Source organism: Hyaloscypha bicolor (genome assembly GCF_002865645.1).
Source record: "Hyaloscypha bicolor E unplaced genomic scaffold K444scaffold_52, whole genome shotgun sequence".
Lineage (NCBI taxonomy): Eukaryota > Fungi > Ascomycota > Leotiomycetes > Helotiales > Hyaloscyphaceae > Hyaloscypha > Hyaloscypha bicolor.
In genome coordinates, this window is record NW_020194554.1 from 873,591 (window position 1) to 990,116 (window position 116,526).

At 24.9% G+C, this 116,526-nt stretch overlaps 10 protein-coding genes across 10 annotated transcripts; 6 read left to right on the top strand and 4 right to left on the bottom strand.

Annotated features, from left to right (window-relative positions):
- Positions 1 to 7,121: 7,121 nt before the first annotated feature.
- On the bottom strand, positions 7,122 to 8,543 carry K444DRAFT_523565 (uncharacterized protein; the record flags this gene model as incomplete). Its single annotated transcript, XM_024874297.1, has 3 exons — positions 7,122 to 7,840; positions 7,891 to 8,303; positions 8,365 to 8,543. The coding sequence occupies 3 exons, from the start codon at positions 8,541 to 8,543 to the stop codon at positions 7,122 to 7,124; spliced, it is 1,311 nt and encodes a 436-aa protein (XP_024740161.1).
- Positions 8,544 to 10,136: 1,593 nt separating this feature from the next.
- K444DRAFT_610091 (uncharacterized protein) lies at positions 10,137 to 11,092 on the top strand. The gene is made up of 3 exons (XM_024879681.1): positions 10,137 to 10,493; positions 10,543 to 10,813; positions 10,984 to 11,092. Exons 1-3 carry the CDS (start codon positions 10,416 to 10,418, stop codon positions 11,007 to 11,009), a joined length of 375 nt encoding a protein of 124 aa, XP_024740162.1. The 5' UTR covers positions 10,137 to 10,415; the 3' UTR covers positions 11,010 to 11,092.
- Positions 11,093 to 11,708: 616 nt separating this feature from the next.
- Positions 11,709 to 13,800, top strand: K444DRAFT_330774 (uncharacterized protein). The gene is made up of 6 exons (XM_024871958.1): positions 11,709 to 11,860; positions 11,913 to 11,997; positions 12,050 to 12,436; positions 12,496 to 12,922; positions 12,971 to 13,424; positions 13,475 to 13,800. The coding sequence occupies exons 1-6, from the start codon at positions 11,792 to 11,794 to the stop codon at positions 13,598 to 13,600; spliced, it is 1,548 nt and encodes a 515-aa protein (XP_024740163.1). The 5' UTR covers positions 11,709 to 11,791; the 3' UTR covers positions 13,601 to 13,800.
- A 313-nt stretch (positions 13,801 to 14,113) lies between these two features.
- Positions 14,114 to 17,368, bottom strand: K444DRAFT_626991 (uncharacterized protein; the record flags this gene model as incomplete). The annotated part of the gene is made up of 10 exons (XM_024882745.1): positions 14,114 to 14,297; positions 14,353 to 14,611; positions 14,656 to 14,870; positions 14,924 to 15,386; positions 15,440 to 15,928; positions 15,979 to 16,011; positions 16,069 to 16,590; positions 16,647 to 16,851; positions 16,906 to 17,129; positions 17,185 to 17,368. The coding sequence occupies 10 exons, from the start codon at positions 17,366 to 17,368 to the stop codon at positions 14,114 to 14,116; spliced, it is 2,778 nt and encodes a 925-aa protein (XP_024740164.1).
- Positions 17,369 to 17,860: 492 nt separating this feature from the next.
- K444DRAFT_330872 (uncharacterized protein) lies at positions 17,861 to 18,627 on the bottom strand. Its single transcript, XM_024871959.1, has one exon. It carries the CDS (start codon positions 18,527 to 18,529, stop codon positions 18,125 to 18,127), a length of 405 nt encoding a protein of 134 aa, XP_024740165.1. The 5' UTR covers positions 18,530 to 18,627; the 3' UTR covers positions 17,861 to 18,124.
- A 97-nt stretch (positions 18,628 to 18,724) lies between these two features.
- K444DRAFT_626992 (uncharacterized protein) lies at positions 18,725 to 19,745 on the top strand (the record flags this gene model as incomplete). The annotated part of the gene is made up of 4 exons (XM_024882746.1): positions 18,725 to 19,154; positions 19,207 to 19,306; positions 19,358 to 19,593; positions 19,648 to 19,745. 4 exons carry the CDS (start codon positions 18,725 to 18,727, stop codon positions 19,743 to 19,745), a joined length of 864 nt encoding a protein of 287 aa, XP_024740166.1.
- A 40,216-nt stretch (positions 19,746 to 59,961) lies between these two features.
- Positions 59,962 to 60,620, top strand: K444DRAFT_330922 (uncharacterized protein). Its single transcript, XM_024871960.1, has one exon. The coding sequence runs from the start codon at positions 60,108 to 60,110 to the stop codon at positions 60,456 to 60,458; it is 351 nt and encodes a 116-aa protein (XP_024740167.1). The 5' UTR covers positions 59,962 to 60,107; the 3' UTR covers positions 60,459 to 60,620.
- K444DRAFT_523166 (kinase-like protein) lies at positions 60,466 to 107,113 on the bottom strand (the record flags this gene model as incomplete). Its single annotated transcript, XM_024874264.1, has 10 exons — positions 60,466 to 60,720; positions 61,225 to 61,698; positions 61,753 to 61,819; positions 61,865 to 62,378; positions 62,434 to 62,962; positions 103,168 to 103,187; positions 103,970 to 106,088; positions 106,153 to 106,702; positions 106,883 to 106,965; positions 107,018 to 107,113. 10 exons carry the CDS (start codon positions 107,111 to 107,113, stop codon positions 60,466 to 60,468), a joined length of 4,707 nt encoding a protein of 1,568 aa, XP_024740168.1.
- A 957-nt stretch (positions 107,114 to 108,070) lies between these two features.
- On the top strand, positions 108,071 to 109,969 carry K444DRAFT_584952 (uncharacterized protein; the record flags this gene model as incomplete). Its single annotated transcript, XM_024877895.1, has 8 exons — positions 108,071 to 108,300; positions 108,350 to 108,420; positions 108,481 to 108,515; positions 108,590 to 108,777; positions 108,832 to 109,127; positions 109,189 to 109,491; positions 109,546 to 109,761; positions 109,811 to 109,969. The coding sequence occupies exons 1-8, from the start codon at positions 108,117 to 108,119 to the stop codon at positions 109,967 to 109,969; spliced, it is 1,452 nt and encodes a 483-aa protein (XP_024740169.1). The 5' UTR covers positions 108,071 to 108,116.
- A 3,314-nt stretch (positions 109,970 to 113,283) lies between these two features.
- Positions 113,284 to 116,295, top strand: K444DRAFT_610098 (uncharacterized protein). Its single transcript, XM_024879682.1, has 7 exons — positions 113,284 to 113,397; positions 113,500 to 114,779; positions 114,839 to 114,953; positions 115,005 to 115,390; positions 115,438 to 115,789; positions 115,846 to 116,049; positions 116,097 to 116,295. Exons 2-7 carry the CDS (start codon positions 113,625 to 113,627, stop codon positions 116,174 to 116,176), a joined length of 2,292 nt encoding a protein of 763 aa, XP_024740170.1. The 5' UTR covers positions 113,284 to 113,397; positions 113,500 to 113,624; the 3' UTR covers positions 116,177 to 116,295.
- Positions 116,296 to 116,526: the final 231 nt, after the last annotated feature.

A 116,526-nucleotide genomic window follows, 5' to 3' on the forward strand; every position in this document is an offset into this window, starting at 1 on the left:
TTATAGTAAAATATATTTTTTTAAGCTCTGGTTCTATAAATATAAGAATATTAGTTCTTATAGCCTTATCTTTAGTATAGAATTTTATAAAATAACTCTTATATAATATATAAATTATATTAAGAAATAATAGATATATATACCTATATAGCCTAATAATATTAAGATCCTAATACTAAAAGAATTTAGTAAGAAGCTTAACTAGTATTCTAAGCTAGTACCTTAAGTCTTATTCTTAACTAAAGGCAAATATAACTATTCTAGATAATAGGCTTTATATATTTATAATAATTATTAGATTTCTACTTTATTATATAGTTCTAATAATACTAAATAGGAGTTTTTAATATAGTAAATTAATACTTTCCGGAAAGAGGCCTTAGAAATACCTATTTATTTCCGGGATAATAAATATAAAAACTTCTTAGAGATTTTTAATTCTAATAAAGCTTTAGAACTTCTTAATCTTAATAGTATTAAATACTTTATTAATATAGATAATACGATCCTATATAGGCCTTTATATAATCTATTAGAGATCTAACTAGAAATATTATATCTATATTTATAGGATATACTTTATAAATATTAAATAAGGCCTAGTAAAAGCCTAGTAAAAGTACCTATTCTTTTTGTCTCTAAGAAAAATAAAGGGCTATGCCTTTATATTAATTATTATAGACTTAATTAAGTTATAATTAAGAATTAGTATCTGCTTTCTTTTATTAATAAGACCCTTAACTAGCTTTAAGAAGCCAAGATTTTTATAAAGCTAGATCTCAAAAATATATATTATTAAATAAGAATTCATAAAGAATATAAATAAAAAACGACTTTTAGGACTCGCTATAGCTATTTTAAATATCTTATAATGCCTTTTAGGCTAGCTAATATACTAGCTATATTTCAAGTATATATTAATACTATATTTATAGGGCTTCTGGATTATTTTATAATTATTTATTTAAATAATATTTTTATTTATTCCCGAAATAAAAGTAAATACTATAATTATATTTACTAGGTACTTACTAGGCTATATAAAAATAACCTGTTTTATAAACTTAGTAAATACGAATTTAATATTAAAAAAAATCGAATTTTTAGGCTTTCTTATTAAAATAGAAAGTATTTATATAAATCCTAAATAGGTTCGTAGTATTATTAAATAACCAGAACTAGAATTATTTTATAATATTCAAATATTTCTTGGATTTACTAATTTCTATTATAGGGTTATTTACTATTATTCTCAGGTAATTATAGGCTTAATAGATCTCTTAAAAGAAATAGAAAAGAGCCAGAAATCCGGTTCCTTTATATAAATAGATAAAGTAGCTAAAAGCTTTAAGACTTTAAAAAAAGCTTTTACTATAATACCTATTCTAATCTATTTTAATCTTTCTAAGAAAATTTATATTAAAACTAATATATTAAAATTCATAATTACTAGTACTATTTTATAATAAATTAATTCTAGTAATAGCTCGAAAAAATACTAGTATTTAATAGTATTCTAATCCCGGAAACTCTCCGGAGCTAAATATAACTATAATATTTATAATAGAGAGCTACTTATAATTATTAAAGCCTTTAAGTATTAGTACTATTACTTTAAAAAGTCCAGGTTTATAATCAAGGTTATTATAGACTATAATAACCTCTAATATTTTATAGAAATAAAATATCTAGAAAGCTATTAAGTATATTAGGTAATATATCTTATAATATATAATTTTAATATTATTTATTATAGAGGCGCCTCAAATCTAGTAAACGGACCTAGTAAAAGACCTAATTATAAAGAAAGTCTTATTAATATAACTTGGCTTCTAATCTTTTAGAATAAGCTAAAGAAAGCTTTTATAATTATAATTTAGAGATTCTTATAGATATCTAAAAAATTTCCTCTTTAAAATAAGTATTATTTAATACTTGCTATATTTATAGTAACTAAGAAAAAATATTTATTATAAGACAAGTAAATAAATTATCTTATAGATTTCTTAATTATAGAATTAGTTAAAAAGCAAGATATAGAAAGATGCCTTAAAGGCTTTATTACTATAACTAAGGTAATAGGAATATTTATAATTATATTACTTAATAAAATTAAAGACTTTTCGGTTTCTCGAGTTTTTAAATTAAATAGTTATAAATATCTAATTTCCTATATATAGATATATACGGCTACTAAAAAAGCTATAATACTAGCCTCTTTATCTGAATTTCTTCTAGATATTATCTAGATAGCTTAGAGAAATAATTCTTAATATTAGAATATTATAAAATAAAGACTTAATAAGAAAGATACTAAGGGAAAAGAAATCTAGAAAAATAATTCGGGCCTATTTAGGTACTATTTCAGAATTATTATATCTAATAATCCCGCTTTATATTAAGAAGTTATAAAGCTTTATTATAATAACCTAATAATAAGATATTATAAAATAAAGAAAACTCTCGAGCTTCTTAGAAAGTTCTAGTATTAGGAGAATATAAAAGAAGATATTTATAATTATTATTAAGAATATAATATTTACTAGAAAGTTAAGGCAAAGAGGTATTTGCTATATAGCCTACTTAGTAGTTTACTATAGCCTAAAAGACTTTAGGATAAAATCTTTATAGATTTTATTATAGGTTTACTATTATATAAGAACCTAGTAAGAGGTCCCGATTTTAATATAATTCTTATAATTATTAATTAGTACTCTAAAATAGCAAGATATATTATATATTATAAGACTATTAATTTTCCGAAGCTTAGTAAGATTATATAAGAATATATTTTCTTAATCTTTAGCTTTTCTAATAGAATTATTTCTAATTAAGAAATAGTATTTACTAGCTAGTTCTAGTTTACTTTCTACTTTTATTTAATATATAAATAGTATTTAAGTATAGCTTATTATTCTTAGATAAATAATTAGATAAAAAGGCAAAACCAGGCCCTGAAATACTACCTGAAATATTATTATAATACTTAAAAAAATAATTAGTTTAAGAAGTTATTTTTTACGGAATTTATATATAATAATTTAAAATATTAGATTTTATAAAATATATCTTTCTATATATATTATAGATATTACCTTTAATTTCTATAAAATCCTAAGAATAGAATTATAGGGAAAGTACTAGTTATATATAGGAAACTAGAAACCCTTAAAATAAAGTAAAGAAAGCTCGAGAATTTATAGTATTATATATAAAATAACCGGGAAACCTATTATAATAAATACTAGTTAGCTAAATACTACTTTAAAGGAGCCTAAATAATACTATTAATAAAGAATATTAAACTTAAGACAGGAAAGCTTAAGCTAAAATTTATAGGTCTATTTAGGATCCTTAAATATATTAGTAATTTAGTATATAAGTTAAAACTATTAAATATATATAATTATTTATATCTAACTTTTTATATTTTCTTTCTTAAAAAGTATATAATAAAAAAGAATTAGAAGCTATACCTATATCTTTCTAAAGAACTTCCGGAATTAGTAAATAATAATAAAAAATAAGAATAGGAAATAAAAGCTATTATTAATTACTAATAAAATAATAGAAGTAAGAAGTAATAGTATTTAATTAAATAGAAAGCCTGGCCTAAAGATTATAATATCTAGTTACTTGCTTTTTCTAATCTTAAAAATTCTAAGAAACTTCTAAAATTATATAACTAAAACTATAGCTTAGAATTTAAAATTACTTTTTAATAATCTCTTAAAATTAAAAAGAATTCTAGACTACTAAGAAAAAGGCTACTTAAAAAAAGAAAAGAACCTAAATAGCTAAAAAAAAAGGCCCGAAATAATAATAAAAATACTTTTTCTCTAGGTTTTTTTATTTATAAAGGTTTTCTAGGGTTTTATTAAAGCTTATAAGAATTATATTTAAATTATTAGAAAAAGATTTAGGATTAAGAAAGATTTATTATAGGTAAACTAGTTATAGGTATTTTAAATAAATAAATTCTAATTCCTATAAATTCCTAATTCCTAAAATAAGAATACTAAATACTAGCCCTATTTAGGACTTAGTAAAGAATTAGCTAATATTTTCTGGAATTCGCTTATTTCTTAACGGGATATAGTTATACTATAATAATATTAGTATTAAGAATATTAAGAGAAGTAAGTAAGGAACTTATAATAGTTATATATATTTTATAAAAGGCCTAAATTTCTAAAGTTAGGTCCTAAATAGCTATAAATATTATATTATTAGTACTTGAAGTATTAGTAATAAACTACTTAGTAATTTTAGTAATAAACTCGGTAATAAGGTTAATATCTTAAAGGTAAATATTATAGTATTTCTTTAAGGAATTAGTAAGTATCTAAATATATTAAAAAAAACTTATTTTTAGGATACTAATTTAAATAGTATTATTATCTGCCTTATTAAGACAGAAAGAAGAATTCCAAAGCTTATTAGTATTTTTCTAGTCTTTAAAAACCTAATTAATAATATTATTCTCGTTAGTATAATACTATTTAGGATATACTTTAAGAAATTTCTTAAAAATTATAATAGTATCTTTCTAGAACTAGTAAGCCTCTAATAAGTAGTAAGAAATCTGAAATTATATTAGCTTTAATAAATATTAAAGCTAAAGAACTTACTAATATATAAAACTTAGAATTCTTATTATAATAGTTATAATTCTTCTTACTAGGTACTATGGCATATAAAGTAAAGAAATTAATAAGCAAATACTTAAAATATTTCAAGTATCTGCTAGTAATAGGAAAAAAGGCTATAAGGTTACTTTTATACTTATTATTATATAAATGGATAATAAAGCTAGAAGAAGATATTATAGAATTAATTAAAAATAATTAAAGAAGACTTAGAAAAGAGTAAAAGAAAAGGCTAGAAAGTAATAATAGGAAAAGTTATTATATATATAATTATTAGAAAGAAAGAAAGTATATAGTAATATAAAAAGATCCTTTTATAAAAGTAAAGAACTACCTGAATTAACTACTAGTTTTTATACTAGTTCTAATTAGAAATTAGTATAACTAATTAATATATGCTCCCAGAAGCCCGTAAATAATTTCTAGGACCTCAGAAATATTTATATAGGTTTCTTATATAAATATTTATTAAATTCTTTCTATATAGCTATTTAGATTATTCTAATACAAGATCTAATAAGTAATATTAATTTCGTAAGATAGTGCCTTAGTACTTTGGATTAAGCTAATTAGAATATTTAGATCCTAAACGAAATCGTAATTACTAGCTAGCCCTTATACCTGGAATATAATTATTCTTCCTTCTTGCTTACTTAGCCCTAATCTAATTAGATAATTTTTATATCTATTATCCAGATTATATTAGTAAAACTACCTCCCAAGATACTAGAAGTTTACCTTAATTAAATAATTAATTAATTAAATATTTACTAGGATAGATTAATAGATCTTAGGGACAAGATCCTAAGAGAGGGATATAGTTATAATATGTGCGGGGTCGCACGTGACTTAAGGGCATATGACGAACCTCGGATATCGCGGGTATTAATCAGGGAAATCGGCGGCCCTTTGACTTCACAACCAACTACTATTTACATTATAAGCATTAGGCTTATAAATCACTAATTATATATACGATATCGGGGCCCCCTATTTAGAGGGGGCTTCCCTAGACCTTACAGGAGGGACAGAGATTAGTTCTGTACTGAATTTGACACTGTGGTTTCACAACTCACTGATTCATTCTATTGTCTTATTGCCTACCAACAAACACCTCACAACCCTCTACCAGTCTTGAGTATGGTTGACCTTTTCGCGATCTACCAAACTGATATTAACCAGTGACATCTCCACTTAACATTCGAGTCTACGTGGGTCTTTACCAGATGCAGATAAATTGTTGTTAGCACAGGCGACCCCAAAATTGTACCGCTCGTATGCGAATTCCCTCTTATCGCCAAGTGCAATCTTTAGCTATAAATCAGCAACTACATGGGCTTTGTAGTACCTGAGGCTGATTTCTTTTTCCTCCTGAAATGGATAACTCAATCCTTCACCCATCTTGATTCACGGGTTGATCGCTGAGTGGATGCTTAAGGTAGCTAGTTGTGAACTCAAAATAATGGTCAGCTGGGGGGGGGGTTGTTTCGGTAACTAAAGAATTGATCTTGCTATAGAGAAGGCAGGACAGCCGTCAATGTATCGTATTGAACGAATTTGCTGTGCGTGTCACCTTAAAGGAACAAAGATTCGCGAGGACGATGAAGTTGAGGGCTGGGTGATGTTCGCCTTTCGAGCCTACGGACCAAAGTCCGTGATTTTAGCGATATTTTCAGGTATTGCAAAACTAAAGTCGCCCCATTCACTACACAATTTCTTAACAGCTATAGATTGAAACTTGGCATAATTCAAGAGCATACGATAAAGGAAGCTAGAATGAATTTAGAAAGCCTTAATAACTAATTTTGAATATAAAAGAAAAGCATCCAAAATAGTTATCCGGTTCGTTTCTTAGCGAAATGCCCTAAAAACACAGACTTTGGTCCGCAGGCTCGTTAGCGCCACCGCAGCTGAGTCGCAACGTCAGCCACGCTGCAGGGTGTCGAACCTGGCAACCAAACACCTCTTTTTGATTGGTGAAATCTGAAGTAAGGAGAAACGAGAAAATGAAGAAAGTCTGACGTCTGTTTACAGACACAACCAGTGAGTTTCAATTGTCGATAGCTTCCTCCAACGGCAGCAATCGAGCAATTTGAAGAATATTACATTCAATAGAAGCAATAAAATGAGGTGATGGACAGCACGCCAACCAGAATGAATGTATGTCTAGACGCCAGTTGAATTATTTTAAAACGCCGCTGTGGACTCATCCTCTATGTCTATATCGCAGTGATGCGGTTCGAATGGTACGCAGAGCCAGACGAAAAGGGAAAACAAAGCAAATTTCACCACACCGCTTCTTCTTTCCCCCTTTTTGCAACAGTGAAAAGGAAATGTATATACAGCCGAGTCAATCCAAGCTTATCACCCTTCAAATATCTCTTATGCGCTTGATCGGCCTTTGAAGTGTGTACTCACCAGCACCGTATCTTCTGTCCACTGCAAGGTCTCTCAGCTTTCCACTATTTAACTTCATGCCTGGGCAGCAGCAAGGCCGAGCATACTCCCTGCCACTAGTCCTGCAACTAATGTCATCCCCATGAATGCACCTGCCTCTTCTCTGTCTTCTTCGTTGATCCAAACTGGCACTCCCATCATGCTTGCACCAGAAAGCCAGCCATGTGTCAATCCAAAGAGGAATTGGACAATGATGAGGTAGAACCAGTCGCCAGCTACGGATCCACGGCCATCAATATTGCACATTAGGTAGAGCGGTACAAAGACAAGGCGAGAGAGTGAGAGTATGAAAAGCAGGCGTGGGTATTTGATGAGGAAAAGTGAGTGGACAGCCATAACGGATCCGAGGAGGTCACCGACGTTCCAGAGGACAATCGCAAGAGGTATAAATGCCTCTGGACGGAATATTATCGACGCTTTCTCAACTGGGACAACCGAAACGATCTTTGAGATGAATACCGGAGAGACTGAGGAGATGCAGAGACACATAAAGTTAGCCAAGGCAGGCCATTGAAGTTTGGAAGCCATCCGAGTCCGGTTAGAAGTCCGCTTCGTTGTTTTGGGATGGAAATGAGTTGGTGCCCGGCGGACAAGAAACTTGAATGCACACAATGATGCTGAGCCAACAACTGCAGCTGACAAAAAGTAGTTTAGTGTCAGGTAATAGGTTTGCGAGGTGTTATTTTCATCTACTTCGAAGTACGCAGAGGGAAAGGCTAGTGCTGATGCAATTTCTCCCGAAGTTAGTTAAAGCAACGGGAGTTGGGGCTGAATATTCGCATACCTATGCTCGAAGGGAGGAGTCCAGCAAGGGCTTCTCCAGTCATGATCGCCGGGGCGTACTCAGTTCGACCAAAACCTGCCGCGAAAGCAAAGGCAGCATTTTGGCTCAGCCCATTTGCAACCGCTGTGATAACAACCATCACTAATGTAAATAGAAAGTAGATGTTGGCCCCCATATTGAGGCATGGGAGTGTAGAGAGCATTAGAAGAGTCGCTACAACGAAGTATGCAATCAATGCTGAACCGAGGTAGCTGGTGTATGAAGGTCGAGACTTTCGCGACCCGAGAACGAGAGTGACGGTCAGCATAGTGAATGCAAAGAAGACGAGGTAGAACGCCTGGAAGTATTGTAGAATCCATGGGTTCTCTCGAAAGCGGCGATGAAAGAAAGGAACGGCTTGTAAGATCATGGACCTTGTACAATGTTAGAACAAATGTTATATCCGATATCGAAAGTGAATGAGGATCTATGTACCATGTCCACATCATTGACAACCCGATGACGAAGAAGCAAAAGTAATTGAGTAGCGAGAACAAATTTTTGCTGCACACCGCCTCCACATCTCGTCTGCCGTTGCTGTGTCGCTTGGGAGCAGATATCAAAGGGACATAACTCTGATCTGCTCGAGCCGAGGGCTTCAGCTTCTTCGGCATTGCTCCTAAGACTGGGGTGTTGGAGGTGAGGTCTTGGGGGCTTGCCGAAGGAAATTGTTGTCGGAATGTTTGATACTGTAACGTGTCAGTGAAACGCGGCGCCACGTCGCGTGAGTGCACGTTCCCTTCGATGGGTCAAGCAAACACGCTGAACGGCGGGACACCACCACAATTTATAGAGAAGAGTGTATATGAAGGACAAACGTATCATAATGGCGTTGCTGGTGCTGCAAACAATCCATTCATTTCAAGTACATTTCTGGCTCAATGGTTGCTCGTTCTAACCTTGCTTCACGCGACGCATCCACTCAGCAGTCGCTGAACTCAGGCGACCCCTCCTCCTCAACAAAATCTGCCTGCATGATATAAATGCAAAGCCGGAAATCATCGGGGATCTTTCTCTTGGGCATCAGAGAACTATTCCAGAACTCAATTCCTAGATGGGAAGGTGATAAAGTTCGAGAGACCTGTCGGCAGCACCACGATCTCGCACTCGCAATCGTTACTTACAGCTCAACCACAACACTGTATGTAGCAGGCTCAGCCCGAGGCATTCTAGGTGATATATCCGGATGCAGACGTCGGAAACGATCACTACCGCTACTCGGCGTCCCCAAGTGTTGATGTTCCACCCGAACCTCAGGGGTCTCACGTACTAGGCTGACTCGGAGGCATAATCTCCACCAAAGTTACCAACAGCGCTGGAATCATGACAATTGTCTCGCAGAATGGGGAGTATCAGCAAACAAACGCCAGCAAGTCACTAGTCTATGAATCTAAATGTTCGTAGGATATCTCATGACTAACAGACGTCGAATAGAAGCTTTCGGTAGATATGAGAGGGGTTAAAAACGATCCACGTAGGAGAGAATTTGCCCAACAACAGTTTAGGGCGTCCAATTGAGAAGTAATCATGACTTTTGCCTGAAAATATGAATTTTGCGGAGAATATCGAAATGTCAAGGCCTTGGTTCGCGGAGCATACAGCCCGGCCATTTGCAGACGTTGACAAAAGATCACCCAGCAAGCGGCCAGGGGCGGTGATCAGGGGTGGTCACTTGACCCAGCAAAACTAAACACCACCAAAACTCCCAGGTATGACACTACTTTCTTTTAAAAAAATTATAAAAAATAAAAATAAAAATTTAAAAACTCCCACTATCATGAAGTGCAATCCCATTCTGACTTTTATCGAAATGGAGATTGATGATCTAGTCTCAAGACTAGACTGGTATCCCTGAGCCGCCCCAGCCTAGGTCAGAATATCAATGCCCAGCTTTGAGCAATCCATGAAATGCCCCTGCTGCGTGATTGTCGGATGTCAAGTTCAGGAAATCCGATCTCAAAGCCCGACAAGCATGTCAGGTGACTTAGACCGTTAAAGGGCGCACCTATGCAGGTAAACATTCAGTACCGTAAAAATACTGGTTATGAAATCAGATTGAGCTTTGGGGGGCAGCGAGTGCTCCGCTCCAACTGATCCAACTCGGTGCAGGATCTCCCTTGAAGTACTAAAGCTCCCTCTCAGCCGCCTTAAAGCTGGCCGAGTATGCGACGGTGACCAAAGGAGGAAGGCCGCTGCATGCAACCCCCGTAACCCCCAGCGAAACTAAGCGATGGGGGTGACTATCAAGCCTATTTCTAAACAGGCTTCTTCGCAGTGGATTTCTCACTCTACATCTCACCCATCCTCCACGACATCGTGAAAACAGGGCTTTCTTGGGACCCTCCTATCGCGAGACCCTACACCAGCACAGCAACCCCCTCACATGCTGACTGACTGCGGCATTATTCTCTCGCACGAACATCACGTGTGTTCTATTATTCATCCGTGAACCACATTTGACGCTCGGAGTGGCTTCGAAGTCCGGTATGGCGATACCATCGACAGCTGACTCATTGAAGCAAGTCCAAGAACATACCCCAACGCAGACCACAGAAGGGTCCATGGTACAACACCCAAGCAGTGGCACAGAAGAGATTGTTGACTCTCTTTTAGACCCCACATACTCCATCAAACGACCCGTCAACGCCTTCAAGCTCCAGGCCAGCTACTCGACAAGGATCGCCAGATTCTGCGTTTGACGAGCCCTTAACCCAACTGTCCCAGCAAGTTACGTCTTTTTTCGGCTCTGTTAGCTCTGGGGGATTCCCAGACCCGCAACCAGAGAAAAAGGCACAGCCATGGAAAAGAGTTTGGCGACCTGGACCTCAGGCCCCTTCCGAAGATGGAAAGCTTATAGTTGCTTGTCCAAAGATTTGCGTTTATGGTGCGTCTCAATCTCTACTTTACGATTCAAGAGTTCCTTGCCTTGACTTTCAGAAGTCACCCTCTTCTTATGTACATTTTTACCCATCGAAACATCTGATATATGTCTTTCTCACTCCCGGTCACTTCAACTCAGAGAGAAAACAACGCTGATCAGCGATCAAATTATAGGGAGCAATAACCTCGGTGGGCTTTAAAGAAGGGAGCCTCAGCGAAGACTGGAGGTTGAAGGGTACATCAATCAAGAGGGGGAGTATGGATCCATGTGGGAGGGTTTGCATGTTCTTATCTTAGTAGTTGGGTTTTGGGCCTTCTGAAGCATGTGTCGGTTCTGGACGCTCGTTTAGTGAATATTAGGGCATTCAAAGACTTTTATCATAGTACATAGTTTCAAATCTCGGAATTCACAAAACTCATACTCTCAAATTGCAACACTCATGGGTGTGAGGCTGAGCTCGTGATCCAAAGACGTCGACGTTGGACTTGATCAGCCCAAGGATGCGCTTGGGCAGGATTAAATGCACGAAGCCCAAACAGTAACTGCATTGTCAACCATATTCTGCCTTATCGGCGGCTTTATGAGGTGTCGGGAGGTGGTTGGTTGAACAGGTGTCACATGCATCACAAATGCAGAACAGCAGTCATCAGGCTCTCCCCCATCATCGCCCAAGGCAACTCTTAACGCGGGTGGGTGTGCCGCCTGCATATATTGCTGCACAGTCAAATGCCACACACATAGGATTTCAGAATCCGCCTATCAGTCGTGGCGCTCTCCAAGGAACCCCAGAGTCCAGAGTCAGGCATATTTTGTGATCTTTCACCGCTTTTCTTTATCTGCTGGTTCTAAATTTTGGGGAGGCTGAGCACCCCCAGGACAGCCTTGCAACCGAGCTCACACAAACATAAGAATTTTATAAGAAGACATACATTGAACGCAACATCTTGATCACAGCTGTTTTCAACCCTTATTTTGACAAGAATGGAGGATGATATCGAACCGGGAGGAATCCCAAATCGAAGGAGATCCAGCTGGAAAACCTTCATTGTTGTATGTGCAATCCTTTACTCTGGAAATCCCAGGAATCTGAACAGCTTGCAAGGACGCGTCCCCAATATTCCGCCGTCCGTACACCTTGAATACAACTGTGACGGGTATATCACTTTCAGTGGAGCCGCAATTGCTTGGTATGTTGCTCAATATGTTCTTACTAGCCATGGGTAGCGCTGACGGGGCCAGAAAATCTGCCGAAGCTGACATATGAGGAGTCCCAATGTCAGGGAAGATTAATGTCTTTCATCGTAGGAGACGACCTGCAAAAAGGCTCGCTTCAAAAGGCCTGTCAATGGTACTCGAGGCATCTTCAGATGAGATTCAAGGAGGCATGGTATCTCCTGGCGCGCTCCCTCGTGGGATTGGTAGACGATTCCTCGGAACCAAAACCGGGAGACTTGGTCGTTGTTTACGACTTTGTACTTGCAGTGGCTCGACTTCTCAGCGTGAAGAAAAACGTTGCCCTGGTGGAGTTTGTGGATCAACTAGACAATGACAGCCTACTGAAGCCTCAATTGGATGACGAACGAGCTAAACCAAACCAAATTGTCTTTGCCGCCCTTGGCTGGCTTAGTGAGTCATAGATAAACCTGAACGGTGTTGATTTGGGGCGGTAACTGACTTGTGACTAGCCATGTTTTATGAGGCTGTACCGGATCCCGGAGCGGACAGCTTAGAAGTCAAGAAGACTTCCACAAGCTCTTCTGGCCTGAGAAATGCTCTTATCACAAGAAAGTATTCCTCGTTTCAGCAAGGGTTTGAGTACATAGCCCAGCCATTAGACACCATGCTAGACCATTTTGGCTGTTTGATACCCATGCCTCGAATCCGTCCACTGCATCCGCAGTGGCTATCCGGAAATCAGCAAAGCGAAGTAATTATGGTCCACTCCATCTGTTTCAATTTTCTTCACCAGATTGCTGGACTGAGAATTGAATGGGTGAGCTCCCTGACTTTACATCTTGAGCTTGATAGTGAACGAAAGACATTGAAATTGTTTCAATATCCTTCCTTCTGTCGAATGATGATGCGTGATCACAAAAATCATGTGCTTTCTCGGTAAGTCACCAGAAGGCGTAATAGAAAAGCTGCTCATAATTCTCTTAGACTTCTCAATGACCACGCTGAGAGGTTTTGTGAAGATGTTAATACACCTGACATCCCAACCGCACTATTATTCGAGGAGATCCTCCGTTCATACCGCTTAATCTTTGGTCAAGACGAGCGATCATGGAAAGCTTTCTCAAAGATGCTCACCAAAGTCGAAGAGGATCAAGGGCAAGGGAGAACAATTTCAGCGTGTGATCCTTTACTCCATGTGCTCTGTGGGCAGAGTTCTACATCTCCCGAAGCTCGTAAAATATACGACGAGATAGATTGCCGTCGAGACACAAATCTCAATGAGCAGACGACTTACTGCAACCCTGACACGTTCCCCTTCTTTGGTAAGCGTTTGTTAGAGCTGCAGCAATTTGACAAACAGCACCAGCCACAGACTGTGAGGTCGCTCCTTGGTGATAAACGGGACGTAGGAGCATGGTTTACACTATGGAACAATCAGGTAAGATCAGCCTAACACTGTTTGTGTACCTATAGTTAACTGGTTTCCAGCTTCTCGTGTTTTTTGCTACGTTCACGATTCTATTGATGGTAGTTTCTCTCGGGTTTCAAATTTGGCAGACAATTCTATCGAAGCAGCAACTCCAACAAGGGCCAGGGACAGTCAGTGGATCATAGATGTTTTTTTCGTTCATCTGGTAATGTCTATGGAAAAGCTGAGATGAATACATACAAATTGACAAAATTGGAATTTTCGCTACATATTCTGCGGAGCTTGACGCTACCACATTCTCATGAGATAAAATAGACAACTCCAAAGTAAACGCCCCTGAAGTCGACGAGAAGAATAAAATGCATTTTCAGCGATAGAACAATGGAACCAGAGCATCGTAGCTGGCCTCCTCCAGATCCCGATCAGCGTAATCAGCATTGAGAATTGGAATCTCTCCTCCTTCGCCGGCAGCAAGCAACTCTTGTTGGGCAGCAGCCGCTCGTCTTCGTAAAGTCGCAGCTTCTTCCTGGTATTTTCCGAAAGTATCACTCTCCAGAACCTTTGCCTGGGTCCACAGAATTCGAGCTATGGGGCCATCGTCACGATTTGGACTACGTAACTCTGCAATGGTGAGTGCCTTCTTGAGATAGTTTCTATTAGGTGTAAGCAGTCTTGCATTTGGATCCCGTCCGACAAACTTACTTTGCGTTTTCGATATTCTTTTGCTGCAGCTCGACACCAGCGATCGAAAAATATGCTGCTGCAGTAATCGGATGAATAGGCATACTTGCCAGACCAATCTTCAGGCATGATTCATAGTCGCGCAATGCATATGCCCAGTTTTTCTGTCTGAAGTGGATATTGCCGTATGCATAATGCACGCTGTACAGTGTCGATTAGCAAATTGATCAGCTCATGTAAACACTGAAGTTAATACTTGGCCATGAATCCTCTGTCGCCTCCAGTCGTTCGCATAAACAGCGTATCAGATTGAGATGTCATTCTCAAAGCTTCAGTCAATTTGCCCTGAAACATATACACTCGTCCGACGCAAAGATATGAAAGTGCTAAATGGGTGGCTGTTTTATCGCCGCCAGCTTTCCAAATGGGGATTGCGAGGTTGAAACAGCGCAATGCGTCTTCCGGATTTCCTGTCGCCAACTCGACGTTGCCAAGGTTGTTTTGTATGGCAGCAACTACAAAGCTTAGCAATGGATCGGACGTTTTCGCATTTACTCACCACTAGGATTGTTTTGAGGGAGGAACGATTTGCGGATAGCCAATGCCTCATCCCAAGCCTTTCGGCAAACTCCAAGTTTGTTGAGATCGTAGAAACGGGATCCAGCCGTGCTACGAAGCTCGGCATAAAGCAAAGAATCTCTGTTCTCGCAGGCTGAGACTGCTGTGTCAAGGACTTGCCCTGAGACTTCGTAATCGCCCAACTCGTGGAGATACCTGTGGAGATGAGTTGTGTTCGAGATGGGTGCCTGGAAGAAGGATAGACTCACCATGCGCAGTTGCTCATCAATTCAACGAGTGTTACTGAGCCTTTGAGGGCCCCAGCCCTCGTATGTTCCGTGAACCTCTTGCTCAAATTAACACCGTGTGGAATGTACTCTTGACAAATACTCCACTCTAAAAACAGTGATCCGTCCATTTCTGTCTTAGGAAATCGGTAATGAACAAGTCTCGTCGTAGCGTCGAATGAAGTCTGGAGATCGTTCAAGTCTCCGTAGGTGGTAGCCTCCTGCACCACTCGATGCACACTCAGATTTCGGCCATCTCGTTTGACAAGTGATTTTTCCAGCAACTCCTCGATAGCTTTCAAAAGCTGGGGAGACGGATCGATCACATCAGCAAGTGCAACCCGGTTATTTTCATCGATGTGCTTTGCATCTTGCTTGCAGAATTCCAGTGGGCCATCCAATATGCTTTGAACTGTGGGAAGAAACAATTCAACTGGAATTTTATCTGCAGAATGATTAGCAAATGGAGAGATATTGCACTTAGGGCTTTAAACTAACCCGGTGGCAACCATGCGAAAACTCCCAGAAGAACCTTTGCGTTCTTTGACAACAAGCTGAAATTCATGTCCCAAAGAGCGTCCAATGCTCGTTCTGCACTTGATCGAGCACTCGAGTATCGTTCTGGGAGGGTTCGGATTCTTTCTTTGAACACTTCAAATGTCCTGGAAATGGTTGGACCACCAATATTGTCATCTCTGATCAGATTTGCTGCTTGCTGAATAGCAAGTGCTAATCCCTCAAGCATGGCGAGCATAGCTTTGGCAGCAGTAATTTCGGACTGTGGGATTTTCATCTCGCGATCTTGCCGTTGCCACTCTGGCCCCAGAAGTTGGAGGAGGAGTTCCCAACTTTGCTTGCTGTCAAAGGGTTTGACCGTGTCACCTTTTCTGCCCATATTTTGGAAGTTATAATACTTCCTCGAGGTCAAAAGAATAGCACCACTGGTCCCCTGGGTGGGCCAGTACGCTTTGAGAATCAGTGCATTCTCTGTAGGCCGTCAGTTTCTTGCAGAGATGTCCCGACGTCCCGGCACCTACCTGCGTTGTCGAAGATCAGAAGCCACCGCCGTTCTAAAGTTCTACATGTTAGCACATAGAGATGAAGTGGATGCGCTTAGGGGTTCGAACTTGTCCTCTTCAGCCACTCTTTGACCGCCATCAAGTTTTCTTCGTGATGGCCATCTTTTTGTGCACCTGGAAGTTCTAAAGCCACCGCAATGTCTGTGAAGCTTTGACGAATAGCCACTGATGTCTCACACTGAACCCAAAACACAGCATCGTAGCCTGCAGGGTTCGAATAAGCAAACTGCAAGGCAATTTCAGTCTTTCCAACGCCGCGACGACCATAGATCGTGTAGGTTCGGTAAGATTTATCGTTCTTAGGCTTGAGATGTTCGTAAATCTTTTCGAGCTCATCTTTCCGTCCATAGAAATTCTGATTCAATTGAAATGGGAGGATTTTGTTCGGGAAGGTGCCAGGCTCGTCAGGCTCTGCAGTGAGAGCATATCTCTGGCTCATGTTCTTAACCTGGAGATCCAAATTGACCCTGGTATTGATCGTAATTTCATTGAGATGCTTGACTGTCGAGTCCATGGTTCGAAGCTGGGCACTGATGCTATCCTTCAAGTCAGGCCATGAACCCCGGTTCGCTACGAGGATCATTTAGTCAAATATATTCACGAAGGCAATCAAATAAGCTACTTACATTCGGAAGGTCCATGAAGGTAATCGATTGAATCTGTCAGTGCATACAGTAGAGGGTCTAGGAAATCTATCGCGGCGATACGAGCTTCTGCTTCGCTCTGCTTATCGCAAACATCCAGACATCTGGTAAAAAGTTCTACCAGACGCCGTATCGAGTGCAATAAATCAGTCGTCCGTTTGATTGTCTCTTCTAATCCGTATGACAACTAAGAGGCATTAGCATACTGACGCATTTCCAACAAAGTCGGCTCGCTTCTTACTTTCAAGTTAAGATAGATCAGCCCCCAAAGCAACTCAAAGTCCACTATTGAGGGAATCATAATGTTGGAGAATTTTCTGGTAAAAGTTGTGAGAACATGGGGAAGTGGCTGGATTTTGATCATATGTCGTTTGACAAATGAATTAGATGGTGTTTCTGCAAGCTTTACTGCAATCTCGCTGGCCAGATCTTGCCAGTCATGGTATTTGGAGGCAGTTTGATGATCTAGAGCATGTCAATTAGATGTTTCGGAGTTTTTCTTTTTGGAGAGCGTAATTACCTGATACAGTCAACCTGTCGGTCGCTGTGGTCACTATATCTTGCCATCTTCCAGTGAAAAAATCGCGTGCGTCGTCGAAATCAATCTCGTATTCATCCAACCTGCGAAGAGGCTCCTTTTCGGAGAAGACAAATTCATCAAGTCTCGCAGTCGTCACCTCCACGGCTCCATCACCGAGCGCCATGTCTGCGATCGTTTCTCTATCCGGCAATTCCAGCAGCTATTTCTTCACGCCCTCGGGATTCAAAGGTTGATCGCATATGAGCTGGAGAACGTGGCGATTCGACAAGTCCTCAAAGAGTCCACACTTTGCGAAGACTGGAAAAGGCTCAAGGCTGGGGCCACAAACAGCAGATCCGGCCACAGTCGTTGCTGGCAGCGAGAGCGACGGCGGGGATCGATGAAGTGTTAAAAGTCCGCATTCGATGTGAAGCAGGGATTCCATGCACCCTCCTCAACTGACCACCGCAAATCCGAGGCTGAAGCCCAAGTCCAGGATCCAATTGGTTGGGTGGACGGATGCGAGTCGATGGAAACGGCGACCCCCCACCCCCTCATCTTCAGAAAGCCTCGCCAATACTACGGAAAGCCGTAAGGACTACATTGCATGATTGACGCCACAAAAACTCTGTGTCGCACCCTGTAGCCTATAAGGCTCTCAAAGTCCGTTTCCCACTTCTCACTTTATACGTCTCGCTTTCCACTTTTTACTCTTCACTTTCAACCCCCTCGACGCCCCTCTTTCCTACCCGTATACTTATATAGATAAAAAAAATAGAGAGAGAGAGAAAATATTTTAAGAAGTAGCAGAGGCTTAGAGAGGGGGGGAGTGGTGGTGGACGTGGGGGAAGGCTGAGCGTGGGAAAGCACAAGCGGGATCTGGTTTTGTGTTTCTCGCTGGCACATCGCGTTCTTACGGCTTTCCGTACAGGACGCCCGACTACGCCGGAGGGGAAATCTGGGAAAGGGTATCGATGCCCGATATCAGGATGTGCAAGCACCCAAGGGGATGCTGCCTTCCGGGACCTGGTTCCAGTACGAGTGCTGGAACTGGCCACAAGTCCCGTGGCTTGCATTGCCATAAGATAAGAGCTGCATCGATGCGGCTGGAGCTTCCCCACCAGAGGGTAAAACCCGTGAAGCTCGATATTGCCAACATAAGCATGCGCGCGATCGAGAGAAGCAAGGAAATATAGTGGCCAGATCCGAGTCTGCCTTGCCAAAGACTGCCTAAGACACCTCGAGTTGTGGAACGGCACGGCGCGGCATCACCACGGAACAGCCTTGACCACCAGGAAGACTTTTTCAACCACAGCAAAAAGCGGAAGATCGTGACCGCTGCCATTATCTCATTTCATGTGATCGTGGTTCACGCTGATCACGAGAATCCGTCGAGCATTTAACGGCAACCTATCACATCAAACATTCGGACCGGGAGTGCTTGAGCCTCCAAAGGAAAGTTTGACGACATACCTGGTAGAGAGGCACCGTATTGCTTGCTTCCTCTGCATTTTCCACGACCTGCTTTACTATCGCCCCAATGCCTGCCGTCCAGGCCACTCTCGAGTACCTCCAAAAGCTGCCTCTTTATGAGGAGGAGAAGCCTTACTGGTGCTTCCTTCCTCCCCATGAAGGTTTTGATCCCGATGCACTACGAGTGGATAATCTAGAGTTCGAAAACCACTTGGATATCAAAATTGAAGATATACGGGAACTCGGCCGGGAAGTTACAATCGACAATTACGGATTTGAAGTCTTGCAGCACCAAAGCGAGTTTGCCCGCTTCGACCGAGCGCGTGACGTCGAACAATACAGAGAGGAAACAGAAGCTCTTTTAGAAGAAAAAATGGGTGCTGTACACGTAAAATGCTACGACTCTCGGCTGCGAAAGAATATCACGTTCGTCCGCAATGCGTTAGACCTCAATGATCTTTTGCTTACAGAAGGGCCGGCTCGCGGGGCTCACAATGGTAACATCTTGTGGTGTGTCTTAACTCGTCAAGGACTAATTTTCGCCCTTAGATATCACTTACGAGTCTGGTCCTATAGTCATTAATCGATATCTATCGACTGATGCCAAACGGAAATTTCTGAGGCCTGGTTATCGTATCCGCATCGTAAAGTAGGTACCTCTTCGCAACAGATTCAGTGGGCCTTTCTCTGACCGCACCAGCACATGGAGGACACTTAATCCTTTGCTTGAAGATCGCCCCCTCGCCTTGTGTGACAGTCGCTCAGTCGACCCCGAGGATCTGGTTGCTGCAGATCGAATTATCCCCAACGCGGTTGGAGAGGTATATTATCTTACCTATAACCCAAATCACCGATGGTTCTGGTTGGAGAAGCAGACCCCGTCGGAGCCTCTGGCGTTCGTTATGTACGACACCAAGGCAGGTAGTCATGCCAGATGTAAGTTTGATGGGTCCTGGCCAGGGTGATTTAGACGCTGAACCACACTTGTAGTCTGTCCACATGTGTCTTTCGTCAACCCGAACGCTTCTCAAGGAGCTGCACCACGGGAATCGATTGAGACACGTTCAATTGTAATCACGAAAGAATGAAGCTCTACTGGAATTTCGATGTTTGGTTCGAATCATCGTCATGTAGATACTGCATCTTGTGCAAATTAGCAAAATCCAAAAAGGAGCAATTCGAAAGTTGAATTGGAGTCTAATGGCATGCCATGCGTGCAGTGTGCCAAGCAGCTGCAGGGAGTATCGTGTCCTCGACGCGCTCCTCGCCGCTGTTGCGCTTTGCATTATACTCGAGTAACACCGATTCGATAGAGCTCGAATCGTTTCAAAATATTCAACAGGTGTACTAGACAGAGCTTGCAAACTTTAGCAGAGTGAAGCAGAGATGCTCTGGCTATAATCGAAAACCGAGGGTAGGAACTTGATTGAAAGTTAAAGACTAAAATACTAGTCTTAGGCAGGGTTTCTGCTTAAGGCAAAGCAGAGATTAACTCTCTTCTTTAGTCTATGCAATTAATCCCATCGACTTGTCTTCGAGATAAACCTAGCTTCTGAATTATAATTATATATAGCCTTTAAACGAAAATAAAACATAGTTATACTATTATATTAATAAAGACTCATTATAATATATTACTAATTTTACTTCGAGTTCTAATTATAAATTAATTATATTATATTTTTAATTAAATTAATTTTTAGTTATATTAATTATAAACTATAACTTAAATATTATTTAAGAAATACAAGATTTTTTATACTTAAATTAAGATTTTATTAATTATATATAATATTTAGAATTTAAAAAGCAAAATAAAAGATTTCTTTTAAAAATAATTTAAAGCTAAATATAATAGCGGAATTAAGGTAATAGTTTATATATATAAATTAAATAAAGAAAGAATTAAGTTATATTTATTTAAGATTTAATTTCTTAGAAATAAAGCTATTATTTTATATTTTTATTTATAATTTAATTCTATAAAAAAAGAAAAATACTACTTTTTATTAATTATTAAATAATTAGTTATTTAATTATTTAATTATCTTATAAAATTATTCTTTTTATAATAATTTAAATATCTAGAGCTTTTAAGTTTTAAAACTATTAAATTTTTTTAAAATCTCAATATTTTATTTCCTAAATTTCTTATTATAAATAAAATTTTTATTTTAAATATAATAACTTTTATAAATTATTTTTCTTTTTATAAATCTATTATAATAAATAATTTCTTTATTAGTATTAGTTTATTAGTAATATATAATACTATTATATAAATATAAAATACTAATTATATTAAATTAATAAAGTTATTATTATTTAGAAATAAAAAATATAATATTATAATATTAATATATAATTCCTAAATTTACTAAATCTAATAGGATCTAGTTTATTTATTAAGTTATTTATATAATAGAAAATTATATAACTATATTATATAATTTATAATAGCTATAGTTATACTAATATTAGAACTTTTTTAAAAATATAAAAAATAGTATTTTTTCTTTAATTATATATAAATTTCCTAATCCGGTCTAGTATTGGATTTCCTAAATATTTTATATATTTATATTATATTTAAGGTTTTAGTTATATATTAAAGGCTATAGCCTTTTATATATAACTTTTCTTTTTATAATATTTTCTTATTTTATATATCTATTTCTTATTTTAAATATATTTAATTTATTTCTCTATATTTAATTATATTATATTTATATTAATTAGATATTTAAGGGTATTTATTAGCTTTAATTTTATTATAGAATTAGTAGAATTCAATTTTCTTTTAATTTATTTAATTTCTTATTATTTATATATCTAATAAAAATATATTATATTAATTATTAAATACTTTTCTCGAATAGTTTCTAATTTAATAAACCATTTATATAATAACTTTAAATTTATATAAACTATTAATAATAGTTCTATTTCCAGTATTTTATTAATTATAAATTTAATTAAAGTATTTATATTAAAGCTATAAGTTATATTATAAAATTTTAAAGCTAGAATATTTTTTAGTAATTCTTTTATATTAAGTAAAGAACTAGTAAATAATATTAATATATCTAGTTCTATTTATTAGAACTAGAATATATTTAATTTAAGAAAAGAGATTTCTATTATTTATAAATAAAGTATTTATAAAAATAATTAAATATAAGAATTTTTTTACTAGTTTTATAAATCTTAATTTTCTAGTAATTTTCTTAATTTATTATTAAATATATTTATTAAGTATTTTTATATTAGTTTCTAAAAGTTTAATAGTTTAAATAGTAATTAATAAATTATATAAAGCTTCTAGTTAATAGATTAATATAATATATACTTTTTTAGTATATTAGATAATATATTAGTTTTTAATAAAGAGATTTTAATAAATAGTATTTCTATTATTTATAATAATAGTATTTTTTATAAAAATAGTTTAGAGGTTTTTATATTATTATTTTTATATAAAAGTAATTCTAGTAATTTTTATATAAATAATATTTTTATTAAACTTGAAATTATAATTAAAAATAAAATATTTATATTTCTTAATTAAAAACTTAACTTTTTAAAACTTTAATTATTTTACTTTTATAAAATTATTAGTTTTAATAAATAAAGTATTATTAGTTTAAAAGCTAATAATTCTAAAGAATTATTTATTATAAAAGAAATAAAAATTATAAGTTAATTATTCTATAAAAAGCTTATTAATATAATAGAAATAATAAGTCTTAAACTAATAATTTCTAGTTTCTAGTATATTATATAATAGTTTTATAATCTTTAAAATAGAATTATTTTTTAGATTTAGTTCTCTAGTAAATTTATAAAACAAATTAATATAAAAATTATAATTAAATAAAATTATTAATTAAATATAAGCTTATAAAATATTATATAAATATAATTTTATAGTATTTATTATTATAATAATAATACTAATAATAATTCTCTAGCTAATATATTAAATAATAAATAATTATATTAATATTATATATTTCTTATTATTATTATAGGCTTAAATAACTAGTTTTAATTTCTTAAATTCTTTTTTTATATCTTTATTCTTAATCTTATTAATAAACCAGAAATTAAAAAAATATTTTCTTTAATATTTAAAATTTAAAAATAATTTTAAATAAAATTTTTTCTAAAAAACTAGTAATTTTAACTTAATGAGAATTCTTATATAAATTATTATTTTATAAAAATACTATAATATTCGAGTTCTTATAAAAGTATTCTCTATTATATTTATATTGCTTTTAGTTTTATTATAAAGTTTAGAAATAGATTTAGATTTAGGGCTATTAATAATAACCTTAATATCTTTTATATAAAAGAGTTTTATAAAATTTAAATAGAAAATAGTATTATTATATAATAGAGCTAGTATATAGTTCTTTTTATTAATAGCTACTAGCTTATATAATTTATTATTATCGGAATAGCTATACTGCGAATTTCCTGGTTATATAACTAGTTATATGAGCTTGTATTACAGGCGTGACTCGACTAGTAGACTAGTTCCCATTAGGCTTAGCAGATTTAGAGATCGTATATTAATACCACGATATTATAATCCTTACTTCTAAATAATAATAACTTCACTAACCTTATATAAATAGTATTTCATACTTATATAATAGTGCCATATATTACTAGTAAACTAATAATTATAATTACTAGATTAATTAGTATTTCTTTTATATTATATAAAAATATTTAAATTTAAAAGAAATTTATAAATATTAGTAATATTAGAACTATTTCAGGTATTTAATATATTTATAATCTAATATTTAGCTTAAAGCTTCTGAATTTCTATTATTATTATTTTAAATATTACTAATTATTATAATATAATTAATAATAAAATATTATAAACTAAAAGAATTAAAATAATATTATTAAATTTTATAGAATTATTAATAGTCTTAAAAGCTATTTAAAATATAATATTTTTATTAATTCTATTAATTTCGGGTATAATAATAAAATAAATATATTAAATTAAATTATAATAATATTTTATAATTCTAATAAAATTATAAGCTTTTATAAAAATAAAAATAATTTTAGTTTCTATAATATTTATAAATTAAATAAACTTTTTATTAATAAATTACTTTCTAATATCTATTATAATTTAATTAAAAGAAACTAAATAAATATTAATCTAATATTATTTTAGGATATTTCAAATATATAAAATACTAATATTTTAAAACTATTAGCTAGCTTAATATTAAATACCTTTATTAATAATATAGAATATAGGCCTATTAGAAATATAGAAAATATTAATAATAATAGAATAATTAAAACTAATATTATTTTTTAGATTAAATTTAAATTATTTTAATAATTATTTAAATTTCTAGTATTATTTATAATATTTTATAAAATATTTAAAAGCTTTTATATTAATATTATAGCCTGTTTATTCTAATATATTTTGAAATTTAATAATAAATAAATAACTAAAATAATAATATAGATATTATAATTCGACTTTTATAAAAAAATAAAAGTTATAAATAAAGAATTCGAAAATAAAGCTTTATAATATAGTATTTTAAAATAGAAAAAAATATCTAAAATATTATATTATAGATATAAAGTATTTAATAGAAATAATAAAATTATTAGTAAAATTATTAAAATAGATTTCTAATTTGTTTATATTAATTAAATTAAATAAAAATAAAATCTTTATAAATATAATATAAAATTATATTTATTTAATTAGTATTTTTATTATTATAAATCTAATAGAAAATCTAAATCTAATATTAAACTAAATATTAATTTAATTTTTAATAGTTTATTAAGTTTAATATTATTATTAGTTTATTATAAAGCTTAAAATTAGTTAGAATTAGTAATTAAGAATTTAGAAATTCTAATATTAATTATAATTTTATAAAAGTAATAAATATTATATTATAATATATTATTAATTATAAATATCTAAATATCTTTTATTTATTTAATAGATTTTAAAATATAGATTTTATTTATTATCTAATATATAAAAAAAGAGAAATAAAATTATTTATAAAAGTATTAGTTATAGAAATAATAGAAATAAAAATAATAAAAATAGCTAAAAAGATTTTAATAAAAATGAAATAGAAATTCGAATAATATTTTATTTATTTAAATTTTAATAATAGAAACCAGGGCTTTTAAAAAAGCTATAGATATTTATATAAGTCTTTTTATATATATAATTTAAAAGCTAATTATTATAAAAGTAGTTTTATACTAGTTCTTTTAATATAATAGAAAAAGCTTTATATATTAGTAAATATTTAAAAAAAAATTATAATTAAAACTATTATTAGTTTTATTATATTTTTATATTTTAAAATATATCTTTATTATTTCTCTAATAAGTTTTCTAGTTATAATAATAAGTATTAACTAATAGAAGTTCGGGTTTAATAGTAATAAAAATAATAATTTAATTTCTTAACTAAAAATATCTAGTTTTATCTAAAATAAAAAAAATCTAATCTTATTAAATTATTATTAATAATATTAGTTTTATTTTTTATATTTTTTATTTCTTTTTAAATAAGGTTAATAAGGAATTATATAATAATAAAGCTTTTATAATTTTATTTAATATAAATATTATTATACTAAAATTAGATTTAAAGATTTTATAATAATATATAATTAATTTAACTAAATATTATAATATTAAAGCTTTTAGAATTATTCTAAAATAAATTCTATAAATTATTATTATTTTTTTTATATAAAATATACTAATATATCTTAATAATTAGATATTTCTGAAAATTACTTTTTATTATAATTATTAAATTAATACTATTTTTTTATTTCTTAATTAGTTTCTTTTTCTTATTAGTATTTATACTAAATTAAATTTAGATTCTTTCTAGTATATATATATAATTTATAATAAAAGAAATTTAAAAGTAAAATAGTTTATAATAAGTTTATAAAAAGAACTTAATAATAAAAATATCTAATAAAAATACTAGATATTTAGATATCTAGTAATATTAAAACAAATATTTTATTTATAATAAGAAATTTAGGAAATAAAAGGCTTAATTTAATAGAAAAATTAAGGTTTATAATTAAAGAGTTTTAAAAATATATATAGGATATATATTTTAGAAAAAGAATTCTATAAATATAAATATTATATAAATAGAGAAAATAGTTTTAAAGCTAAAAGAAATTAGGTTTAAAAAACAATAAAAGTTATATAAATAAATAATTAAATAGCTAATTATTTATTAATTAATAAAAGCTAAATACTTTTTTATAAGCTATTAAATATTTTTATAAAATTAATAAATAGTTTTTCTTTTTAATATAAAATAAACTAGATTTATTTTAGACTACTAAATACTTTTAGAACTAATCTAAAATCTTCTCTAATCTATATATATAAACTAATTAGTATTAGTTTATTAGTAATATATAATATTATTTATATAAAATTAGTAAAGTTATTATTATTTAAAAATAGAAATTATAAATTATAATATTAATATATAATTCCTGAATTTATTAAATCTAATAAAATCTAGTTTATTAGTTAAGTTATTTATAAAATATAAAATTATATAACTTCTAAAAAAATAGCTATATTTATATTTATATTTTATATTATTAATAAAGGTATTTAATATTAAGCTAGCTAATTATTCTAGAATATTAGTATAATAAATATTTAAAATATATTTATTTTATTATTATAACTAAAATTAATAGAATTAATAAAAATATTATATTTTAAATAGTTTTTAAAGCTATTAATAATTTTATAAAATCTAATAATATTATATTAATTTATAATACTTTATTATTTATTATATTATAATAATTAATAATATTTAAAAAATATTAATCGAAATTTATAAGCTTTAAATTAAATATTAAATTATAAATATTTTAAATATTTAAAATAGTTCTAATATTATTAATATTTATAAACTATTTTTAAATATAAATATAGATATTTAATATAAAGAAAATACTAATTAATCTAATAATTAATAATAGAAAAAATTATATATTAGTTCTATTATATAATAATAATATTATTTATTTAATTTTTATAAAGCTTTTTTATATAAGAAATATTAAAGTTATTATTAATAGTCTCGAATTTAGATCTATTTTCGGATTTTATAATAAAACTAAAAATAATATAAAAATAATATTTTTTATTATTTCTATTATTTTATTAAAATATAGTAAAAGTTATTTTTATAAGAATTTAAATATTATAATATTTTTATAAAATAATAACTTATATAAAAACTTCTATTAAATTAAAATTATTAGTTTTTTAAAAAAGAATAAATTTGAAATTATTTCTAGATTTTAGATATTAAAAGAAATATATATTTTTAATTTTCGGATTATTAATAAAATTATTAATAAGAATATAAGAAAGAATTTAAGAAATTAAAACTAGTTATTTAAGTTTATAATAATAATTAAAAATATTTAATATTTAATATATTAATTAAAGAATTATTTTTAATATTATAAAATTATATTTATATAATATTTTATAAATATATATTTAATTAATAATTTTATTTAATTATAATTTTTATATTAATTTATTTTATAAATTTATTAAATAATTAAATTTAAATAATAATTTAATTTTAAAAATTATAAAACTATTATATATATAATAAATATATATAATAGTATATAAATAGATATTAGATATTATAGATCTAGTTTCCTATTCTAAATAAAGCTTATAATTGGAATTATATGAATTATATAAGATTATATTTCCTAATTAAATAAAAAGCTTTATATATTTAGCTAAATACTAGGAAATATATAAAGAAATACTTCTAGCTTTAGAAAAAGATATTAATTAGTTTTTTACTAGAATTAGTTCTTAGAATTAGTTATATTTATAAGTATTACTTTATAATTTATTTATTTTAATTACTTATATATTATTTTATTATTATATATCTTATATTCTAATTAATCTAACTTTTAGGAAATAGTTTATTATGAAATAGTTAAGCTATTAATAAATAAAATTATTAATAGCTAAAATATTAACTAGAAGAAATACCTTTATTATTATTAAAATAATCTAATTAAGTATTTAGGAAAATACCTAATTAAATACTTTTTATATTATCTAATTAAAAAAAGGAAATAGAATTCAGATACTTTTAGAACTAGCTAATAAAATAATAATAATAAAGAAATTAGTAATAGCTTATTATTATATTACTAAATTAGAAATAAAAATATAATAGAAAATGAATTTAAAAAAGCTAAAAGTTTAGATTTATTATTTTAAAAATATTTAAATATCTAATATAAAATCTATTATATTTCTAATAATATTCTTAATTTAGAGAATTCTAAAAACCCGAAAAGCATTAAAGAAATTCAGGACTTCTTTTATTAAATAAAACTAAAATAATATAAAAATAATAAAATTATATATTATATTTTCTATTTTAAAAATATAGCTAGAAATATTTAAAAATATAAAAAGTAATTAATAAATATTAATATAATAAATTAAGAAACCTTTATTAAATTTATAAAAAATTCTATTTTAGATTTAGAAAACTATAATAATAATACTTTTATTAAGTTTAAAAATACTAAATAATAGCTAGTATAATATAATAAGCTATATTTTCTAAAAATTATATTATTTTAATAATTTTAAGGTTTTAGTTATATAATAAAGGCTATAGCCTTTTATATATAACTTATAAGAACTATATAAAAAAGCTAGTTTTTCTATAATTCTAGAAAATAATTCTTTTTTTATATTTAATTAATTAAGCTTTTATATATTATATATTATATATTATTTATATTTTATTATTTTATTATTTTATTATTTTATTATTTTATTATTTTATTATTTTATTATTTTATTATTTTATTATTTTATTATTTTATTATTTTATTATTTTATTATTTTATTATTTTATTATTTTATTATTTTATTATTTTATTATTTTATTATTTTATTATTTTATTATTTTATTATTTTATTATTTTTTATATTTTAGTATATTTTATATAGGTTTTTATTTTATTATAGTTTTTCTTTTATATATTTTATAATAAGTAATATAAGAAAAATTAAAACTTTATAATTAAAATAATATTCTTATAAAGTTTTAAGAGATTTTTATAAAGCGAATTATTAGCTTAGTAAATTTAGGAAAAAGAAAGCTATTATAATATCTTAAGCCTAAAGCTAAAATATTAAGAATATATAAGTATTAATCTTAGTATTTTATATTAATTTCTAATATATCTTGTAATTTAAATATAAATTAGCTATAAGATATAATTATTAATATAATATATAGAAATAGTAAAAATAAAGGCTAATTATAAAAGAAGAAAAAGTAAAGAAAATAAAATAAGAAATATTATATTAAGATAATATAAATTAGATCTTAATTAGAAATAGATTTTAATATTCGGAAATAAACTAATACTATTAATTTATATATTATTTTTAGTTATAATAAAAACCGAAATAGAAATAGTTTTAGTTTTAGTAACAAGCTTATTTTTAAATTCGGGGAAAATATCTAAAAAAGAAAATATTTTTAATTTTAAATAAAATAATAAATAAAAATCGGAAATAAAAATCAAAAAGAAATTAGAAATAAAAAATTATATAAATAATCTAGAAAAGCTTCTAGAAAAAGAAAAAAAAATACTAAATAGAAATTAAAAAAAGAATTTAGAAAAATTAAAGAAATTAATTAAATTATATTAATTATTTTTATTATTATTTTTAATAATATTATTAAATATATCTAGTTTAATAAAATTAAGAAAAGATATTATAAGTATTAAGCTAATAAAATAAATAATAGAAATAAAACTAGAAAAGCTATTATTTTATTATTACTAATATTAAAACTTAAATTTAGATTATATTTATTATTATTAACTAGTTTTTTTTTAAATTCCGGTTCCTAAACTAAAAGATATATTTAAATAAGAAATTAGTCTTTTAGAAATCTTATTAATAAAACTTTTAGATATAGAAATTCTATAATTAATTATAAAAGAAATTATTAAGATTAATATAATTAAAAATAAATATATACTAGTATTAGATTTAAATCTATTATTTATAAAAGCTTTTAGAATATTATAATTTTAGAAAAGTAATATTTCTATATTCTTGAAATAGTATATAGATATATATAAGAACTATTATATTTCTAATAATACTAAAAAAAGAAAATTATTTATTATATTTCTTTTATTTATAAGAATTAAATTAAGGCTATATTAGAATATTATATTTTTTAAAGCCTTATTAAAAGAATTCCGAGAATATAACTAGGAAATACTTAAAATTAGTTATAATTTTTTAATTAAATTATTATATAAGTTTAGAATAAAGAAATTTCTTTTAAATCTTATAATAATATATTTAATAAAATATTAAAAAAGTTATTAAAGAAAAAAGAAATAAAAGAATTTATTTAATATCAAGAATTATCTATTTTAGTAAAAGATTATATTTTTAAGAATATAAACTTTAAGCTTACAAACATTTCTATCTATAAATATAATAATATTTTATTAATATAAAAAAAAGAAATACCGTTTTAATATTATTAATAATTTAGATATATCCAGATTTAGATAAGAATATTTAAATATAATAATTTATAATATAATTCCCAAACTAGAAAATAATTATTTTTTACTAATTTCTTTTATTATACTTTTTAAAGCTATTATAAATATAAGTAAAAAGAAAACTCAGCTTATAGCTAATTATATAAAATTTATTAAAAGTAGTAAATCTAAAAGAAATAATATTAACTAGCTAATAAGAAATCTGGAAAAACTATTTATTATTACTATAATTTAAAAGAACTTATAAAAGTAACTTAATATAGCTATTTTTATAATTCGGGAAAATATTTATAGCCTATTTATATAATCTAGTTAATTATAATAGGAATAATAGTATTAATAGTTTAGTAAATATAATTCGAGTTTTTAGAGAAAAAATATAGGAAATTATAATAAAGATTATAGAAAATACTATAGTAGCTATAATAATTAAATTAGAATAAATAAAGAATCTAGATAATTATATTCTAAAAAAATTAGTTTTAAATATAATTAGAAAATACTATTTAAATTAATATAGCCTATAATATAGATCTAGAATTAAGGAAATAAATTTATTATAAATATTATAATAAAAATAAAAATAAAAATATTAATTTAGAATATATTTATATTTTTTAGTTTTATTATTTACTATTAAAAAAACATATAAATTATAAATATATTTACTAATTTAATAGAAAATAATATAAAGAACTATTTAAGTCTAAATAAGAAAATATTTCCTTTTTCTCTATTAGTAAATACTAGTAATTTAACTAAATTATTTCCCAAGTTTAAAAAAGAATATTTAATTATAATTTAAAAATATAACTTAAGAATATCTAGAGAATAATAAAAGATATCTAGTTTACTAGATAAGAAAGAAATAAAAGAACTAGCTAACCGGGATTTATATATAAAAGTAAATAAATTATATCTAGGGAATCTAAATAGCCGCTTTACTTTAAAGGAAATTATATTAGAATTACTAATATTTTAAATTCTGAAATTAATAAATAATATTAAAATTTAGCTATAAATAGTATTTCTATTATTATAGTAAGAATTACTAAATTGGGGCCAGTATAATTACTTTACTTAGTCAGGATTTATATACTTATTTCCTAAAGCTTTATACTTTACTCGAGCTCTTTTCTAGCTAGTTTAATTAACTCTTTTACTATTTAATATAACTCCCTATTCTATAATCTTTATATATATTAGTTATAAGCCCGGCCTCATACTAATAAGCTTTTTAATTAGTATATTATAGAGAGTATTTAAGAGCTTATTTAATTTATTTCTTCGAAAAATTATACTTTAGTTTATATTTCCGTAATTAACTAATTAATAGAAACTATTTCTATAGTTCCTATAGTTTTCTAAAACTTAATTATAATTATATTAGAAGTTATAGTAAAGACTATTATTCTAAAAAACTATAGTTCCTAAGTAAACTAGTTTAATACTCTCTATAAAGCAGCCAGTAATAAGGATATCTGGAATGAGATTAATCTATTTAATAATAAAGTAATTAAAACAAATATAGTAGCTCCTCTCAGGCCTTTCCCTATAATTAACGAGCTTATACTAAAGGAAATAGAGGATTACTATATCAGATATTAAGTTAATACGGAAAATTAAAATAAAGATACTTAATTTATAATTAAGAAATAATTAAAACTGGTATCTCTATAGCTTATAATATTTGGGGATATTAGAGATTACTATTTAGTACTCTTACGGGACTATAAGATCAAGAAACTAGATTAGATAAATAAGCTAGTATATTATTATATAATTAGATAATAGCTCTATTAAATAGTTAATATAAAGATTTTTACGAATTTTACTATGGGATTTAAAGAAAGCAAATAGAGTTCTATTTGCGAGATTCTTAAGGCTTTATTAATGAAATATAGTTCTATAAATATAATATAAATTACTACTATTCGGAGAATATATAGCTCGGTTCTATTATAAGTAAGTAAAGAAGAAATAAGCTCAAAGCACTAGTTTACTAATTGGGAGAAGGTATTTAATTATATTAGAGCTTTTAAAATCGCTAAAATTAAAGGCACTCTAGTAGTAATTGAGTTCTTAATAGCCTTCTAGTAAAAACTTATACTAATCTAGGTAATAGAATAGCTTAGTAATCTATATAATAAAGACGAGTTAGGGCTTCTAATTCTTATACTCGAATAGTATAGCCAGGTATTTAATCGGATTATTTTAGAGAACTAGAATACCAAGTATTTAGGAGCTTCTATAATCTTTACTATATTCGGGAATTAAACTAGTAAAGAATTAGATAGCAAACCCGATTTGAATAAGTACAAGTACTATAAGTGCCCTTATAAGGGTTTCTAAATCCTATAAATATAAGTAGAACCTACTTAGCTATATTACTATAGAAATTATAATTACTGGATTAAGTAAGACTTGAATAAAATTCAAGCCTAATAAGAAATAGATTAGAAAAATCCGGAAAAGGCTCTTAACTAAGTATTAAAAGAATCTAAAACCTTAGCTAGAAAAGAAATATAATATGAAAATTACTAGTAGACAAGCTATAAAGAAGCTAATACCCGGTACTAGTTCTAAAAAAAAAGCCTAAAGTATCCGGAACTCAATTTCCTAGAAATTCTAATACTATTCTAGTAGATCCTATATTTATAATCCAGAGTTCAGGTTAAGAGATCTATATAATACTCGATTTCTTAAGATATTCGCTTTCTTAGAATACCTTATTAAATAATTATAGTATTCTATACCTGGTTAATAATAAGAATCTAATTAATTCTAATACTTTTATTAAGATAAAAATTAATAATTATATAAAAGCAGGAATAACTAGTCTTCTAATTATTAAATATAATACTTATATAATTAAAAACATAATTAATAAACTTATAGAACTATATACTAAAAATCTAATTCTCTATAATATTATAGTTATTAAAGAATTTTATATAAATATTATTTCCGAAATTTGCCTAGTAAAAAAGAAAGCTTAATATTATAAATATAATTTTATAATTAGACTAGGAAATTATAAAAAGAATATAATATTAATATAATTAGAATATAGGTTTAATTTAGTTTTTTTTAAATATAAGCTACTTTTTACTTATTCTAATATTTTATTCGAAATTTCTATTAGTACTAGTAATATATTTATATTTCTAATACTCGAATATTTAATTAGAGCTTAGTATAAGAGATTAAGGAAGTATCTCAAGCCAAGAAGTAATTCAGAAGAAAAATAGTATATAAAAGCAGGGTATTTAGTCTATAAAGTTCTATAAAAGCTTATTAATTATATATATAATATAAAAATTAATAAACTAATAAGAATTATATATGAATTTTATATTTAGATATATATTAGATAAGTAATCTCATATAGGCTAACTAAGAAAAAGTTTATTTAATTATTTTAGAGAATCTTATAGAACTTATTTAATTACCCAAATAGCTATAATAGTTCGAGCTAAATTCTAATAATTAAGAACGAATTTAGTAGAAAGCTCTTTAGATATCTTTTACTAAATAAAGGAAATTTAGTAATATTTAATATAATTAGGAATTTTAAGTAATAAATATATAGGTAATATAATCTTTTAATTATTTATATTAATTATAATTAGGAAAAAGCAGTTATTCCAATTTAAGAAATATTAGCCTATTAGATTTAGGTAAAAGAAAAAAATATTGAAATCGAGCTTTCTCTTTTATATATATATAAGTCAAATAGTAATATTAAGTAAATAAGGCTATTATAATATATTTAATAGCTAATTTACTTAAAAAGCTATAGCTAGAGAACTTTATAACTATAATCTATCTATATAATCGGAGCCCCTTATAAATAAACTATTAGAGAATACTAAATAAAGTATTTAATTCATAATTCCGTAATTATTTCCATTAGTATAACCCAGAACTTATAGTATAAATAATAATTAATCTTAGGCCGGATTAAAATAAGATTTATATATATAGTTCTAGAGTATATCTAATAATTAAGAACTATAAAATAGAACGAAATAAGAAAGTATTTAAGATTATATTATATAGGTATATTAGATATTTAGTTAGATATATTATATTTAATATTTATAAAATCTGGGTTCTTATATTTAATAAAGTAATTATTATATATAATATTATATTTAATAAAAATATCTTTTATAAAAATATCTTTTATAAAAATATCTTTTATAAAAATATCTTTTATAAAAAGAATTATAAATATACTAAAGGCTATAGTATAGAGATTATAAAGGATATAATAGAACTATTTCTAGAGAATAAGATTCAGGATACTAAATTAATTTTTAAGAATAAGAAATTATAATATAATAGCTTATTAGAGTAAATAGAAAATAAGTCTGAACTAGAAAGTAATAAATAAACGAACTAATAATTAAAAAAGCCTATAAATATACTAATAGATTATAATTTGGAAATAAGAAGCTCTATAACCTTACTAGAAATAGGACTTATAACTCTATAAAATACTTTAGAGCCAGAAAATATACTAGAGCCTAGAAATAATAGAAATAAAAATACTAAACTCTTAAAAAGGCTTAATACTATAGAGAGAGATATAATAGAATATACCGGAACTATTAGAGAAATATATTAAACTAATAAAAGTAAAGAAGAATCTTTTTAGAACTAGTAATAAGGTTTACTAATAACTTTTATAAGTAAAGCAGGAAGCTTATTTATAAAACGAGTAAATAGCTTAATAGAAATAGGAGAATTCTTTATAAAAAGAGTAAATAGCTTAGCTAAAATAGAAAATTAAATAATAAAACCAAGGAGAAAATAAATAAGAAAGCTAATTATTAAAACTAGAAATAGACTAATTCAAATATACTTATATAAGGGAAATAATTAGGATAGAGATCTAGATAAAGCTAATAGTAATATAATTACTATAGTAAGTATACTATTATAAATAATAGATAGATTAAATTAGATTAATTACTTAGAGTCTCTTTTAGAATCTCTCTAGCCTAATTAGCTAGAAGATTATAAAAAGGTATTTAATTATAAAACTATATATATTATAATCATAATAGTAGTTTAATTAAAAATATATCTAGAGTAAAGTATTCCGGGTAATATAATAATAAGAAAAATTTATATTAATAATCTTTTAAAAGCTCTAAAAATATAAAACAATCTAGAGAAGTATCTAGCTAAAAAAACATTTCAAATCGGATATTAAACTAGAGATTAATAACTTTAAAGCTCGAAATTACTAGAGAATTATTTCTAGTAATAAAGTAAATATATCTCTAATTTCTTTAAAATAGGTATTTATATATAAAATCGATTCTAATAAATATATTATTCGGTATTACTTAAGGCTAGTAGTTTATAGAGATTTTTAAGAAGAGGTATTATTTCTATCTATATATATTACTATATTTATAATAAGATCTTTTCGAGTAACTAGTATAATTATAGCTTATTTTAATCTAAAAATAAAGTAATTTAATATTATAAATATATTTATTAATATAGAAAAAGATTCTAATAGGCCTATAGTAATATATAAGCTACTAGATAATTTCAAGATATTAGACTATATAATAGAGATAGATCGAGCTTTATATAAGTTATAAGACTTTTCTATTCTATAATATAAATACTAGACAGATACTTTTAAGAGAATTAGATTCTCTAAATTTAATAAAGAGCCTTATATTTATATAAATACAGATTATAAGGTTTTTATTATTTTTTATATAAATAACTTTCAAATATTCTATTATAAGAATAATAAAACATATATTTAATTAATTATTATTTAAATTAAAATAGTTTATAAGCTTTATAATATACGGAATATAGAGTAGTTTCTAGGGATTTATATAATTAGAGATTAGAAGACTAAAAAGCTCTAGCTAGTTTATAATATATATATTAAAAAGATTACTAAAAAGTTTAGGGTAATAAATAGGAAGTATTTTAGTATTTTATTACCTGGAATTAATCTTTAAAGATATAATAGTCAAGCTTATCTATATTAAATTAAGGTATATTAAGAAAAGATTAGATTACTACTTTATATTATAATTATAATTAGATTAAATATAGCTTTTACTATTTTAGTATTCTCTTAGTTCTTAATAAATCTTGCTTTAGAGTACTTTATAGCTATAAATTAGGCTCTCTAATATCTATTTAGAACCCGGTTTCTAGTAATTTAGTATAATAGAAAATATAGAGAAATATAGCTATAGATTATATCTAATACTTTATATATAAATAATCTAAATATATAATAATTAAGCTATAAATATATAATCTTCTTATTTAGAGGTTTAATATTATAGAAAGCTATTTAATAAAACTCTATAATTACCTTTTTAACTAAATTAGAAGTATATAAAGTTACTTATATAATAAAAGAAATTATAGCTTTCTAGAGGCTATTTAGAGATTTATATTTAGATCTTAAAGAGCTCTGAATTATATTCTATAATAATAAGTAAACTATTTAATTAATTATTAGAGAAAATAAAAGAATTACTATAAAGCTTTATTATATTAATATCTAGAATATATAGCTATATTAAGAATATAGTAAAGATATATTTCAAGTTATATATCTTTAAATAAGTAATATATTTATAAACAAATTTACGAAAAATCTATTCTAATTCAAATTCGAGAACTTTAGAGCTTTATTAAATTTTTAGGATATTAGAGTAAAAATTAAAATAATTAAATAATATAAAAAGAGGCTTTTATTTATATCTTTTATTTATAAAATCTATTAAAATAATAGAGCTTAAAAGCTAATAGTAGGAGATCTAAAGGCACTTTACTATAATATTAATAAGCTTATATAGAAGGCCCTTTACCCGATTAGACTACTTCTTATTTCTATTAATAGCCTCTTAAACCTTAGTAAAAGAGCTCTTATTACTATTTTCTTTATTAGATTCGGCAATCTCAAGTATAATATAAATAGAGTACCTAAAAGTAAATAAATGCTTTAAAATAGTCAGAATCTATAAAAGAGAATTAAGAAAAGAAAGCTTATAATATTTTTAGTAATCGGAAGTTCTATAAAAAAGAGCTATATAATAGGGATATAAGAGATTAGAATAACTAAATAAGAATAACCAGAAGTATATTTCTAGTAATAAGAACCTCTACTAATAGTATTATAATAAGAATTATTACTCTTATTCTTTAGAATAAATAAGACTATATTAAATTAAAACGAGCTTTAGAATAATATAAAAAACTTATAATAATTCATATAAGGGATCTTTCTGAGACTAGTATAAGTAAAATAAGAAATACGAGGCTTTAGTATAAATTTCTTTACTTTTAGTAAAGAAGTACTAGAAGTATTAGAAGATATTATAGGGATCTAAACCTTAATATTCTATTAAAAGTAAGCTTTATATTAATAGTTAAGAGCTATACTTATAGCAGACTTGCAAGCTACTTAATATTATTTAAAGTTAGTAAAAAACAAAATAAGAATATATTTTAAATTAAAAATATCTTGGATTTGCAAGTCGGAATTAACTTAATAGTAGTATAAAAAGAAATAGAAGCTATATTTATAATAATCGGAAGCTTAGAAAGGGATCTCTAAAAGGGTATTAAAAAAGAGTATTTAATTAGAGGCTCTGGAGTTAGTAAAAAGAAAGGGTTTATATAGAGTTCCCCTGAAATTTAGTAATCTGGGGAAATAATATATACTAAGCCTATTTGAATTAGAATATTAATACGGCTTTATAAAACCTATATATTAGACGAATTTCGCTATTTTAAGGCTCTCTAATTAAATAGAATAAATAGAATATAATATTATACTTTTCTGGGAAATATATTATAATAAGAATTACTAAATTAGGACTAATATAATTACTTTACTTAGTTAGGATCTATATACTTACTTCCTAAAGCTTTATACTTTACTTAAGCTCTTTTCTAGCTAGTTTAATTAATTCTTTTACTATTTAATATAATTCTCTATTCTATAATCTTTATATATATTATTTATTAATATTATAATAGGTTTCTTATTAAAAAGAAAAAGAAAAAAATTGAAATAGCTAAAAAGGTTTTCTAAAAATAAGCTAGAATAAAAGAAAAGCTATTTTATATAAAAAGCTAAAAGAATACTATTTTAAGAAATAATAAATAAAAAAATAATCTAGCTAAGAATATAAATATTAATATTTCCGGAAATAAATAAAACAAATTAGGAATTTAGTATATTCTTAATTATAATATATATAGAATTCCTAAAATTAATAATATTTTAATAAAACTATTAAAAAAAGTAATTATTTTACTTTTAAAAATTTAAAAAGAAATAAAAATACTAGATTTAGCTATTATATTTTAGAATTAATAAATTAAGAATAATATTTTATTATTTTATTATTTTATAAATAGGAAATACTATTATATTAAATATAATTAAATATACTAGAAAATCTATAGAATTAATAGCTGCGGCTTATATAATAAATAAAATATTTAAGAGATTAGAAATATTAGCTTAGATATTAAATACTAATAGAATTATTTAGTTTAAAGGTAATAGTATTAATATTCGAATATTACTAGCTTATAAATATATTATATAATTTCTATATTTTTAATTTATATTTCAAGAATCTTAAAGAAATATTAAATATAAAGAAATAATTAATACTAGAGCTAAAATTAATATTTTTCCCGAAAAAATCTCTAGAAATATTAATAAAGTAATATATAATATTACAGATTATTAAATATTTACTATTATTAGAACTAAATTTGGATTCATAATAATAATAAAGTTTAGAACTAAGGTTATAAATAAAATAGAATATAAAAAAATATTTTTTCTAGTTAAAAAAGTTCTAAAAATTCTATTTAGTTAATTATTTTTAATAAAAATAAAAACAAAAATTATATATAAAAGTAATACTTTATAAAATAAAAGATTTATTAATTCTGAAAATAATTAAAATACTTATATTATTATAATTATTTTATTTTTAAAAAATACTAGAAAATAAAAGAAAATAATAATTTAAAAAGATTAAATTTTTAAAATTAAGGAATTAAATAATATAAAACAGAAAACTAAAAATAAAAAGAAAAAGAAAAAATAGAATCTAATATTATAACTAATAGTAATATTAAGGAAAATAAGAAAATACCGGGATTTCTTACTAATTCTTTTATTTTAGGTTTAGAAGTTTAGAAAATTAATAATATTTTTAGGGAAACTAAAATAGAAAAGACTTTAATTAGAGTATTATTAAAAATAGTTCCGAATTTAATAAAAAAGGAAATAAAAAAAATATTAAATAAAAATATTTCTAAAAATAAATAAAAAATAGTATTTTCTAATAATAAAAAAATATATTTCTAAAGTTATAGAACCTGAAATCTGAAATTAAAAAGAATTCTAGAATATATAAAAACTTAAAAAAAGTATTTTAGAATATTAGATAAAAAGGTATTTTCTATATCTAAATAAGAAGAAACTAAATAGAAAAGTTATAAATTCCGGAAATTAAATAAAAATAGTATTAGAAAAAATAGTTATAGCTCTTAAAGAAAAAGATAATAACTATAGTCTATTTCTAGTTATAGGAATATATAAAATAAAGAATAAGAAAATTCGACTAATAAATACTAATAATAAAACTAGAAAAGGCTCTAATAAATATTTAAATTAGTTTAAGAAATCCAAAATTAGAGAATATTTATAAAAATATATTAGGAAATATAAGAATTATTTTTTACTAAATATATTAGCTATTTTAAAAGATTTATAACTTATTCTAGAATGTTTTAAATAATTAGATATTAGAAACTGGTTCTAGAAAAAAAACTAGTTATATTTCGAGAATTAATAATTAATTAAAAAAATACTATTATATTTAATTAGAAAAAAGTAAAAAAAGTCTATAAAGATATTAGTTTACTTATTCTAATTAAGACTATTAAATATAAGGCCTAGTAAGAAAAGAATTTCCTATATTCTAAAGCTTTATTATTAGTAATAATAAAAAAATTATTAGAATATCTAGATTATAAAACTCTTAAGAAATATAATAAATCTTATTAAAATCTATAGTTTTTAGTTATAAAAAAATTATTAGAACTTATAGATTAATTAATACTATTATAAAATATTAATTTATTTCTATTTACTAATAAGATCTCAGAAAAGTTTATTAAATATATTTATATTTCTTTAATTAATTTCTTTTCCGGATATAATTAACTTATAATAAATATTTATAATAAAGATTTAACTATATTTATAATATTTCTGGAACTATTAAGAATAACTATATTATTTTAAAGAGCTACTAATTCCGTTATATAATTTATATAGATTATTATAACTATTTTAGAAAATCTATTTCCTAAAATTATTATATTATTTATTAATAATATTAGAATAAAGAAACCTTATATAAACTATAATAAATAGCTTATTTTATCTAATATTTAGTATTTTATATTCGAATATCTTTAAAACCTAGATATAACTTTAAATAAAATTAAATAAACTAGAACTAGTATTAGAAAAAAATTATAATATAATTATTATTAGTTTTATTTATAGAATATTTAAAAGAAATCTTTCGAATTCAGGAATTACTAAGATTTTAAAATAGAAATATTATAATAATATAATTAAAAATAAAGCATTTATTAGAATTATTATTTATTATTATATTTGAATTAAAGGCTTTATAATTATTATTAAACTCATTTATTATTTAATAAAAGAAGCTATAATATAGGAATAAAATAATAAATAAATATAAATTATATAAATTCTTTAAGAAAAGCTTATTACTATTCTAATATTTTATAAGTTATATTATAATTTATTAGAAAATTAGAGAATAATTATATTAGTAATAAATACTAGCCCAAATAAATAAAATAGAACTTTTAGTTAATATAATAGTAAAAGAAAAAAAAGAATTATATAATATAAGTCTAGAATCTAGAATAATACTAAATAAAGATATAATATTATTAAAAGAAAATATTAAAATCTAGTAAAGTATTTATAGAAAATATAATTCTAGCTATATAGAATTTATTTTATTCTTAAACTAAATACTAATATACTTATTATATAGCTAAATAAAGTAACTATAGATCTTCCTAAAGCTCTAATTACTAATTAGCTAGTATATATTTAATTATTTAATTTTAAAATTAAATATATTAAAGAAACTAAATATATTATTAATAATAAATTATTAAAATACCTATAATAAAAAAGTAATATTAAAAATAATAAGAATATTAATAAATAATTAGTAATAGAGCTTAATACTATTAAAATAGTATTTATTAGATAGAAAGTTTAACTAAAAGAAATAGTTCCGGTTTAGTTATATAATATTATTTTAGGGAATTAGGTTTCTAAAGCCTTTACTAGATATTCGAATAATAGTATCTAGTTACTAGAAATTAATAATTAAAGCCTTATTATATCTAGAAATAAAATAATAATATTTAAAAATTATATAGTAAAAACTATAGTCTTTTATATATAATCTCTAATAAAATAATAAATAATAATACTAATTCTTATATTTTATTTAATAACCCGATATTTTTATTAGATTTTTTAGATAATAGCTATTTTAAATAATATTAGAATATTATATAATATCTTATAATATTTTCTAGATTAGAAAAAATATTTAGAACCGAGTTTCAAAAATTAAATAGAAAAGCTTTAAATTATAATATAAAAAACCAATTACTATAAAGAATTATATCTAAAATATATCTATTATAGCTTATTATTAATAACTAAAAACAAAGAAAGATTATTATTAAAGAGCTATATAATAAGATTAGATATGTCACGAACCTGTAAAGAAAGCTCACGAATAAAGCGCTTGTAAGAGGAATCATTTATTGAGAATTCTAAGATAAGGAAAGAAGAAGGTTTCTTAAGGAAAGAACCGAGCTTAAGTATAAAGTGCACGCGTATAGCTTAGCGAGCTGTGCTAGTCCCAATTAGGTATGGAGCACGTGACAAGAACTATTACAAGATATATTAGAAAAAGAATATTTTTATTTAATAGCTAGCTATTATTACTAGTAAAATTACTATAACTATATATATAAATATATTAGTATTTATAAAATAAAATAAAAAAAAGCTCTATATCTAATAAAGCTATTTTTTTTTTACTTTAAAATTAATATAATTAAATTACTAGATTATAAAGAATATAACTTATTAGTTATTATTAGAAATAACTTTTTAGAATAGATTAAAGATAGATCTTTAAAGAATTTAATTAGTAAAAAGATTATTAAGTTTATTTAAAAAGAAATTATTTATAAATATAGTCTATTTAAATAGCTTAAGATAAGTAATAAATCGGAATTTAAAAAAGTAATAATTTAGAAATTTAATAAACTAGAAATTAATAGAATTATTATTTTAGTTTATAATTCTAAAAAAAAAAATTTAAAAGAAAATATTAACTAATTATTTAAATATTTATTATATTTATAATAAATAAAAAGAAACCTTAAATATATTTACTATTATATATAAACTAATTAGATTTATTTCTTTTTATATAATCTATAATAAAAAAGCTATATTATTTATAGAAATATACTTTTTAATCTAGAAAATACTCAGATAAAATAAAGTCTATAATAAAGAAATATTTCTAGAAATATATATAAAATAAATATAAATAAGAAATAAAGATATTAAAAAAGCTAGAATAAAGAAAAATAGAAGATATTAAAAGAAAAGAAGTAATTTAATACTATTTACTAGATTTATTTAAAGCTTATTTCTAAAAAGAATCTAATTCTTATATATAATATTAAACTAATAAATTAAAATAAATTAAGAAATATAAAGCTATTATATTACTAGTTTGGCCTATATAAAATAAGATATATAAATTAACTAAAAGAATATTATATACTAGAAGAACTTAATAGTATTATATTCTAAAAAACATATATTAGGAATTAATTCAAGTAGTTTATTAAAAGAAATAAATTCTAGTACTTTCCTAAAAATAAAATTAATAATAAATATATATCTATAAACAAATATTTTAAAATAAATATAAAGTTAGAAAAGAAAATAATAATAGAATACTATAAGCGAAATAGTATTTAGGAAATTAAAAAAGCTACTAGTATTATTATATATATTCTAGAATTACTAGAATTAGAAAAAGTAAAATATATTTCTTTTATAAAAGACTAGAAGAAAGTATTTAATAATAGAAGCTTTTCTTAACTTGAAATAAAGCTTATTATTTTTAATTTTTTATATATTTTTTAATTTTTTCTTTCTAACTATTATTTATAGCCTTTAAAGAATATTATTATTAGATTATTATTTTAGAAATCGAATAAGCTTTATTATTATTTATTATTTACTATTATTTAATTATTATTATTAAATAGTATTCTTAATATAAGATTTTATTATTAGATTTTGGAAATTAAATATAAAATATTTCTTTTAATATAAAAATAAATAAAGAATTAAAGAGTTATTTTATAAACTCTTAATTTCAAATTATAGTACTTTTTAGAAAGTTTTAGTAATATAAATAATTATTATATATAAAAAAGAAAAAAGAAAAAAAAAAGAAAATTAAACTAAAAGTCTTTTAAAAGCTCTATTTGCCTTTTTAGCTAGCTATTCTTATAGCTTATACTAGTCTAAAGCTTAATTATAATATTTATAGATTTTAATATTAACTTAAATTACTATTATAAGTTTATTTATAATATCTAAATAAACTTTCTAATTAGAAGTTATATATAAATAAAATAGCTAAACTAGAAGCCTTATAAAAGAAAAAAGAAACCTTATTAAATCTAATAGTTGTTTCCGAAAGTATTTAATAATATATAATTCTAGAAATCTTTTAGATATTAGATAAACTAAATCTATTTATTTAAAGCCTATTTTATACTAAGAAACTTACTTTTTTTTCTATATAATTATAATTATATTTAAAACCTATATCGAGGTTTAGTTAATATATTATATATTTCTATTTCTATATAAAGAGAACTTCTTTTATATAGAACTTATTCCCTAATTATAATACTATTTTATTATTAGAAATTAATTACTTTTTTTAAAAAAAACTAGTATAATTTATTAATTCTCATTATTAATTTATTTCTTATTATTAAATATTATTTAAATAATTAGAAAAATATTTTTAATTTTGTATTTTTAATATTAATTTTTAATATTTGATTTTTCTATATTCTATATTAATTTTAATATTAATTATTCTAAATTTACTAATAGTATTATAAATCCTATTTATATTATCTTATAATTCTTTTTTTCACGATTTCTAAAGCCTTTAATATTACTTTCTTAAATATAAATATTACTTTAAAATTCTAATTAACTAAATAGTTTTCTACTAAATAAAATTAACTTTAATAAATATTAAATAGTTATAATTAGCTTTTGGAAGAGATATAAATTAGTTCGAAAAAAGTAATAATTTATTCTAAGTTATTTCTTAATTCTATTATTCTAACTTTTTTTTTATTAATATTTATTTTATATTTTCCTAATATTTTTAATATATTTATATATTTTATTTTTATATATATTTCCTATATTATTTTCCTTCTTTTATACTATTTCTTAAGTTAATAGAATATCTCTAAATAAATAAGGAATTAAGATATATTTATATTATAAAATTTATACTATTTTCTTTTATATTCTAATATTTTAGATATTATTATTATATTTATATTTCTATTATATTATTTTCTTATTTCCCTATTATTATTATTTAGTTTAACCTGTATTAATTATTTCCTAGATTATATTTTCTTAGATATATATATTTATATTCTTTTCTATAATAAAAGCCTAATTCTATATTTTATTTTCTATAATTATTTCTAAATTATAATTATATTATTTTAAATATATCTAATTATTATATTTATTTTCCCTATTATATATATTACTATTTTAGCTTTATTTTCTTAATAAGAAAAAAGAAAACTCAAATATATATAATATTTTTATATAATTTAAATTTATTCTAATTTATTTTTTATTTTAGAAAATATTTAAAAAAAACCTTCTAATTTTAAAATTCTTTAATTCTATAACTTATAACTATTATATTAATAATACTTATATAATCTTTTCAAAAATAATAAAATAGCTAAAAACTAGATTTCTTAAGCTAGTAAAATATAATAGCTAATCTTTATAAGCTATAATATTATTAAAAGCTTATAAATTAATAATATTAAGATTTAGAATATTAAGAAAGCTTAGATAATTATAGAAAATCTATAAATATTAGAAAAGATAGTTATAATTACTGAATTTAATATAAATATTCCAGATAAGCTAAAGAACTATTAAGCTAATAATAGAGAATTCGAGAATATTATTAAAAGTATTACTAAAAACAGATAAGAAAAGCTTAATAAAATTAAAACTATAATAAATAGTTTTAAAACCGAGAATTAGAATAGAATTATATAATATAATAAAGCCTTTAGCTAATATATTAATAATATTAATAAGAATATTTATAAGAAGTTATATTTTCTTTTTAAAAATAAAAGCTTTAGTATATAAAGCCATTTAATTAATTAATAAAGCTATTTTGGAATATATTAAAAATAAGAAATATTAGAATATTAGTATATTTACTAAATTAAATATTATTAAGGTATTTAAATATACTAAAGCTATTTTAGAAACTAGAGAATTAGTTTTTAAGTTACTATTAGCTAATATTCTTAAGGCTAAATAATATACTTTTAAAGCTTTCGGAATTCTAATTAAAAGAATTTATAATAATAAGTTTTTTCCTGCTTTTTAAAATAAGCCTAAAAAATCGGCCTCTATTATAATTTTAGCTTTAATTCAATTAGATCTAGCTAATAAGAATAGAGCTAATTTAATATAATCTAGTAATAATTCTATTAGTAAAACTAGTAAAACTAGTATAACTAATTAAAAAGAATCTAATAAGAAAAGAGAATAAGCTAAGTCTAAAACTTCTAATAAATAGTAAAAATTCGAGTATTAGTCTAAATATAAGACTAATAAAATAAAGGAAAATAAGAAATAAATAAATAAAAAGAAATTCTTTATTTTAAAAAAAAGATATTATTTAGAAAAACTTTTATAATTATATCTAGAACTAAGAAATAAAAGACTAAAGATATTAAATTCGAGAAAATTAAAGGTAATAAATATACTATAAGATATTAGCTAAATAGAAGTTAATATTTATTTAATAAAATAAATATATCTTTAAAGAAATATATAGTAGTATTTTAGAACTTATTTATAAATAAGAATATTATAGAATTAATAATAAATTCCTTAAAGCTTCTTATAAAATATATAATTAGTAATTTATTAATATTTTATTTATTAATATAGGAGATATTAATATTTATAAAAATACTTTAAAGCTAGTTATTATAATTTATAAAATTACTAAAAATAAGAAATATATTTCTATTATTTAAGTAAATAAAAAAATATGAGATTTCTTTTTAGAAAACCGAGAAATTATAAAATATAAATATAAGTATTATATTTTTAATTAATTTTATCTAAATTTATAGCTTTAATTTAATACTATAATTCCTGTTTCTAAATCTAGTACTAGTAATCTAAATATAAATAGTTATATTTATAAAAAGAACTATTTAAAATAGATTAAAAAGCTTAATATAGAAAATAGAAATATTATAATTCTATTTCTAAAAAAAAAATATAATAAAATATAGAAATCTAAATAATAATTATTTTATTTTAGTCTTTTAATTCTTAATAATAGATTTATTAATATAGTTCGGATTTTATGAGATATTAAATAAGTATTTTATTTATCTAGTTATTTATTCTTAGCTAGTCTAATATTATATTTCTAGAAATATTAATTATAATTAATATAAAAATATTATTAAAGATCTAGCTATTACTAAAGTTTTAAATAGCGAATTCTATTTTAGTAAGAAATACTAGAATATTAGTTATATTTTTCTTATAAACTATAAAAAGGCTATTATTTTTAGTAAGAAGTTCTTTAAGAATATTAATTACTTTTTTATTTCTAATAATTTTAAGCCGGAAATAATAAAAGAAATAAGCAAGTATTTACTAAAAGTAATAAAAGAAAAGGCTTTAAATATAGTTTATTTAATTAGATAAATAAATGCTTTTAGCTAAATAATCTATAAGTCTAGAATTATAAGTAAGTAATAATTTTCAAATAATATAAAAACCGAAAAATAGCTTAATAATAATTTATTATTTAATAGGCCTTTTATTATAATTCTAATAAGTCTAGTTATTATTAAGAATAAAATATATGAAAATAAAATCTTCTATAAAGTTATTATTAGTTTACTAGTAATGCATGGCACCGTTATATAGGCGTGGAAATACTAGTTATATTAGTTAGTAAAGTTATTATTATTATTCAGAAGTAAGGATCGCAGATTATAGTATTAATATGCGATCCCTAAATCTGCTAAGCCTAAAGGGGTCTAGTCTACTAGTTGAGTCACGCATGTGACGCGAGGTCACATGACCCAGGAAATTCGCAGTATAGCTATTCCAATAGTTATTAAAGCCTTTTATCTAAAGTTTTCCTTTTTTATTAAAAATTAATTTAAGAATACTATAGATAATACGAAATTCGAAAGAATTATCTATTTGAAATATATTAGTATAATTTATAATATAATTTACTATAATAAGCCTCTTTAATATCTAATAGTAAAAATAGAAATTAAATAATAATTAAAGGCAAATACTAATTAATATAAAGAATTATATTAGATTTAATATAAGAATATAATTAAACGAATTCGAATTACTTTTAAATAAGTTCGGGAATATAAAATAAAACTATTTAAGAATAATGGATTTTATTTTAGATATATTAAAAAGAAATTAAATTAGCTAATAAAAAAGAATTCTAATTATTTTATTATTTCGAATTCTAAATAGGATTTTTCTATTAGTTTTAGTATTTAAAAGACAAGTATAAATAAATAGGGAATTAAATATAATATAATAAACTATATTTTTTAAAAATTATATTATTTTAGTAGTTTTAAGGTTTTAGTTATATAATAAAAGCTATAGTCTTTTATATATAATTTATAGAAATTATATAAAAAAGCTATAATTCTAGAAAATAATTCCTTTTCTATATTTAATTAATTAAGCTTTTATATACTATATATTATTTATACTTTATTATTTATATTTTTAATTTTATTACTTTATTATTAAATTGTATTTTATATTCTAATATACTTTATATAGGTTTTTATTTTATTATAGTTTTTTTTCCTATACTAGACTAAAGTATTTAAATAGCTTATTAAATAACTTAAAATATATAAATTTATTATAAAAATAAAAATATTTATTTAATAGTTTAAAATAAGATTAATTATTAAAGAAATATTTTATAAAAAAGAGAAAAACTTATTTCTATAGCTATAAGAATAAAAAATAACTTAAATTTATTTATTAAATAGAAATATAATAATATACTAATAAAATAATAAAATAAATAAAAGAAAAGAAAAGAAAAATTAAATAAAGAAAAATTAAAAAATTAAAAAATTTCTATTATAAGATTTATAAAACCGGAATAATAAAAATCTAATAATAAAATCTAATATAATATTTATATTAGAATTTATAAAACTAAATATAATTTATTTTATTTATTAAAAAAAGAATTATTATATAATTATTTACCTAAATTAGAAGAAACTAATTTATTATAATTATAATAAGTCTAGCTATAAAATATATAAGTATTTAGAACTAAAAAAGCCAGAAAATAAATATACTTTATAATAATTATATTTATTTATATTATAAAAAATAAAACTTTTAAAACGAGAATAATAATTAAGATTATTATTAAAAAAAAATTAAAAATATTAGTTAACTCGAATATAAAAACTAATTATATAAAAACTAATTATATAAAAAGAAAACTAGCTTTAAATATAGAAATTCTATTAATATTAAAAGTAATTTCTTTAATTTTACTAGAAAAAACTAGAATTTATATTTTTAAAATTATTACTAAAAATATATTAAAGAACTAAAAAAAAACTAATATATATTTTATATTATATAATTTTAATCTAACTTATATTAATATAATACTTGAATCCCTATAGCTTTATTAAGTTAATTTCCTAATTTTCTTTAAAGAAATAATATAAAAATACTAGATTTAATTATAAAAAATTAAAGTTCTAAATATTAGAAAGTTTACTAAAATAATAAAATATAAAACTTTTTTTTTATTAATTATTTATTCTATAACAAATAGCTAAATAATAATAATAATAATAATAATAATAATTATTATTATTATAAATAAAATAGCTATATTTCCTAGAAAATATTTTCTATAAAAACTATAAATATATTATTTAACTATTATATAATAAAGTATTATATAAATCTAAAACTAGAATTCTAATTATTATATAATCTTATATATATTTTATTAAAAAGAAAATTTAAAGTTTTTCGGAAATATTTTAATATTAATTTAAAAAAGAAATAGATTTATTATTTTATTAGTCTAATTAATATTCTAATTATATTTATTCTAAAAAAGAAAATAGCTTATATTTATATATTAATTACTAGAATCTAAATAGAATTACTATTAAGAACTAAATATTATTATTACTTATTAGTAAAATAAGAAATAGGCTTTATAAAATTAAAATATATATAAAATTAGATTCAAAAAATATTTATTATTAATTATAAATCCGGGAAAGTAATAAATAAAAAATAATATTTTAAATATTATATTATATTTTTTAGACTTTCTAATATTTTAATAATATTTCAGATATATATTAATTATATACTAGTAAGCCTTATAAATATTATTTAAATAATCTATTTAAATAATATTTTAATTTATTTAAAAAATCCAGAATAATATATATTCGAATAATTATAATAATATTAGCTTTTTATAAACTTAATAAAATACGAGTTTAATATAAAAAAATAGAATTCCTGATATTTATAATTAGTTTAAATAATATAGAAATAAAAACTAGCCGGGTTATAGTTATTAAGAAATAGTTAGCCTCGAAAAATAATATTCGAGAAATTTAAGTATTTCTGAATTTTATTAACTTATATTAAAGATTTATTTATAGATATTTTAGGATAATAAAAGAATTAACTAATTTATTAAAAACTAATAGAAAACTATAATATTATTTTAGCTAAATAAATAAGGCAAATAAGGCTTTTAAGAAACTAAAAATTATTTTTATAATAGTACTAATTTTTTATTATTTTAGTCTAGCTTTAAAAATTTATATAAAAATAAATATTTTAGGATTTATAATTATAAATATAATTTCCTAGTATTTTAATAAAGAAATAAAAATCAGGTAATATTTTATTATTTTCTATTTAGTAATATTATTTAATATATATTTAATATATTATTATTATTAAAATACTTTATAATTAAAAGAAAACTAAATAATTAATAAATAAAATAAATAAAATAAATAAAATAAATAAACTAAATAAAATAAATAAAATAAATAAAATAAATAAAATAAATAAAATAAATAAAATAAATAAAATAAATAAAATAAATAAAATAAATAAAATAAAAATAAAATAAATAAAATAAATAAAATAAATAAAATAAATAAAATAAATAAAATAAATAAAATAAATAAAATAAATAAAATAAATAAAATAAATAAAAAAACTAGTTATTTTTAATTTTATTTTAGAATACTAATTAGAATATAGTAATTCTATTAATAGGCTATTAAAAAAAGCCAGATTTTATGATTTATATTTTATAATAAGTTATAAAATATAAAATAGAAAGTTTTATAAATAATAATAATAAAATATTATATTATTCCCATAATACTATAATATAAAACCTAGAAAAAAGAAAATAAGTATTTTTTAATTAGTAAAATATTAAGAAATTCTAAAAAAGAAATCTATTTTAATAATAAAATAATACTAGAAATATTATTATTTAAGCTTATTATTAATATAGCTAATTATAAATAATATATATTATAAATTCTAATTATATAAATAACTAAATCTAAAATAATATATAAGAAAAATAGAAAAATATAATTTAAACTATTATTATAGTACTAAAGGCTTAATTTATTAATATAATACTAGTAATATAAATAGTTCTTAAAAAAAATTATTAGAACTATTAAGATTTAAGAATTTAATATATTTAGATTATTAAAATATTAAAATACTATTTATATATTAAATAAGCTAGCTTTTAAAAAAGAATTATTATAAGCTAATTATAATAATTTTATAAATAAGTATTTTAGTATTAGTAAAATACTAGAACTTTTTTAGAAAAAGTATTTCTAATAAAATATTAAAAAAAATAAGAAACTATAATAGAATTTATTTTATATATTAATAAACTAAAATAGTTTTTTTAATTATATAATATATTTAGTTTATTTCTTATTTTTTTAAAGCTATAATAAGAAATTATTATAAATTTTATTATAGAACTATTTCTTTTTAGATTTTATAATAAAATATATAATTTTATATTTTATTATTATTAATAAATATATAAAAATAATATAATATATTTTAATTATTAAAGAAATTTTAGCTTTTAAGCTAATAAAGCTATTTATATATTATATTATTAAAGACTTTAATATATTTATAAATATAATTTCTAATAAAAAATCCGTTTTAATTAATAAATTCTAATTAAATTTTTATTTTTATTTAAAAATTTGATAATAACTAAATATAATATTTTATTTATAAACTAATAAATAAATAGAAAATCTAAACTAAATTTTATAATAATATTTGAAATATTATATTAGTTACTAGTAAAATAACTAAATAATAAAGCTTATTTTTATAGAATTTATATATAATAACTTTATATATTTAATAATAGAAATATTTTTATTTTATATATTATATAAATTCTATTTTAATATTAAACTATATATTAAGAATAATATTTCGGAAAAAGAAATATTAGTAATATAGGAAAAAGTATAAAGAATTTAAATAAAATAAGAAATATTAGAGAAATAATAATAAGAAATAATAAATATATAAAAAATATATTAATAAGAAATTTAAAATATATAATAAAGTTATATTTTATATATAAAGTTAATAAATAGATATTTTAGTCTTTTTAAAATTATAGAAATATATAAATAAATATATTACTTGAAATTATTATTATATTAGATCTATAATATTTTTTATATTTCTTTTTTAGAACTATAATACTTATAAGCTAGTATTATAATAGAACTAGAACCGGTTAAAATTAAAAATAAAAAAGAATTCGGGATAAAATCTATTATAGCCTATAAAAATAATAAAAAGAAGAAAAAAGATCTTATTTATTAAAAGAGTTATTTACTAGTAAATAATATATAGAAACTATTAAATAATTTAGAGAATATAATTCAAGAATTATAAGAATATTTAGAAAAAAAATATTATAATATTATTAGCTAAATAAAAATATAAAAAATAAATATTTTTATTAGAAAACTATTAAAAAATCATATATTTATTTTTAGAAAAATTATATAAAAATTATTAAAAATTATTAAAAACTTTAAAAACTTTAATTTTTATATCTTATAAATATTTTACTTTTATAAATATTTTTTATTATTTTTATTATTATTTTTATTAGAATTCTTTTAAGAAATAAATAATAAATTAGCCTAGGAAACTATTAGCTATTAATAGGAAATAAAAAGAAAATAAGTTTACTTAATACTAAAAAATATTAATTATATTTTTAAGAGTACTTTATATTTATATTAAGCTAATAAGAATTATTTAACTTATTTCTTGAATTATTAGAGAAATTTATTAGCCTTAAATAATAGTTTTAATATAAGAAATACATATAGTTTAGTATAAAAGAATAATAATAATAGCTTTCTTTTTTTCGAATAAAAATTAGATAAGATATTTATATATATTTATAATTTAGAAAAGGTAATTTAATTATATTATATATATTTAAAGAATTTTAAATAATATTAGAATAAGAAATAAAAAAGGAAATTATAATTTATAGAATTATATTTCTTATTCTTAAAATAATAATAATTATATATTAAGTAATTATTATTTTTAATATAAATAAAATCGAGAAACTTAGTAATATTTTTAGAATATTAAATATAATAAAAGCAAATTAAGGCTATAAAAGTATTAGCCAAATAAGTAATAATAGGCTAATAAATATTAAAAAAAGAATTTATTTTAATAAATAAAGAAATTAAAAAGGAAATTAAAAAAAAGTTTAAAAGAAGCTTAAAGAAAGCTTAAAGAAGTTTAAAGAAAACTTAAAAAAGGCTTAGAAAAGAAAAATAAGAAATAAGAAAAAGCTAAATATAATATTATAATTAAAGAAAAAGAAAATTAGTTAATATAAAAAAGAGGCCTTTTTATAATACTTCTTTTTCTAAATAGTAATTATAAATTTGGAATTAGCTTTATATTAGAAATATTTAAAAATTCTAAAAAAGAAATTTATAAATAAATTAAAAAATTAAAAAAACTTTTCTAAGCTTTTAGATTTGTAAAATAATAATTTATTTATAAATAAAGGCTAAGTTAAGATTTATAAACTCTATATTTAATAATATATATTATATTTATATTACTTTTATAAAAGAAAATTATTAAAAATAATTTATAAATTAATTAGATAGAATTAATAAACTATATCCTTAATTTTATTATTTAATATAATAATAAAGTAATTATAAAAAGTCTTTAGAAAAAGCTAATAGCTAGAAAAGTTTTAGAGAGATATTTATAAAGCTATTTATAGTTTTTTTTAGGCTTTTTAGAAATTAGAGCTTAGAAAAAGAAGCAATATAATAAATATATATAATAATATATAAATAGATATTAGATATTATAAATCTAGTTTTCTATTTTAAATAAAGCTTATAATTAGAATTATATAAATTAAATAAAATTATATTTTCTAATTAAATAAAAAGCTTTATATATTTAGCTAAATATTAGGAAATATATAAAGAAATATTAATTAGTCTTTTACTAAAATTAGGTCTTAGAATTAGTTATATTTATAAATATTATTCTATAGTTTACTTATTTTAATTATTTATATATTACTTTACTATTATATATTTTGTAATATAATATATTAGAAACTAGAAATTATTAATTTAAAACTTATTATTTCTATTATATTAATAAGTTTTTTATAAAATAATTAATTTATAACTATTATTTCTTTTATAATAAATAATTCTTTAAAATTATTAGTTTTTAAATTAATAATATTTTATTTATTAAAACTAATAATTTTATAAAAATAAAATAATTAAAGCTTTAAAAAGCTAAGGTTTTAATTAAAAAAATATAAATATCTTATTTTTAATTATAATTTCAAGTTTAATAAAAGTATTTTTTATATAAGAATATTAGTATAAAAATCTTTAAATTATTTTTATAGAAAATACTATTACTATAAATAATAAAGATATTATTTATTAAAATCTTTTTATTTAAAACTAATATATTATCTAATATATTAAAAAAAATTATATTAATTTATTAACTAAAAGCTTTATATAATTTATTAATTATTATTTAAATTATTAAATTTTCGAAAACTAATATAAAAGTATTTAATAAATTAAAAATATTATTAAAAAACTATAATTTATAAAACTAGTAAAAAAACTTTTATATTTAATTATTTTTATAAATTTTTTATTTATAATAATAAATCTTTTTTTAAAAAAACTAAATATATTTTAGTTCTAATAAATAAAATTAAATATACTAATATTATTTATTAGTTCTTTATTAAATATAAAAGAATTACTAGAAATATTTTAGTTTTAGAATTCTATAATATAATTTATAGTTTTAATATAAGTATTTTAATTAAATCTATAATTAATAAAATATTAGAAACGAAACTATTATTAATAATTTATATAAATTTAAAGTTATTATATAAATATCTTATTAAATTAGGTATTATTTAAAAGAAATACCTAATAATTAATCTAATATATTTTTATTAAATATATAAATAATAAGAGATTATAAAAGTAAAATAAATTAAAAAGAATTATATTTTATTAATTATATAATAAAATTAAAACTATTAAATATTCTTAAATATTTAATTAATATAAATATAAATAAAACAGAAAATAAATATATAAAATAAAAGAATATTATAGAAAAGAAAGTTATATTGAAAGATTATAATCTTTAATATATAACTAAAATCTTAAAAATAATATAAATATATAAAGTATTTAAAAAATCTAATATTAGAAAAAATTAGAGAATTAATATATAATTAAAGAAAAATATTAATTTTTATATTTTTTAAAGAAATTTTAATATTAATATAATTATAGAATTCGAAATATAAAATATAAGTAATAAAATATAATTATATAATTTTATATTTTATAAATAACTTAACTAATAAACTAATAATAATTAAATAATAAAATAATAATAAAAAGATTAATTAATTTATAAAAAAGAAAATTATTATTCTAGAATTATAAAAAAGGCTAGTATTTTTATATAATTCTTTTAAATTATATAATTAAATTTCTGAAATTATTAAAATAATATAATTTTTATAAAATATAATTTATTATATTATATTACTTTTTTATAGCTTATTATAAAGGCTTTATATTTTAACAAACTGCCTTATATTAAAAGAAATTCTTTTTAATTATAATTATAAAAAGGGCTCGAATAATTAAAATATTATTTATTATAAATTTTATAACTCTATTTATTTAATATAATTTTTAATAAACTTAATTATTAATTAATATATATTTTAAATAAATTTTTTTTATTAAAATTACTAGTTTTAAGATTTTAATAATTAAATAACTAATAATTAAATTAATTTTATATATATTAAATAATATTTAATATTAAATTTAAAGTTTATAAATTACTAATATTAATAATATAATTTAAAAAAGACTTCTATTAATTAGTTTTATTAATATATTTATATAATAATATAATATTTTTAAAATATTAATTTTTTAAAAATATAATTAATATTTAAATTATAAAATTTATTTTTAAATTTTTAAGTTTTAAAATCGATTTTTTATTTAAAAGAATTATATTATATTAAATAAAAGAGTTTTTTATAAAATAAAATTTAGTATTAATTTTTTTTAATTAAAATTAGATTTATATATATTTATATATTTAATAATAAAAATTATAATTTTTTATTAATAATATTATATTTATTATAAAATTATATAAATATTTTATATATTAGAATAATAGTTAATAATTAACTTTATATAAAAAAGCTTAATTTTAATTTTAATTCTTTTTAGTTTTTAATTCAAATTTCTTCTTTTAATAAAACTTTTTAATATAAAATTAGAATTTTATAACTAATATATTATTTTATATAAAAAATAATAATACTAATTTTTAAATATATATAAAATAAAATTAAATTAAAAGTATTTATATATATAAAAATATTAAGTTTTAAAATAAAGAATTTAAGATTTTTTAAATTTTTAAATAAAAGCTATATTTAATATATAAAGAAATATTTTAGCTTCTTTTCTTTTTAAATATAAAAGAATTATATTATTATTATTAATAATAATTATTATTTAATATTATAGGTTTAGCTAAGATATTATAATAAAGTAATATTATAATAATAATAAAAAGCTTATATTAAGCTAAAGGCTATTTACTAGATTTAAAATATTAGCTATATATTAAATTATATATAATAGTATTATATAACTAGTATTATATAATATAAAATTAGAATATATATTAATTAGAAACCTTAATTATTAGCTTTATATTATATACTAGAATTACTTTTATTTACTAGAAAATTAAAATGAAATAATTTATCTAGAAATAAAAGCCTTATTTTATAGAGCTTATAAACTAACTTTATTTAAAATATATTTATATTCTATATAATATTAAGTTATTTTTATATAATATAAATACTATTATATAACTAGTTCTTATTTATATAGAAATACTAAAACTTATACCTAAACTTATATAAGAGTATTAAAGCTTAAAAATATATAGAATTTTTTTATAATAAACGAATACATATATTCTATTTTCCTATTTATACTTGTTTTTTATTCTTTATATTAGGCCCGTTAATTTATTTTAAATATATCTTACCCGAACTATAAATAATACGAAAAAATATAATAAAACCTTTCTTTCTTTTTAAATACTTCTACTATTCTAAATATAAGTCTTTCTGGCTAATTATAAATTATTCTTTAGATTAATCTAACTTTCGAGCCATAATATATTTTATATATTATATATAAAGATATAATTCTTATTATAGGTAAAAGAGCCAGCCGGTTTTAAAGAAAAAACGAATATAGTAATTTATATAGGTATAATAGGTAGTAGAAAAGGCCTTATAGGTATAAATACAGGAAAAGAAGAGAAAGTAAAGGTAATTAGATATATGAGAGTAGTAGATATAAGGGGCATTTATAAAAGGCTAGAATATAATATAAAAGGAGATTAAGAGCTAGTAAAAGGGAGAAAAGTATTACGAGGGCTCCTATTAGTAGTGAGTAGACTATACGGACCTGTAGGAAAGTTCTACGGATATAGGAAAGAGCTTATAAGGGGAGAAAAGGGGAGATATAGGCCGGGAAAAGAGCTAGAAGGGCCTAACGGACAAGGAAGGGAGTTCTACGGGCTTGCAGGATGGCTAGGGAGGGTTTCCTGGTAAGAATAAGGCTTGGGAGGATTTATAGGAGGAAAGAGAGAGCTTTGCAGGCGAAAATACGGATAATAAGGGGCTTGCGGGGGCAAGTAAGGCTTGGAAGGGCCTATAAGAGATCCAAAAGAGCCCGTAAAAGTAATACTGCTCCTCTTATAATTAAAAAAAGCCTCTTACAGACTTCGGCCAGTTCTTTATATATAATATATACCGGGAACGAAATAAGAAAGCGAACCGGGTCCGGAAAGCAAAGTAAAAGAGAGCTATTTCTCCTTGCCCAAAAGCTATAAACGAGTAATTAAAATACGCGATCCAAGCTCTAGCTCCTACTAGCGAGTATAGGCTTGGCTTGAACTTTGTAACCCGGCTTATAACTATAGAGGATTATATAATCTCAGTCGAATCTGGACCTCTCCAAAGTCCACTTCCGTCTTTGGACCTGAGCAGTCGCTGCCTTAACCTGAGCTAAGCCCTGAGCCAAGCTCTGTGCCCTGAGCACACTTGAAAGTCAGCTGGATCACGCTCAGGGGGATCCTTTCTAGCTCCCTCGAGAGTCGGTTATAGTTTCTATATTATTTATATATAGAATTTTACAGATCCTGCTGCCTGCAGCATAGCCACCTCTCTAAGCCTATTAAGATATCGTGACGGTGGCCATTCTCGGTCCCCTGTCGGAGCCGATTTGGGTCCCCTTTTTAACCGAAGGAGCCTCGCTTAATGCCCCTATAACCTCTCCTCAACTCCCCCCAAACAACCCAACTCGTATACGAGAGTATACGACTTCAATTTTCTAAGAGCTTTATCAACTTTTACATACTTATTTAGAAAGGTACTAGCTTCTCTTCGATCAATACACCGTCGCCGAGATGAGTCTGCCTGTGTACACGTTAACGAAGCACGCCTGCTCTTGTTAAGCTGCGGGGGCGTGCCGATGTGGCCTGATCCTGCACAGTACCTTGTTAAACAGAAGCACCAGGGCATTGTATTCCTCATAAAATTATAGCATGCAGAAGGAGCTGAGAGCCCAGGCGTGGACGGACGTTGGATCTCGTAGCACCGTTTTTGGTTAGTCACTGTTTGCTAACTACAACGAGATCCAGGTAGCAGCGACGCTATATCGAGCAGGATTCATTAAGAAGTTTGGGAGATTCATGCGGATCCTAGCAAGGCAGAATTGCACCAATGTTGTACTAACGAAGGATCAGCTGGGTGAGGGAGAGACATGCAGCGGCGATGCCGCGTCAGGTGGCTTTAGGGGATTCATGCAGATCCTAGCAAGGCAGACATCACCGATACTCAAACGGTACTGGCGAAAGGAGTAAAGGATCAGCAGGGGGTTCATTCAGAGGCACTATAGAGATTCATGCATCTGTGATACGGCACAGAGGGGTCAAAGAACAGGCTCGTTTGCGTGGATACGACACTTGTCCGATCCCGGGAGGGTAACGTAAGGCAGAATCATCTCGGCGCAGCCAGCAGATTCATGCACTACAGGTGAGTACGACCGACACAGGACAGGCCTGTAGCGGTGCTCAGGCGGTTTTGTCACGCCGTATGAGAGATACTACGGTAAAGGGTATGTCACAGCTTTAACATTTAACGTAGGTAGAGACAGACGAGGGAAACGAGCTTTTATGGCAGGGATATCAGGAGATTGGGCCGAATAGCAGTTTATGTAGCGCACGGCAAGGCAGAACAATCTTAGCAGAAAAGTTGCATTAATAAGGAGCGTCATTCTTAAGCAGCATAGCTCTCAATGCCCAGCTATACCAATAGCATACGCGGCCCAGCCAATACGCCCCTAAGCATTGACAGCTGAACCCCCTATAAGGCAGACTCGGGTAATTGAGGCAAGTCATGATGCTAGGAGGTCGTTGCTCCGCTGTAGGGGCTGTCGACCTTTCCTTGACGCACTCGCTGCTGCAAGAAGTTCACTGTACAATCTCAGACGACAACATAACTTCTTTCACAGCATTTTCGATTTTAGGAGAAGGCGGACAATATTCAAGAGGGATCCCAGGCCAGACGCGCTTGTGTGAAGTGCTGCTCTCCGGAGCTCCAGGGCCAACAACAGCATCATTTGAGCCGGTGCCGCCAAAGATGCGATCCATGACATACTTGGGCCCGTCCTGCATGCTCATTATGAGAAGAGAAGTTGACAAAGTTTTGGATGAAGGAATACTGAAGGACGTCTGCAGCGACGTCTGATACAAGTCTAATCCTTAGCAAACTCTAACTGGTCTATTTTCCGCAGTGTTGATAATAGAGCAGTTAGGTTTGCTCTTGTAGGGCGACGAACCTCCTTAAGTTTCATGCTACAAGACTCTCTCGCTGGCCTCAACAACTTCTCAGCCTCTTTTAATCGGCCCTGACTTTTATATATGAGGGCCAGGTTAGCCATACTTGTTAATGTGCTAGGATGGTCGGCACCTAGTTTAGTCTTGTAAGTCTCCACCACCAGTATCTCTAGCTTTTCAGCATCCTCCCACTTGCTCTGGTTGGTATATATAGTTGCTAGTTCATCCATGCTCCCTAGGGTGATAGGATGGCTGACACCAAGTTTGTTCTTGTATATCTGAGTCAGCTGTACGCTTAGTTTCTCAGCCTCCTCCCACCGTTCCTGCTTCGCGTACATTAATTCTAGTTGGCCCATACTTGAAATCAGTTCAGGGTGGTCAGCCTCGAGCTTAGCCCTTCGAATTTCCATCACCTGTAACTCCAGCTTCTCAGAATCTTCCAATCGATGCTGACTCCAGAGTATCGATGCCAGAGTAGCCATAGTTTCCAGCGTGTTAGGATGGTCGGCCCCAAGCCTAAGCGTACAGGTCTCTATCACCTGCCTAAGTAGCTTCTCAGATTCTTCCCACAGGTGTTGGCTCCAATATGAGATGGCTAAGTTGACCATGCTTGCCAATGTGGAGGGATGATCGAGCCCGAGCGTGGTCTTCCGGATCTCTGCGACCTGCGTCAAGACAGTTTCAGCTTCTTTGATCCGGCCTTGAATAAAATATACACCCCCAAGTATGTCTTTAGATAGTACCGTGAGAGCATGACTACCGCCAAAAACGATTGTCAAATCATCAGTTTCTTGCGTTAATTGTACCTCCGCCTGGTCAATTCTTTCCTGATCAAAGTAGAGGTACGCAAAATCTGACCGAGGGAAATGGCCAAAACCTCTCAGCTCAGACACAGAAGAAGATGGAAATTCGCTCCGTCTCTGACACAGAACGGAGGCTATATCTTTAACTCTTTGGATTTTCTGGTTGTTTCGAAGTAGGATTTCCCTAGTCTTGGCTTCGTCCCTCTTAACACCGAAACCAATATAGTAGCAGAGAGCTGCCTGAATCGCTATTGGCGCGGATTGAGAATAGTGATCTAGAAGGCATTGAGCAATATAGGACCGAACTCGATAGTCAGTGATATAGAAATCAAATATCGATCCTTCAATCTATGTAACGTTAGAAATTCATGATGGCATCCGCTGGATTAGGGAAATTCGTACCTTGAAGTCACTACTTTGTAGACTATATTCAGAAGTTGTGGTGATGACTTCTTGGTAGAGTGGCCTTCTTTCTTCTGGTCAGCTTGGTAATTCTCTGGAAGGCCGAGCTTACCTTTGTGGATCCATCTTTTCCAGGAACATCCGCAGACTCATCTGCCGTTCGTTGGAGATATGACTTAAGCTCGAGTCGAAGAATTCTTGTAGGGCCATATTTTGGTCTTGTCTCAAGCCTGTGTCGCATGATAAGAGATAGCTGGCATACGTTTTGAGCTTTCCCTTCATGATGCGCAGAGTGTCTTCTGCCGGTCTGGGAAGTTCAATGTCTACTACCTCTAGATTTGGTAGCAGTAGTAACCCTCCAGATATACGGGGCTCAAACAAAAGCCAGAGACATAGCATGCCGAAACAAAACATATCAGCTTTTACAGCCTCTGATAGAGTCCACTTATCCTGACGACCGTCATTTTCTGGCGCGTTCCATGGCTCCGATCTTGCCAGTAGGAGGTATTGGTTTCGGTCGATGTAGCGGCTGGAGTACCCAAAGTCTATGACCTTTGCGTTAAATCTTCCTGTCATTCCTTTAAAGACGAGAACATTCTCCGGCTTAATATCACCATGCACAATCTCTTGCAGTGCCATTTGATTAGCACAAGCTGCATTGAAAACTGTAGTCTCACTTACTGTTACAGTGCATGTCTTCGATCGCTCTTCCGATGTCCAAGCAAAGATCGAGTCGCTCGACGACTGTCATGTCTCTTCCCCCATGCATTGCAAAGTGATGTAAGTCTCCAAAATGCGATTTTTGGAAAACCAAGACGGGCCACGGCTTATCATCATCGGCAGAAACATCCCAGGAAATCCCACGCAGCTGGGCGATACTTGCATGGCTACGGATAAACACTTGACTTGACACAATGACCTCGTTTATGAGATTGCGGAAGACCTGGTCCTCGGTCATGCCTCGCTTGTGGTGGACTTTGAAGGCAAAGCTCGTGTCCACGTTTACGAGTGACTCGTGGATTGTGGAAGTTCCACCAATGCCTATAGCTTCCTGCCCTAGATCCTTGACAATTGGGAGGAATTCAATCTGCAGCGCCTGAGCTATGGCGAGAAAGGATAAGAAATTGAACTTGTCAGGCTCAGCTTCTGTTTCATGCACCTGTGCGCTTGAAGTCGATCGCCAATGCGACCAATAAGAAGTTGGATACCACTCGGACATGGTTGTGGATGGTAAATTCAATTCCAATAATTGTTAACTCTTAGAAGCTTTCTCTAGAAACCGAGAACGATCAATTTGGTGAAAATTGCTAAGATATAGAATGAGTTACGGCAAGCGCCGGTCAGGTAACAAAAATTCGAGGCCTGAACCTGAAAATGCAATATTGGGCAGCCATGCAGATGTTACGCGTAGCGGATATAAGCACTAAAGTTGTGTCAACCGATGTCAGGATTGGCGTCAAGTGCTGAGTGTATATATTAGCAAGCAAACCCTTATTTTATTAAGCGAACTAGTCAGCTTATATTATAAAAAGAAATAAACGATAAAGGTATTATAGTGCGATTTTCGGGGACGCTTGGCTGGGGGTCACGTGCGCTCGCATGTGCCATTCACGTGACTTACCCCTATGTACATAGGCTTCTCCTCCCTCTTTCTCTCTTCTTTACTTACTTACGAACCGGTTTAGTTCTCGAGTTGTTATTATATACTTTTGTCCTCCGCAGTCCTTCTATAGTATTTAAAACTTTTAATCAGTAAAAAGAGGTTACGAGCCCACCACCGTAGGTCTGTGCGTTCAGGCTCCATTTCAGGCTCTCCCACCACTAATTTAATAAATTACACTTTACGATGGCTACTACCCCTCCCCTCGACTTTGAGTATAATAAAGGCGATGAAATCCCTACAAAGCACAAGGAAGCAATACGCCAGATATACTGGTTTGCAAAGGTACCAGTCTACCAGCTTATAACGCGTTATGAGCTCAATGAATCAACAATTCGTCGCGTTCTGAGCTACGACACACCAGAACGCTTTCTGTTAAACTGAGAATCGATTTATATAGGGAAATCGATTAAATTGAAGGTTAACAATCTGTAGAATAGCTAATTACAGGAGTATTCCACCATGAAAACTAAGGGAATGACTTCCATAGCTATATTCCTAATTCCCAGTATACTATGTGATTTACCCCGCATTGTAATAGTAATACGATTACTATACTAATTCCTAAATATAGGTTTAATAAATATAATTAAATAGGAATATATCGCAAATAGCAAGGAACAGTAATTTGCATAAATGGTTGTCTGATTAGAAGCTCGCAAGGAGCCTCTGGATCTAGCTAAATAATGGGGAGCTGCTGAGTAAGCGAAGCTAAGCTCCCTAATAACCGTATTCATATAACAGAATACTAATAAAGCAATTAGTATAACTATATATAAGCATATTCCAATAATAGAACGAACTAACTAGTAGTTAAAACTAGAATAAAAGAAATAGATAACCTAAACTAGCTAATTTAATATATCTTCTTTTTATAATCGAGATTTAATATTAATAAGGCTAATAATACTAAGCTTTAAATATAGTAGTTTAAAAGCAGGTTTAGCTAGTAGCTTAATAAAAATATCGGCTATTATTTCTATAATAGAAATATACTTAAGCTTAATATCTATAATATTAATATAATTTTTAATAAAATAATATCTAATATTAATATATTTAATTTTCTAAGAAAATCGTATATTTATAACTAGATTAAGAGCTTTTTAAATATCTATTTTTAGATTAATAGTTTCTATAGGAATTAATATTTCCTTAAATAATTACTTTAGTTATAAGGCTTCCTTAATAACTAGAATAAAAATAATATATTCTATTTTAATAATTATAGTTACTATTATTTTTTGCTTTATATTAGTCTAGCTAATTACTTTATTAAAGAAAGTAAAAACTATACCAGAAGTTAATTTATAGTTTTATAAATTGCCTTTATAATTAGTATCTAAATATCTAATAAGTTCTTTTTTAAATATTATATTATATAGAATATCTATATTAAGAGATCCTTTAATATATTATATAATACGCTTTTATATGGAGCTATAGGAGGCTTTAGGGCATGAATTAAACCGCTCTAAATACCTAGTAATATAGTAAAAATTAGATCTAGTTACTAGAAATAGCTATATAAATAATTTAGTATAACTCTAATATTTAGTAATATTAATATTTTTCTTTCTAGCTATTATAATATATATTATTAGTATAAATATAAGAGTTAAACCCTCTATTTTATATCTTTAAAATAAGTTTATAAAATATTAATTTTAGTATAGAAATACTAAACTATTCTAAAATTATATAATTTCTATTACTAGAAATATTTTAATTTCTTTTAAATTAATTATATTAAATTTCTAATAGAATTCATTCTTAATTTAATTAATCTCAGCTATATTTTTACTAATAATAATTATATTATTAATATAAATAGTAATTAGAAAAGATAATTAATTAATTTTATATATATATAATATATATAGAACTAAATTATTAAATAATTTCAGGAAACTAATAGTATTAAAGAAACTATTAATTATTTAATTCCAGACTCTAAAAGCTTATTTTAACCTATAAATATTCTTTTATAAATAATAAATAAGGTTAATTCTTTTAATAAAACTAAATAGTTATTTTATATAATATTTCTTTTCTAGATCTCTATATAAAAAGGCTATTTAAATATTTATTTAATAGATATAAAATCTATATTTAGCTATTAGGGCTAATAGAATTTAAATAATAAAAAGCCTAGCTATTAAAATAAAGGTTTTAAAGTAGTTTATATTATATAATTAAGTATATTCTTATATTATAAGCCTTAATTTATAGTATTTATTAGACTTGATTTTAAATATTTAATAATATCTAATAATCTTTTATTACTTTTATATTACTAGATTCTATATATAATTATATAAATAGAAATATAGTTTCTTTCTAATAAAAGGTTTCTATAAATAGATATTTAAACTAGTAAAAGCTTCTTTAATTAATAATAGAATCTTAGAAGCTTTAGTATTTTAATTAATAGTAAATAAAGTATAATAATTATAATTTCTATTTATAATTCTAGTTAATTTATTTCTTATTTAAATTATATTAAATAATATGAGTATTTTCTAAATAATAGAAATTAATTCTAAATTACTAGATAATTAAGATTCTTAGTATTTAAAAGATTTACTTATAATAGAATATTAAATAATTAATTTCTAATATTAATAATAATAATATTTTCTTAATTTAAGCTAAAGTTATTTATATTATTACTAGAAGTATTATTTTAATTATTAGTAATACTAATAAGTCTTTTAAAAAGCTAGAAGATTTAATTTAAGAAATATACTTTTTTAATATATTTTTTAATAATATAATAATTAAAAATAATAAATATATACTTATAAAACTTTTAAATATAATATTTAGAATTATTATAGCTAGTAAAAATATTTCTAAAAGCCTTAGTTATATATTTATATTATAAATAGTATATTAAAAAAATCAAGACTAATTAATTATAATTAACTATAGTTAATTATGGTTAATTATAATTTGATTTAGTAAATTTTGACTTGATTTAATTTAATTATAATTATTATATAATACTAAAAAAACTTGAATTTCTTAAGTAACTTAAAAGATTATTAAATAACTAATGGCTATATTAATAAGATATAAACAAAACTTATAGAATATATATAAGAGCATAAAGCTAGTCTAAATCGGGTATAAAAAACTGAATATCTTTCTTAGAAACCTCTTTTTTATCTTTTTTATTCTTTTTTATTTCTTTCTATTTTAAGGGATATTAAGATTAATTAAAGATTATTAAGACATTTTCAAATATATCGAGTAAAAATAAGTAAATTTATAGTTAAAAGCTTCTTAATTAGAGCTATAATTATTGAGATATTTATATATAAAATAAAGAGAAAAGAAAGTAACCTGAGAAAAATTACTTATTTATATATAAATCCTCTAGAATCTAGAAGATTATTTAATAAGCGTCTAATTAGATATAGCCCTCTAATTTTAAAGTATCTATTTATAAAAGAGCCTATTTTTAGCTAATTTATTTATAATAATAAGATTTATAAGATAGCGAAGAATTACTAGAAAATCGAGGAGATTTTAGTATTTTTGGCTCGCGCCGCTTCGCTTACTAAGTAGTATAATACCCGATTTAGTAAGGAGTGCCTTAAGTAATACCGGATACGGACTAGTCTAAGCCTAATTTTAGCCTTATCTCGCTTTCGAACCTCCGAGCATATATATATACTCACGTAACTAAATAATTAACTATAATTAACTATAGTTAATTATAGTTAATTATGATTTAATTAAGTAGATTTTGACTTAATTTAATTTAATTCAGAGGCTATAATTAAATTAAACTAAATTATTTAATATACTAATTATAAAGCTATTTTTTTTTAAATATATATATATATATTAAAAAACTAAATATTTATAAATTAGAAATATCCGATTTAATTCTATAAAAAGTTTTATATAAAATTATATTAATTTTAAATAAATAATATTAATTATAAGTATAAATTCTATATATAGCTATTTTCTTTTAGAACTTATATAATAGACTTTAATTATTCTAGTTCTATATATTTTATTTTAATAATTATATATATATTATATTTAGAAATATTATTTTATTTAAATATATAAATAATTATTAGTTCTAATTAAATATTCTTTAATTTATACTAGTTTTTAATTTAATCTAATATAAATATTTTATTTTATTTCTAGTTTATATTTCTATAAAAGTAATTTAGTATTAAAGGTTTATAAAATAGCTCTTTTAATTTAATATATATACTACTATTAGTTTATTAGTAATATATAGTATTATTATATAGATATGAAATACTATTTATATAAAATTAATAAAGTTAATATTATTTAGAAATAGAGAGTGTGATATTATAATATTAATATATAATTCCTAAAAGAATAGCTATATTAATACTAGAAATATTTTAAAAAATACAAAAAATAGTATTTCTTTTTAATTATATATAAATCTTCTAATTCGGCCTAGTACTAGATTTCCCAAATATTCTATATATTTATATTACTTTTAAGGTTTTAGTTATATACTAAAGACTATAATCTTTTATATATAACTTTCTCTTTTATAATATTCTTTTATTTTATATATTTATTTCCTGTTTTATTTATATTTGACTTATTTCTTTATATCTAATTATATAGTATTTATATTAATTAGGTATTTAAGAGTATTTATTAGCTTTAATTTTATTATAGAATTAGTAGAATTCAATTTTCTTTTAATTTATTTAATTTCTATAATTACTTATTATTTATATATTTAATAAAAGTATATTATATTAATTATTAGATACTTTTCTCGAATAGTTTCTAATTTAATAAACTATTAATAATAGTTCTATTTCTAGTATTTTATTAATTATAAATTTAACTAAAGTATTTATATTAAAGCCATAAGTTATATTATAAAATTCTAAAGCTAGAATACTATTAGTAATTCTTTTATATTTAATAGAGAACTAGTAAATAATATTAGTATATCTAGTTCTATTTACTAAAACTAGAATATATCTAATTTAAGAAAAGAGATCTCTATTATTTATAAATAAAGTATTTATAAAAATAATTAAATATAAGAACTTCTTTATTAGCTCTATAAATCTTAATTTTCTAGTAATATTTTTAATTTATTATTAAATATATTTATTAAATACCTTTATATTAATTTCCGAAAATTTAATAGTTTAAATAGTAATTAATAAATTATATAAAGCTTCTAGTTAATAGACTAATATAATATATGCTTTTCTAGTATATTAGATAATATATTAGATTTTAATAAAAAGATCTTAATAAATAGTATCTTTATTATTTATAGAAATAATTCAAAGGTTTTTATATTAGTATTTCTATATAAAAGTAATTCTAGTAGTATTTATATAAATAATACTTCTATTAAACTTGAGATTATAATTAAAAGTAAAGTATTTATATTTCTTAGCTAAGAACTTAGCTTTTTAAAGCTTTAATTATTTTGCTTTTATAAAATTATTAGTTTTAATAAATAGAATATTATTAGTTTAAAGGCTAATAATTCCGAAGAATTACTTACTATAAAAGAAATAAGAGTTATAAGTTAACTATTTTATAAAGAGCTTATTAATATAATAGATATAGTAAGTTTTAAACTAAAAATTTCCGGCTTTTAATATATTATATAATAGTTTTATAACTTTTAAAACGGAATTATTTTTTAGATTTAGCTCTTTAATAAGTTTATAAAATGAGTTAATATAAAAATTATAGTTAAATAAGATTATTAATTAGATATAAGCTTGCGAGATATTATATAAATATAACTTTATAATATCTATTATTATAATAGTAATACTAAGAATAATTCTTTAACTAATATATTAAATAATAAGTAATTATATTAATACTATATATTTCTTACTATTATTATAAGCTTAAATAACTAGTCTCGACTTTTTAAACTTTCTTTTTATATTTTTATTCTTAATATTATTAATAAACCAAAAGTTAAAAATATATATCTTTTTTAATACCTGAAATCTAGAAATAATTTTAAATATATCTTTTTCTAAAAGGCTAGTAATTTTAACTTAATAGAAATTCTTATATAAGTTATTATCTTATAAAAATACTATAAAATCCGGATTTTTATAAGAGCGTCTTCTATTATACTTTAATAAAATAGCAGGAATAGTAAAAGAAATTATATTTATATTACTTTTAGCCTTATTATAGAATTCGGAAATAGTTTCAGGTTTGAAACTATAAATAATAACCTTAATATCTCTTATATAAAATAGTTTTATAAAAATTAAACGGAAAATAATATTACTATATAATAAAGCTAGTATATAGTTCTTTTTATTAATAGCTACTAGCTTATATAGCCTATTCTAATTATTAGATTAATTAGTATTTTCTTTATATTATATAAGAATATTCGAATTTAAGAAAAGTTTATAAATATTAGTAATACTAGAACTATTTCGGATATTTAGAGTATTTATAATTTAATATTTAGTTTAAAGCTTTTGAATTTCTATTATTACTTTTTTAAATATTACTAATTACTATATTATAATTAATAATAAGGTATTATATTTAGTTATTTAAGATAAAGTATTATAAATTAAGAAAGTTAAAATAATATTATTAGATTTAGTAGAATTATTAATAGCTTTAAAAGCTATTTAGAATATAATATTTTTATTAATTCTATTAATTTTGGCTATAATAATAAAATAAATATATTAAATTAAACTATTATAGTATTCTATAATTCTAATAGAATTATAAGCTTTTATAAAAATAAAAATAATTTTAGTTCTTATAGTATTTATAAGCTAAATAAACTTTTTATTAGTAAACTACTTTCTAGTATTTATTATAATTTAATTAAAAGAATCTAAATAAATATTAATCTAATATTATTTTAAAATATCTCAAATATATAATATATTAATATTTTAAAGCTATTAGCCGGTTTAATATCGAGTACATTTATTAATAATATAAAGTATAGGCTTACTAAAAATATAGAAAATATTAATAATAATAAAATAATTAAAGCTAATATTATTTCTTAGATTAAACTTGAATTATTTTAATAATTATCTAAATTTCTAGTATTATTTATAGTATTTTATAAGGTATTTAAAGGCTTTTATATTAATATTATAGCCTGCTTATTCTAATATATTTTAGAGCTTACTAATAAATAAATTACTAAAATAATAATATAAATATTATAATTCGATTTCTATAAAAAAGCAGGAATTATAAATAAAGAATTCAAAAATAAAGCTTTATAATATAGTATTTTAAAATAAAATAAAATATCTAAAACATTATATTATAGATATAAAATATCTAATAGAAATAATAAAATAATTAATAAAATTATTAAAATAGACTTCTAGCTTATTTATATTAGTTAAACTAAATAGAAATAAAGTTTTTATAAATATAATATAGAATTATACTTAGCTAATTAGTATTTTTACTATTATAAATCCGATATTAAACTAGATATTAACTTAATCTTTAGTAGTTTTATTAAATTAAATACTATTATTAATATATTATAAAGCTTGGAATTAGTTAGAAATAGTAATTAAGAATCTAAAAACTCTAATATTAATTATAATTTCATAAAAATAGTAAATATTATATTTTAATATATTATTAATTATAAATATCTAAATATTTTTTATTTATTTAATAAGCTCTAAGATATAATTTTCGCCTATTATCTAATATATAAAAGAAAGGGAAATAAGGTTATTTATAAGAGTATTAGTTATAGAAATAGTAAAAGCAGAAGTAATAAAAGTAGCTAAAAAGCTTTTAATAAAAATAAAATAGAAATCTAAATAATATTTCTTTCTTTTATTTATTTCTACTAGTAAAGCTTTAAAAGTATTATATACTAATTTATTTTTATTCTTTTTATTCTTTTTCTTTCTTTAAATTTAGTAATATATTATATATAAATATTATTAAAATATTTATTAAAATTATAAGTATTTCGAAATCTAAATTAATAAATGTTTTTATTCTTAAATTAAGTCTTTTTAGTCTTTTATTTCTCTAATATATATTTCTATAAATAGTATTCGGGTCTTTTATATATAAAATATAACTTCGAAATATAATTATTATAGGTTCTAAAATTATAGCTGAATTTATATTAATAATTTCAGAATAAATAATAGCTTAAAGAATTTTGAGAATAATATTATTAATTAATAAAATAGATTTCGGTATTAATTTATTACTTCTTTTTATAAGTAGTAATAAACGATTAAAGCTTATTAATAAGCTAGTCGAGTTTATTAGAAGAGTTTAAAACTATATATTAGTATATTAATAAGTTTTAATAAAAAATAATAATCTTATTATATAAGAATTTAATATTTTATAAAGCAGAAATAAGGCTATATTATAATTTATATAAGTTATTAATTAGTATTTAGATAAGCTTAAATATTTTTTTTATTTTTAGAATTCTTTACTATTATAATTACTAAAATAATAGTATTTTATTTATTTAAATTTTAATAATAGAAACCGAAATATTTAAAAAAGCTATAAATATTTATATAAGCCTTTATATATATATAATTCGAGAGCTAATTATTATAAAAGTAGTCTTATACTAGTTCTTTTAATATAATAGAAAAAGCTCTTATTAGTATTTCTTTTAGAAGCTCTATATATTAGTAAATATTAAGAAAAATAGTAAATTTATAATTAAAACTATTATTAGTTTTATTATATTTCTGTATTTTAAAATATATTTTTATTATTTCTCTAATAAGCTTTCTAGTAATAATAGTAAATATTAATTAATAAAAGTTCGGGTTTAGTAATAATATTAATAGTAATAAAAATAGAAATAGTAAATAGCCTTAATTTAGAAGAAATAAATAAATAGCTTAATTTCTTAACTAAAAGTATCTGGTTTTCTTATATCTAATTCTATCTAGAATAAAATAAACTAATATAATAGGCCCCTAAAGAAAATCTATTCTAATTAGACTATTATTAATAATATTAGCTTTATTCTATATTTTTTTAATTTTCTTTTAAATAAAATTAATAAAGAATTATATAATAGTAAGATTTTTATAATTCTATTTAATATAAATATTATTATATTAAAGTTAGACTCGAAGATTTTATATAAGTATATAGTTAATTAGATTATATATTATAGTATTAAAGTTTTTAAAGTTATTCTAAAATAGATCTTATAGATTATTATTACTTTTCTTATATAAGATATACTAATATATTTTAGTAATTAGATATTTCTAAAGATTAGCCTTTATTATAATTACTAGATTAATACTATTTTCCTATTTCTTAATTAGCTTCTTTTTCTTATTAGTATTTATATTAAACCGAATTCAGGTTCTTAGTATATATAATTTATAATAAAGGAAGTTCGAAAGTAAAATAATTTATAATAGATTTATAGAATGAATTTAATAGTAAAGGTATTTAGATATTTAGATACCTGGTTTAGCTACTAGATTTAGATATCTAATTAAAATACTAGATATCTAGTTCAATATTTAGTTAAGATATTAGATACCTAGATATCTAGAAATATTATAAATATTAAAGTAAATATTTTATTCTTAAATATTTTATTTATAATAAAAAATTTAGAAAGTAAAATATTATAATTCCGAGAGAGTCTAAAGCTTAAAGAACTCGATTTAATAGCAAAATTAAAGTAGTAGTTAAAGAGCTTTAAGAATATATACGAGATATATATTCCGGAAAGAAGTTTTATAAATACAAGTATTATATAAGTAATAAAAATAGTTTCTAAAAAAGTAGTTTTAGGACTAAAAGAAATTAGTTTTAAAAAAATAATAGAAATTAAATAAATAGATAATTAAATAGCTAATTACTTATTAATTAGTAAAGGCTAGTATTTTCTTTATAAATTATTAAATACTTTTATAAAATTAATAAATAGTTTCTTTTTTTAATATAAAATAAACTAGATTTATTTTAGGCTACTAAATACTTTTAAAATTAATCTAAAATCTTTTCTAATCTATAATATAATATAGTAGGCTATGCTTTCTAAAAATTATATTATTTTAGTAGTTTTAAGATTTTAGTTATATAATAAAAGCTATAGTCTTTTATATATAACTTATAGAAATTATATAAGAAAGCTAGTTTTTCTATAATTCTAAAGAATAATTCCTTATAAGTATTTAATTAATTAAGCTTTTATATATTATATACTATTTATACTTTACTATTTATACTTTAAATTTATTATTTTATTATTAAGTTATATTTTATATTCTAGTATACTTTATATAGGTTTTTATCTTATTATAGTTTCTCTTTTATATATTTTATAATAAGTAATATAAGAAGAATAGAAACTTTATAGTTAAGGTAATACTTTTATAAAGTTCTGAGAAATATCTATAAGGCAAATTATTAGCTTAATAAATTAAAAGAAAAAAAGAACTATTATAATACCTTAAGCCTAAAGCCAAAATATTAAAAATATATAAGTATTAATCTTAGTATCTTATATTAATTTCTAATATATCTAGTAACTTGAATATAGGTTAATTATAAGATATAATTACTAGTATAATATATAGAAATAATAGAAATAGAGGCTAATTATAAAAGAAAAAGAAATAGAGGAAATAGAATAAGAAATATTATACTAAAATAATATAAGTTAGACCTTAGTTAGAAATAGACTTTAGTATTTGGAAATAAAGCTATATTATTAATTTATATATTATTTTTAGTTATAATAAAAACCGGAATAGAGGTAGTATTAGTTTTAGTAAAAAAGCTTATTTCTAAGTCCGGAAAAGATACCTAAAAGAGAAAATACTCTTAATTTTAAATAAAATAGTAAATAAAAATTAGAAATAAAAATTAAAAAGAAATTAGAAATAAGAAATTATATAAATAATCTAGAAAAGCTTCTAGAGAAAGAAAAGAATACTAAATAGAAAAAAAGAAAAGAATTCAGAAAAGTCAGAAAAATTAGTAAAATTAAGAGAAAATATTATAGATATTAAACTAATAAAATAGAAAAGAAAATAGAAATAATAGAAATAAGACTAGAAAAGCTACTACTTTATTATTACTAATATTAAAACTCAAACCTTAATTATATTTATTATTATTAACCGGTTTTTCTCTAATTCCGGTTCCTAAACTAAAAGATATATTTAAATAAGAAATTAGTTCTTTAGAAACCTTATTAGTAGAAGTCTCAGATATAGAAACTCTATAATTAATTATAGAAGAAATTATTAAGATTAATATAGCTAAGAATAAGTATATACTAGTACCGGATTTAAACCTATTACTTATAGAAGCTTCTAAAATATTATAGTTTTAGGAAAGTAATATTTCTATATTCTTGAAATAATATACGGATATATATAAGAACTATTATATTTCTAATAATACTAAGAGAAAAAGAATTATTTATTATATTTCTTCTATTTATAAGAATTAGATTAAGGCTATACTAAAGTATTATACTAATAATTTAGGAAATTACTAGGAAATCAAGTTTTTTAAGGCCTTACTAAAGAAATTCCGAGAATATAACTAGGAAATATTTCAAATTAGCTATAACTTTCTTAATTAGATTATTATATAAGCCTAAAATAAAGGGATTTCTTCTAAGTCTTATATTAATATATTTAATAAAATATTAAAAAAATTACTAAAAAAAAAAGAAATAAATGAAATTATTTAATACTAAGAATTTATAAAAGAGTTATTTATTCTAATAAGAAATTATATTCTTAAAAATATAAACTTTAAGCTTATAGACATTTCTATCTATAAATATAATAAGATATATAAGAAAATAGTAATATTCTATTAGTATAAAGAGAAAAAATACTATTTTAATATTACTAATAATTCAAATATATCCAGGTTTAGATAAGAATACTTGAATATAATAGTTTATAATATAGTTTTTAAACTAAAAGATAATTATTTTTTACTAGTTCCTTCTATTATATTTTCTAAAGCTATTATAAATATAAGTAAATAGAGAATCTAGCTTATAGCTAATTATACGAAACCTATTAAAAGTAATAAATCCAAGAGAAATAATATTAACTAGCTAGTAAAAAGTCTAGAAAAACTATTTATTATTATTATAACTTAAAAAAACCTATAGAAATAACTTAATATAGCTACTATTATAATTCGGAAAGATATTTATAGCCTATTTATATAATCTAGCTAACTATAATAAATATAATAGTATTAATAACTTAGTAAATATAATTCGGGTTTTTAGAAAAGATATATTAGAAGTTATAGTAAAGGTTATAAGAAATACTATAATAGTTATAATAATTAAGCTAGAATAAATAAAGAATCTAAATAACTATATTCTAGAAGAAATTAGTTTTAAGTATAATTAGAAAATACTATTTAAGTTAATATAGCCTATAATATAGATCCAGAACTAAAAGAACGAATTTACTATAAATACTATAATAGAAATAAGAATAATAATATTAACCTAAAATATATTTATATTTCTTAATTCTATTATCTATTAATAGAGAAACTTATAAATTATAAATATACTTACTAATTTAATAGAAAATAATATAAAGAGCTATTTAAGTCTAAATAAGAAAGTATTTCCTTTTTTCTTATTAGTAAGTATTAATAGTTTAACTAAATCATTTTTTAAATCCGAAAAGGAAAATTTAATTATAACTTAAATATTTGACCTAAAAATATCTAGAGATTAATAAAAGATATCTAGTTTATTAGATAAGAAAGAGAAAAGAGAACTAGCTAACCGGGATTTATATATAGAAGCAAATAAGTTATATCTAGAGAATCTAAATAGCTATTTTGCTTTAGAGAAAATTATATTAGAATTACTAATACTTTAGGTTCTGAAATTAATAAATAGTATTAAGACTTGGCTATAAATAGTATTTCTATTAATATTATAATAGGGTTCTTATTAAGGAGAAAGAGAAAAGAGATAAAAATAGCTAAAGAAGTTTTCCAAAAATAAGCTAGAATAGAAGAAAAGCTATTTTATATAAGAAGCTAAAAGAATATTATTCTAAAAAATAATAAATAAGGAAATGGCCTAACTAAGAATATAAATATTAATACTTCCGGAAATAAATAAAACAAATTAGGAATCTAGTATATTCTTATTTATAATAAGTATAAAACTTTTAAAGTTAATAATATTCTAATAAAACTATTAAAAAAAAGTAACTATTTTATTTCTAAAAATTTAGAAAGAAACGAGAATATTTATTAATATTTTAAAAATACTAAATCTAATTACTATATTTTAGAACTAATAAATTAAAGATAATACTTCTTATCTTATTATCTTATAAATAGGAAATATTATTATATTAAATATAGTTAGATATATTAGGACATTTATAAAGCTAGTAGCTATAGCTTATATAATAAATAGAATATTTAAGGAATTAGAAATACTAATTTAAATATCTAATACTAATAAAATTATTTAATTTAAAAGTAATAGTATTAATATTTAAATATTACTAGTTTATAAATATATTATATGATTTTTATATTTCCGATTTATATTTCGAGAATTATAAGAGAATATTAAATATAAAGAAATAATTAATACTAGAGCTAAAATTAATATTCTACTCGAAAAGATCTCTAGAAATATTAGTAAAATAATATATAATACTATAAATTATTAAATATTTATTATTACTAGAATAGAATTTGGATTTATAAGAATAATAAAGCTTAGAGCTAAGATTATAAACGGAATAAAATATAAAAATACATTTTTTCTAATTAAAAAAGCTTTAAAAATTCTATTTAATTAACTATTTTTAGTAAAAATAAAAATAAAAATTATATATAGGAATAATAGTTTATAAAATAGAAGATTTACTAATCCTAAAAATAATTAGAATATTTATACTATTATAATTATTCTATTTTTAAAAAATACTAGAAAATAAAAGAAAATAATAGTTTAAAAATACTAAATTCCTAAAATTAAGGAATTAAGTAATATAAAACAGGAAACTAAAGATAAAGAAGAAAAATAAAGTCTAGTATTATAACTAATAGTAATATTAAGAGAAATAGAAAAATATTAGGATTTCTTATAAATTCTTTTATTTTAGGTTTAGGAATTTAAGAAATTAATAATATTTTTAGAGAAACTAAAATAAAAAAGACTCTAATTAGAATATTATTAAGAATAGTTCCGGATTTAATAAAAAAAGAAGTAAAAAGAATATTAAATAAAGATATTTCTAAAGAAAAAATAAAATAATATTTTCTAATAATAAAGAAATATATTCCCGAAACTAAGAAATATAAAACCCAAAACTAGAAAGAATTCTAGAATATATAAAAGCTTAAGGAAAGTATATTAAAATACTAGATAAAAAGGTATTCTTTATACCTAAATAAAAAGAAGCTAAATAAAAAAGTTATAAACTCTAGAGATTAGATAAAAAAAGTACTAGAGAAAATAGCTATAGATTTAAAAAAAAAAGATAATAATTATAGTCTATTTCTAGTTATAAGAATATATAAAATAAAGAATAAGAAGATTTAACTAGTAAATACTAATAATAGAATTAAAAAAGGCCCTAGTAGATATTTAAACTAGTTTAAGAGATCTAAAACTAGAGAATACTTATAGAAATATACTAGGAAATATAAGAATTACTTTTTACTAAAAATATTAGCTATTTTAAAAGATTTATAACTTATTCCGGAATGTTTTAAATAACTAGATATTAGTAACTGGCTCTGGGAAAAGAAACTAGCTATATTTCAAAAATTAATAATTAATTAAGAAAGTATAATTATATTTAATTAGAAAGAAATAGAAAAAGTCTATAAGAATATTAGCCTGCCTATTTTAATTAAAACTATTAAATATAAGGCCTAGTAAGAAAATAATTTCTTATATCCTAAAGCTCTAATACTAATAATAATAAAAATACTATTAGAATATTTAGATTATAGAATTCTTAAGAAATATAATAAGCCTTACCGGAATTTATAATTCTTGATTATAAAAAAGGTTATTAGAACTTATAGACTAATTAATACTATTATAAAAATGAATTTAGTAATTTTATAAAATATTAATCTATTTTCGTTTATTAATAAGATCTCGGAGAAATTTACTAGATATATTTATACTTTTCTAATTAATTTCTTTTCCGAATATAATTAACTTATACTAAATACTTATAATAGAGATTTAATTACTTTTATAATACCTCTAGAACTATTAAAAATAATTATATTACTTTAGGGAACTACTAATTCCGTTATATAATTTATATGAGTTATTATAATTATTCTAGAAAATCTATTTCCCAAAATTACTATATTATTTATTAATAATATTAGAATTAAAGAACCTTATATAGACTATAATAAATAGCTTATTTTACCTAATATTTAGTATTTTATATTCGAATACTTTTAAAACCTAAATATAATCTTAAATAGAATTAAATAAACTAGAACTAGTATTAAAGAAAAATTATAGTTCTATTATAATAATATAGTTATTATTAGCTTTATTTATAGAATACTTAAAAGAAGCCTTTTAAGCTTAGGAATTACTAAAATCTTGAAATAGGAATATTATAATAGTATAACTAAAAATAAGGCATTTATTAAAATTATTATTTATTATTATATTTGAATTAAAGGCTTTATAATTATTACTAAACCTATTTACTATTTAATAAGAAAAGATATAATATAGAACTAGAGTAATAAATAAGTATTAGCTATATAAATCCTCTAAGAAAAGCTTATTATTATTTTAATATTTTATAAGTTATACTATAATCTATTAAAAGATTAGGAAATAATTATATTAGTAATAGATACTAGCCTAAATAAATAAAATAGAATTCTTAGTTAATATAATAATAAAGAAAAAAAGAGAATTATATAATATAAGTCTGAAATCTAGAATAATACTAAATAGAAATATAATATTATTAAGAAAAAATACCGAGGGCTAGTAAAATATTTATAGAAAATATAATTCTAGCTATATAAAGTTTATTTTATCTTTAAACTAGATATTAATATACTTATTATATAGCTAAGTAAAGCGGCTATAAATCTTTCTGGAACTCTAATTACTTACTAGCTAGTATAGATTTAACTATTTGATTTTAAAATTAAGTATATTAAAGAAATCAAATATACTATTACTAATGAATTATTAAGACATTTATAATAAGAAGAATATTAATAAATAGTTAGTAATAAAGTTTAATACTATTAGAATAGTATTTATTAGACGAAAAGTTTAATTAAAGAAAGTAGTTCCGGTTTAGTTATATAATATTATTTTAAAGAATTAGATTCTTATAACTTTTACTAAATATTTAAATAATAATATCTAGTTACTAGAAATTAATAATTAAAGCCTTACTATATTTGGAAGCGAATTAATAGTATTAAAAAATAATAATATCCGGAAGTTATATAATAAAAACTATAGCCTTTTATATACAATCTCTAATAAAATAATAAATAATAATACTAACTCCTATATTTTATTTAATAACTTAACTATTTTACTAGATTTCTTAGATAATAGCTATTTCAAATAATATTAGAATATTATATAATATCTTATAATATTCTCTAGACTAGAAGAAATATCTAGAGCCAAGTTTTAAAAGTTAAATAAAGAAGCTTTAAATTATAATATAAGAGATTAATTACTATAGAAAGTTATATTTAAAATATATTTACCTCGATTTATTATTAATAATTAAGAATAAAGAAAGATTATTATTAAAGAACTATATAATAAGATTAGATATATTAGAAGAAAGAGTACTTTTTACTTAGTAGCTAGCTATTATTACTAGAAAGATTATTATAACTATATATAAAAGTATATTAGTACTTATAAAGTCTATTAGTATAAGAGTAAAAAAAGATAAAAAGAAGTTTTATATTTAATAAAAGCTATACCTCTTTTCTATTACCTTAGGATTAATATAATTAAATTACTAGATTATAAAGAATATAACTTATTAGTTATAGCTAGAAATAATTTCTTAGAATAGATTAAAGCTAGACTTTTAAAGAACCTAATTAGTAAAAAGATTATTAAGTTTATTTGGGAAGAAATTATTTATAAATATAGTTTATTTAGATAGCTTAAAGTAAATAGTAAATCGGAATTTAAAGAAATAGTAATTCAGAAACTTAATAAGCTAGGAATTAATAGAATTATTATTTCGGCCTATAATTCTAAAAGAAATAATATAATTAAAAGAGGATATTAATTAATTATTCAAGTATTTATTATATTTATAATAGATAGAAAGAAACCTTAAATAGATTTACTATTATATATTTTATTTATTAATTAAATTATTATATATAAACCGACTAGATTTACTTTTTTTTTTTATAGTTTATAATAGAGAAGCTATATTATTTATAGAAATATACTTTCTAATCTAGAGAATATTTAAATAAAATAAAGTCTATAATAAAGAAATACTTCTGGAAATATATATAAAGCAAATATAAATAAAAGATAAAGATATTAAAGAAGCTAGAATAAAGAAAAATAAAAGATACTAAAAGAGAAAGAAGTAATTTAATACTATTTATTAGATTTATTTAAAGCCTATTTCTAAAAAAAAATCTAGTTTTTATATATAATATTAAATTAATAAATTAAGATAAGTTAAGAAATATAAAGCTATTATACTACTAGCTTGGCCTATATAAAGCAAGATATATAAATTAACTAAAAGAATACTATATATTAAAAGAGCTTAATAGTACTATATTTCAAAAAATATATACCGGGAATTAATTTAAGTAATTTATTAAAAGAAATAAATTCTAGTATTTTTTTAAAAACAAAATTAATAATAAATATTTTAAAATAAATATAGAACTAGAAAAGAAAATAATTATAGAATACTATAAATAAAATAGTATTTAAAAAATCAAGAAAGCTACTAGTATTATTATATATATTCTAGAATTACCGGAATTAGAAAAAATAAAATATATTTCTTCTATAGAAAACTAGAAAAAAGTATCTAATAAAGAGAACTTTTTTTAACCTAAAATAAACCCTTTTATTTTTAATTCTTTATATATCTTTTATTTTCTTTTTCTAATTATTATTTATAATCTTTAAAGAATATTATTATTAGATTATTATTCTGAAAATCAGATAAGCTTTATTATTACTTATTTCTTATTATTATCTAATTATTATTACTAGATAGTATTCTTAATATAAGATTTTATTACTAGATCTTAGGAATTAAATATAAAATATCTCTTTTAGTATAAAAATAAATAAGGAATTAAAAAGTTATTTTATAAATTCTTAATCCCGAATTATAATACTTTCTAGAAAGTTCTTATAATATAAATAGTAATTATATATAAAGAAGAAAAGAGAAAAAAGAAAGAAAAGAAGCCTTTTATATATTTTTTTTACTAAACTAGAAATCTTTTAGAAGCTTTATTTGCCTTTTTAACTAGCTATTTTCGCGGCTTATATTAGTCTAAAGCTTAACTATAATACTTATAAATCTTAATTTTAACTTAAATTACTATTATAAGTTTACTTATAATATTTAAATAAACTTCCTAATTAGAAGTTATATATAAACGAAATAGCTAAACTAGAAGCCCTATAAGAGAAAAGAGAAACCTTATTAAATCTAATAATTATTTCCGAAAATACTTAATAATATATAATTCTGGGAATTTCTTAGATATTAGATAAACTAGATTTATTTATTTAAAGCCTATCTTATATTAGAAAATCTATTTTTTTTTTAATATAACTATAGCTATTTTTAAAACTTATATTAAAGCTTAGTTAGTATATTATATATTTCTATTTTTATATAAAAAGAACTTCTCTTATATAGAACTTATTCTCTAATTAAAATACTATTTCATTACCGGAAATTAAATTTTTTTTTAAAAAAAAGCTAGTATAATTCACTAATTCTTATTATTAATTTATTTTATATTATTAAATATTATCTAAATAATTAAGAAAATACCTTTAATATTATATTTTTAATACTAATTTAGAATATCTAATCTTTTTATATTCTATATTAATTTTAATATTAATTATTCTAAACTTAATAATAATATTATAAACTTTATTTATATTATTCTTTAAATTAATAGAAATGTTTTTAAATAAATAAGAAATTAGAATATACTTATATTATAAAATTTTCGTTATTTCTTTCTATATTTTAATACTTTAGATATTATTACTATATCTATATTTCTATTATATTATCTTTTTATTTCCTTATTATTATTATTTAGTTTAACTTGCCTTAATTATTTCCTAGATTATATTTTTTTTAGATATATATATTTATATTCTTTTCTATAATAAAAGCCTAATTTTATTTTTTATTTTTTATAATTATTTCTAATTTATAATTATATTATCTTAAATATATCTAATTATTATACTTATTTTCCCTATTATATATATTATTATTTCAGCTTTATTTTCTTATTATAAAGAAAGAAAAACTCGAAGATATATAATATCTTTATATAATTCAAGTTTATTCTAATTTATTCTTTATTTTAGAAAGTATTTAAAAGAAATTCTTATAATCTCGAGAACTTTTAATTTTATAATTTATAACTATTATACTAATAATATCTTTATAATTCTTTAAGAATAATAAAATAGTTAAAGAATAGATTCCTTAAGCTAGTAAAGTATAATAGCTAGTTCTTATAAGCTATAGTATTATTAAAAGCCTATAGATTAATAGTATTAAAGTTTAAAATATTAAAGAAGCTTAGGTAATTATAGAAAACCTATTAATATTAGAAAAAATAGCTATAATTACCGAATTTAATACAAATATTCTAGATAAGCTAAATAGTATATATAATAAGTTCTTAAAATAGAAAACCTTTATTAGAAATAGAACTAGACTAGAATTAACTAAGGAAAAGCTAAAGAATTACTAAGCTAATAATAAGAAATTCGAGAATATTATTAAAGGCATTTCTAAAGGCAGATAAGAAAAGCTTAATAAGATTAAGACTATAATAAATAGTCTAAAAACTAAGAGTTAGAATGAAATTATATTATATAATAAAGCCTTTAGCTAATATATTAATAATATCTATAATAACCTTAATAAAAACGTCTATAAGAAATCATATTTCCTTTTTAAGATAAAAGCTTTAGTATATAAAGCTATTTAGTTAATTAATAAAGCTACTTTAAAATATATTAAAAATAAGAAATATTAAAATACTAGTACTTTTATTAAATTAGATATTACTAAGATATTTAAGTATACTAAAGCTATTTTAAAACCTAAAGAATTAGTTTTTAAACTATTATTAGCTAATAATCTTAAAGCTAAATAATATATTTTTAATACTTCCGGAATTCTAATTAAGAAAGTTTATAATAATAAGCCTAAAAAATGGGCCCTTATTATAATTTTAGTTTTAACTTAATTAGATTCAGCTAATAAGAATAGAGCTAATTTAATATAGCCTAGTAATAAATCTACTAGTAAAACTAGTAAAACTAATATAACTAGATAAAAAGAACTTAGTAAGAATAGAGAATAAGCTAAGCCTAAAACTTCTAAAAAATAGTAAAAATCCGAATACTAGTCTAAATATAAGGCTAGTAAAATAAAGGAAAATAAAGAGAAAAGTAAGAAGAAATCTTCTATTCTAAAAAGAAAAATACTATCTAGAAAGACTTCTATATCTATATCTAGAACTAAGAAATAGAAAACTAAGAATATTAAATCCGGAGAACTTAATAGTATCTAGTATACTTATAAAATACTAGCTAAATAGAAGTTAATACTTACTTAATAGAATAAGTATAGCTTTAAAAAAATATATAGTAGTATTTTGAAACCTATTTATAAATAAAAATACTATAGAATTACTAATAAATTCCTTAAAGCTTCCTATATAATATATATTTAATAGCTTATTAATACTTTCTTTATTAATATAAGAAATATTAATAATATTAAGAACTTTCTAAAGATAATTACTAAGATCTATAAAGTTACTAAAAATAAGAAGTATATTTCCGTTATTTAAATAAATAAAGAAATATAGGATTTCTTTTATAAAAACCAGGAAATTAAGAAATATAAATATAAATACTATATTTCTAATTAATTCCGCCCAAATTTATAGCTCTAATTTAATACTATAGTTTCTATTCCTGAGTCTAATATTACTAATCTGGATATAAATAGTTATATTTATAAGAAAGATTACCTGAAATAAATTAAGAAGTTTAGTATTTAAAAGCTTTTAATAAAGGAAATAGAGATACTATAATTCTATTTTTAAAAAAATAATATAATAAAATATAGAAATCTAGATAATAATTATTTTACTTTAGTTTCTTAACTCTTAATAATAAATCTATTAATATAGCTCGGATTTTATAAGATATTAAATAACTATTTACCTAATTACTTATTCTTAGCTAGCTAGATATTATATTTCTAGAAATATTAATTATAATTAGTATAAAAGTAATACTAAAGATCTAGCTATTACTAAAGCTTTAAATAGCGAATTCTATTTTAGTAAAAAGTATTAAAATATTAGCTATATTTTCCTTATAAATTATAAGAAGGCTATTATCTTTAATAAAAGGTTTTTTAAAAATATTAATTACTTTTCTATTTCTAATAAATTTGAGTTAGAAGTAACTAAGGAAATAGGCAAATATTTATTAAAGGTAATAGAAGAAAAGATTTCGAATATAGTCTATTTAACTAGACAAATAAATGCCTTTAGCTAGGTAATTTATAAATCTGGAATTATAGGCAAGTATTAATTCTCGGATAATATATAAATTAAAAAATAGTTTAATAATAATTTAGTACTTAATAGGCCTTTTATTATAATTCTAATTAGTCTAATTACTATTAAGAATAAAATATATAAAAATAAAGTCTCTTATAAGATTATTAAAGTATCTTATCTAGAGCTTTCTTCTTTTATTAAAAGCTAATTTAAGAATACTATAAATAATACGAAATTCGAGAAAGCTATTTATTTGAAATATATTAGTGCGATTTATAATATAATTTACTATAATAAGTCTTCTTAATATCTAGTAATAAAGACGGAAATTAAATAATAATTAAAGGCAAATACTAATTAATATAGAAAACTATATTAGATTTAGTATAAGAATATAGCTAAGCGAGTTTAGATTACTTTTAAATAAGTTTAGAAATATAAAATAAGATTATTTAAGGATAATAAGTTTTATTTTAGGTATATTAAAAAGAAATTAGATTAATTAATAAAAGAGAATTCTAATTATTTTATTATTTCAGATTCTAAATAGAATTTTTCTATTATTTTTAGTATTTAGGAAATAAATATAAATAAATAAGAAGTCGGATATAATATAATAGGCTATAATTTCTAAAAATTATATTATTTTAGTAGTTTTAAGGTTTTAGTTATATAATAAAGGCTATAGCCTTTTATATATAACTTATAGAAATTATATAAGAAAACTGGTTTTTTTATAGTTCTAGAGAATAATTCCTTATAAGTATTTAATTAATTAAGCTTTTATATACTATATATTATTTATACTTTATTATTTATATTTTTAATTTATTATTTTATTATTAAATTACGTTTTATATTCTAGTATACTTTATATAAGTTTTTGTTTTATTATAGTTTCTTTCTTATAATATATATAAATTAATTAGTATTAATTTATTAGTAATATATAATATTATTATATAAATATAAAATATTATTTATATAAGATTAGTAAAGTTATTATTATTTAGAAATAGAAAGTATAATATTATAATATTAATATATAATTCCTAAATCTATTAAATCTAATAAGATTTAATTTACTAATGAAATTATTTATAAAATATAAGATTATATAACTATATCCTGTATTTTATATTCTATTATTTATATTCCGTATTTCATATCTCGTAATTATATATATAATTTCTAAAGAAATAGCTATATTAATAATTATTATATAATATTTAGTATTCTTATAAATAATTAATAATATATAAATATTTTTACTAGAAAATAAAACCTTTAATAGCTTTTATAAATTAATAATAAAATATTTCCCTAAAAATAGTTTTTTAGAATATAATTTGGCTATATTAGCTCTTATAATCTTATTTATATTATATAAATTATAATTAAATATATTCTAATTTTTAAACTATAATTTATTAATATAATTTACTAATTCTAAAATATATTTTATATTTAAATATTTATAATACTAGTATTATATTTAATACTTTTAGAATATATCTGGAACTAAATTAATTAAATTAGTATAGTTTTATAAATAAGCTAAAAGTACTAATTATAATAATAATACTTTTATTAATAATATAAATATTTCTCTAAAAAAAATATTATATTATTTCTTATTTATATAATTTTTGAAATTAATAATAAGAAGAAATTCCAGAACTAGAAATTATAAAATATATTAGTAAGCTATATTTTAAGCTATAATTTAATAACTAAAAGAATAATTTCCTTTTCCTTAATTAGAATTAATAATTTATTACTAAGAATAATAAGAAATAGTTTAATATTTTATATATAAAAAAGAAGTTTTTATTACTAGTAATATATATTTTAAAATATATAATCTCTTTTAAACTAGAAGAAAATATCTTTTATTTAATAGAAAAAATATCTTTTTTTTAGAATTAAAGAATTTCTAAGCTTATTTAAAGCTTATATAATTCTTAATATTATACTTCTTATATTTATAATAAATATAATAGATATTAGGATTTCTAGAAAATTTCGATTTTTTATTTTTATTTTTTAATTATTTCTTATTTAATTAATTTAACTAAACTAATAATATTTTTAATATAAAATTAAAAGTATTAAGGCTATTAGTTATAAGCTGCTTTTTCTTAAAAGTTACTTCTATTTTATATAATTCTATTTTTAGTCTAGAGAAATTATTTCTTATAGAATTAATATAAGTTTTAAAATAAATAAACTTCTTTAGAAAAGCCTATATTATTAATTCAGATACTATAATATTTATAATTAATTCTTCTAAACTCTTAATTTCAGCTATTTTATAATTAATATAATTAATAAAGTTCTTTATTTCCTTATTAGAATTCTAAATAATATCTTCTAATTCCTAAAGACTTAAGAACTATTTTTAAGCTTTTAGCTAGTTTATTTTAGTTTAAATTTATATTTAAATCTAGTATAAAAGCTTAATTTTATTAAGTTCTATTTATATATTATAGGTAATAAAAAAGCTTAGAATTATATAAATAATAGTAATTTAATAAATAGTAATTTTATTATTATTTTAAATTAATTTAAGAATTATAGAACCTTAATCTAGATTAATATATTATTATAAATTATTAATAATAAGGAAATTCTTAATATTTATTATCTAAATAATAATATTAGTTTTAATAAATAATAGAATCTTTAATTCTTTATAAATAATATATTTCGATTTTTTAATATTTAGTATAATAGATTTTATAAAAAAATTTCAATTAAAAATAGCTATATTTTTAGTAAATTTATATAATATAAAACTAAAATAATAGATATAATTTAATAAAAATCGCGATTTTAATAATATTAGAAATAAAGAAAATAAATAATAAAATTATATAATCTAGAAATTATATAAAAATATTTAATATATATTAGCTAAACTCAGAACTTATTAAACTAAAAATTAATTTATATAAAGAAATTAATTAAATTAAAGATTAATAATTTATAAAATAGCTAATTATAAAAGTATTCTATTATAAAAGCTAAAGAAATAACTTCTATAATTATATTTCTAATTTTTAGTATATTATATAATTTATTTTATATTATAATAATAATATAATAAATTAAGACCCGATTTATATATTTAGCTAAAAACCTTATTTAGGTTATATAATCTCGGATATATTTATAATTATATAATATATTCTTTTTAATTAATAAAATAATTATATATTATTTAAAAAGCTTAAATATCTTAAAAAATATAATTTCTATTCTTGCTTTTTTTCTTCTCTTTTCTTTTTAGATAATTCTATTTAGTTAATTAAACTACTAGTTTTCTTTATATAAAGACCTAGCTTATAATATTAGAATTCTCTTTTTTCTATTTTTACTAACTAGAGATTATATATATATAAAGCTAGAAATAAGAAGAACCCAAATCTATATATAAATAATAAAGCTTAGAATAGATAAAACTAGAAGTAAATCTTATTTGAAACTATTTATAAAGCTAATATATTAGTAAGTTTTTAGAATATATAAAAGCTAGAATACTAGTATACTAGTTAATACTAGAAATTATAAGTTTTTTCTAAGCTAGACTTAAGAAAAGAAATTTATTAGACTTTTTTATTATATAAAAATATAAAAATAAAACTTCTAGTAATTAGTTAAATAAATATATAATAATATTAAATTTCTTTTAAATATAAATATTTATTTTATTTTATATACTTTTCTAGTCTTCTATTATAAAATAACTAAAGGCCTATTTCCTAAACCCTAATAGGTTTAATAGAAATAACTTAATCTATTATTCCTAATTTAAAGAGCTTTTAAAAGTAAAGCTAGAAATTAATAATAAAGTAATTAATAAAAAAAGAGAAAAAGTCTAGTATAAATTTAGATATTTATTTAGAGAAGTAATAAATAGAATATATCTTTAACTAAAATATATATAAAAAAAAAGAATTTATAATTAAAGAACTATTTAAATAAATAGACTTAGCTTTCTGGAACTTATAGAAGTAGTAAAAGGCCTTAAAAGAATTAAACTAAATCTAGTAAAAATTAATTCTTCTAGACAAGTTCCTAAATAATTCTATTTATTTAATCTTAGAAATAGAGAAATAGAACTAGTAAAATAAAATTAAAAAAGAATATCTTAAAGCTATTATCTTAATAGAGTTTATAAAAGAAATAATAGAAATAATAAAAAAAGAAATATATAAGAAATATTACTTCTAATTATAAATAATTAATAACTAACTAGTTAAAGTTAAAAATATAAAAAACTATTATCTAAACTAGTTAAATAAGAAACCGAAAAGCCTCTTTTCTAAAACTACTTTATTTATTTAACTAATAGAATAGAAGCTTATACTAAATAACTTAAAATAATAATTAAAGAATACTATTAATTAGACCTCCTATAATAAAATTAATTAAGAAAAGAAAGAGAGATTTTATTTATAATATAATTAAAATAACTATTTTATATATAATTATTAAATAAAGCTATATTTAAGTATTTCTTCTAAAGCTAGTAAATAAAAGAAAGAAAAAAGAAAAAATAGCTAAAAATAAAAATATAAAATATAAAAATATTAAAAATAGCTTCAAAAAAAGTAAAAATAGCTTAGGTAAAAAATAGTAATATTTTAAATAAGAGCTAAAATAAGAATAAAAAAAAGCTTGAACTTATATAATTTAGGAAAAGACTAGCTTTTAATAAAAGTTACTATTAGAAATATATAGAAATAAAATTAAATTAAAAAGCTTAGAAATAATTTTAAAAGAATATAGTTAAGTTCTCTTTTCTTATATTAGTAATAATTAATAAAAAGTATTTTATATAAATTCTTATTAATACTAGATATATATTATATAAAATAATTAATTCTTATTTTATTAATTAATATAATCTCTAGTATATATTAATTACTTTTAAGTAAATAAAAGCCTTTAATAAAAAAATACTAGAAATAATTAAAGAAATAGTAGTATTTAGTATAAATATTAATAACTATTATAAATCTTGTATTTTCCTTTATATAATTCCTAAGATCTTTAGCTTAGATATAATTTTAAATATATAATAATTATATTTACAAGATATATAAATCTATAATTCGAGATTAGAACTATTTATTTTATTATTAGAAACTATAGTATAAAATAAGATAAGTAATATACTAATTCTTAAATTAAAAAAAAATTATATATAAGTTTTAATAGCCTTATTTTCTTATTTAATAAAAAGAAATAAGAAAAGAAATATAAAAGTTTTCTTAATTAGTTTAGCTAATATCTAAAAGGCCTTAATCCGGAAAATAAAAATAGATTCTTATATAAAGCTTCTAAAATAATATAAGAACTTTCTAAATATATTTAGCTTAATAAAAAGAAAGAAGTTATTATTATTTTAAAGCTAAGAAATTAATTACTAAATTAAGCTAGAAGTATTTAAGAGAAAGAAGCTTATAGTATTATAGAAACTACTATATAATATATTCTAAGATAAACTTCTAATACTATAGAAAATATTTATAGAATTATTAAATAAAGAGTTTATCTAAATAAATTATTCTCTTATTATAACTCTTATTTTCTTTATATAAAAGTCTAGTAAAAGACTATAGTTTTATATAAACTATTAAGGCCTAAATAAGTTTATAAAGAAAAACTAGTACTTATTTCTATTAATTTATAAAACTCTTTGAAATATTAGAAAAATAAAATAATTTATAAAGCTTAATATTATAGCTATCTTTTATAAAATCTATATTACTAAAAGAAAAAAGTAGAAAACAGCTTTTTATATATAATATAAACTTTATAAATAGCTAGTAATTTCTTTTAGTTTAGTAAATACCTTAAGTATATTCTAGAAATATATTAATTAGGCCTTTAGAGACTTTCTAAATAAGTTTTATTTTATATATATAAATAATATTTTAGTCTATTTCTTAAAATTAAAAAAAGATTCTTTAGTAAATAAAAGAAATAGAATTATAGCTTAATATTAATAAATTTAAATTAATAAAGTATTTAGGATTTATTATAGAAGCTAGAAAGAATATTAATATAGATCTAATAAATATTAAAGCTATTTTAAGTTAGGAGGCCTTTAAATTAATTAAAGATATAAAGAGCTTTTTAGAATTTATAAACTTTTATTAGTATTTTATTTAGGAATTCTTAGAAATTATTTAACTACTTTCTAATTTTATATATAAGAACTAAATATTCTTATAAATAAACTAAATAGAGACTATTTTCTAGAAGCTTAAAAAGATACTTATTTTAGTTTTAATATTTATATAATTTAATTATAACTAAGAAACTATTTTTAAAATAAATTTCTTTAAATAAAGTATAAGTAATATCCTTATATAAGTTAATAAGAAAGACGTTTTATAACCTTATATATTATTTTTAAAGAAGAATAATTCTATAGAATATAATTATAAGATTTATAATAAGGAAATACTAGTAATTATTTATTATTTAGAAAAATAAAATACTAAACTAAAAAATATTTATTAATTTAAAGTTTGGATAAATTATAAGAATTTAGAATACTTTATAATAATATAGAAGTGTGAGGTATTTATTAGTAAGTAATAAGATAATAGAATAAATTAGTGAGTTATAAAACTATAGTATTAAATTTAGTATAAAACTAATCTCTACTTCTTCTATAAGGTTTAGGGAAGCCTCTTCTAAATAGGAGGCCCCAATAATATATATATAATTAGTAATTTATAAGCCTAATATTTATAATATAAATAATAATTAGTTATGAAATTAAAGAGCTACTAATTTCCCTAATTAATACTTATAATATCCGAGGTTTATTATATGCCCTTAAGTTATATATAACCCTATATATATTATAACTATACTTTCTTTTTAGGATCTTATTCTTAAGATCTATTAATCTATTCTAGTAAATATTTAATTAATTATTTATTTAATTAAGGTAAACTTCTAGTATCTTAGGAAGTAGTTTTACTAATATAATTTAAATAATAAACGTAAAAATCGTCTAATTAGATTAGGGCTAAGTAAGTAAAAAGGAAGAATAATTATACTTCAGGTATAGGAGCTAGCTAGTAATTGCAATTTCGTTTGGGATCTAAGTATTCTAATTAGCTTAATTTAAAGTACTAAGATATTACCTTATAAAATTAATACTATTTATTAGATCTCGTATTAGAATAACCTAAATGGCTATATAAAAAGAATTTAATAAATATTTATATAAGAAACCTATATAAATATTTCTAAGGTTCTAGAGATTATTTATAGACTTCTAGAAATATATATTAATTAGTTATACTAATTTCCGATTAGAACTAATACGAAAACTAGTAGTTAATCCAGGTAGTTCTTTATCTCTATAAAAGAACCTCTTTATATTACTATATATTCTTTTTCTTTCTAATAACTATATATATAATAACTTTTTCTATTATTACTTTCTAGCTTCTTTTTCTGCTTTTCTCTAAGTCTTCTTTAATTATTTTTAATTAATTCTATAATATCTTTTTCTGACTTTATTATTTGCTTATATAATAATAAATATAAAAGTAATCTTATAGTTTTCTTTCTTATTACTAGTAAATACTTGAAATATTTTAAGTATTTACTTATTAATCTCTTTATCTTATATATTATAATACCTAGTAAGAAGAATTATAACTATTATAATAAGAGTTCTAAGTCTTATATATTAGTAAGTTCTTTAGTTTTAATATTTATTAAAGCTAATATAATTTCAGATTTCTTATTACTTATTAAAGACTTACTAGTTCTAGAAAAATACTATTATAACCTTTAAGAAATTTCTTAAAATATATTCTAAATAGTATTATACTAATAAGAATAATATTATTAATTAGGTTTTTAAAAACTAGAAGAATACTAATAAGCTTCGGAATTCTTCTTTCTATTTTAATAAAATAAATAATAATACTACTTGAATTAGTATTCTAAAAATAAGTTTTTTCTAATATATTTAGATATTTACTAATTTCTTAAAGAAATACTATAATATCTACTTTTAAGATATTAATCTTATTACTGAACTTATTACTGAGATTACTAAATAATTTATTACTAGTATTTCAAGTACTAATAATATAATACTTATAGTTATTTGGGATCTAATTTTAGAAGTTCGGGCCTTTTCTAAAATATATATAACTATTATAAGTTTCTTACTTATTTCTTTTAATATCCTTAATACTAATATTATTATAGTATAACTATATTTTATTAAGAAATAAACGGATTTCGGAAAGTATTAGCTAATTCTTTACTAAGTTCTAAATAGGGCTAGTATTTAGTATTCTTACTTTTGGGAATTAGAAATTTATAGAAATTAGAGTTTATTTATTTAAGATACTTATAGCTAGTTTACTTATAATAAACCTTTTTTAATCTTAAATCTTTTTCTAATAATTTGAATATAATTCTTATAAGTTTTAATAAAACCCTAAAAAATCTTTATAAATAAAAAAAACCTAGGAAAAGAATATCTTTATTATTATTCCGGGCCTTTTCTTGGCTATTTAGGTTCTTTTTTTCTTTTAAGTAGCCTTTTTCTTAGTAATTTAGAATTCTTTTTAATCTTAAAAAGTTATTAAAAAGTAGTTTCGGATTTTAAGCTATAGTTTTAGTTATATGATTTTAGAAATTCCTTGAAATTTTTAAAATTAGAGAAAGTAAGTAATTAGATATTATAATTTTTAAATCAGGTTTTTTATTTAATTAAATATTATTATTTCTTATTTCTATTATCTTATTAGTAATTAATAATAGCTTTTATTTCCTATTCTTATTCTTTATTATTATTTACTAATTCCAGAAGTTCTTTAGAAAAATATAAATATAGCTTCTAATTTTTTTTTACTATATACTTTTTAAAAAAGGAAATATAAAAAGTTAAATATAAATAATTCTAATTTATATACCGAATTACTAATATATTTAAGAATCCTAAATAAACTTATAAATTTTAGCTTAAGCTTTTCTATTTTAAATTTAATATTTTTTATTAATAGTATTATTTAGGCTTTTTTAAAATAGTATTTAGCTAACTAGTATTTATTATAGTAGGTTTTCCGATTATTTTATATATAATACTATAAATTCTTAAGCTTTTTCTATTTTATTTTAAGAATTTCTAGCCTTTTATATATAGTTAGTATTTTTCTTATAATTCTATTCTCAGGATTTTATAAATATTAAGAATAGTATTTATAATATATATAAAAAAATATATCTTATAAAATCTAGTATTTTGAGTTATTATATATAAATTCTATAAAAAACAATTTCTTAAACTAGTTATTTTTTTAGATATTATAATAATATCTCAGGTAATATTTTAGAACCTGATTTTGTTTTTTTATCTAATTATTTATTTAAGAATAATAAGCTATATTTAAATACTATTTATATATTAAATAGAAATAGAAAGCAGACTAAAACTAACTAATAAATACTATTTCTTAATTAGAAATAATTCTATTAGAAGAGCCAAAAATTAAGAAAATATATTCCTATATAATTTTAGTAAACTCCGGAGAATTAATAATCTTATAGTATATAATATATTTTACTATTTTAGAGTACTAGTTAATAACTATAAGAATTATATTAAAATTAGAACTTCTTATTAGGTTCTTATATAATAGTAGACCTATAATAAAATCTATAGAAATTTTATTCTAGGGTCTTTTAGACTATAATAAATTACTAAATAAACTATATAGCAAATACCTCTTTGCCTTAATTTTCTGGCAAATATTATATTCTTAATAATAATTACAAATATTCTTTTTTATATTCTTTTAATACTAGAACTTTCTAAGAAATTCGAGAGTTTTCTTTATTTTATAATATCTAGTTATTAGGTTATTATAATAAAGCTTTATAATTTCTTAATATAAAGTAGAATTATTAGATATAATAATTCTTAAATAGTACCTAAATAGGCCTAAATTATTTTTCCAGATTTCTTTTCCTTTAGTATCTTTCTTATTAAGCCTCTATTTTATAATATTCTAATATTAAGAATTATTTCTTTAAGCTATCTAAATAATATCTAGAAGAAATTTAGATAGAGGAGCTAGTACTATAGCTCTTTTAATAGCCATATATATTTATATATAAGAAATTAGATATTTATAACTATCTAATTCAAAAACTCGAGGAACTAAAAAATCTTTAGTTTTATTAAGTAATATAGTTATAAATATTTCTATTACTTTAGCTATAGTAATAGAATCTTTAAGGCATTTCCTTATATCTTGCTTCTTAACTAATTCTATAGTTAAGAAATCTATAAAATAATCTATTTACTTGTCTTATAGTAAATATTTCTTTTTAGCTACTATAAATATAGTAAGTATTAAATAATACTTATTTTAAAGAGAGAACTCTTTAGATATCTATAAGAATCTCTAAATCGTAATTATAAAAGCTTTCTTTAGCTTATTCTAAAAGATTAGAAGCTAAGTTATATTAATAGGATCTTTTTTATAATTAGATCTTTTACTAGGTCTATTTACTAGATTTAAGATATCTCTATAATAAATAATATTAAAATTATATATTATAAGATATATTATTTAATATATTTAATAGTTCTCTAGATACTTTATTTCTATAAAGTATTAGAGGTTATTATAGTCTATAATAATCTTAATTATAAATCTGGATTCTTTAAAATAATAGTACTAATACTTAAAGGCTTTAATAATTATAAGTAGCTTCCTATTATAGGTATTATAGTTATATTTGGCTCCGGAAAGTTTCCGGAACTAGAATATTACTAGATACTAGTATTTTTTCGGGCTATTACTAGAATTAATTTATTATAAAATAATACTAGTAATTACGAATTTTAATATATTAGTTTTAATATAAATCTTTTTAGAAAAGTTAAAATAGATTAGAACAGGTATTATAATAAAAGCTTTTTTTAAAGTCTTAAAGCTTTTAGCTACTTTATTTATTTATATAAAGAAACCGGATTTCCGGCCCTTTTCTATTTTTTTTAAGAAATCTATTAAGCCTATAATTACCTAAAAGTAATAGTAAATAAATCTATAATAGAAATTAGTAAATTCAAGAAATACTTGAATATTATAAAATAATTCTAGTTCTAGCTATTTAATAATACTATAAACCCGTTTAGGATTTATATAAATACTTTCTATTCTAATAAAAAAGCCCAAAAATTCGATTTCCTTAATATTAAACTTATATTTACTAAGTTTATAAAACAGGTTATTTTTATATAGCCTAGTAAATATCTAGTAAATATAATTATAATATTTACTTTTATTTTAGAAATAAATAAGAATATTATCTAAATAAATAATTATGAAATAATTCAGGAGCCTTATAAATATAATATTAATATATATTTAAAATATAACTAGTATATTAGCTAGTCTAAAAAGTATTATAAGATATTTAAAATAGCTATAGTAGGTTCTAAAAGCCGTCTTTTACTTATATTCTTTATAAATTCTTATCTAATAATATATATTCTTAAGATCTAGTTTTATAAAAATCTTGGCTTCTTAAAGCTAGTTAAGGATTTTATTAATAAGAGAAAGTAGATACTAATTCTTGATTATAACTTAATTAAGTCTATAATAATTAATATAAAGATATAGTTCTTTATTCTTTTTAGAAACAAAAAGAATAGGCGCCTCTACTAGGCTTTTACTAAGCCTTATCTAATATTTATAAAGCATATTCTATAAATATAGATATAATACTTCTAGTTAGATCTCTAATAAATTATATAAAGGCCTATATGAAATTATATTATCTATATTAATAGAATATTTAATATTACTAAGATTAGGAAGTTCCAAAGCTTTATTAGAATTAAAAACTTCTAAGAAGTCTTTATATTTATTATTCCGGAAATAAATAGGTATTTCTAAGGCTTCTTTCCGGAGAATATTAATTTATTATATTAAAACCTCTTATTTAGTATTACTAGAATTATATAATAAAGTAAAGACCTAATAATTATTACAAATATATAAAGCCTATTATCTAGAATAGTTATATTTGCCTTTTATTAAGAATAAGGCTTGAAATACTAGCTTAAAATACTAGTTAAGCTTTTTACTAAATTCTTTTAGTATTAGGATTTTAATATTATTAGGCTATATAAATATATATCTCTATTATTTTTTAATATAGTCTATATATTATATAAGAATTACTTTATAAAATTCTATACTAAAAATAAGGCTATAAAAGCTAATATTCTTATATTTATAGAACCAGAGCTTAAAAGAATACATTTTATTATAATTATCTATAATAAATATCTCAAGATTATAAGCTTAATAGACCTTAAATCTGTTTTTATAAAAGATTACGAATTCTTGGTTATATTTAGCTAAGATAATAAAGCCCCGGCTTTAAGCCTAATTATTATTAAGAAAGTTATAGTCTAATCCGGTATTATTAAATCTATTATATATTTTTAAGGCACTTATTTCTGGCTATATTAATTTTATTTAAATAATTATATAAAATAATATATCTTTTTTATTATAGCCAAAATTATTAATATTTAAGATTTAGCCTTCTCTTTTCCCTATTTCTTAAGAAAGTCTTCTCTAAAGTATTTCTCTATAGTAATAGTATTAATTTATTTTTATAAATACCTTAACTCTTTTATGATTTTAATTTTATTAGGATTTTACTAAGCCTATTTAGTATATTTAAAATATTTTATATTTCCTAAAAAGTATTTTTTCTATTTATAAGTCTAATAAATTATACCTGAAATAGAACTAGTATTTTATTAAGGCTTTAAAGAAGCCAAAGTATTACCTAAGAGTTTCTTATATAATCTTCGAAACTTATCTTTTCTTTTTTAATAGCTTTATAAATTAGAATTTACTAAATTAGAATTCTTAGAAGTAGAATTACTTTTACTAGACTTCCCTGCTTTTATTTTCCTTAATTTGAAATAAGTAGTATATTCTACTTTCTGAGCTTTTTTAAGCTATTTAGAAATAGATATTACTTTATTTCCTAAAAGAATAAATATAAGTATCTAATAAGTCTTATAATTAGATAAAGTAGTATTAAGAGTCTGGATCCGGTCTCTTTTAGGATATGAGTTCTAATTAATTTCGAAACTAATTATCTAAATATATAATTCGGTAACTATTTTACTATTTTTCTAATAAAGATCTCGAAGTTCCTTAAAGGTATCTTATTAATGAATTTAAGGTACTTAAAGTATATTAGCTAAATAGGCCTTAAATCGCTTCTAATAAACCTTATATAATAATAGACTTTGCTTTATTATAGTCTTCTAAGTATTATGAGATTTGTTTCTAAAAGTACTTATAATAAAGTTAACTCTAGAAAATTATTTATTATAAGTCTAAGGTTAGATTCTAAAAACTATTTTCTAGGAAAATATAAATATTCTCTATTTCCTAAGAAACTTTTTATAATATAAATCAGATATCCGGACCTTAAAAAGCTTCTTTTAGTCTAAATATATTTTTAGGATATTATATAGTAGCTCCTAACGAATAGTATTAAGATTACTTTTAAAGCTTATTATATTAGGAAAAAGAATAAGTTCTAACCCTATTTTAGGAAGTTCTCTAATAGAAATTATTAAGGAAAATAGAATAGATTTATAAATAGAATTTCTATAAGATATAGTAAATTATAAGATATCTCTAAAAATACTCTTATATTACTCTAATTATAGGATATATTAGTTAATTATATTTACTAATTCTTGCTTTTATTAAAGTACTTTAACTTTAGTATATAAGCCTTATTTTATAGCTTGAGTAATAATAACCTGGGTATTAATCTCAATATCTTAATTATTACTGGAATTATTTCTATTATTATTACTAGCTTTTAGAGGCTTCTAAAGGGCCTTATTAAAAGTATTAGATAAGCCTTTACTATTACTTATATTAGGGTTAATCTAGTCGATTTCCTTTATAAGAATAGCTCTAATAAGAAATTATATATTTTATAAATTTCGAGATATAATTATTTATTAAACTATTTTCTTTAAAGATAGAAAGATTAGCTTATAAGGTATTTATTAATAGGTAATAAGATAATAGAATAAATTAGTAAGTTATAAAACCATAATATTAAATTTAGTATAAAACTAATCTCTGTCTTTCCTATAAGGTTTAGAGAAGCCTCCTCTAAATAGAAGGCCCTAATAATATATATATAATTAGTAATTTATAAGCCTAATACTTATAATATAAATAGTAGTTAGTTATAAAGTTAAAGAGCTACTAATCTCTCTAATTAATACCTGTAATATCCGAGGTTTATTATATGCCTTTAAGTTATATATAACTCTATATATATTATAAGAAGTTTATAAAATAATAAATAAAGTAGTTCCTAATTCTCTTATAATAGAATTTCAAGATCTTATATATTTTAGAGAAAAATAATAAATAAATAAATATATTCTTAAGATAAAAATAAAACTTATTTACTAGAAAAGAAAATAAATATTACTAGTTAAGAATATTATAATTATTAAAACCAGAAATCTTTAGTAATCTCTCTAAAAATATATTTCTTATAGTACTAGTATAAATAAAATAATAGACTAAAAAGAAGCTTATTCTAGTTCTTAAATCTAGTTTAAAAGATTAAAACTAGAAATATTAAAAGAAAAGTTAAAATAAAATATAAGTTTTTAGGAAATAAAAGAATCTTTTTAAACTAAGCTTAAAAAGCTAAAGTTTAGAAAAAGACTTTTCTAATAAAGAATATATAGGGTAATAAGTAGAAAATTATATTTAAAACGAGCTTAGGAAGCTATAATAAAATACTTAAAAAGGAAATAAGCTATATTAAGTAATAGTTAAAATAATAAATAAATAAAAACGAGTATTTCTATTTAGCTTAAAAATTAAAGTATTAATAAGAAAGTATTTATTATTCTAATTTAGATAATTACTATTCTAGAAATAATAATAGGTTCTAGACTTAAAAAAGTTCTATATAAAGCTAATCTAATAAATATATAATTTAATTTAATATAGTTATTTAGAATAAAATATTACTAATATTCTCTTTATATAATAATTCTTCTAGCTAAATATATTAAAATAAATATACTAGTTTATATAAAACTATAATATTTATAAGAGAAATAAAGTATAAAGAGATTACTATTAAAGGTTCTTAAAATTTCTTTTTATCCTAAATTAAATCTAATAAGAGATCTTAATTAATTTTATAATAGAACTCCTATTAAATAAAGAATATACTAATATAATAATTATTATAAACTATTTAGAAAAGGAAATAATACTTAAGGCTATAATAAATATTATAATAGAAATAATAATAAAGTAGTTTATAAAAACCTATTATTATTAATATAAGCTTCTAAAAGCTATAATATCTAACTAAAAGAAGTAATTTATAAGAATATTATAAATAAAAATATATAAGCTATTAGGGATTATTTAATAATTATTTATAATATATTATTCTAAGATAAATAAGTTTATAAAGAAAATAAACTAGATAATTAAGACTTTTCTTTATACTTTTATAAACTATAACTAAATAAATTAAATAGCCCTTTTACTATATATTAAACTAGTAATTAATAATTAGAATACTACTTTTATAAGAATTAGCCTCTTTTTTCTATTTTATAAATATTATATTAAGCTAGTCTAGTTCTAGAATAAAATTAGTAAAAAATATTAAAAAAAATATTACTAATCTAAATAGTAAATAATATTATATATAAGCTCTATAATATATAAGAATATATATAAGCCGTAATAGTAATAGCTTAATAGCTTTAAAAAGAAATAATAAACTAGAAAAGAGACTAGATACTAAAATTTAAGATTAGAAATAAAATATAGCTTAATTTCTAGAATATATAAATAAATAAACTAACTAAAAAGCTTAATATAAAGTATACTAAATATATAGTAGTTAAAGTAATAAGAAGTTATAGTTTTTAGCTTAATATACTTCTAGGAATCTATAATATATTTTATAATAAGCTTTTTTAGCTAGCTATAATAGATCTATTACTTTATTAATTATAAAATAACTTATAGCTATAATTATAGCTTATAGGAGATAAAGATAAATACGAAATTAAATAGATTCTTAACGAGAAGTATATAAGATATAGCTAGGGAATTTTAAGGAAGCTATTTATAAAATAGAAAAACTATATCTATTTTATATAAAAGCTATATTCTATATTAGATGAAATATTAGCTTTAGAAGCTTAGAAAGAAAGTATTAGATAGAAAGAAGTTTTGCCTATATATTTACGGGGCTAGTATTTGCGGGTAAGGAGGGGGGTAATATAACGTGTCGAGACCTGATTTATATACTTAGCTAGAAACCTCACTTAGGTCACATAATCTCGGACATGTTCGTCGTTATGTGACGCGCCTCCTTTAGTTAATAGAGTAACCACGCATTACTTAGGGAGCTCGGATGCCTTAAGGAATACGGTTCCCGTCCTCGCTTCCTTTTCTCTTCTCTTTTCCCCTTAGAGAATTCTATTTAGTTAATCGAACCACTAGTCTTCTTTGTACAAAGGCCTGGCCCGTGACAGGTGATACGATTACTACACCAATTCCTGAACATAGGTTTAATAAACGTAATTAAATAGAAATACTAATAAAGCGATTGGTGCGACTATATGTAAGTATATTCCAATAATAGAACGAACTAACTAGTGGTTGAAGCTGGAGTGGAAGGAATGGATAGCCTAAACTAGCTAATTCAACACTTTCGCCCAGGGCGAGTGGGCCCTGCACAGAAGCTAATAGACTTAAAGATAAACGAGATTATCGAATATTGCTCTGAGATTAATAGTGTGTCAAAGGATTATTCAAGTTATTCAAGTTATTCATGGATAATTCATGAATAACTTGGATAAAATAAGAGTAACGAATATCTTAAATAATTTGAGTAAAATAGAATAATTATTCATGAATAACATGAATAACCATGAATAACCACGTGGAAGTTACGTGGAAGTTAATTAATTATAGTAAATTGACATATATTTAAATTTTAAAAAAAAGAACTAAGGTATTTATTAAGCAGCCTTATATAAGCTAAGCTAATACTTATAAGGCTACTTAAATACAGATTTTCTATAATAAATAAACTGATTATTGCTAAGGTTTGATTCGCTTACCAAGTGCCACTACTACCTGATTGGGTAGAGAGTTGGCGCTAGGTGCGGGCCCCCCGAAAGCCTTACTCTATTAGGCTAGCTCAATTACGTACATAGATCACGTGCGTTATTCAAGTTATTCATAATTATTCATGAATAACTTGAATAATATATGAATAAAATAAGAGTAACGGGTTTTTAGCTTGAATAAAATAAGAGTAATGGCCGTTATTCTATTCTACTCTATTCATTTGACACACTGTCTGAGAAGTAGGAGAATCAAATCATGGACTACGACAAGCTAATTAGAGAGCTCAAGCTCTCTTGTACTGCCTCAACCTTGCGTAATAGACTCCACCAAAAGGGCTATTTTCGCTGTACCGCTTATTAGAAACCCTACCTCACTGTAACACAAGTTATTGGACGATTCCTTTGGGCGATTACACACATATTCTGGCATAAGGAGTAGCTTAAGGTCTTGTGGTCAGACGAGGTTACCTTCTTAATTAGAGAAAGGACAGCGAAGGAGAAGGTTATACGCAAGAGAGGAGAGAGAACCCACCCGACATGTATACAGTACTAACTTCACCGGGGCCATACGACGCCAGTAAACGCTTGGGGAGCAATTGGATATAGTTATAAGAGTCCCTTACTATTTATCCACGGTTCTGGTAAGAAGGGAGCCTTTTGTTAGAAGGATTACTTAGCACAAGTACTCGCACCGTATATTGAGGATATTGTGAACGCTTTTGCGGCTATCACTCACCTCCTTTGCCCTTCCGCCGAGCCTTTATTTATGGAAGACGGCAATGCTGCTCACGGTCATAAGTCTACTCGTAACTGCTGTGCTCGCTGGCGTACACAGCACGGTATTATATTAATGCCTCACCTATCTACGAGCCCTGATATGAATCCAATTGAGAAGTGCTGGAGGCATATCAAGCAAGCCTTGTACCGGCGACCCCACCAACCGACTAATAAAGGAGAAATGCAAGCTGCGGTAACAGAGGAATGGGAGGCAATACCATAAGAATGGATAAATGGGCTGATTCTTAAGCAAGAGCATTGGGTTCATATACTTATGGAGCGCCATGGCTGGTCTACTCCCAATTAAATGCTGCTAAAATACATAATTGCGATGAAAATGCCCTGAACGCACAGACCTACGGTGGTGGGCTCGTTAATGCGAGTAAGTATACTAGACAGCCTACAAGAAATATCTTATTTAATGAGAAAAACAATGAAATTAAATCTTTTAAGAAGGAGCATTAACTTTTCCCAGTCGGGATGGGGACTCCTAGATAGGGATAGTTCCTCTGCCACGTTAATGTCCCTGGGGGCTCGTCACCTCTCGTCTATCAAGGGAATACGGTCAATTACTTGACTCTGAAAAGACGCGTACCACGTATCTTCCGTATCCCCGGAATCTCCTGGTCTTCCCGCAAAGCCTCCTTCTAGACATATACGAGTCGCCTCCATGTAACGAGTTCCCATTGTGATGCGAAGCTGCGGGACCCTCGTCGCAAGAACTTGTTTTCTGAATTCTTCGTCCGATACTCCTTGGAAGTGGTCGTCCTTTGTGATAGAAGACAGAGTACTCCAGAATCCAATCTCTAGCAGGAGCATGCCGACTGAGTAGTAATCAAATTCTTCTCGGTAGCGTTCCTGGCGTTCAAGGTACTCTGGATGTTGGTAGCTCCGGAGTTGGCGGCTTTGATCTGGTCCATGGGTAAAAGAATCGAGCCGGTTTTCGCGGCTGCTTGCAAACCCTAAGATTTTCGGATTCTTAGCCCATTCGACATTCTCAGCACCCTCCGGCGGAGAAAATAGCACGTTCATCGAGTGGAGATTGCGATGTAGCCATCCGACCTTGTGAAGCGTGTAGATGCATTTGCATATTTCGAAGGCTAGTCGAAAACGGTATTCAAGCAGAGGGCGGTATAGGCCTTTGGCACTCAGGAGTCCATGCAAGGTGATTTGCTGCGTCCCCGGGGTAGGGAGACTATAGATAACGCCAAAGGCTCCGTTTGACGCGTGATGGAAGATGCCCTTGCAGCGTAAGCTACTAGATACCTGCGTAGTGCTTTCAGCGTGGAGCAGGCCAACCACAGATGTCAGTCGGCGGCGGAGCTCTATTCCGATGACCTCGTCAGCCCATGTTTCCCTATATCTGAGCCACTCTATGAGGATGAGTTCCGACGTAGGTGCTAGCAATGCTAGGCTATGGATATCAATGTCTGATTTTAACGTAATATTCTTCCGGTCAAGAAGAAGATCACTCTGCTCAATCAGACGGCCTGTTTCGGCGAGGGCTGTAAGATGCTTGACAGCAATCAAGACCCCGATGTCTTTGTCGCCCGCCTCGGTGATCGCAGTCGATAACCTGCCCAACTGCTCCACACTATCAATCTGTAAGACTTGCTTCACTAGGCGCTCCTCGGCGATGAGACGATAGGAAGACGGAAGAGCCTCGATTAGCCTAGCATGCTGATATCGGAGGAGAGACAGCTGCTGGTGATTTACAACGTTATCCCCCTCGACCCCCTCTAAGATGCGACGTGTCTCTTTCAGCGTCTGGGTTGTCTTGGGAAAGTCGAAGTCAAGACTATCTAGTTCGCTTCGCTCTGTTTCACCAAGCAATCGATCGAAAGCGAAGAGCCAGCTTTGAAACCGCATCTTATCCAGCACACGGTCGATGCTTCGGCGATTCACGGATAACAAACTTTCTAGAGCTAGATTGACGGTGCTTGCGAGCGACAATATCGATATGCCACGAAGAACTGTTAACACTCGTGCCGAGCGGGGACGTTTACTCGGGTCTATCGATAGCATCTGGCGAATCAGATCAATCATTTTCACGTAAAATGGCTCTCTGTTTACTTGCAAGTCATCTAGCCAACAAATCACCGCGTGATTCGGCGTTCCAGGACCTCGATGGAATCGAAACCATTCAATTTCCGGTGTCACCTGGACTTTCCGCTTGTCACGGAACTGTGCGACCCCATTAGAACCCAGTAACATATTCGTCAACACTTCGGAGAGAATGCAGCCGAAAGACCATATGTCACTTGCTCGGCTGATCTTCTGGGACTTGACGTGGCCGTCGTGCAACGTTTGGCACTCGGGAGCTACATATGACCCGCGAACCTCCTTGAATATGGTGAGAGAGTCTTCTTCCGCGTTCCTAAATGTAGATAGCCCAAAATCGGCTAGCAAGAAAGTCTCATTGTGGATCAAGATGTTTCGGGGTGCAAGGTCGTGGTGGCATCCAGATAAGCTAAGATCAAATACATCCGAAGTGAAGTTGTGCAAGGCATCAATTGCCGAGGCCAGATCCGCGAGCGCAAGCAGAAGTTGCGGGCCCTCAAGCTCTTTTTCACCATTCTGCCCATTGAGAAAGTCCGCTAGTGATCCACCATTGGCAACAGCAAAGATAAGATTGTATCTCTGCCGATAAATGTAGGAGCAATATAGCTGAACGATATTTGGATGCTTCAAGTGAGTAAGTAGGGATAGATTTTCCAACTCCTTTAGAAAAATAGCCATATCCTCGCTGTTGCCGCATTCAATTTGCTTCCTGATCACCTTGGGAGCGATATTGGGGTTAGAAACATTCGTGTGAAATAAGCTCATGGTCCTAGGCACTGACCTTGTGGTTTTCCAGCGGAAGTCGATGGCACTGAGGATGGAGTTCGATCTTCCAAGCAGTGCCCATTGAGCCTCGCCCGGTGGCTTCCTCGTGGAGAAAAGGCAAGATGGCCTCAGTTTCAAGCTTTCGAAAAGTCATGTGCTGGTGCATGATAGGGATAGCAACCTCCCATTGCTTCTCGAGAAAATGGCTGATCGTGGAGCTGGTGGATTCATCCTCAAAAATCTGTTGCAGTTTCCCTAAGGTGTAAGGGAGACGATCGTCGGGATAGGATCGTTGCAGCGAATCACGCCTGAAGAAGTTGGAAATGGCCTCACCTCGACCTATAAGGATCAAGATCGCAAAACATTTTCGCGCGCCTTGCAGAATGCTGATTGCCAAATCTCTAATCTCATAGACGGGGACTCCGAAGCTTCTCAAAGACATTTTGATAGCTGGCTCGGAGACCACCTCGAACAAGGCAGCCTCAGGAATAAAGTAACGGTGTTCGAAGTTGACATTCACGAAACGTATCCTTTCGATACTGTTCCGCAGTTCCGCCATCCTCCGACTTGTGCAGATCCCGCGGGACTCGAAACTTTACGTGGAATACTGCAGCCAGCCATTAGATTATACGTTTAAATAGATTAATCAGCAGATCAGACATGAGCACATAAAATTATTCACAATACCTCAAAGTATGCTTATTGACTCTGAATTGACTTGATCTCATCCTATTTTATGTGAATACGCTTCATCTCTAACATTGAAACATGGAATACTGACCTCTGTTAGTAGCTCTGGAATGCTGAGCTCATAGCTTTCGTCTCTTTCCTAGATAGAAATCAGAACTCACTCAATCGAGAAGTCTATGCTTTGTACCTACTTGTATTTTAAAATTGCCAGATCCAAATTTTGTCCTGAGCAGGCTGCGAAGATCTTCCAGCTTGAGATAGCGATTTGATATGGACTGACTCGCCATTTTGTGAGGCAACGAAGTATCTGCAAGACAATTTTTAGGGATGCAACAAAAATACTTGGGCAGGCAGACGTGGCAGCTTGAGCAAAAGGACCCCGATAAGCCGGGCTAAGCGATACTTATTATATGGCTCCACGTCACGCACTCGGGGCATCTTTATGCCGCTTTTCATGTGCGTGCGTTTCAGGTGACACAACTTCTTCCCTGGCATTGGTGCCACAATTCTTATGCTTCAATTGTCTCGTAACTATGATACCGGTTCCCTTAGGCGCCGAAAAAGGAGGCTGATTTTGGCACGTTAAGCAATAACGGAGATTCGGTATTATTTCCCAACAAGTCAGCCTACTTCTTTCCCCTGGGACTTTGTATAACTCATATTGGATCTTATAAGTCACTCGTACTATTTCTGAGCTTTCAATAACTTTTATTTCCTCAAAAGTAGACTTCGAAGGAGAGGTTTTAGTGTTCGTGCAGGGGCTAATTTCGGCGGCTTGTTTCGGCGCCTGAGAGCCCATACCCGTACCAGCAGACGCGTTCACTGCCCAACCGCCCGGTCAACCCAACCCCCCACCTTTATCCCTGTCGGAACATCAAAAAATAATTTCTCAAAGTGCTCAGATTTCTTTATTTAAAAAAAAATAGAATCACTATTTTGAGGCTGTTTGTCACGAATACCCCCTCAAAAACTTTGTTTTATGCCGTTGTTGTGGTGAAATTATAGTTTGAGAGGGTGAGTGGCGTGGGCGATTGGCTAGGATACTTCCCTCTGCACATTGTCAATTGAGGCTTTACGTTGACGTGTTTGCTCTATGCAAGCCTGACCATCTACTCCCTACCATTGAAAATCGCGCACGATCGGGCTCTTAAGAGATACTGCGATATTGTCCCCAACTCTTGCCTTCTCAAGTCATAGCTCATCGCACTCTACATATCCTACGACATCACGCCAGAGGTGAACAATTTCAGTTTAAATTGTCTCATCTGGACATTCTTCCCACAAATCGCAATGCACCCTTTAATCTATGAAGTGCTGCCTTCCCAGGAAGAAAGATACCCTGTAGATGCAGATTGTTATGCGCCAACCGGAGAGGATCGCGGTTTATGTGACCAGAGACTTAGAAACGAGTCACTGGGGCTCTTCCAAGTTGCCGGCGGCGGCGTTAATTTGATGTGGTCGATACGAGACGATGGTAAAACTCTAAACCTAAAAATCAAGCAGTCACCTAACATAGGCATGAGAATGTCAAAACTTGCTTCCCCAGCGGCAATTTATCACGAGCGAGGAAGTTGAAAGGCATGGAATCCATCAAGTAAGGCTATCTATCGATTTCGTACTTTCAGCAAGCCAGAGCGTTGACAGAGTAAAACAGTACTGGAAAAGAGATAAATGGCAGTATTTGATGTTGTAAGTTTCCTTAGAGGCCAGGACGGTTTAAATGAATATAATATGAAACGCTGGCCGCTGCTCACAGTCTACAGCGTTGTCCAACCAACCTTCTCATGGGGTCACTTATCTATCACTGAAGATGCATTCCGGAAGATATTAGCTAGCTTGCGCATATTTACCCCATTCTTGCAGGTTGTCCATACCTTTGGACAAAAAACGAATGACAAGCAGCGCGCAAGAGATTTAGTATATGACCGCCTATACCCATCTGCTACCTACGGTTTGTTTCATACTAATCATCTCTGGAAGGCTGTGAAGTTGACATAGTGGATAGAGTTCTGTTATAATATTCGCTATTTCGAATTGAATGGACGAGGGCGTGGCAATCCATGGTCACTTCGACAGACTGGAGTGTATCAAAAGTGCATGTCGAATGAGCGATCTGTCTGGCTTCTGCTGAATTATTCGAATTACCTCAGTGATCGCGTATCGGCTGCGCTTGCGGAAGAGAGCAATTTGGTCGGCGCGTGTGCAGCCTCACCACTCGTGCCCCATATCTTCATTCTGTCAACAGCAGCAAGGAACTGGGACCAATACACTGAAAATCTGGGGCAGAAAGTAATGCTATTTGTAAGGCTACGATGTTCTATGCCTGTCGGTAGATTCTCTTAGTTGACTTACAAGTAAATAGGAAGAGAAGGCATACTCGTCTCGCATCGATGAGAAGTACTTAGACGACTACGAGCTTTTATTCGCAGACGTCCAGAAGATAGCGTTGCTTGGCGATACAATTACCGTAGCAACAACCGTCATCAAAGGACAGAGAGCTACGCTTTCTAGATGTAGTAAATTACATATAAAGCTACATGGGAGAAACCTAAGAAAATGTAACTGCGATATGACAAGCACATTAAGCATGCTGAAGGTCGACCTCCAGCACTACCATGAAGTTCTGTTAGGTTTAGTGCGGACAACCTCGAAAACCACCCAATTAGTAAGATCACTACTGTCTTATATCTACTCGAGCTTTATTACTGATCTATTGGAGCTCTCCGCAATACTGGCGACTCGAGCGAACGACAGCTTACGGGCCATTATGGCTACAATTCAGACGGGTATCGCTGAGCTCCAATTGCAATCTAGGAAGACTGGCTTAGACACGGCCAGCTTACTGAAAATTACCACCCAAGGGCATAAAGATGGTTTCATAATCAAAGTCCTCACTCAGATCGCAACTGTGTTTCTTCCGGCATCTCTTGTAGCTGTTAGTGTATTCCTGAGGATTAGCAGATATTAGCAGCTAACTTGTATAGACTCTTTTCAGTTCGACAATATTCAGCAATTCCAGCAATAACATTTCATATGTTTCTCTCTACTTCACAATCACTGTCCCGCTCTTGCTAGTCACAATATTGCTTCTATTTTTTCTCGAGAAAGGCCTGTGGCTTCAACGCTTGTTTCGGAACTCTTAGTTGGCATAAGATAGTGACCACCAATTTTTTTTTTTTTTTTTTTCTTTTCATTTTTACCGGAATTAGGAAAATTTCGAGTCCATAAGTTTACTCAATTGGTTTGTGCACAGATAAAGGAATGGTCAGAGAGTACACGAATCTTAAGATATCTTTTACTACCTGTGCTGCAAGCTCTCTTCTTCCCGATTCAGCAGCATAGACTACGTGAATGCCGCCTTTTTTCTTAAATCTAAGCAAGTATCGGACCAAGAAGAAATCTAAGAAAATTTGGTGATTCATACTTTCGATTACACGAAGTATACATCTCGGCTAATTGTGGTGGAAGATTTGGAGGACGAAGAAGAAGCAAAATCAAATTCGGAAGTGGTACAGCTTAACTCGAAGGCCCAGAAGCGAAAGTCAAATCGAGTGAAAGGAGTCCTATGTGAGTCTCTCTAGGAGTCGACTTTGTCCCCTTAATACAGCAGTATAGGGAGAGCAGGAACGTGACTGAGCAACCTGGGTAGAAGGTGAGGCGAGGCTGATTAGCGCCTGAGCAGAGCGGCGATGGTGATTAACTGCGTTGGAAGGAATTGAGGTTTAGATTCGATGAGATTACTTAAATAAAAGCTCTTAAAAAAACCAATTTCCTATATGCTTATATATTATATTAGTATAAGCTTGCGAGCGTAATATGGCATACTTAATAAAAGAAGGGTTTTATAAATAAGAGAAGGGTTTTATAAATAAGAGAAGGGTTTTATAAATAAGAGAAGGGTTTTATAAATAAGAGAAGGGTTTTATAAATAACAGGGAAAGCTTATAAATAAAAGTAAGGCTTAAAAGAGCTTATAAAATGGAGGTAAGATCTTTGCGGGTATAATTAGGGAATGTGGTAGTTTATAAAGATAAAGAGAGAGCTTTATCTAATTAATCTCGTATGCAGATGGTCTCAACGGTGTGATTGAGGCGACTGGCGTACTTCACGATGAGGCCCAAGCCAATGCTTGAGGTGAACTGGATTAGTATGTTGTTCCAGAAGAGAAAAGATATGTGATATGAAGGGCGAGAGTATACATCCGTTAGCACCAGTGATGAGAACAATGGTTGACGACAAGTTCCTACAGATGAAACTATTCTGATTCGGTATTATTATTGCCATTAAGCGGCTTGCATTATTCCCTTCTTCAATCTTCCGTCAATACCCTTCCCTCAAACTATCAAGGTAGCTTTTCAAACCACCTGTGGAAGCAGATAAATTCCTACCATAATGAAAAGTCTACTTTATCCACCTTTGCCCCTTGCAATACTTTACCAAACAGTTGGATTTTTACCCGGACCTACTTTCCGGGTTAGGACAGCTGAGTTAGAATTTCAATCAGGGAGCAAGCTCAGTTCTATACGTACCACAACAATTCTTGCACTTTGGCATGATACATGCAGATGGTTCTGACCAACGCGTTGTTGATGTTTTAGCGAGTAGATAACATATGTTGGAATAACTGAACGAGACGCTCTACTTGTCCCATCCTACCCGCCATATCTAAATTGCTGCGTCTGGTGCAAGCATCCTCACACGAGATGAGAACCATGGGATCATTTCCACCACTGGTTCCCGAAAGTGATCATTCGCATCTCTCAATTTCTTTCCAATATTCTGGAAAACGACACCCATGGACTTCTGAGAGAACACCATTGTATCTGTAATGTGCTTGGAAACGGATCTGCCCAACTATCGAAGTTATATACTGATTCTGCTTTGACCCGATCGTTGAGCATCCTCTCTGGAAGGGGGTCCGCGAACTTCAACTCTTGTTCATCGTCGGCTGTACTTCCCGCTGTTTGGTTTTTAAAAGGAGAAGTGAGCATGAGCGAAGCTTAAAGTGTATCCACTCCGAACTGGACATTTTTGGCAGCGGAGGCAGGGCGTGCTTCCAAGGTCTTTGATGGTGGTAGCATTTGAGGGCTTTGGTTGAGCCATTTTCAAAGCCCCAGATATTGTTGTACAAAAAACGTGATTGATATCCAAATTGTGATTGATCCCAGTCGTGGTTGATGTGTGAGGTGTTGTGGTCGTGGCTCGCGGTTCCGTTCAGGAATCATAAGATCGGAGTCAAGGAAGGCGAAGCCAAAACAACGAGATCGGGCAATTCAATGAGGTGGAGAAATTTAAGACGGCAAATAATTGATTAAATCGCCCTCGAAAGCATCATAGCATGGTCTCCTAAGTAGAATTCTTTCGCTTGTATTCGTGAGATAGAATGCCATTATTTTAGTCAACCCTGTAACACCAACTGTGAAAGTTACTAATTCTGCGGTGACTAGGGATTGAAGCATGTGTTGATGTGCAAGGCCATGGCTTCGTGGAGTGTCTTGGTTCCGACTGGGCGCCCATTACAGGTCATATGGGACTCATCAAACACGGCCTAGAGATTTTAGAAATCTGATCTCAACCCTTCCTCTCCCATAGAAAGACGGTCTAGCTCACATGACTGTTAATATCCTATCGACAGGGCGAAATAAATGTTAAATGTAAGGTAACTTGGCCGTGTCTCTAAGGGTAGCTAGACTAATCCCCTGACTAGGCTTTGCGTATGGCCTGTGCTCATTAACTTTTTTTCCACCACGTACGTAGTATTTCAGAAGCCCTTCCTTCGTCAAAAACTGTGACACTGGTTAGTCATGCGAGATAGAAATATAGAAATGGAGCAGAAGTGCGTTTTCTAACATGGAGAGATTAATCTCGCCATCTGGAGAGGTTGTTTTGTTGTGTTTCTCTTTCCATTCTCGATCATGATCACTTGTGAGGCTGGACTTGGCGTATGCTTGACCCCCTGGTCAAAAGCATAGCATAATAGCGACGGTGTAGTGATGTAACAATTTCCGTTCCTAGGTTTCGAAAACCCGTATCTCGATAACAGAATGGAATACCGATCGCGGGCTCGGCGAGCTGAAAAGAGGTTTGGTCGGCAGAGTAACGCAACGCCATTGGTTCCTTGCTACTTGTGCACCTTGCTTCTTTTACGCCCTGCTTCTTGTACGCCCTGCTTCAATAGGAGGTTGATAGGATTGCTCTGGCGGGCGGAATCCGGTCTCAGAACGGGCGCACATCCCGATCAACTTCACCAAAGGAATCAGACGATCTTGCCAATGGCATGTGGGGCACGATCCGCGATGTGGCGTTTCTCGTCCATTTTGGGCACACCGAGATGCAGATAACGGCCCCGCGGTCCAATCAACGGTGAGAGGATTGCTCATCGTGAGTGACCATTCGCAACTTTGGATTTGGAAGGTTGGGTATATATCTATTCTGCTGTGGTCGCCACCTGCCTCCCCCCTCTTCAAGCTTTTCACTCTGCCTTCAAAAAGCACATTCTATTCGAAGCGCCGCAAAGACAGGCATATTTCGTTCGGTCATCGCCTCGTGCACCTTCACCCGCAGGGTTGAGGTATGGTTCTCCAAACCTCTATGGCCTTTTCTTTCTAGCTCTGAATTTCTTAGTTCTATTGTCGGTATCTAGAGACTGATTGCTCATAACTTGTGCGCATAGGTTCCATCATCAGGTCTCTCTTCCGTCGTTCTCGATTGCAACAGAAGGTCCACCCCACCACAACCCAACTTCGCCATCCGTACGTGGATCTGCAAGAGCAGAAGTGCAGGCACATCTCCCACGTCATGGATAGCCAGTTCTCCGATGGCTCACTCCTTTTGGAGTTTGAATATGACGATCTTGATAGCCTCTTCTGTCAAGTACCGGCCCCCCACATGAACAACAGACCTGACGGCGGCCCATACTGCTTTGACAGTCTTGCGTCGACCCAAGAGGTTGTTGAGAGAAACCCCACCTGTGCGATGAGGGCTGGAGATTCCGCGATTGGTGCTTGTATAAGACCCGGCAATGCTAGAGATGATGGACCTGGATATGGCATCTCCTCCTTGGGAGTTGACACGAGCTACCTAACACCACCCTTATTACAGTCGTCACTGTATCCGGCTAATACCACTGGAATCTCCTTCGCTATGGATGAGTGGAGTCCCAATTACCCTGATCTTGATACCATGGAACCTATTACAGTCTCCCACTCACAGCACAGCCTTGAGCCTCTATCCACCGAATATATCCATTCCACTATAAGGCCTGCTAATTTTAGTAGCCTAAGCGACCCTTTTTTCTGGAACCGTGAAGAACCATCCATCCAACGAGATTTAAATGACTCCGTCGGGATTGGAAATTCGTCTCTCGATGCCGAAGACAATTCGTCACCTGCCAACAATTTCAACATAGTCTTCGGTTATGAAACGTCTGAAACGCATGGTATGCCCTCGAACGGATACTTCATAGCGCAATCAGAACAATTCTCACTACAGTCAGAATTCAACAGCATCAGTAACGCCAACCATCATCAATCGTTGGACCTGGTATTTGGATCAGGTGGAACATGGCAATCAATGCTACCACCGCGTATCCCAGCTAACAACCAATTTGAGCACGACACAACAGATCGATGCCCTCAGATTCACACGACAACAGAGTCACACCCAACGGTTCCTTTCCCCGTCTCAATTGCGACTCCCACAGTCTCTGAGTCAAGTTCTTCAACTGCAAAGCACGATGTCCTTCTGAAGAACAGCTTAACGGTATTACCGACGTTACTGAGACCCCAACCTCTCTCACATCCTCCCGAGGCGTTGATGACTAGCTTCGAAAGTTCCCAAGTGGAACTATCAAGCTCGAGAGGTAAAAGGGCTTATACAACTGAGGCGAGAAAGAAAGTCAGCCAAGTAAGAAAGAAAGGAGCATGCTTGAGGTGTCGGATACGTAAGATTGCAGTAAGTTCAAGATTTTTATTAATTCTCACAGTATCCATTTGCTGAGAACTAAACCAAAGTGTTCCGCGGACGACGAAATATGTAGCCGTTGTCAGAATGTGACCAACACTCCTGGAATTGCACAGCGAATCTGTGTTCGACAGAAATTGATAGACGTCTTTATCAGTCATTCTAGTAAACTAGCCTGAACCACACATTGTGATTATGAATCACTGATCAAGACAGGTATTTATGAAATGATTCTGGAGTCGCAGGACCGTAACTCCAGAGCGATAAATCTTCTTCCTGGCCAGACTGAACAAAGGTTCTTCAGAATGGAGACGATGGGTTTGGACTCTTCTACACTAGCCATCACCGCCACACGATACGAGCGCGTTTGCCCCTCTTTAGGTCTCTCGGGCTCGTACACGATCCTAGTACCTTCTTGGCACGGGGCATCGAATGATCAACGGGCAATTTCTCCTATCTCCCTTCCCACGATCGAGGAGCTAGATGATTTTGCTAGATCAGGCACCTGCAAAGTACATGATCCATTCCTCAGCTACGACTTACATCACAAAATCGATCGCTTACTACTTCTGTGCTGCGAGCGTGAACGCCAATCCCCAGTCGTAAGACTTCCTTCCACCAAAGTTTACCTCAACTCAAAATAGCGCAGGGCAGACTTGTTAACGCAACCCTGAGGGTTGTGAATCTGCGGAGCTTTTTGATGCACAGCCTAGTGCATGCCCTCAATACCAAACAGGATGACTCGGACGGCTCCGCTTCCCGGTTCCAGTCTACCTACGTCGACCCTGTGCTCAACATGCAAATTCGAACCATTGCCCTCGCCGGCATAGCCAAGTCCGAAAGATTCCTGTTCTCCCAATTCAACGATCTCTCTCGTATCCTTGCCCTCGACGAATCTAGCCTGATGTTAGCCAAAACCTGCTTGCTGAGATTGATGTTGATATACCGCAACGATGTCTTGCTATGCCAGAGAAGCGTAATGATTCCAACCAAATCCCGAGGTAAGAAATTGTAGTGCTTAGATTGTTGGTGATTGAGTTTACAGACAGGTTGACAGTGATATTTGCAAACCGGCTCAAGAAAGTCAAGTTCATGTACCATCTTGCAGCAGCCACTTATGGCACACTCTCTGAGAGGGTTTCGTCGTGTGTACCCTTCGAATGGAAACTCGATGCCTACGAGAAATATTCGGGACATGATGGCTCTGCTGAAGGTTTTGAGAAGGCGGTCAAGGAGCTTAGTGTTGCTTACACGACTTTCTGTGAGCTTTGTACTCTCTTCTGCGGAAAACCACTGATAGCTATACAGGTGAACATGAATTGCTGCCAGAAGATGGAATTTTCAATTTTTTTGTCATGGAGTCTGGTAGGAAGGTCGGAAGAACTTGAATCAGGATAATAGTCCTTGATTCGATCTTGGTATCTCGATATGAACACTTTTAATTCTCATCTTCTGACTTGAGCTATGAGCTATAATTGAGCAAATTTAGGATATATATTGATTTATGTTACACAGAAATCACGTGTTATTGTGGTGGCCTCAGGCTTCCGGTTCTGGACCATGAAAAGGGGCTTTCAACCCATTTAATTTCTGCCCTTTAGAATAATTTTCCAATGTCATAATCATAAGCCCTCGGTTCGCGGCGTTCTTTTAAGACAACTTTACGCGGCGTATATGCTCACTAGATGCTCTCTACTTCATTTGTATTTACAGAGAAGCGTACTCGACCTCCCGCTTA

Bases quoted from the DNA above. Each gene is read 5' to 3' on its own strand.
- K444DRAFT_610091 (XM_024879681.1), top strand. From the start codon at position 10,416: ATGGCGATACCATCGACAGCTGACTCATTGAAGCAAGTCCAAGAACAT. The intron at 10,494-10,542 runs GTACAACACCCA...ACTCTCTTTTAG, and splicing joins AGACCACAGAAGGGTCCATG to ACCCCACATACTCCATCAAA. The intron at 10,814-10,983 runs GTGCGTCTCAAT...ATCAAATTATAG, and splicing joins TCCAAAGATTTGCGTTTATG to GGAGCAATAACCTCGGTGGG.
- K444DRAFT_330774 (XM_024871958.1), top strand. From the start codon at position 11,792: ATGGAGGATGATATCGAACCGGGAGGAATCCCAAATCGAAGGAGATCC. The intron at 12,437-12,495 runs GTGAGTCATAGA...ACTTGTGACTAG, and splicing joins TGCCGCCCTTGGCTGGCTTA to CCATGTTTTATGAGGCTGTA. The intron at 13,425-13,474 runs GTAAGATCAGCC...ACTGGTTTCCAG, and splicing joins TTACACTATGGAACAATCAG to CTTCTCGTGTTTTTTGCTAC.
- K444DRAFT_330872 (XM_024871959.1), bottom strand. From the start codon at position 18,529: ATGGCAGCGGTCACGATCTTCCGCTTTTTGCTGTGGTTGAAAAAGTCT.
- K444DRAFT_330922 (XM_024871960.1), top strand. From the start codon at position 60,108: ATGATGCTAGGAGGTCGTTGCTCCGCTGTAGGGGCTGTCGACCTTTCC.
- K444DRAFT_610098 (XM_024879682.1), top strand. From the start codon at position 113,625: ATGGATAGCCAGTTCTCCGATGGCTCACTCCTTTTGGAGTTTGAATAT. The intron at 115,790-115,845 runs GTAAGAAATTGT...ACAGGTTGACAG, and splicing joins GATTCCAACCAAATCCCGAG to TGATATTTGCAAACCGGCTC. The intron at 116,050-116,096 runs GTGAGCTTTGTA...ATAGCTATACAG, and splicing joins TGTTGCTTACACGACTTTCT to GTGAACATGAATTGCTGCCA.